Genomic DNA, 122438 nt, shown 5'->3' with positions numbered 1-122438 from the left:
GAAAGTGAAGAGGAAGTCAGATATTGGAGAGTAGAAACAAGACAGTGGAAAGGGTGAGGGACGGCCTCCAAGGAGAATGAGCTGAGGCGCTATGTCAGTGGCTTTGGGAGAACCTCATTCCACCAATGGCAGAATGGAGCCCAGAAGGGAGGTGGTTTGCCCAAGGGCGTCCAGCACTTTGCCAGGTGGGCCCTAGATCCTGAGCTCAAGTATCTCGATCCCAGTCCAGGATCTTCCCTCTGTTCATCACAGGGAAGACAGGCCAGTGGGTCTGAGACAGGTAGCAGAGTCGCCATCTGGTTGGCGATAGCGCCATTCACAGTCAAAGACCCAGGTAGCCAAATCCAAACAATCCTAGCAAGCGAATTTGAAGCCACGATTTTCACGTGGCTGAGGCTTTCCCCAACTTCCAGCTCAAGTCGGCTTCAGAAAATACCCAACCACTATTCCAGAGACTTTCGGAATCTCCCGAGAGATGTTCAGGAGCTTTTGGAAATGTAAAGGAAGCAATCAGACATCAAACAGCCGATATTTCCGAACGGCACAATCTCCTAAAAAATATTTAGGAATATTGGAGACTGTGGGAAGATGGTTAAGAAGCAGGCGAAATCGGCCAATTGGCGTTCGGGAATTTCCGCAGCTTCTCGAGGAGCACTCGGTACCTCTCGGCTCTTTGCGATCTATTCAGAAGTCTTTGGGTCTCCGTTTGGCCGGTCTGTTCGCCGCCTAAATCGTAAGGGCGACTGGTACCGACAGTCCCTCGGCAATTTCCGGAAGCGTTCGGTATTGGCCCGAGAGTGGCGCCCTCTGACGGCAGGAACTGTCACCACGGGTACCCTCACGCTGCGCCAGTAGGCGCAGGCGCAGTTGCGCGCCGGCGGCCCGTTCAGAGCGGACGTGGTTGCTACTGAGGTCACTTCCGGCGGGTGACGGTGCGGACGGGTCAGAAGCGTAGAGGCGGCGGCAAAATGGCGGCGCCTGAGGAGCGGGATCTAACCCAGGAGCAGACAGAGAAGCTGCTGCAGTTTCAGGTAGCAGCGAGTACTCGGTGCAGCACATGCCGCCACGGGCTGGGGAATGGGCCCCTAGAGGAGCCCAGAAACCTCCTCAGATTGGGCCCGAGATTCTTCTCAGACCAGCGGCGGCCCCCTCCCCCCAGACGCCAACTGCCCTGCTGCTCCCGGCCCCGAACCTCTGTCGGTCCCCGGCCTTCCAGCCAGGGCTGCGGCCCTCTCTTCTCCCTTCAGCGGGTCAGCTTCCCTGGTTTCCCTTAGCGGCACCTGTCCTCAACTATCTTTCCCAGTCCGGCTACCCGTCGGACCTTCTCCGCCCATCGACTCTAGACCTACCGAGATGCTTAATCCCCACCAAGGAGTTGGCCTCGTTTCGGGTCTCTGGAAAACCTACCAGCATCCCATGCTATTTCTGCAAATATTTATTGATGGCCTCTCGGGTGCCTGGTCCTGTACTGGGCGCTCTGGTGGGGGAGGGGGCAGACCTGGCCCCCGTGCCCTAAAGGTGTGGGAGGACACCACGTAAGGAAACAATGCAACATTGTAAGTGTCATCAGTGGCTTCTGACTTGGTTTATTACCCTGGGCTTATTCCTGGACTCCGGTTATTGACTGTGCTTGAGGTGGGTGGTAATTTGCAGAAATCTGCCTCCTTTTAGTGGTTGTCGTGTTAAGAACTTTTGGCACTAAGCACTTGTCTCTGACCTGGAGAATCTGGGTGGGTACCCACCAGGGTGGGTAACCTTGTCTCTTTATTACCATTATAATGGATATCAGTTTCCTTGTTTCTAAAATACTTCTCTTAATAAGTCTACCCCCTACGGATGTTGTGGAGATCAAATGAGTTTATGGATATATGAAGGGCTTTGTAAACTGAAATGTTGCTAAATGGTATTGCTCCTATTAATCATTATTTAACTTAGGATAGAATTAAAGTTAGTGGTACACTTATTCCCGAATAGAAAATGGGTTAAACATTCATTAATTCAGCAATATTTACCAAGAACCTTAGTGCTTATGCACAGCTGGTTCAAATACCATTTATTGAGTACTCATGATGTTGTAAGTACTGTGCTAAACACATGCATAGCATGCATGATCTCATTTAAGACAACAACCCTGTGAGATTCATGCTGTTAACAATCCCTGTATCGCAGATGAGCCATGGGGTTTAAGAAGTAACATACTTTGGTTACACAGCCAGTAAGTGGTGGTGTCAGATTTAAAGCCAGATCCCTCTTTCCAAAACCGTTTCTGATCTCTTGTGTGCTGTACCACCTGTGTACAGCCGAGAGTGGAATGCAAATGCTGTGATATTAAGTCTTAAAAAAAAAAAAAAAAGTTACTACTGTTTTGTAATTTCTTTGATTAGATTTCACTATAATTAATTTTGAGGTGGGTTTTCTTTAAATTGAGCAGTGGGTTGGAAGTGTATAATAGAAAACTATTGTAGAAATAGTTGACATTTGGGGCACCTGGGTGGCTTGGTCGGTTAAGCGTCCGACTTTGGCTCAGGTCATGATCTCACGGTCCGTGAGTTCGAGCCCCGCGTCGGGCTCTGTGCTGACAGCTCAGAGCCTGGAGCCTGTTTCAGATTCTGTGTCTCCCTCTCTCTCTGCTCTTCCCCTGTTCATGCTCTGTCTCTCTCTGTCTCAAAAATAAATAAACGTTAAAAAAAAAAAAAGAAATAGTTGACATTTGATTGGAGATTTGAGTAAAGAAATTGAGGACAATATAAATTAGAATGAATAAACATCAGACAACCAGCTTCCTCTTCCTAGTAGAGGGTAGGAAGGTAACCATGTAACTTATCCCTTACAACGCTTTAGGGGTAAGCTCCCAGATTAAGTGTTATGAGGTGATTTGAGTTATATGTCATGATGTACTTAGTCTCATAGTGGCAAGACATGAATATGTGGTAGTATTTCTGAGGTAAAGTACATAGGTACCTCCATTTGTCTTCATTGGACATTTAAATCAGTAAGAGGTGAGTAGTAGATTAAAGCTACATTAAAATTGCTTTATGAGGGGACCCTGACTGGCCCAGTCAGTAGAGCCTGCAACTCCTGATCTCAGGGTCATGAGTTCAAGCCCCATGTTGGGTGTAGAACTTACTTAAAAAAAAAAAAAAAAAAAAGATTGCTTTATGAAATTGGATTTACTAAGGCAAATGCATTTTGTTTTTTGTTTTTTTTTTTTTTTTTAAATTTTTTTTAACGTTTATTTATTTTTGAGACAGAGAGACAGAGCATGAACGGGGGAGGGTCAGAGAGAGAGGGAGACACAGAATCGGAAGCAGGCTCCAGGCTCTGAGCCATCAGCCCAGAGCCCGACGCGGGGCTCGAACTCACGGACCCGTGAGATCATGACCTGAGCTGAAGTCGGAGGCTTAACCGACTGAGCCACCCAGGCGCCCCAAATGCATTTTGCATTTATGTGTTTCTTAAACAGTTCCTGGATCAGGTTCATCATTCAATTGCCATTAAACATTCTTTGAAACTTAACTAGGTGCCAAGCATTATATTAGGTATTTAACATACCTTAGCTTTTTAAAATCTCGTAATAACTCTGTAAGGAATTAACCCCCATTCGTTTTGTAAGTGGAAATTTAGAAATCCATACCCATTACCACCTTTTGTATAACCTATTGGAGGAGCTGTGTGTGTGTGTGTGTATATACACACTCACATATACATATATATACACATACATGAACAATGAGTATCCTGCAGTATATTAGTGCTCATAGTGCAATATGGTATAAACAAAGTGCTGTGGGAGTTAGGGGAAAGTTAGGAACATTGATGGAGGTGGGAGGGAGAGAAGAGAGGAGGATGACTTAGTAGGTAAGCATTTTTTGTATTTATTATGCCTTAGGCATGGTGCGAGATAGTTTATAACTATTGTGCTTAATTCTTGTAAAGTGCCATAGATGATATGGCTGCTCCTCGGTGAGGAAACACATCTATTGAAGTATTTGCTTGAGTTCATTAAGCTATTAAATAGTGGAGATGGAATTAGAAATCTAATTGGTCTGGGTCTGGACTTCAAGGCTGGGCTCTTTCCACTGTACTTTGCTAATTTTGAAGGAGGAATAGAATTTCAACAAGTGGTAGGCAGAAAGATGCTCAAAGCTGAGGAAATGGCTTGAGCAATGCATGAAGATGGAATAGTGTGGAGTGTTGCTGTGATGGATTTAGAAATCTGGAAGTGAAAAATAAGATTGGGAAGGTGAATTAGAGCCAGATTTTGGAGGCCTTTCAAAGCTGTGCAGAATTAAATTTTAATCTGTATACATAGGGAGCCATCACAGGTTTTTTCAACTAGAGAATGGGATAATACTAGGTTTCAGGTTTGCTTCACTAACAGTATGGAGCGTGTGCTTGGAGTATCCATAGGAGTTAGGACAGAAAAGGGTGGTACTGCTGGGAACTAGTTCTCAGTATGTTGTTTCATTTGATATATTGAAATTAGCAAAAGTAAAATATTTTAGAAATCTTAGGTTTCCTCTATTTCACTTTTTTTGTGACATGTGTTTTGACTGAACTCCCTAGGGTGTATTTATCATGCTTCTCAGTCTGATGTTTTCTTAGATTTTTCTAGTTATCCTTTTCTCCTGTTTATTTTGGAGCCAATTGACTATGAATAAAGCACACATTTGTTTCAAGCTGTTCCAAATGGAAGAGAGTAGGTTTTAAGAAGAGTTAATGCAGGGGCACCTGCGTGGCTTGTTCAGTTAAGCGCTTCGGCTCAGGTCATGATCTCATGGTTCGTGAGTTCGAGCCCAGCGTCGGGCTCTGTGCTGACAGCTTGGAGCCTGGAGACTGCTTCAGATTCTGCTCATGCTCTGTGTGTGTGTGTGTCTCTCTCTCTCTCAAAAATAAAATAAACATTAAATTTTTTTTTTTTTTTTTAGTAAGAGTTAATGCAGGTATGGGTAAGTTTACTGGTATTGAAATCCACTTCCCTAAATTTCCAAATATAACAGACTCCTCTAGTGCCTTGGTTTACTGCTTCTAGGTTGCTGTTTGAACACCTGGAGAAAGATGACCTGGACAGAGAGAAGGGATTAAAGGAGCTATATGCATGGCCAGTGGAAGAAGAAATTATCCTTTTCTGCTTTTGTACAGGAATAAGAAATTTCTGTCCTTTTAAATGAATATTAGGGTTGGTCTTTGTTCTTTTAAATTATAGAAAGTTAAGCCTGAACTCTGGGCTGTAGAATCAAGCTTATAATTCATTTTGAAAATCTCTCATTGGCTTCATCTGACTCTTTATTATTACCTAAAGGAAAAAGAGTAATATGATGCTCTTTGTTCATGTATTTTTAAAAAATCATAGAGTGAGCTGTTTGAACTTTTTGCCAGGGAATTTGGTATTGTAGGAAAGCCATGAGCTTGGAAACTTGGGCAAACCTGAACTAGCTGTTCAGTTTAGCTTCTAATGAGTTCTGTGACCTAGGGCATGTTCCTACTTTTTTAAATCTTTCCTCATCTATAAAATAGGGATACTGTTCCCCAATTCACATTGATTTTTGTTTTTTATTTTAAAAAAATCTCCCAAATAGTGCATACTTTTTGCAAGTCAGCAATGTAAAATTGTTTAAAAGGGTAATTAAATCTCATCTCATTCCCCCTCCTCATTCCCAGTTTGTTGTGTGTCTTTGTATACTTTTTTCTTCTCCATATACAGATATACATGCTTAATGTATGTGCTAACTTACCCTTGACTGTTTAGTTGGAACAGATGGCTTCCATTTCCTAATATGTTCTCTGTAATATGTCCCAAGTATTTCTGCTTTCATCAGTTGAGTTGTACTCTTAACAGTTGTGTTTGCTACCATACCATTGTGTGCTGGTTATATTTGTCATAAAAATATGATACAGAAACCAATAAAATATCAGTGCAGGAGTTTTTATCTGAAACCTTTATCTGACAATTAAATGCTTTGGGGAAGGTCTGTAGGGTTAAGTTGCTGAAAAACAGCTGTTCAGTTAGGTGAGGACAAAACAGGTATAAAGATAACTCTGGGAAAAATCACTGAGATTCAGTATTGTGCCCTTTCTGCTTGGCAAGTGTTTGGAGTTCTTGCACTCCAAGAAATTAAATCCGTGTCTATGGCTATGATTTATGCTAGAAAGACTCCAAAGAATGCCAGTGGACCCATTTCCCTTTTTTGTTTTTAAACGTTTACTTTTGAGAGATAGAGACAGAACACGAGCAGGGGAGGGGCAGAGAGAGAGGGAGACACAGAATCTGAAGCAGGTTCCAGGCTCTGAGCTGTCAGCACAGAGCCGGATGTGGGGCTCAAACCCACGAACCATGAGATCATGACCTGAGCCGAAGCTGGATGCATAACTGACTGAGCCATCCTGGCACCCCAGTGGACCCATTTCCTAAAGAAAAGGGTAGGCTTTCGTCAAAAGATTGCTGCATGAATGTGTGTGCTTTATGTTTTAAATGAAATAAAATAATGTGTGGAATATTTTTATTCCCCACTTTAAATGACTTAAAAATTTTTTTAATGTTTATTTTTTGAGAGAGAGAGAAACAGAGCATGAGTAGGGGAGGGACAGAGAGAGAGGGAGACACAGAATCTGAAGCAGGTTCCAGGCTCCAAGCTGTCAGCACAGGGCTGGGTGTGGGGCTTGAATCCACAAACTGTGAGATCATGACCCGAGCCGAATTGGACGCTTAACCAACTGAGCCACCCTTAACTGACCTATTCTCGTTGGTTAAGAGAGTCTGCTGTCTTTGTCTTAATAGAGGTAGGATCGTATTATAATTTTGAAAGTCAGCACAGCATAGTAGGTTGTCATGAAGACTGGCTGTGAAGTAAGACAATCTGAATTTGAATCCTGCTTCTCCAGGTATTAGCTTTGTGATCTTGGGCAAATTACTTAACCTTTCTGCCTTAGTTTCCTTGTCTATGCCCTTACTGTATTACCTCATAGGGGTTATTTCAGTAATTAAATGTTAATATATCTAAAGTATTAAGCACTTGAATGTTAAACATTATTAAGGTTAATACTTTGTGGGTTTAAAAAAAATTTTTTTTAATGTATTTTTGAGACAGAGCATGAGCAGGGGAGGGGCAGAGAGAGGGGGAGACACAGAATCTGAAGCAGACTCCAGCTCTGAGCTGTCAGCACAGAGCCCGATGCGGGACTCGAACTCACAGAGTGTGAGATCATGACTTGAGCTGAATTCGGACGCCCAACCGACTGAGCCACCCAGGCGCTCCTATACTTTGTGGGTTTTAAAACATTGGGGGACAATCAGGTTGGTTTCGTACAACTAATGCTACAGTGAATATCCTTGTATATAAAATTCTCAATCAACTTTTATTTATTATAGTTCTAGGCACGTATACAACAGTTAAATATAATTAGATTAAATATAATCTAGGCACAGGATACAACAATTAAATATAATTCCTACCCTTGTGGAGCTCACATTCTAGTTGAGGAGACAGAAGAATTAAAGTAAATAAAATATATAGTATGTTAGGTGGCTATAAATGCTGTGGAGGGAAATTAATAGGGAATTTTGAGGAGGGCATTTAATTTTTTTTAAGTTTATTTATTTTGAGAGGGGGAGGGCAGAGGAAGAGGGAGAGAATAGGCAGGCTCCACATTCAGCACAGCACGATCTCAACCTTTAGATCACTCCTGAGCCTGTATCAAGAGTCTGATGCTTAACCAAATGAACCACCCAGGTGCCCCGGGTTTTAATTTTAAATAGGATTATCGGGGCACCTGGGTGGTTCAGTTGGTTAGGCGACCGACTTCGGCTCAGGTCATGATCTCACAGTTTGTGAGTTCGAGCCCCGCATCAGGTTCTGTGCTTATAGCTCAGAGCCTGGAGCCTGCTTTGGATTCTGTGTCTCTCCCTCTCTTTGTCCCCCCCCCCGCTCACACTCTGTGCCTCTCTGTCTCTCAATAATAAATAAACATTAAAAAAAAATAAAAAAGGATTATCAAGGGATGACCTCACTGGGAGTGTGTTAATTGTGTGAAAATCTGGAGGAAGTACTAAACAAATGTGGATTTGGATTCCAGATAGAGGGAATAAGGCATACAAGAGTCCTAAGGCATGGCCTCAAGAGACCTTGTCCAGGAATGGCCAGGAGGCTAGTGTGGCTGAGAGAAGGAAGAAGAAAGTAGTAGGAGAGGGGTGCCTAGGTGGCTCAGTTGAACGTCTGGCTGTCAATTTCAGCTCAGGTCGTGATCCCAGGCTCGTGGCATCAGACACTGTGCTGAGCATGGGGTCTGTTTAGGGTATTCTCTCTCTCTCTTCCCCTCTTTCCTTCCCTCCCTTCCCCTCTAGCCCTCTCCCCACTTGTGTGCTATCTCTCTAAAAAAATAAAAAAGAAGAAGAAAGAAAATCGTAGGAGTTAGGGTCAGAGAGTTGAAGGCAGGGCCAGTTCACAGATGGCCTTGAGGCTACTGTAAGGATTTTGGCTTTAACTCTGAAGCAAGTGGGGTAGACATGAGAGGATTTGTGAGGCATGAGAGGTAGTGACGACAGGATTTATGATTTATTAGGGTTACCCTAGCTGTTTTCTTGAGGTTAGCCTGAAGGAAGAGAAGGGAGGAGTAATGGGGTGCCTGGGTGGCTCAGTCGGTTAGGCGTCCGACTTCGGCTCAGGTCATGATCTCACAGTTCATGGGTTTGAGCCCCGCATCAGGCTCTGTGCTGACAGTTCAGAGCCAGGAGCCTGCTTCGGATTCCGTGTCTCCCTCTCTCTCTGTTTCTCCCCCACTTATGGCTCTGTCTCTCTCTCTCTCCTTCAAAAATAAATAAAAACATTAAAAATTTTTTTTTAAAAAGAAGGGAGGAGTAAGGAGACCAATTAGGAGATTTTTGCAGTGATGCATAACTGCTTGGACCAGGATGAAGTAGGAAGTCATGAGGAGTAATTGGATTCGGAATATATTTTGAAGGTAAAATGGATGATTTTCTAAGGGATTGTATATTAAGTGAGAGAGGGAGAAATTAAGGATATCTCAGATTTTTGACCTAAGTAACTAGAAATGGAAGAGTCATTAACTGGGATAAGGAAGGCTATGGGAGGAGCACATTTGGGTGTGGGGCGAGTTCAGTACCTCAGTTTTGGTTATGTAAAGTTTGAGGTTTGTATTAGACATCTAAGTGAAGATGTCTAACTGGATATATTAGTACTTAGTGCAAGAGAATGATCTAGGCTAGCAATACAAATTTGGAAATCATCTACATGTAGATAATATTTAAAGCCCTGAAACTGTTTAGATTATCTGTAGAGCAAGAATACATAAGAAAATTTGAGATTTGAAGGTGTTTTTGTTAGTAATGTCACTTAAACATCTATTGAGCATTTACAGTTGACTCTTGAACAACATGGATTTGAACTTATAAGTGGATTATTTTTAATAAATACAGTACAGTATTGTAAATGTATTTTCTATCATTTTCTTAATAACATTTGCTTTCCCCTAGCTTACTTTATTGTAAGAATATGGTATATAATGCATATAAACCTACAAAATATGTGTTAATCAGCTGTGCTATCAATAAGGTTTCTTTTCAACAGTAGGCTATTAGTAGTTAAATTTAGGGGAGTCCAAAGGTCTCGATTTTCAACTGCATAGAGCTTGGTCCCCCACCGTCCATGTTGTTCTGGGGTCTACCATACTCTATCCAGAGTGCTCTAGATTCATTGTGTCATTGATTCCTTTCAAAAAATAAATGGTGTAGGTTCTGGTATTGGTGAGTAAACTAAGATCTGTAGGTAATTTACCTAAGGTTAGTCGTGACAAGCTTAGATTTGAATCTAGAATTCTGGATTCTTTCTCTTCTTTCCTACCACCTGGCACTGCCTCTCCAGCCCTAAGTGTTGATTTGTTTTCAACTATAGGTAAATGAATAGGGCCAATAACAATTGCTATGTGGTAGTTTTAGGAAAGCAAACACAGCAAAGGAAGTCAAAACTATGATTCTAAATTCAGGACATCATCACTCATGATAATTCTCTTAACCTCTTCTACATAAAAGTGGACTTTTTAAAAGTTATTTATTGAGAGAGAGAGAGAGAGAGTGAGTGAGGGAGGGGCTGAGAGAGAGGGAGACTGAATCCCAGGCAGGTTCCACGCTGTCAGCACAGAGCCTGACATGAGGCTCGAACTCCCAAACCATGAGATCATGACCTGAGCTGAAATAAAGAGTTGGTCACTTAACCAACTGAGCCACCCAGGCACCCCAAAAGTGGACTTTTTAAGGAGAAAGAGAAGAATCTCCAAAAGTGGGAATGAGTAAATGTAGGCATCTCACTTCCATACCTACAGATATGAGAGAGAAAATGGGAGAGAGAAGGCTTCAGAGGAAGAAGTATCTTCAGAGAAAAGCCAAGTTTCAGTGAGAACATGAAGGTGAAGGAAGTGGTCAGAGATGTAGTTATGGATGTAGGGGATGTTGCTGATATAGTAGGGCTTTTATTTCTGTAGAACAGAATCCTAAAAATGTGTTACTTGGTCTAAACGTACTTTGTACATTTTAAATTTTTTTTTTTTCAACGTTTTTTATTTATTTTTGGGACAGAGAGAGACAGAGCATGAAGGGGGGAGGGGCAGAGAGAGAGGGAGACACAGAATCGGAAACAGGCTCCAGGCTCTGAGCCATCAGCCCAGAGCCTGACGCGGGGCTTGAACTCACGGACCGCGAGATCGTGACCTGGCTGAAGTCGGACGCTTAACCGACTGCGCCACCCAGGCGCCCCTTTTTTTTTTAAATTTTTTTTTTTTTTTCAAACTTTGTACATTTTAATAGCTATCGGTAGATTATTTTCTAGGGAGTTTTGGCAGTTCACACTCTGACCAAGAGGATGTGAGAGGACCTGTTTCCCCACACCACTGCCAGCACTGGATAGTATCTTTTTGAAGTTTTGTGGCTTCAGTTAAAATTTTTAAGCTTCTCGTTTTAATTTGCATTTGTAGTGGTAGTGGTGTTTGTAATTTTTGGTTTTGTTTTTCAGTCAAGTTTGAATAGCTAATGCAAACACTTGTTTTAACCTATTTCTAATAAGAAAGAATAAGGAACATTGGAGACAAGAACTGACTTATGAGCCTCTATTTTTTTAAGAGCTAGCAGGTGTCTCCAGGTATGGGGAGTTTGCTTTCTGGCCAAGTTGGTTGCAGAATAAAAGTGCTTATTTTACTATTGAATTCCATTGTTCCATAAACTCCTGATTAAGCTTCTAATGGCTATTTACAGTTATTGTGTAAATTGCCTGTCTATCCTTTGTTCATTTGCTGTTGGATTATTTGACATTTTATTATTGATTTGTAGTTCTTTATATAAAAAGGGATATTGGTCATGTATATGTATAGCAAATATTTTTCATGATATCTATCCTTTATCTCTGATTATGTTATCTTTTCACTTTCATTTGTTAAATTGCTCACTTTCTTCTAGAAGAGATTATAGGTTAGCTGAATAATCCATCCCTTCCCCCAGTCCTTTTTATCATACTGTATTCTGTTTCACCAACCTGTCTGCTGGTACCACTACTGAATTAATAACAATAGGCTTTATATTAAGTTTTAATATCTGAAAGATAGGACTCCTTCCCTATTTTTTAAAAAATTATTGGTGGTGTTTGCAAGCTTTTTTGTATACAAAAATGATTTTACATACAAAAATTTATATGATTATAGATGGTATATACAAAAATAATTAAAAATCGTTTTGTGCAGTTGTGGGATTATTGGAAGTGCATAATATATGTATATTAATTTGGGACTGGTTGACATTCAGGAACATGTACATCTCTTTATTCAGATGTATCACACATCCTTTAAAATATTTTTTGTGGGGTGCCTGGGTGGCTCAGTTGGTTAAGTGTCTGGCTCTTGATCTCGGCTCAGGTCATGATCTCACAGTTTGTGAGATCAAGCCACGCATTGGGCTCTGTGCTGATAGTGCAGAACCTGCTTGGGATTCTCCACCCCCTTCCCCCCAAATAAATAAGTAAACTTAAAAATAAAATATTTTTTGTAACTTTCTTTATCTAAATTTTATATGTTCCTTATGAACAAATCAGGAGACTATAGATGCTGGAGAGGATATGGAGAAACAGGAACCCTCTTGCACTGTTGGTGAGAATGCAAACTGGTGCAGCCACTCTGGAAAACAGTATGGAGGTTCCTCAAAAAATTAAAAATAGATCTACTCTGTGACCCAGCAATAGCACTGCTAGGAATTTACCCAAGGGATACAGGAGTGCTGATGCCTAGGGGCACTTGTACCCCAATGTTTATAGCAGCACTTTCAACAATAGCCAAATTATGGAAAGAGCCTAAATGTCCATCAACTGATGAATGGATAAAGAAATTGTGCTTTATATACACAATGGAATACTACGTGGCAATGAGAAAGAATGAAATATGGCCTTTTGTAGCAACGTGGATGGAACTGGAGAGTGTTATGCTAAGTGAAGTCATACAAAGAAAGACAGATACCATATGTTTTCACTCTTATGTGGATCCTGAGAAACTTAACAGAAGACCATGGGGGACGGGAAGGAAAAAAAAAAAAAAAACAAACAAGGTTAGAGAGGGAGGGAGCCGAAACATAAGAGACTCTTAAAAACTGAGAGCAGGGGCGCCTGGGTGGCTCAGTCGGTTGAGCGTCCGACTTCAGCTCAGGTCACATTCTCACGGACCGTGAGTTCGAGCCCCCGCGTCGGGCTCTGGGCTGATGGCTCAGAGCCTGGAGCCTGCTTCCAGTTCTGTGTCTCCCTCTCTCTCTGCCCCTCCCCCGTTCATGCTCTGTCTCTCTCTGTCTCAAAAATAAATAAACGTTAAAAAAAAAAAAATTAAAAAAAAACTGAGAACAAACTGAGGGTTGATGGGGGGTGGGAGGGAGGGGAGGGTGGGTGATGGGTATTGAGGAGGGCACCTGTTGGGATGAGCACTGGGTGTTGTATGGAAACCAATTTGACAATAAATTTCATATTTAAAAAAATAAAATAAATTTTATATGTTCCTTATTAAATTTATTCCTAGGTATTTTATAGTTTTGGTCCCTTATGAATAGAACATTTCTTTATTTCTAAATGGTTACTAATAGAAATGCTATTGAATTCTGTACATTTATCTTAAGATTTTGGATCTTTTATCTAATTTCTTAATGTTTTATGATCATTACTAATAGTTTTCTAGTTTGGTCTTTTGGGATCTTTTTGTTTTATAGCAGTTTTATTGAGCTATAATTCACATACCATAAATTAACCCTTTTAAAATACACAATTAGTATATTTACAGAGTTGTGCAACCATTACCACTATTTACAACATTTTTATCATCCCCAAAAGAAACCTGTGCCCATTAGCAGTCACAAGGTTCATCAATGTTGTGGCCTGTATTGGTACTTCATTCCTTTTTATGGCTGAATAATAGTCCATTGTGTGAATAAACTACATTTGTTTATGCATTCAATGGGCATTTGGCTTGCTTCTACATTTTAGCTATTACTGCTAATGCTGCTATGAATATATACAAATATTTGTGTGGACATGTTTTCATTTCTCCTAATAGTAGAATATCTGGGTCACATGGTAACTCTGTTTAACTTTTTGAGAAATTGCCAGTTTTTCCTAAGCAGCTACGCCATTTTCCTCACCAGTATTGTGTGAGGGTTCCAGTTTGTCCACATGCTCACTAGCATTTGTTTTTTCTTTTTTATTTTTTTATTAAAAAATTTTTTTTAATGTTTATTCATTTTTGAGAGAGAGACAGAACGCGAGTGGGTTAGGGGCAGAGAGAGAGGGAGACACAGAATCTGAAGCAGGCTCCAGGCTCCGAGCTGTCAGCACAGAGCTGAGCTGTCAGCACACAGCCCAATGTGGGGCTCGAACTCATGAGCTGTGAGATCATGGCCTGAGCCGAAGTCGGACGCTCAACAGAAAGAGCCACCCAGGCGCCCCCTCACTAACATTTGTTAATCATCCATCTTTGTAGCCATCTTGGTAAGTGTGAAGTAGTATCTCGTTATTTTGATTTGCATTTCCCTAATGACTAACATGATGAGCATTTTTCATGTGCTTATTGGTCATATGTCAGTCGTCTTGGAGAAATATCTATTCAGATTCTTTGCCCGTTTTTTAAATTGGGTTACATGGCTTTTGGGTTGTAAGAGTTCTTTATATATTCTGATACAAGTCTTTTATCAGATATATCATTGGCAAAAATACTCTCCATTTTGTGGGTTGTCTTCACTTTCTTGATGGTGTTTATTGAGTTTTAAATTTTGATGGAACCTGATTTATTTGTTTTACCTTTTGTTGCTTGTCCATTTGGTGTCCTATCTGTATCTTTTGGTGTTTTACATATATAAGGTCTGATCTGTTTTTAGTTAACAGATGTGAGGTAAGGGTTCTATTTCATTCTGTTGCATGTGGGTGTTCAGTTTTTCTGGCACCATTTATTTAAAAGACTATTCTTTTCCTGTTGAATGACCTTGGAACCCCTGTTGAAAAATCAGTCAGCCATAATTACAGATTTATTTCTGGACTTTCATTTCTATTCCTTTGATCTGTATTCTTATGCTAGTACCACACTGTCTTGACTGTTGTAGTTGTAAGTACGAAATTAGGAAATGTGAGTCCTCCAACTTTGTTCTTTTTCAGATTTATTTTGGCTATTCTGGGTCTCTTTAATTTCCAAATTGTTAGAATCACCTTGTCAATTTCTGCAAAAAAAAAAAAAAAAAGGGCAGCTGAATTTTGATAGGGATTGCTGTTTAGTCTGTAGATAAATATGGAGATTATTGCCATCTTAAAAAAAATTAAGGCTTTAAAAAAATGTTTTTATTTGTATTTGAGAGAAAGACAGCGTGAATGGGGGAGGGGCAGAGAGAGATGGAGGCAGAATCTGAAACATGCTCCAGACTCTTGAGTTGTCAACATGGGGCTCAGACACACCAGCCATGAGATCATGACCTGACTTGAAGTCGGACGCTTAACTGACTGAGCCACCCAGGTGCCCCTTAAGTCTTCTAATCCACGACCATGGGGAGTCTTTTTTTTTTTCTTTAGTCTTTCTCAGTGATGTTTTATAGTTTTTTGTGTACAAGTCTTACACTTTTTTTGTTAAATTTATTCCTAAATATTTTACTGTTTTTGATGGTTCTGTGAAAGGAACTGTTTTATTTTTACATTGTTCATTGCTAGTGTATAGAAGTAGAATTGATTTTTATATGTTGATCTTGTATCCTGCAACCTTATTGAACTCATTATTCTATTATTTTTTTTGTAGATTGCTTGGGATTTCTTATATACAAGATCATATTATCTGTGAAAACAGGTTTACTTCTTTCTTTACAGTCTGGATGCCCCCCCCCCTTTTTTTTTCTTGCTTAATTTCCCTGTAAAATGTTGAATATAAGTGACAAGAGCAGACATTCTTTATTATTATTATTTTTTTTTTTTTAGTTTATTTTAAGAGAGAGAGTGTGTGGGAGGGGCAGAGAGAGCCAGAGAGAAAGAATCCCAAGCAGGCTCTGCACCATCAGCACAGAGCCTGATGTGGGGCTTGAACCCACCAACTGTGAGATCATGACCTGAGCCGAAACTGAGTCAGACACCCAACCGACTGAGCCACCCAAACACCCCTAGAGCAGACATTCTTCTTGTTCTTTATCTTAAGGGGAAAGCATTGTCTTTCACATTATCATTTTAGCTGTGAGTTTTTTTCACATGTACTTTATTAGTGTGAGGAAGCTCCCTTCTGTTCCTAGTTTAAGTTCTTATCATGAAAGGGTATTTTGAGTTCTTAAAAGGATTAAATGAGACAATGCATGTAAAATGCCTGATGCATAGGTACTGTGTGGACCCAAGCCCCTCAGTGCCACACATCACCTCCAGAAGCTGGAAAAGTAGTCCCAAGGCTCAGGGTCAATGCCAGCCAGTGACTTCAGTCTTACAGTGGCCAGCACACCCTCAGCACTCAGAGGAGGGAGAGCTTCTTTCTAACTGCCCAAACCTCTCCCAGCCCAAATGGGCTCTGATCACATTCTGTCCTATCTCAGGACATAAAAGGGGCAGGCTTCCACCCAATCCTGGAGAATGTTCAATTTTTCACATGTTCTCTTCTATATCTGTTTATTTTTCTGGGGAGTATTTAATAAAGGGTGGACTTGAGAATTTGCAAAACTGTTGTCCCTTTTAAAACTTGGAAGTTAGTAGATAAGAAACACTTGCCTAGTAACCCAAAATATACTTGAAGGAGTAGAAGTCCTTTCAAAGAGGATATAGAAAAGATTTTACATACAGAAGACTTGTCTTATATTATTCAAATGTACAGAATTAAACCTGCGATTTGAGAATTAAAAGTGTTGACAATAAAATTTTGTAGAATTTCTTCACTTAAAAATTCAAATTTAGGGGCACCTGGGTGGCTCAGTTGGTTGAGCGTCCAGCTCTCGGTTTTGGCTCAGGTCATGATCTTGCTGTTCTTGGATTCGAGCCTTGAGTCCTTAATGTTAGCGAGGAGCCTGCTTGGGATTCTTTCTCTCCCTCTCTCTGTCCCGCCCTCACATGTACCTGCTCTCTCTCTCTTCTCTCGGAATAAATGAATAAACTTAAAAAAATTCAAATTTAGCTTACAGTGTTAGTATCCTTTTTCTTTTCTTGAAACTTATTATTTTATTGTTAATGAATCCCCTTCTATGACTATCATAAAGCCCAGGCTGGGTAAATGGTAATGAGTCCTGGAGGTGCTACATCCATCCAGCTCTGGACTTTCTGGTTATGAGCACTGTCTTCTCTCTCTACCTTGGCTGAAAACCCAGACTTATGAGGCCTTAGTTTGCCTCCCTATTCCCAGAAGATGCCAAAGCCAACTGTGTAGGAGGCTTTTTCAAAGGAGAAGATGACTTTGTATTCCCAGAAGACAGACCCTCTACTTTGCTTTATAAGACAGATAACAGCCCCAAACCACAGACAGGTTGGGACCAGTGTTAGTATCCTTAAACACATTTTCCACAAGCTTAATATTAATATATTTCATTAGTTTTTACTTAGCCTTTTGACATACAAAATGAAGACATTCTAATTCTCTCATCTTTATTTATTAATAGGGATTCCTGTATAAAGATATATTCCCTCATCTGTTTAGTTACACTGAGTTATATAGTATATGTATAGTAAAGTCAGGATAAGCATTTGATGCTTTCAGTTATTTAGTAGTTTTTAAATAATGAGTTGAGGGGCGCCTGGGTGGCGCAGTCGGTTAAGCGTCCGACTTCAGCCAGGTCACGATCTCGCGGTCCGTGAGTTCGAGCCCCGCGTCAGGCTCTGGGCTGATGGCTCGGAGCCTGGAGCCTGTTTCCGATTCTGTGTCTCCCTCTCTCTCTGCCCCTCCCCCGTTCATGCTCTGTCTCTCTCTCTCTGTCCCAAAAATAAAAAAAAAAAAAAAGTTGAAAAAATAAATAATGAGTTGATTTCCTAGCATCCTCCAAAAGTAACCAGTGAGGTTTTTAAAAAATTGAGTATTGGTATGAACTCTTGAATTTAAATATATTTAATGTATTGTAACTTATTGCTATTGTGCTTATTGAGGCTCAGATTGTGCCATCTTTGACAATTGTGAGTTTCTTTAGTTTGATTCCTGATGACTTTTTTTTTTTTTTTAAGAGAGAATTCAATCAGGGGAGAGGGGCAGAAAGAGAGAGAAAGAATATAACCCAAGCAGGCTCCCCACTTGAGCCCCCCCATCCTGGGATCGTGGCCTGGGCTCTATCCCACCTGCCCTGGGATCTTGACCCGAGCCCAAATCAAGAGTTGGACACTCAACCAACTGAGCCACTCAGACGACCCCTGATGACTTTTTCTAAATCCTAATATTTACACAATTTATTTTTTCAGAGACACAGAAGAGATTTTCCTTTTGAGTTTGTAAGAGCCTCGTATTTTTGTTCCTAAGTAATTTTGTCTTATTGCCATGGTCCCAGTAATTTTTGATAGTTGTTTGGCTTTCTGACATAAGATGTTTCAAACTCATTTTGAGTAGGTTTTAGAATTTATACCTAGATCTAGAATTAGCCAGTTCTCTAAAAAAGCTCATTTTTGGTGGGGAAGAAATAATATTTAGATGCTATAGGTCTTAGAGTTATGACTGCTTATTGCTATTGGGTTGGTCTAGAACTTTTTAGTTGACAGAACTCAGAATACATATATACACAGACACACAAATATATTTGTATTTATTTATTTCATAATAAAACAATTTGATATTTCCAGATCAGATTGAGGGCTACCAATTCAAATTCAGCCCTACACCTTACCTCTCTGTCTTCTTTCTTCATGCCAGAAACATCTTAATGAGACAACATGATTATTCCTTTGCTTTATGACATAATCAGCACTTAACTTTCTCAAAATAGCAATACTCATACTAGCAGCAACAATATGATTATGTAAAATAATTTAAGTCCCTGTTTTTACAGGATGTATTGTCAGTTTAGTGTTTTAAAGTCATTTGGGATAGTTTATTGTTATGCCACCAACTAGGTACATTTATTTCATTTTAGCTTCTAATGTTTAGGGATTGCTGCTGCTTTTCTTTTTTTTTTTTTTTTTTTTAATTAAAAAAAGTTTTTTTTTTTAAGTTTATTTATATTGAGAGAGTGTGAGTGTGACCAGGGGAGGGGCAGAGAGAGAGGGAGGGAGAGAGAATCCCAGGCAGTCTCCACACCGTGTGGAGCCCGATGTGGGGCTCGCACTTAAACTGAGATCGTGACCTGAGCTGAAATCAAGTTGGATGTTTTTTTTGTTTTGAAGAGTCAGACACTTAACTGACTGAGCCACCCAGGCACCCTTGCTGCTGCTTAAAAAAAAAAAAAATTGTCTTGGAAATAGTTATGAATATATATTATACATATATAATGTAAACATAAATATATTTATGAATATGTTTTATAAAGAAATTGAACTTCTATTCCTTTCTTATACTTTGTTCCTTTCTGCTACAGATAAACTTAAAATTTTTTTTTAATTTTTTTTTTTTTTTTTTTTTTAGGAGAGAGACAGAACATGAGCAGGAGAGGAGCAGAGAGAGAGGAAGGATAAACTTAAAATTTTTTAAAAACTTTATCTTTCCATTGTTTACTGTGTGTGTGTGTGTGTGTATATATACATGTGTGTATATATATATATATGTATATATATATTGCTCCCTCTTTTAAAAAAGATAAACAGTAATATACATTACATACTTTTTTCTATCTTATTTTTATATCTAATACCTCCTGATAGTCTTGCATAGCATTATAGGGAATTTTTTCTCTTTCATTCATAGCTGTGTGCTAGCTCTATTGTATGGATAGCTCCTTCGTGATGGACATCTGGGTTATTTCTCATCTTTTACTGTTACAAATAGTAGGGCAGTAAGTAGCCTTATTCATGACTTTATTTTTTGCTAGTGTGTCTCTGGGATAGATTCCTAGAAAGATTTCTGGGTCAGAGGGTTAAATGCTTATGTATATGCATATGTAACTGTTAGATATTGCCAAATTTTCCTCCATGAAGATTGGACCATTTTGTGCTCCTACTAACAGTGTATGAGGCAAACTCAGTATAGTTTTAATTTAATTTTCTGTTAGTTTGTTGTTCTTTTTATTCTCTTTATTTCTATTGATGTATTTATGATGTGTTTACTTTTGAGAGAGAGAGACAGAACGTGATTGGGGGAGGGGCAGAGAGAGAGACACAGAATCTGAAGCAGGCTCCAGGCTCTGAACTGTCAGTACAGAGTCCAGTGTAGGGCTCAAACTCACAAACTGTGAGATCATAATCTGAGCCAAAGTCAGCCGCTTAACCGACTAAGCCACCCAGGTGCCCATCTCTATTTTTTTTATAAAAAATTTTTTTTTTTACATTTATTTTTTTTTGAGAGACAGAGTGAGACAGAGTGCAAGTGGGGGAGAGGCAGAGAGAGAAGGAAACACAGAATTTGAAGCAGGCTCCAGGCTCTGAGTAAGTGGTCAGCACAGAACCCGTCACGGGGCTCGAACCCACGAGCCAGAGCATGACCTGAGCCGGAGTCGGACACTTAACTGACTGAGCCACCTAGGTGTCCCTGCCCCTTCTCTATTTTTAAAAACTATATATTAGGAATGTTAACCTTTGTCCATGAAATAACTTGTAAATATTATTCCTAGGTCTTTCCTTTGCATATGGTGTTTTATTGCCATATAGAAGGTTTTTTGAGGGGAAGGGCTGTACTTTCAATATTTCTGTAAACCTGGAACTGTTCTAAGAAATAATGTCTTTTTTTTTTAATTTATTCATTTATTTTGAGGAGAGGGTGTGCACATGGAGCAAGAAAGAGGCAGAGAGAGGAGAGAAAAGAATCCCAAGCAGGCCCCACGCTGTCAGTGTGGAGCCTGCTGCAGGTTTCAGTCCCATGAACTGTGAGTTCATGACCTGAGCCAAAATCGAGAGTGGGATGCTGAACCAACTGAGCCACCCAGGCACCCCTGAAACATGTTTATTTTTGTTCATTTGTTGGTTTAATTTTAGTGGGGGGGGGGGGGTAAGGGCAGAGGGTAAGAGATTTGTAGGCAGACTCCACACTTAGCGTGGAGCCCAGTGCAGGGCTCATTCCCATGAACCGTGAGATCATGACCTAAACTGAAATCAAGCATCAGACGCTCAACCAACTGAGCCACCTAGATGCCCCAATAATGTCTATTTTTTTAAAAAAACTATTTTTCCCGCATCGCCTGGGTGGCTCAGTCGGTTAAGCGTCCGACTTCGGCTCAGGTCATGATCTCATGGTTTGTGAGTTCAAGCCCCACATCAGGCTCTGTGCTTACAGCTTGGAGCCTGGAGCCTGCTTCGGATTCTGTGTCTCCCTCTCTCTCTGCCTCTCCCCTGCTTGTGTTCTTTCTCTCTCTGTCTCTCAAAAATAAATAATGTTAAAAAAAAATTTTTTTAACTATTTTTCCTTACTGTTTGAGATGCTGCCTTTATCGGTACTAAATTTTTATATGTAGTTGGGTGTGTTGTTTCTGGATTTTCTTTTTTCCATTGGTCTTACGTGTGCCAGTACTACTCATAATACAGAGGCTTATAATATATTTTAATCTGGAGGGCTAGTGTCCCTCATTGTTCTTTTTCAGGGTTTTCCCAGATTTTCTTATTTGCTTTTCCTAAAGAACCTTATAATCAACTTTTCAAAACTCAAATTTTACTAAGTTCATAAATGAATATGGGGGGGTGTGATTGACATCTTTATGTTGAATCTTCCTGTACAAGAACACAGTTAAATCTTCTTGGAAGCTTTTTGACAAACTGCTTTAGTGCTTACTGGCTCTTTTTTTTTTTAAGTACATCTTTATATGACAAGTGCAGGTATTTGTGAACAGGTTGGTTCAAGTGTTCAAGTTTGGGGTTATTTCTTCAGAATGGGCTGGGCATCAGTGTTTGTGTACTCCTCTAAGTGATTTGAGGAATATTAGTGTTATTGGCAGAGTAGTATAAAATCATATTACTCTGAATGGAGGATTACCTATACTGCAGATATTCTTTTGGAAGCAAATCTTTGAGGTGGATATTGATAAAGATTAATGTTGTCAATATTCTTTTGGCCATTTGAGAGTCATTTCGCATATTCAGGAGCTCTTGTCATTTCTCCAATATTTTTGCTTAAAATGAACAGCAAAATATAGTAAAGTAATAAAATTGAAGGTGTGTTGTTAACTGCTTCCAGTTGTGTATGTGTGTTTTTAAACCACAGTGTGTGTGAGAAGTGATAAATAGCAGAAATTATTGTAATCACTGAGGTGCTTGTTGGCTTTGGTTTTTCCCACCAAAGAAATTTCAAAAATTTTCTGTCTTGGGATATATTTTGAAGAGAAAAATCTCTTTATTGCTAAATATCTGGAGAATTTTTTTTAAGTATTTTAGTGTTTGTAAGTTCCTTTTGGAGTTAAAGAAATATGAGGATAAAAGGTACAGCATAGGGAATATAGTCAGAATTGTAACAGTGTTGTATAGTAGTATGGTGATGGATGGTAGCTACACTTGTGGTGAGCATGGGATAATGTATAGACTTACTGAATCACTATGTTACACACAAACTAACGTAACATTGTGTGTCAGCTATGCTTCAGAAAAAATAAATAAATAAAAGGAATGAAGTACTAAAAAAAAAGTCCAACAAAATATCCACTCCTCTTAACCCTCTACTCTATCTGCCTTGCCTCTCCCCTAGTTTAACACTTTATTTTTCTTTTGGACTATTTCAGTAACGTTATACCGGTGGCCTTAATTTCAAGTCTCTCTCCTCTTCAATTTCAGCTTCCCTAGTTTTTCCAGAATAATCTTTCTTTTCTTTTTTTTTTTTAATTTTTTTTTAACGTTTATTCATTTATTTGATAGAGACAGAGAGTGAGTGGGGGAGGGGCAGAGAGAGAGGGAGACACAGAATCCGAAGCAGGCTCCAGGCTTCGAACTGATAGCACAGAGCCCGACGCTTAGCTCGAACTCACGGACCGAGAGATCATGACCTGAGCCGAAGTTGGACGCCCAACCGACTGAGCCACCCAGCCACTCCCCAGAATAATCTTTCTAACAAACATTTCATGTCACTCTCTTAAGATTTATTTGCTTTGCATTGATTAGAACTTCATGAAATCTTTGCATCTCATGATCTGAACCATACTTCAGTGTCCAATCCCATAATTCTACCTCACTCCCTCTTTTTTTAAAGATTTTATTTTTAAGTAATCTCTACACCCAAAGTGGGGCTTGAACCCACAACCCCGAGATCAAGAGTTGTATGCTCTAGTTGCATGTGTATGAACTGAGCCAGCCAGGTGCCCCATATCCCTTCCCTTTCTATTCCATTAATACTTTCTGGACTTTCTAGTTCCCTTAATGTAACATTCTTTCTCATGCTTCTGTGCCTGTATATATAATCCCCCCTTGTCCTCAAATACTTTCTTCTGCTAATTTTCAGTTCAGAACTTTGTATCTTCCCTTAGGCCCCTGAAAGACTTCAGGATTTGTTTACCACTGGTGTATGGTCATTGTCATAATTATACAGTAACGTATGTGTCTTTTTACTCCACAGAGTTATTGGGGATTGGGACTGTGATTTCTTTGATGTACTTGATGCATGATAGATGCTGAATTAATATTTGTTGAATGAATTGAGTGATTCACCAGAAATCTCTCTTAACCAGAGGGTTTTTGTTGTAGCTCTTTTTTTTTTTTTTTTTTTAAAGTTTATTTTGAGGAGGGGGTGCAGAGAGACAGGGAGAGAGAATCGCAAGCAGGCCCCACACTATCAGCGCAGAGCCCATTTCAGGGCTTGAACCTATGAACCATGAGCTGAATCATGATGTGAGCTGAAACCGAGTTGGATGCTCAACTGACTGAGTCACGCAAGTGCCCCTGTTGTAGTTCTTGATGTTTGTTTTTTTTCTCTTTGTTAAAGTATTTCCCAACAGCATTAAGCATCCCAGTTTTTAGGAGAAATGGGAAAACAAAAAATCCAGTTATCCACATTCTCATCTATGCAGCATGGTATAGGGGAAAGAGCTCCATATTAGGAGGTTGGCCATTTGAGATCTGTATGACAGTTAATCCTGGGCCTTAGTTTCCATTATCTGCAGTGTGACTCTAGTATTTCTAACTGTACAAGGTTGTAAGAATCAGTACAAAGCACATATTATAGTGCTTGGCTCATAAGTGCTTAAGAGTTGTATCTAAATCTTACAACATTCTATGTTTTGAAATTGAAGTGATAAATTAACATTTTGTGACTTGACATTGGATTATGTGTACATACACACACATTTTATGCATGGCAAGTTCTAGAAATGTGATTTCAAGCTATTTTGAAACATTTGCATAGTGGCAGATTTTGTCGGCCAGAGCATGGGGAGGAAACAGGGAAGGCCAGACTCTCAGATGACTTTTGGAGGATTGGTCAAGTTTGATGTCTTGTAATGTTTCTTGTGAAGAGAAAAATAATACCCTCACATCTCCCTAACCAACTTTTCTGCTTGGTTCTGAGTAATGCAGTCACTTTAGGAAAGGTTGAATAAGGCCAAATTGTTTTTTGTTTGTTTTTAAGTGGAATTGTGTTAAAGAATACATCATAGAATAAGAATTTATTGAAAAGTAATTTATTTTTTTCCAGAAAATAATCTGATGACAGTACTTCAGAACCTTTTAAACAAGTACAAGCTCATCTCACAACACTTTACAAAATGTCTTTTTATCCCCCATTTTTATTGTGGCAAAATACACATAAAATTTACCATCTTAAGTAAATTTATAATATATAACAAATTTATAATATATAATATAGTATTGCATATCCATCACCAGTATCCTTTTCCATAAATCTTTTTATCTTGTAAACTGAAACTATACAGTAATTATATAAACTACTGTATATCCTCTTATTCATGAGGAATACATTCCAAGACCCCAGTGGATACCTGAAACTGCAGATAGCACCAAACTATATATACTATTTTTTTCCTGTATATCCATACCTGTAGTAAAATTTAATTTATAAATTAGGAACATAAGAGATTAATAAAGTAGAACAGTTATAACTATGTTATAATAAAAGTTTTGTGAATGTGATCTCTTTCAAAATATCTTACTATACTGTACTCTTACAATGATGTGAGATGATAAAGTGTGTATGTGATGAGATGAAGTGAGATGAATGATGTAGGCATTGTGATGTTTCGTTAGACTACTATTAACCTTCTGATGACACATCAAAAGGAAGATCATTTGCTTCCAGATGGCAGTTGACTACTGGTAACTGAAAACCACAAATAAGAGGGGACTGCTGAATCCATTAAACAGTAACTCCCCTTTTTTTCCCCTTCCTGTAGCTTCGGGCAACCATGGTAATGTCTGTATGAGTTTGACTACTCCAGATACTTCATATAGGTAGAACCATACAGTATTTGTCTTTTTGTGACTGTCTGTTTCCCTTAGTGTAGTGTATTCAGAGTTCATCCATGATGTAGGATATTGCAGGATTTCCTTCCTTTGGAAGGCTTAATAATATTCCATTGAATGTATATGCCACATTTTGCTTATCCACTCATCTGTCAATGGACGCTTGGATTATTTCCACCTTTTAGTTACTCTGAATAATGTTGCTGTGAACATGAGTGTACAAGTATCTCTTCGAGACTATGCTTTCTGTTATTTTGGTGTATACCCAGAAATGGAATTGCCGTATCATATGATAATTTAAATTTTTTGAGGAACACATGCTGTTTTCCACAGTGGGTTTTACCATTTTACATTACCACTAACAGTGCACAAGGGTTCTAATTTCTATCCTCACCAGCACTTGTTATTTTCTGTTTTTGTTTTTTTTTAATATTTATTTATTTTTGAGAGAGAGGGAGGGGCAGACAGGATCCAAAGCAGGCTCTGGCCTATGAGAACAGCACCTGATGCGGGGCTTAAACTCAACTGTGACATCATGACCTGAGCTGAAGTTGGATGCTTTACCTGCTGAGCCACCCAGGTGCCCCTCTGGTTTTTTAAATAGCACCCATCCTGTTAGGTGTGAAGTGGTAGCTCATAGTTTTGATTTGTATTTTGATGTTGATGTTTTTTTGTGTGTTTATTGGTCACTTGCATATCTTTTTTGAGAAATGTCTGTTCAAGTTTTTTGCCCATTTTTGAATCAGGTTTTTTTTTGTTGAGTTTTAAGAATTATCTGTTTATTCTGGATATCATCCCTTATTAAATACATGATTTGCAAATATTTCTACCCATTGTGTGTGTTGCCTCTATCAGTAATATCTTTTGATGCACAAATTTTTAACTTTTTTATGAAGTCCAGTTTGTCTATCTTTTGTAGCCTGTGTCTTTGGTATCATATCCAAGAAATCATTTTCAAATCCAGTGTTGGGAAGCTTTCATCCTGTTTTCTATAAGAATTTCATTTTAGGTCTTGGATCCATTTTGAGTTAATTTTTGTATTTGGTGTTGGGTAAATGAGAGGGGAAAACACACTCCTGTGTTTCTTCTTAATTCTCACACTGTTACCACACTTACCACACTTCTAACATCAGATGTATGGAGTTTCCAGATATCAAGCAATTCTAGATTCAGTTCAATTCAATTCTGACACTATCTACCTGGAGTTAGCATCAGATCCTACAAGTTAATGACTCAGTCCCACAAGACTGCCCCTTTTAAGATGCCAATCACAAGTCTCCCAGACTGTCACCTATACTGACCAGCTATAATTGGGGCTCCCATGATCTCCTCTTTGGGTTTAATAATTTGTTAGAATGGTACTCAGAACTCCGGAAAACACTTTCGTTTACTGGTTTCTTACAAAGGATATAATAAAGGATACAGAAGGTTAGCCAGATGAAGAGATACATAGGGCAAGGTCTGGAAGGGTCCTAAGTTGAGGAGCTCTGTCCCTGTAGAGTTGGGATATATTGCTCTCCCAATGTGTTAATGTGTTCACCAACTCAGAAGCTCTCTGAACCTCATTCTGTTGAGGTTTTTATGGAGGCTCATCATGTAGGCATGATGAATTGTTCATTCCATTTCCAGCTTCACTCTCTTATCTTGGAGAATGGGGAGTGGGGTTGAAAATTTCAAGCTTCTAATCATGGCTTGGTCTGTGTGGTGAGCAGCACCAATCCAGGAGCCCACTGAGATCACCTCGTTAGAACAAAAGGTGCTGCTGTCATCCAGGAAATTCCATGGGATTTAGGATCTCTGCCAGGAACCAGGGTCAAAGTCCGAACATTAGAACAGAAGATGTTCCGGGGCACCTGGGTGGCTCAGTCCGTTAAGCGGCCGACTTCAGCTCAGGTCATGGTCTCACGGTCCGTGAGTTCGAGCCCCGTGTCGGGCTCTGTGCTGACAGCTCAGAGCCTGGAGCCTGTTTCAGATTCTGTGTCTCCCTCTCTCTGACCCTCCCCCGTTCATGGTCTGTCTCTCTCTGTCTCAAAAATAAATAAACGTTAAAAAAAAATTAAAAAAAAAAAAGAACAGAAGATGTTCCTAGTATTCTTATCATTTCGGAACTTACAAGAGTTTTAGGAGCTCTGTGTCAGGAACTGGAGACAGGTAAAAATACATCTTCATCTTTGGAGTTAAGGGTACAGCTTCATTCTTTTGCATGCAGATATCCAGTATTCCAGTACCATTTGTTGAAAAGACTGTTCTTTCCTCACTGAATGGTCTTGGCACCCATGTCAAAAATCATCTGACCAAGAGTACCTGGCTGGCTCAATGGGTAGAGGATGCAACTCTTGATCCTCTTGATCTTGGGATTGTGAATTTGAGCCCCACATTGGGTATAGAGATTACTTAAAAATAAAATCTTTATTGGGATGCATGGGTGGCTCCGTTGGTTGAGCATCCCAACTTTGGCTTGGATCATGATTTCACAGCTCATGAGATTGAGCCCTGCATCGGGCTCCCTGCTGTCAGAGCTGAGCCTGCTTTGGATCCTCCTTCCACCTCCTCTTTCTACCCCTCCCCACTTAAGCTCTCCCTCTCTCTTTCTCCCCTTCTCAAAAATAAACATTTACAATGAATAAATAAATAAATAAAATCACTATTAAAAAATTATTTGGCCACACATGTAAGGTTTTAATTCTGGGCTCTCTATATGTCTGTCTCTGTGCCAGTACCACACTGTTTTGATTATTGTAGCTTTTGAAATCAGGAGATGAGAATCCTCTAATTTTTTTCCTTTTTTTTTTTTTTTCCCAAGACTTTTGGCTCTTTGGGGTCCCTTGAGATTCCATATGAATTTTAGGATTGGTTTTTCTATTTCTGCCGCCAAAAAAGAAAGTCATTGGAATTTTAGTAGGTATTTCTTTAAATCTGTAGATCATTTTAGTAGTGTTGACTTGGGGCGCCTGGGTGGCGCAGTCGGTTAAGCGTCCGACTTCAGCCAGGTCATGATCTCGCGGTCCGTGAGTTCGAGCCCCGCGTCAGGCTCTGGGCTGATGGCTCGGAGCCTGGAGCCTGTTTCCGATTCTGTGTCTCCCTCTCTCTCTCTGCCCCTCCCCCGTTAATGCTCTGTCTCTCTCTGTCCCAAAAATAAATAAAAAACGTTGAAAAAAAAATTTAAAATAAAAAAATAGTAGTGTTGACTTTTTTTTTTTTTTTTTAGAGAGAGGGAAAGTGCACAGGGGAGGGGCAGGAGAGCGGGAGAGAATCTCAGGCAGGCTTCACAGTCATTGTGGAGCCCAACTTGGGGCTTGATCTCAACGACTGTGAGATCATGACTTGAGCCAAAATCAAGAGTTGGATGCTTAACCAACTGAGCCATCCAGGCACCCCTGTGTTGACATTTGAACACTATTGTCTTCCAATCCATGAACTTAATATCTGTTCATTTATGTAAATCTTTTTAAATTTCTTTCACCAGCATTGTATAGTTTTCATTGTACAAGTCTCTCACCTCCTTGGTTAAGTAAATTTCTAATATTTTATTCTTTTTAATATTACTGTAAATATAATTATTTCTTAATTTCCTTTTTAGATTGCTCATTGTAGTGTAAAGAAACCCAACTGAAATCTGTGTATTGATTTTATGTCCTGCTACTTTGTTGAATTCATTTGATAGTTCTAACAGGTTTTTTTGTGTGGGTGGGAGGGGAATCTTTAGGGTTTTCTGTACATAAGTTATGTCCCAGTAGACTTAAAATGATATATATCGTACAGAGTATCTTCTCCAGCCACAACTGGGTGAAGTTAGAAAAATAACCAGTAAAATGAAAGTTCACAAATTTGTATAAACAACATACTCTTAACCAGTAGATCAAAGAAGTGATCACAAGGGGAATTAGAAAATACATAGAGACAAATGAAAATAAACACACAACATACCAAAACTTAGGGGATACAGCAAGAGGTGCTGATGGGGAGAGTTTTTAGCTATACACTAAAAAAACAAGAAAGCTCTCAAATCAACAACCTAACTTTATAACTTAGAGAATTAGAAAAGGAACAAACTAAACCCAGAGCTAGCAGAAGAAAGGAAATGATAAGGACTAGAGCCTGGATAAATGAAACAGAGAATAGAAAAACAATAGAGAAAATCAGTGAAATCAAAAGTTGGTTCTTTTTTTTTTTTTTAAATAAAAAAAAATTTTTTTTAATGTTTATTTTTGAGAGAGACAGAGACAGAGCTTGAGTGGGGGAGTGGCAGAGAAAGAGGGAGACACAGAATCTGAAGCATGCTCCAGTCTCTGAGCTGTCAGCACAGAGCCTGATGTGGGGCTCAAAACCATGGTCGGTGAGATCATGACCTGAGCCGAAGTCAGACACCCAACCAACTGAGCCACCCAGGCACCCCCTTTTTTAAAAAATGTTTCATGTTTGTTTATTTTTGAGAGAGAGACCCAGAGCATGAGTGAGGGAGGGGAGGAGAGAGAGAGAGAGAGAGAGAGACAGACAGACAGACAGACAGACAGACAGACAGAATGCAAAGCAGGCTCCAGGCTCTGAACTGTCAGCACAGAGCCTGATGCCAGGCTTGAACTCACAGACCGTGAGATCATGACCTGAATCAAAGTCAGATGCTTAACCAACTGAGCCACCCAAGCGCCCTGAAAAGTTGGTTCTTTTGAAAAGATCAACAATATTTACAAACTTTTAGCTCAGTGGACTAAGAAAAAAAAGAAGATCCAAGTTACTAAAATCAGAAATGAAAATGGAGACATTATTACCAATCCTACAGAAATAAAATTGATAAAAGTATTATGAACAGTTGTGTGCCAACAAATTGGGTAACCTAGATGAGGTGGACAAATTCCTAGAAACATAAGATCTCCTGGGGACTAAATCACAAAGAAATAGAAAATCTGAATATATCTATAACTAGTAAGGAGATTGAATCTATAATAAAAAAACTCCTGACAAAGAAAAGCCTTGGACCTGATGGCTTCAATGGTGAATTCTATCAACTGTATAAAGAACCAATTCCAATTTTTCTCAAATTTTTCCAAAAAATTGAAAAAGAGGGAACATTTTACTGATTCTGAGGCCAGAATTAACTTGTTACCAAAGCCAGCAAAGAAAGACACAAGACTAGAGTCCATTATTCTTTATGAACATTAATGCAAAAATCTTCAACAAAATACCAGCAAACTGAAATTAGCATTTTTTTTTAAGTTTATTTATTTATTTTGGGAGTGAGAGAGCGCAAGCAGAGGAGAGGCAGAGAGAGAATCCCAAGCAGTCTGCACTGTCAGCACAGAGCTTGCTGTGGGGCTTGATTCCAGGAATCATGAAATCATGACCTGAGCTGAAATCAAGAGTCAGATGCTCAACTGACTGAGCCACCCAGGTGCCCCTGAATTTAGCAGCATGTTAAAAGGATTATATGCCATGACCGAGTGGGAATTGTTCCTGGAATGCAACAATGGTTCAAGTGTAATATACCACCTTAACAGAATGAAAGGAAAAAAAATCCACACAATAATCTCATTTGATGTACAAATGTCTTTTACTTGTCCACATGAAACTAAGTTTTACGACATTTGCATTTTTAATGTTTTCTTCATGTTTCCTTATAATAGCTGAATTGAGCATTGTATACTTAATCTTTCCAACCCAATGAGTTAATCATTTTTTATTTACATTTTACAAATAAGGAAACTGAATCTCAGAAAGATGCCTAAAGTCACCAAGCTAGTTAGTGGTAGAATTAGAGTGAAGGGTTATTGAAGATGTTGGTATCCTCTAACTTTCCAACAAAGGTCAACTGCTTGTTCTACCTACTCTTAATTGCTTGGATTAAGACTATTGATTGTTTTTTGGAAATGTTCATCTAAATGGTACTTTAATATAGATTCAAATATTTGCACATAAAGCATCCTGTGTACTGTCATTGTGTCCAGTCAGTTCTCAAATATTTAAGAATCTGTTTAGGGGGTAGGATTATCTCTTGATTTACATGGACCATTTAGTTTGACATCCAGTGGTGGCCTCTAATCTGTGATTCCCAAGCCAGTTCTACAGGAAAGCTCTTCATTGGATATTAATAGTGTTCTTCTAAAATAGATCTTTCCCTTTGTGGAGTTGTGAAGTTGTGAAGTTAAATTTTCTCTTTACCTAAAAGCAAGAAATTTAAAAGATATATTGGGAATACCCAAAAAGGGGATTTTGGTATGTAACGTTTCCAGGCTTATTTGACATCAAACCCTTTGTTTGTAGAGCAAAACTATACCAATAAATTGTTGACACTACGCATAAATGAGAACACTTTTATATACATCTATGGGCTGATATTTAGCTACCAATAAGTATAATTAAGAAAGAAGTGACCAGGGACACTTAGCTTGCTCAGTTGGTGTGACTCTGCCTCTCTCTCTCTCTCTCAAATCAAAAACAAAACAGGTTTTAGGGGTGCCTGGTTGGCTCTGTTGGTTGAGCATCCAGTTCTTGATTTTGGCTCAGGTCTTGCAGTTCGGGAGATCGAGCCCCACCTTGGGCTCCATGCTGACAGTGTAGAGCCTGCTTGGGTGTTCTCTCTCTCTCTCTCTCTCTCTCTCTCTCTCTCTCCCTCTCTCCCCCTCCCTCTCCCTCCCTCCCCCCCCCCCCCCCGCTTGCGTTCTCTCTCCCAATCAATAAACTTAAAGCATTCCAGACATTCTCAAAACTTTTGCTGAAATTTTCTGAATTGAGGATTTATTGAAAACTTGTGTTTTTTTGTTCTTTTTTTAAGTTTATCTTGAGAGAAACAGAGCACCAGCAGGGTAGGGGCAGAGAGAGGAAGAGAGAATCGCAAGTAGGCTCTGTGCTGTCTGCCCAGAACCTAACATGGGGCTTGATCTCATGAAGTGTGAGATCATGACCTGACCCAGAATCAAGAGTTGGACACTTACCCGACTGAGCCACCCAGGTGCCCCTGAAAATTTGTTTTATAGTATGAATTAATCAAATAAAAATGGGAGGCATTGTGGCATAGGAAGCAGCCTGGACTTTGGATATAGTTATTCTAGGTTTCAGTCTCAGCTCCACCATTTGTTGTTATTCCTAGACAAGGATATTCTTAGGTTACCTATCCTTTTGAATCCTTGGCTTTCTCAGTGGGGAAAATGAAGGCTTTATTACTTACAGTGCCTATTACATAGTAGTAGGTGCTTAGTAAATGGAAGCTGCTGTTACTTAATTTGGGAGCTTAGTAATTAAATGTGAATAATAAAGATTTGAGTATAAGAGTTTCAGGTATAGATCAGAGGCTGGGTGAGTGTGATTGCTGGGTGTGAAGGGACTTCAAATTCCATTTCTCCTGCCGCTACCAGAGAAGGCGTATTGTTACTGCATAAAGCAAAGGTATCTGTGTAGTAGGAAGGAGGGAACAAAGATCCCTGGTTTTTGCCAAGTTTCTCTCTGGGAATAACTGAAAACAAGTTAAAATATTCAGGGGTGCCTGGGTGGCTTAGTCGGTTAAGCATCTGACTCTTAATTTTGGCTCAGGTCATGATCTTGATCTCATGGTTTCTGAGTTCGAGCCCCACATCGGGCTCTGAGCAGACAGTGCAGAGCCTGCTTGGGATTCTCTCTCTCTCTGTCTCTCTCTCTCTCTCTCTCTCTCTCTCTCTCTCTCTCTCTCTCGTGCTCCCCTGTCTCTCTCTTGTTCCTCCCCCACTTGTGCTCTCTGTCTCAAAATAAACAAATAAACTTAAAATTAAAAAAAAAAAAAAGGAACACCTCGGGGCTCAGTTAGTTGAGCATCTGACTTCTGCTCAGGTTACAATCTCGCATTTTGTGGGTGTGAGCCCTGCTTCAGATTCTGTGTCTCCCTCTCTCTCTGCCCCTCCCCCACTCATGCTCGCTCTCTCTCTCAAAAATAAAATAAAACATTAAAAATTTTTTAAACAAATAAATAATCTATCCCAAACAAGCTAGAGCTAACAATCCAATTGGAATTTAGAGAGCACTTAAATTTCTTTTTTTCTTTTTAGTTTTCTTTTTTCTTTTTTAAAATTTACATCCAAATTAGTTAGCATATAGTGCAACAATGATTTCAGCAGTAGATTCCTTAGTGCCCCTTACCCATTTAGCCCATCCTCCCTCCCACAACCCCTCCAGTAACCCTCAGTTCTCCATTTTTAGGAGTCTCATCTGGTTTGCCCCCTTCCCTGTTTTTATATTATTTTTGTTTCCCTTCCCTTATGTTCATCTGTTTTGTCTCTTAAAATCCTCATGTGAGTGAAGTCATATGATTTTTGTCTTTCTCTGCCTAATTTCACTTAGCATAATACCCTCCAGTTCCATCCACGTAGTTGCAAATGGCAAGATTTCATTCTTTTTGATTGCTGAGTAATACTCCATTGTGTGTGTGTGTGTGTGTGTATATGTGTATATATATATATATACACATATACACACCACATCTTCTTTATGCATTCATCCATCGATGGACATTTGGGCTCTTTCCATACTTTGGCTATTGTTGATAGTGCTGCTATAAACATGGGGGTGCATGTGTCCCTTCAAAACACTCCCTTTATCCCATGGATAAATGCCTAGTAGTACAACTGCTGGGTTGTACGGTAGTTCTATTTTTAGTTTTTTGAGGAACCCCCATACTGTTTTCCAGAGTGGCTGCACCAGCTTGCATTGCCACCAACAATGCAAAAGAGATTGGGGCACCTGGATGGCTCAGTCGGTTGAGTGTCCGACTTCGGCCCAGGTCATGATCTCGAGGTCCGTGAGTTCGAGCCCCGCGTCGGGCTCTGTGCTGACAGCTCAGAGACTGGAGTCTGCTTCGGATTCTGTATCTCCCTCTCTCTCTCTGCCCCTCCCCCACTCCTGCTCTGCCTCTCTCTGTCTCTCAAAAATAAATAAATGTTAAAAAAAAAAAAAGAGAGAGATCCTCTTTCTCCGCATCCTCGCCAACATCTGTTGTTGCCTGAGTTGTTAATGTTAGCCATTCTGACGGGTGTAAGGTGGTATCTCATTGTGGTTTTGATTTGTACTTCCCTGATGATGAGTGATGTTGAGCATTTTTTCATGTGTCACTTGGCCATCTGGATGTCTTCTTTGGAGAAGTGTCTATTCATGTCTTTTGCCCATTTCTTCACTGGATTGTTTGTTTTTTGGGTGTTGAGTTTGAGAAATTCTTTATAGATTTTGGATATTAACCCTTTATCTGATATGTCATTTGCAAATATCTTCTCCCATACTGTCGGTTGCCTTTTAGTTTTGCTGATTGTTTCCTTCGCTGTGCAGAAACTTTTTATTTTGATGAGGTCCCAGTAGTCCATTTTTGCTTTTGTTTCCCTTGCCCCTGGAGACGTGTTGAGTGAGAAGTTGCTGCGGGCAAGATCAGAGAGGTTTTTGCCTGCTTTCTCCTCAAGGATTTGAAGGGTTTCTGTCTTACATTGAGGTCTTTCATCCATTTTGAGTTTATTTTTGTATATGGTGTCATAAAGTGGTCCAGGTTCATTCTTCTGCCTGTCACTGTCCAGTTTTCCCAGCACCACTTGCTGCAGAGACTGTCTTTATTCCATTGGATATTCTTTCCTGCTTTGTCAAAGATTAGTTGGCCATACATTTGTGGGTCCATTTCTGTGTCCTGTATTGTGTTCTGTTGATCTGAGTGTCTGTTCTTGTGCCAGTCCCATTACTGTCTTGATTACAGCTTTGTAGAATAGCTTGAAGTCTGGGATTGTGATGCCTCCTGCTTTGGTTTTCTCTTTCAAGATCGCTTTGGCTATTCGGGGTCTTTTCTGGTTCCATACAAATCTTAGGATTCTTTGTGCTAGCTCTGTGAAGAATGATGGTGTTATTTTGATAGGGATTGCATTGAATATGTAGATTGCTTTGGGTAGTATGGACATTGTAACAATATTTGTTCTTCCCATCCAGGAGCATGGAATCTTTTTCCATTTTTTTGTGTCTTCTTTAATTTCTTTCATAAGCTTTCTGTAATTTTCAGTGTATCGATTTTTTTACCTCTTTGGTTAGATTTATTCCTAGGTATTTTATGGTTTTTTGTGCAACTGTAAATGGGATCGATTCCTTGATTTCTCTTTCTGTTGCTTCATTGTTGGTGTATAGGAATGCAACCGATTTCTGTGCCTTGATTTTATATCCTGCAACTTTGCTGAATTCATGAATCAATTCTAGCAGTTTTTAGGTGGAATCTTTTGGTTTTTCCATATAGAGTATCATGTCATCTGCAAAGAGTGAAAGTTTGACCTCCTCCTGGCCGATTTGGATGCCTTTTATTTCTTTGTGTTGCCTGATTGCAGAGGCTAAGACTTCCAATACTATGTTGAATAACAGTGGTGAGAGTGGACATCCCTGTCTTGTTCCTGACCTTAGGGAGAAAGCTCTCAGTTTTCACCATTGAGGATGATATTAGTGTTGGGTCATTCATATATGGTTTTTATGATCTTGAGGTATGCTCCTTGTATCCCTACTTTCTTGAGGGTTTTTATCAAGAAAGGATGCTGTATTTTGTCAAATGCTTTCTCTGCATCTATTGAGAAGATCATATGGTTCTTGTCCTTTCTTTTGTTGATGTGATGAATCACGCTAATTGTTTTGTGGATATTGAACCAGCCCTGCATCCCAGGTATAAATCCCGCTTGGTCGTGGTGAATAATTTTTTTAATGTACTGTTGGAGCTGGTTGGCTAATATCTTGTTGAGGAAAGAGAGCACTTAAATTTCAACTGAGATTTCACATCAACCTCCTACAGTTTTAGTATAAACAGATGAGGTGTGGGAAGAGAAACACTTCTTAGGAAAGCACTCCAGTGATTACACTTGGGTAATCTTGAGTGTTACTTAATCCCTATCCAAATAGTTGAATGAGACATCTAGTTAAAACACTACATCATCTATTGTTTGTGATACCTTCCTTGAATCATACTTAAAAGTTAAGTCAAGGATCACAGTATTTCAGAAGTGAGTTGCCAGGTGGTGTTGACATCCTGTTTGTTGTCTTCTGACTTGGGAGAGGAGGAAGTTAGACCAAAGATGGAATAGGAGAAGGATATAGAAATAGTTTGCACACTTCCCTCCAATTTCCTCTATGCATCTTACTAGTTAGAGATTGATTGGGGTTCAGGATATTTTTTGCCCTAGAGATACATACTGCCTTTCTCTTACTAATGCTACAAGTCAATTATACTGTTGTGTAAATAGCTGTAACTAAATGTAGCATTATCCTAAATCCTTAGGAGAGCAATTAATGGAAGGGGAGTTAGCTTTGAGGGGAGGAGGAAGGAGGGAAAGATCATCTTGGAGCAAGGGATATCTCAGTAAGACAGACCTGGATGGACCTACCCAGGAGGGGATTTGTAATAGCTTTGACATTAGACAGTGGCCCTGGGAGATTAGAGGGAGAAGGTCCCAATGTTAATATCCAGGTACTAAAATTAATCTTTATAGCCACAGCAGCTATTTTGTCCAATGCCATCTCAGGTCACCTCAGATGTTAGTAGATCTTAATGTAAACTGGAGTACTGGAAAGCAAGCCAACTAGGAAATAAAGGTTAGCGGATTTAGCTAACCTTTGAGTACTTACGGTGTACCTGCCTTAGTGTGGGAATGCTTCCACATAATTTTTTTTTTAAACATTAAGAAAAAAATTTTTTAATGTTTATTTTTCAGAGGCAGAGAGAGAGAGAGCACAAGCAGGGGAGGGGCAGAGAGAGGGAGACACAATCTGCAGCAGGCTCCAGACTCTGAGTTGTCAGCACAGAGCCCGATGCAGGGCTCGAACTCACGAACTGCGAGATCAAGACCTGAGCCTAAGTCAGACGCCCAACCAAGTGAGCCACCCAGGCGCCCCCACATAATTCTTTTCAAAGAGTCTTCGTATTCTCAACTCATGATGGGTATGGTGGCAATATCTATCTCAGGATTGTTGAGGAAGATGAAATAAAGATGGCTAGCATTCTGACACAAAGTAGGAGTAAGTGATAATGAGAGGAACAATATTTAAAAGCTAGAGAGAGATGGGGTGCCTGGCTGGCTCAGTTGGGGGAGCATGTGACTCTTGATCTCGGCATTGTGAGTTCAAGCCCTGCATTGGGTGTAGAGGTTGCTTGAAAATAAAATCTTCTAAAAAAAACAAAACAAAGAACTAGAGAGATAAAAGTTGATTATTGGTGTAAGAACAGGATTCATTCATTTATTCGTTCAGACAGTTTCCACAGTTTATTAACTGTTTGCTAAGGCACTGCACTGTGTCTTTGGGATGCATTTCTCTTCTCAAAAGAAAGTTCCTTTTGGGGCACCTGGGTGGCTCAGTCGGTTGAGCGTTTGACTTCAGCTCAGATCATGATCTCACGGCTTGTGAGTTCGAGGCCCGCATGGGGCTCTGTGCTGACAGCTTAGAGCTTGGGGCCTGCTTCAGATTCTGTGACTCCCTCTCTCTTTCTGCCCCTCCTCTGCTCATGCTCTGTCTCTCTCTGTCTCTCAAAAAATAAATAAACGTTAAAAAAATTTTTTAAAAAAGTTCCTTTTTAAAAATTTTAAATTCAGAGCACCAGGGTGGTTCAGTCCGTTCAGCAGCCAACTTTGGCTCAGGTCATGATCTCATAGTTCATGAATTCGAGCCCTGTGTCAAGCTCTGTGCTGACAGCTCAGAGCCTGGAGCCTGCTTTGGATTCTGTGTCTCCCTTTCTCTGCCCCTCCCCAGCTTGCACTCTGTGCAAATGTTTAAAAAAAATTTTTTTTAATAAAAATCTTAAATTCCGTTAGAGTTAACATATAGTGTTTAAAAAGAAGTTCCTGAGGCACCTGCGTAAAGCATCTGACTTCAGCTCAGGTCATGATGTCGAGGTTCATGAATTTGAGCCCCACAACGGGCTATCTGTTGTTAGCACCGAGCCCTCTTCAGTCCTCTCTCCCCCTCTCTGCCCTTCCCACATTTACACACACGTGCTTCCTCGTAAAAATAAAAAATAAACATTAGAAAAAAGTTCCTTGGAGTGCAGGGTTAAAAAAGAGGGGCCCTTGGCTGGCTTAGTCAGTGGAGACTGACTCTTGATCCCAGGGTCATGAGTTTGAGCCCCACAGTGGGCATAGAGAGTGCCTTAAAAAAAAAAATTAAGAAAAAGTTCCTTTTGAAAGAGAATTATAGGGGCGCCTGGGTAGCTCAGTTGGTTGGACATCTGACTCTTGATCTCAGCTCAAGTCTTGATCTCAGGGTTGTGAGTTCAAGCCCCACACTGGGTGTGAAGCCTACTAAATAAATAAATAAGTAAGTAAGTTTAAAAATGAAAAGAATTACAACCTGTTGCATTCTAAAGAAATTAATTTGGGAGGAACTGGAAACCAGTGACTAAGGTTATTAAATCCATCATTTCTTTAACTTCTCTGTTTCACCTATCTTCCATAAGTGCCGGTAGCCAAACATGTTATTGCTGCGAAATAATTGGTAACAAAGCTAATGCAGTGTCTCCAGCCAAAACTTCCATATTTGTTCGAACAAAGCTGGCTTTGCACAACTCACTTTGGCACTGAAATGAGAATGAATACTGGCTCGAGACATACTTAGCTTTTGACTCACATTGAAACCAGCCCTAAATTGAAATAGTCCTTCCGAAGTAGATTTTGGCAATATGTATCAGGAACTTGAAAAATTATGCATACTCCTTGGCTCATAATTTTGATTGGATCCTAAAGGGGGAAATTCTGAATACAGAGAAACGTTGTAACAGAAATATTCATCAAAGTGCTATTTTAATGGTGGGAAATCAGAAGCAATTGTAACATCTGTATGTAAATTGTTTTGGCCAATTACAATATTATATAACCGTTAAAATGGTTATGAAGAGTAATATATAAGAGAGTACTTGATAAAATAAGTAGGAGTGCTCAAAATTTTGTGTATCTAGGAGAGAGGTGTCTCACAGAGAAGAGAAAATATAGAAAACTCCTCAACCGGTGATTGTTAGCAGTGATGTGGGAGGCAGGGCTGATTAGTGGAAAGGGAGCAGTGGAGGGATTGGTTCCTAAGTCAGGAAAGACAACACCAGAAGAGTCGTACGAAGATCAGAAAGCAAAAGTAAATGGATTCTTCTCAAGATGCTTACAGTTTAGAAAAGAGAAGCAACGCCCATTAACCAGTTCCATCTATAATTAAAATGTTTGAATGGAGGTTGAATCAAAATCCCAGATCCTTTTCTTGCAGTGCAGTGAATTACAAGGAAATACTAAAATGTAAACCAGTTGTATTGGTAGTGATTGGGACCACAGGGAAACCTCCCTTTTTCCCATCTTTCTCTAGTATTTAAACTTTCTTTGCCTAATTTATCCTAGGTTTAGAAAAAAATATGAAACTGAGAAAAGGTAGCCAACCCTATCCAGGCTATGAGTGCAACTGTTTTCAGACAGTGGGTGGCAAGTGAGTTCCTCATGTTTTGCGTTTGACCCTTTGGATAGATCACTGTCCATCTTGCTGGCTGGCATTGCGATCAGGCGGTCCATTCCCATATGATACATCTAAGAATAGAGTGCATTCATCTTTGGCAGTGTGTTTCTACTTTTTCCCCTAATCTTTTTTTAAACACTTTGCTTTACCAGAAGTAAATGATTCTCAAAAAGATGTACAAAATTATATCAACAGTTTTCCTCATTCTTAGTAAATAACACTATCATCCCTCCACTGAAGCTTGGGTTCATCTTAGTATTTCTCTTCCACCCCCACATATTTATCATTCAGTCCTTTTGGCTCTAGCTTTAACAATATACCCTAAATCTGTCCTCTTCTTTCCCTCTTCACTGCTACCATCGTAAACTACCATTCTGTTTCTCACAGACATCTGTATAGTCTCCTAGCTGGTGTCTTGTTCTCTTTCATGCCCTCTGCAATTAATGCTTCTCACAGACAGAATGGCACTCCCATTGAATTTAGAATTAAAGCTCTTCATTGGTGATTCTCAACCCTGTACAGTAGAATCACCTGAAAGTTCTCACTCCCCTAGGAAAAAAATTATGCCTAAGTTACATTTTCAGAGAGTCTGATTAAATTGCTTGGGGTAGAGGTCTAGGCATCTGTAGATTCCTCTCAGGTACTTCTGATACGCAAGTTAGGCTGAGAAGCACCGCCCTAGATGAATGTTCTCTTCCTTGCCTACTTCTCAGACATTATCTGCTAACTTGCTAAGTTCATTCTGTCTCAGAAGTGTCCCCTACTTTTGTTTTTTAAACATTTTCAAGTAAACTTTCTACTTAGATTTACAGAAAAGTTTTAAAAATAGTACACAACTTCCCATATTTTCTGCACTGGGTGTTCCTTATCAACATTCTTACATTATTATTTCATGCCTTTGTTACACGTATTGAACCAACACTGATACGTTATTATCAAATAAAGTTCATACTTCAGTCTGATTTCCTTAGTTTTTGATGTTTTCTTAAAGTTTTTTTTTTCTTTAAGTTCATTTATTAAATTTGGGAGAGACAGATACAGCACAAGTAAAGGAGGGAGGGAGGGAGGGAGGGAGGGAAGGAGGGAGGGAGAGAGAGAGAGAGAGAGAGAGAGAGAGAGAGAGAATCCCAAGCAGACTTCTGTGCTGCCAGTGCATGGCCCGATGTAGGGCTCGAACCCCTGAAACCAGAGCCGCAAGATCATGACCTGAGCCAAAACCAAGAGTGTGATGCTTAACTGAGCCACCCAGGTGCCCCCTAATGTGTTTCTGTTCCAGGATCCCATCTAGGATACCACATTACACTTAGTAGCCAAATTGCTTGGGCTCCTCTTGGCTGCCACAGCTTCTTAGACTTTCCTTGTTTTTGATGACCTTGAGAGTTTTCGGGAGTACTGGTCAGGTATTTTGTAGAATGTCCCTCGATTGGGATTTGCCTGATGTTTTTTTCATGATTAGGCTAGGGTTATGGATTTTTGGAAGGAAGAACACAAAGGTAAAATGCTTTTTTATTACATCTTATCAAGGATGCATACTGTCAACAGGATTTATCACCATTGACATTGACCTTGATCACCTGGTTGAGGTAGTGTCTGTTGGGTTTCCCCACTATAAAGTTAATGTTTTCCCGTTCTTTTCCATACCATACTCTTTGGAAAGACGTTACTGCACACAGCCCACACTTGAGTAGAGAATTATGTTCCACCTCCTTGAAGGGATAGTATCCACACAATTATTTGGAGTTGTTCTGCATAGGCTGTTTGTCTACTCTCCCCCATTTAGTTATTCAGTTATGTATTTATATGGACTCGTGGATATTTAATTTGTATTCAGGATTATAGTCCGTTACTACTTTATTTTGTTACTCAAATTGTATCGTCTTTGGCCACTGGGAGCCATTTGGGTTGATTCCTGTATCTCTTTATATACCCCCATCATTGTGGGGTTCTTTTGAGCACTTCCTTACTTTCTGGCACTATGAAATTCTCTGAGGTCATCCTATATATTTCCTGCCCCAGTCCTAAGATCATCTCTTTCTCTAAGGAGCCTGGTTCCTTTTTTTGGAGAATAGTATTAGCAACCAAACTCTGAGCATTATGTGTGCTTGCTACTTACTGGAATGTGTGTTGTTGCCTCTAGGCCCTCTCAGCTGATGGAACAGGGACATACATGTATATATACTCAGTTACCTGCTTCTCTCTGTAACCATTCTATATTAAGCTAAACATGAGTTGATTCAGATGTCTCCCAACTCTAATCCATTACCACATGGATCATTCTAGCCTTCTCCCCTTGGTTATCTGTAACTTCCCACCTCAACACAGAGAAAACTGTTTCCCCCCACCCCACATCTGTTTACTTAATTTTTCAGTTCCAGTATATGTATATAGATTTAGTGGCTTCAGAACTCATACCCCATGGCAAACAACTTTATCAGCTAGAGATTGCACTTACGTGCGGTTTCTTTTGCCTTTAGCCTTTCAGACCCCACTCATTTCCACAGTTAGGTCAGCAACTCTCCCCTTCACCCTCTTCAAAGAGGTTGTTTTATATATTTATAATACAATTAAATTCTTTTGTCACAGACTGTATTCCATCCTAGGATCTTCTGACCTTTTAAACGATTTTATTAAGTTTACATGCATTAAGATTCACTCTGCCATAAAGTTCTCTGGGTTTTGACAAATGCATAATGTCATATATCCATTTGTCTCAGAGTTTTTGCATTTGTTGTCCTGCCTAGGATACTTTCCCCGCATATTTTTCCATGGCTGGGCCCTAATCTTTCATCAGCTTTCTGCCGAAATGTTTGCTCCTTGTAGAGGCCTTCCTTGAACACCTATTCCAAAGGAATCCCCTACCCTAAAATTTTGTTCATTTATTTGCTCTGTGTGTGTGGTTTGCTTTGGTAAGTCTGCCTCCAGTAGGATGTAAACTGAATGAGACCAAGTATTATATTTGTATCTGGATTTCTAGAATACTGGATTGGTGAACATCTGTTGCTAGATGAATAAATTACACCTGTCCTAGGTGTGTCTAGCATTGCTTAGTCCTAGTGCATGTTTCCAATACTCGACAGTAGTGATTGAAAGCAGGCTTGTTCACTTGGGCGTCCAGTTTACCCTGATTCACCACTTACAAAAGAGTTTTGCTTGTAAATTAGGTTAAGTGTTTCAGTATTGAAGATGTGCAGTTACTCTGTTCTCTCCTGCAATGTTTCTAACTCCTTTTTTAAAAAGTTAATAAGTGGTGCACCTTGGTGGCTCAGTCTGTTAAGGGGCCAACTTTGGCTCATGTCATGATCTCATAGTTTCTGGGTTCAAGACCCATGTCAGGCTCTGTGCTGACAGTGCGAAGCCTAGAGTGTGCTTCAGATTCTGTTTCTCTTTCTCTCTCTGCCCCTCCCCTCATTTGCTCTCTGTCTCTCTGTCTCTCAAAAATAAACATTAAAAAATTTTTTTTAAGTTAATAAATGACATAATATAGTCTCTGGTTCTACGTAGAATTGTGCAATACTGTGAATTTCCCAGTCTGGCTGTGCATTAGAATCAGCTCAGGAGCTTTACAAAAAAAAAAAAAAAAAAAAAAAAAAAATCTCCATCTCTGACTTCTTAATTTTCAGGAAGATTCTGCAAATTTGTGTTTTTAACAGCCAGCTTAACATGTAGTCAGAACGTTTGGGATTTTAAAGCCCCAGGGTTTTAATAGTTGAGATCTGGTGAAAATGTCTAAAGGTTTCAGTTTATAGCAACAGTTATTAAAGCTTATACAAAAAGGGTCTGTTTAATTTATACTAACTTTTTCTGTAATTTGTAAAGTCCTTACTGTGTTGTGTGCTAAGTACAGGGGAGCATTATATATAGATGAATCACAGACAGTGCTCTCAAGGAGCCTGTATCCTCTGATAAGGTAATAGAATGAGTATAAATAATCATGGTAGAAAGTAGAAAATAATAGGTACATAAGAGAGAAAACAATTTTAGTTTTTAAAGATTGAGTGGCCATTACACCCTAAGAAGAAGGCAGACGTAGACTCTAATTCTTAAAGAGAATATGTACAGAAGAGGAGGGAACCCTGGACATCGCAGTCTTCTGCAGAAGGCTGTGAGGAAATTGGAAGTTAAGAAGGAGCCTATTATAAGCCAGAAGGCAGTAGCCAAATTGGTCAGAGGCCTAGAATGGTCAGGAACTAAAGTCCTTACTGTCAGAGCTGTCAAAGCCAGTGGTACTCAATAGAGCTTTTCAATTTCAGTTTTGAAATTTGCACAGTATTTTATTATTTTCTTAGTCTTAAATTATTTTTTAATTTTTTTTTGAAAGAGAGAGCACGTGAGTGGGGGAAAGGGACAGAGAGGAAGAGAGAATCCCAAGTAGGCTCCATGCTCAACCTCACATGAACTCAAATTGTGAGTTCCTGACCTGAGCCAAAATCAAGACTTGGACCAAGCTTAACCAACTGAGCCACCCAGGTGCCCCATGGTACTTTAAACATTAAAAAAAATCAAAATTTGTTGTGGGACTTTTAAAAAGTAAACAATTTTGGGGTGCCTGGGTGGCTCAGTCGGTTGAGCATGCAACTTTGGCTCAAGTCATGACCTTGCAATTTGTGGATTCAAGCCCTGCATTAGGCTCTGTGCTGACAGCTCAGAGCCTGGAGCCTACTTCGGATTCTGTCTCCCTCTCTCTCTGCCCCTCCCTAGCTTGCATTCTGTCTCTCTCTCTCTCTCTCTCTCAAAAATAAATAAACTTTGAAAATTTTCAGGGGTGCCTCAGTCGGTTAAGCATGCCTCTTTTTTTTTTTTTTTTTAAACCTTTATTTTTGAGAGAGAGAGAGAGAGAGAGAGCACAAGTAGGGGAGGAGCAGAGAGAGATGGAAACAGAAACTGAAGCAGGCTCCAGGCTCTGAGTTGTCAGCACAGAGCCCAGGGCGGGGCTCAAACCCCGGAACCAGGAGATCATGACCTAAGCCAAAGTCTGACGCTTAACCGAGTGAGCCACCCAGGAGCCCATGCTTCTGACTCTTGATTTCGGCTCAGGTCATGAACTCACAGTTTGAGTTCAAGCTCCCTCATCAGGCTCTGTGCTAACAGTGCAGAATCTACTTGGGATTCTCTTTACCTCTCTCTCTGCCCCTCCCCTGCTTGATCTGTTTCTCTCTCAAATAAAGAAACTTTAAAAAAATTTTTTTAATAAAAATAAATAATTGCATACCTAACTAATCCAGACTTCTAGGTGTTTGTTTGTTTGTTTGTTTGTTTGTTTGTTTTTAAGCTCTGGAAAGGGCAACCAGCCCAAACTAAGTCCTTCATGGTGCACATAAAGGGAGCTAAAATCTTTTAGAATTAAATCCTAAAGAGTTAAAATGTGTCTGGTCCATGGTTACAGGGTCAGAATCAATGTAAGAACCTTAGGCTCCTGATTCAGAAGTGCATGTTACCACATTTTTGTGAGATTGAGATCAATGTCTTTCTTCTGTTGCTTGCTGGTTGTTAGGAGAAATTTCTTGAGGATAGAGACTGTATCATCTCCATTATCATCTCCGTATCTCTTGGACGTAGTAAATAACACACAGAATAGACAGTAACAATAGACATTTGTTACATGAGAGGATGGATGGGTGGATTTGGCTTTTGTATTAGTCCTCAAAAAAAAGTCTAGGATTTAGCTTTGTGGAAATTCTGGTCATTAGATGTACATATGAACTGTTAGATTTATTAAGTATTGGACACCAAAAGGGAAACAGTTAGAAAATAATCTAGAAAGAGAGGCTGGGGCCACATTATAGGAGTACTTGAATGTTAAGCTAAAGATTTTGGAATGCATTATCCAATCAACTGAAAAGTTTTGAGCCAAGGAATGATACACATACATGCATGCACACACATATACATGATAGGAAGAATAGTTAGAAGGAGAGAGAAAAGTTATTTTGACAGTTCACTTGAAGTGTTGATTAAAGATGCTGGCTGTGGGAAGGGAAATGTAGTTACAGATGTATATAGAAAATGGCCAGAACTTTATTGCTGATGAAGCGTGGAATTCAAGGGAATAGAATACTCAAAAATGAAGCTGAGGTTCCAGATGTCACCTTTGCCTGTATATTTTGGAGGGTGATAGTGTCATTAAAATATGTAGTGGTTTTAAATGATGCATTTGAGGTACTGATGCCACATGTGGGTGAAAATGTTGAATAGGCTATTGGAAATGTGCTGCTAAACTTCAGAAGAGATGGCGGGCGCAGAAATTGTTTAGGAGTCATCTGAATAGAAAGGGTGGTTGAAGTCTAAGGATTAAATGACATTGCCAGGGCATCTGGGTGGCTCAGTCAGTTAAGTGTCTGACTTGATTTCAGCTCGGGTCCTGAGAGTTAGCCCCATGTTGGACTCCCCACTGAGCATGGATCCTAAAATATTCTCTCTCTCTCTCTCTCTCTCTCGCTCGCTCGCTCGCTCGCTCCCCCCCAACCTCCCTCCTTCCCTCCCTCCCTCCCTCCCTCCCTCCTTCCCTCCTTCCTTCCTTCCTTCCTTCCTTCCTTCCTTCCTTCCTTCCTTCCTTCCTTCTGCCCCTCTCTCCCACTCACTCTCTCTTAAATATACACACACACACACATATAAATATAAATATATATAAATATATATTTATATATTTATATATAAATATATATAAATATATATTTATAAATATATATAAATAAATATATATATATATTTATAAATATATATATATATGAGATTGCCAGGGAGGGAGGTATAGAGAGACAAAAACCAGGGACACATCCATAGGGAGATTCCATTTAAGAGGGGGTAGAAGAGGAGCCAGAGAAGAAACAAAGTAAAACCTGAGAATAGTCCAAGGAGAAGAGGGTGGGGGAAATACTTTTCATAGGGAAACATGAGTAACAAACTTTTTTTATTAAAAAAAAATTTTTTTTAATGTTTTTTATTTTTGATGGAGAGAGAGAGCATGAGTGGGGGAGGAACAGAGAGAAAGGGAGACACAGAATTTGAAGCAGGCTCCAGGCTCTAAGCTGTCAGCACAGAGTCCAGTGCGGGGCTTGAACTCACGGACTGTGAGATCATGACCTGAGCCAAAGTCAGACGCCCAACTGACTGAGCCACCCAGGCACCCCAACAGACTTTTTTTAATAAAATGTTTTGGGGCACCTGGGTGGCTCAGTTAAGCATCTGACTCTTGACCTCGGCTCAGGTCATGATCTCTCAGTTCACGGGATCGAGCCCTGCCTCGGACTCTGTGCTGACAATGTGGAGCCTGCTTGGGATTCTCTCTCTCTCCCTTTGTGCCCCTCCCCACTCATGTGTGCTCTCTCTCAATTTTTTTTTAATTAAAAGAAAATAGTTTACACACAGTTCATATTATAAGGTAGGTTATATGACGGTAGGTAAAATGACATTTGGGGTGCCTGGGTGACTCAGTTAAGCATCCGACTTCCGCTCAGGTCATGATCTCATGGCTCATAAGTTCAAGCCCCACATGGGGCTCTGTGCTGACAGCTCAGAGCCTGGAGCCTACTTTGGTTTCTGTGTCTCCCTCTCTCTCTGTCCCTCCCCTGCTTGCACTCTGTCTCTGTCTCTCTCAAAAATAGTAAAAAATCTAAAAAAAGGGGATGATATTTTGCAGGAAACTTGCATTATTTTATTATTATGTATTATTAACAGAATTTTTGTTGAACATTAACAATATTCAACATATTTTTCTAGACCTAGTGGTTGAAGAAATCTTTATAATTTTTTTTTAACGTGTATTTTTGAGAGAGTGAGAATGAGCAGGGGAAAGGCAGAGAGAGGAGACACAGAATCTGAAGCAGACTCCAGGCTCTGAGCTGTCAGCACAGAGCCCCACATGAGACTCAAACCCATGAACCGTGAAATCATGACATGAGCTGAAGTTGGGCGCCTAACCTACTGAACTACCCAGGTGCCCCAAAATCTTTAAGTTTTTAAACTTCAGTTTGAGAGGAGAAATTGATTTTAATCAATAATCATCTTAATTGAAAGCCTTGAAGTTTTAAAGGGTAAGAAACTCCACGTTTTTGTTCTATGGCAGTAATACCTGCTGTAACAGACTGGATAAATTCTGAACAGTGAAGTTTTTACCATACTGGAGCATTTACCTTCAGTACTTTTCAGTGTAGTTTTCCCACAACATTCATAAGTATTTAGGGGTAAAAATATCTACATATTTACTGATGATTTTTCCCTAAGTAACTTTTTGGTTTTTCCTTCTTTTCAGGATCTGACTGGCATAGAATCTATGGATCAATGTCGCCATACCTTGGAACAGCATAACTGGAACATAGAGGTATAGTATGATTCATTCTGAGCCTATTTTTTTCCCCTAGTTTGATAGTGAACCAAAGACATGTATTTTTCCACAACAGAAATCCTTTCTTTTCATAGAAAAATTTTTTAAATTTACAACTCTTTAATCTTAAAAAGATTTGTGGGGAAGATAAAAATTATGATCAAAGCTTTATTATAAAATTTTATAAAAGATGGTGACCAGATCCTTCTGCGTAGTGTCCCTCCCTCTTATTTTTTTCTCAGTGGCTTTTTGGAAAAAGTTGGTTTTTATATATTTGGTTTGTAACCAGATACCTTAATGTGAACTTTCTTATTACATATTTTGTAGTGTTTTTTTTGGATTTTCTAGGTAGTTGTATCATCTGCAATTCAATGATTTTTTTCAGTATATAGATCTTTTGTTATTTTTACTTGATCATTGAATTGCTAGAACGTCCTAACAATGTCAATTAATAATGGTAATAGCAAACATCTTGTCCACCCTATAATGCCTCTGATGTTTTATTATTGAGTGTGATGTTAGTTGTTGTTTGGAGACAAATCACTAGAATTTAAGCTCCATGCAAGTAGAAATATATATATTTGGTTTTGTTAACTGCTGTCTTCCTAAGAGCATCTAAAACTGATCCCAGCACATCGTAGACTCTCAATAAATATCTGCTGATTGTCTTCCAACCTTAGTATATTCATATGATCTCTGGTGAGATTACTGTGTTTTAATTATAGTATGTTATTTGAATTGGGTGCTAGATTTCTGAAAATGTATTCCTAAGTTATATTTAGTTACTCAACAAACTTTTAAGCTCTGGAATTATACCAGAGAACAAGACTAATAGCCTACTCCCATGAAATTCTAGATATCATGAAATTCTAGATAATTTCAATTTGTAATAAATGCTGTGAATAAGATGAGTGTACGAAATGTAACAGGATCTGGGAAGTTATTTTAAATAAGGTGGTGAAGGGGCACCTGGGTAGCTCGGTTGGTTGAGTCCCCGACTTTGGCTCAGGTCATGATCTTACGGTTCGTTAATTCAGGCTCCACATTAGGCTTTCTGCTGTCAGTGCAGAGTCTGCTTTAGATCCTCTGTCCTTTCTCTGCCCTTACCCTGCTTGCTCTCTCTCTCTCAAAAATAAATAAACATTTAAAAAATAAATAGGATGGTAAAGAAAGGCATTTCTGAGGAGGTTGTATTTGAGCTGACACCCAAATAATGAAAAGGGATGATGAATGTGAAAATCTTGGGGGGATTTTCTGCATTTCAGGCAGAGGAAATGATGATCTGTATGATAATTTTGTGCTGTCTCCTTGTTAGATTTTTATTTCAAGCATAAGTGGCTTTATTAGATCACGGGCTTGATAAAATGAATTGAGAAGGGTATATATATAGCGCAGATTTGAAAGAAAGCACTTGAAACTTTGTTTCTGCCAGTTCTCTGTTAACTTTTTCATGTTTTCCCCATCATTCACAATTTCTTTGTTACATCTTTTTATTTATTTTTTTTAAGTTTCCTTATTTATTTTTGAGAGAGTGAGCGGGGAAGGGGCAGAGTGAGAGGGAGAGAATCTTGATGCTGTCAGTGTGAAGCCTGACTTGGGACTTGATCCCATGAACTGTGAGATCATTACCTGAGCCAAAATCAAGAGTTGAATATTTAACCAACTGAGCCATCCAGGCACCTCTTAGCTACATTACATGCTTGTTGATGAGCTTTCCTAGGAGATGCTTTTTTCTTAGATATTTCCAAGGTTTTTAGCATAGGCTATACAAAGTAGCATGTTTTCTACTCTCTTTTGTATCTGTTCTATTATCCTCTCATTGTTTTTATTATATTTTCTTTTTTAAAAATGAGACTTGCTGGAGACTGGTTTATTTTAATGTGTTTGGTTTATAAAAAGCTCTTGTATTTATCAGTTCTTATTTTCTTCTTTCTTATTTTTTAAGAAAAATCTGTTCACCCTTTTGTAGATTCATATTCTTTTTCTTAGCATTTGATTTTTATAGCTTGGTTAATTTATTTGTATTCTTCCTTGCATTGAAGGCTGTGAATTTTCAGAAGAAAATACATTTTTAAAGTTTTGATTTTCTTCTTTGACCCAAGGGTTATTTAGGAACATATTTGGAGTTTGTAGTAGCTTGTTCTTTTGTTTTTTGTTTACCTTTTCATATCAGTGTTTCATTTTATTTCATATAGGTATTTATTGAGGTCCTTACAGCTTTTTTTTAATTTAAAAAAAGTGTTTTTTTTAACGTTTATTTTTTGAGAGACACAGAGAGACAGAGCATGAGCAGGAAAGGGGCAGAGAGAGAGGGCGACACAGAATCCAAAGCAGGCTCCAGGCTCCAGGCTCCGAGCTGTCAGCACAGAGTCCAACACGGAGCTCAAACTCCAGAACCGCAAGATCATGACCTGAGCCAAAGTCGGACGCTCAACCGACTGAGCCACCCAGGCGCCCCGAGGTCCTTACAGCTTAATAATGTTCCATTAACATTATGAAACATATTTTTTAATTAAATGTTTTAAACTTAGAGAAAATACAGAGATAAGGGAAACAACCATGTACCTTCCATCCAGCTCCTGAAAGCCAGACATTTTGCATTACTTGTTTAAAATTTCTTTGAAACAAATATGGATAAACTTAAACCCCGTGTAAGTTGCTTACATGTCATCCCTGTCCAACCCCCTACCTTTCTATTCCTTGTTTCTGAGAAGTAACCACTGTTGACAACTAGATGTTTATCAAGGAATGTGGGGTTTTTATTGGATAAAGGTTCGTGTCTGTATTCAGTCAAGCTTATTACATGTATAATTAAAATTGGCTATTTCTTTTCTGTTTACTTAATAAGACTACTGGACATGATGAACTTGAATGTGGTTTCATAGATTTCTTTATTTCTTACTGATGATGTTTTTTTTTTTCAAATTATAAAAATAATACATGTCTTCACAGAATTTGAAACACAAGAGTTGATAAAATTGAAAATGAAAATTCTTGGTAATCACACTTAAGATAACCACGTCTGATGTTTTAATGTATGTCCTTCCGGACCTTCTTATATGTGCTGGAAATATATGTGTATGCTTTTCCAGTGTTAAAAACAAATATATCAAAGAAATGCTTATTTTTTGTACATGCTGTGAAAGGGCAGTCCATGGTGCAGATAAAAAGCATGAATACATTTTATGTCTATTTTCGGGGAAATACTTCCTTACTCTTGTATAGTTTGACTACTTTATTTGACACAGAAAGACAAGTGGCTGTTAGAGCTTTTTTATAATATCTTTTAATATCAGATGATGCTTTTTGTTTTAAATTCTACTTTGATATATTAATACTGTTGCCCCTGCTTTTCTTTATTTTTTTTAATGTTTATTTATTTATTTGGGGGAATAGGGGAAGCAGAGAGAGAGGGAGACAGAGGATCTTAAGCAGCCTGCACTGACAGCAAAGAGCCTGACCTGGGGCTTGAACCCACGGACCATGAGATTATGACCTGAGCCAAAACCAAGAGTTGGATGCTCAACCAACTGAGCCACCCAGGCACCCCACTGCTTTTCTTTATCGATTTTCAGTTACCTGGTATAATGTCAACCATCCTTTAATAGGAAACAACTTATCAAAATATTAGAAGCTTTTTGCAAAAATAACTGCATGTGTGCATACCCACACAAAGAATTCCAAAAAACGTAAAGAATTAAAGCTGTAAATAAATAAATAAATAAATAAATAAATAAATAAATAAAAAAGGAAGTAAGTGTTCTCCCTTAATTCCACCACTTCTTAGATAGCTGGTTAAGTTTTAGTGTATAGCCTTTCAGACTTTCTAAGTTTTTTTTAATGTTTTTATATACTGGAGAGAGAGCGCACACGTGTACACGCAAGTTGGCGAAGGGCAGAAAAAGATAGGGAGAGACAGGATCTGAAGCAGCTCCAGGCTCTGAGCTGTCAGCACAGATTCTGATGTGGGGCTCGAACCGACAAACCGTGAGATCATGACCTAAGCCAAAGTCATACACTTAACTGACTGAACCACCCAATGCCCCACCTTTCAGACTTTTTATATGCATTTAGATGACTACATAAATTGAAGTATAATTTTCTTGTTACACAGGTGGGATTATGCCACCTTTACAGCTTTTTTCACTTAAATCTGTTTCGGTAACTCATAAAAATAATACATGAACTATATTAAAATAATTCTAGTTTTAAAAAGTTTAAAGCCTAAGATGAAATATGAAAAAAAAATACCATTCGGATCACTTTCCTACTGCAATCTTTTAGTCCTAAATCTCCAACATAGTGATATTAACAATTTTTTGTTTCCACATACTTTTATGCCTGTCTAAAACTCTATATATATTTTCCCCGAAATAAACCAGAGGTTCTCAGACTTTGTGGTGTCACTCTTTATACTTAAGAATTATTGGGAACCTGGGGGTGCCTGGGTGGCTCAGTTGGTTAGACATCCAACTTCGGCTCAGGTCAGGATCTCGCGGTTAATGGGTTCGAGCCCTGCATTGGGCTCTGTGCTGACAGCTCAGAGGCTGGAGCCTTCTTTAGACTCTGTGTCTTCCTCTCTCTCTGCCCCTCCCCCGCTCATGGTCTCTCTGACTTTCAAAAATAAATAAACATGAAAAAAAAAAAAGAATTATTGGGAATCAGGACACCTAGATGGCTCAGTCAGTCAAGTGTCTGACTTGGGCTCAGGTCATGATCTCATAGTGAGTTTGAGCCCCACATCAGGCTCTCTGCTGTCAGCACAGAGCCCATCTCCATCCTCTGTTCTCCCTCTGTGCCCCACCCCCACTTGTGCACGTGCTCTCTCTGTGACTCTCTCTTTCAAAATAAGTAAACTTAAAAAAAAAAAAGAATTATTGGGAACCTCCATAGAGCTTCTTTTTATATATGGGTTATATCAGTTGATATATTAACATATTACAAATTAAAACAAATTTTTTAGTTCAACTTAAAAATAATAAACTCATTACATGTTAACATAAATTTTTCAAATCTCTTTAATGTTTGGCTTAATAGAGAAAAAAACTGTGACGCCTGGGTGGCTCAGTCAGTTGAGCGTCCAACTTTGGCTCAGGTCATGATCTCATGGTCTGTGGGTTTGAGCTCTGTGCTGACAGCTCAGATCCTGGAGCCTGCTTCAGATTCTGTGTGTCCCTCTCTCTCTGCCCCTCCCCCACTTGCACTCTGTCTCAAAAATAAACAAACATTAAAAATAAGTAAAAAATAAAGAGAAAAAAAACTAGGTTTTCTTATCTGCTTCTGCCTCTGATCTCTTGTGATATATAATTTTATTTTTAAATTAAAAAAATTTTTTTTAAGTTTATTTATTTTGAGAGAGAGGGAGAGAAAATTCTAAGCAGGCTCCATGCTGTCAAGGGGAGCCTGTTATGGGCTCAAACTCATGAACCATCATGATCTGAACTAAAATCAAGAGTGGACCGCTTAACCAGTTGAGCCACCCAAGGCACTCCGTGATGCGTAGTTTTGAAGTATATGAGGAACATCCAGTTTCATGCAAGATATAGTTAGAAATGGGAAGAGTATTTCAATAGCCTTTTCAGATAACCATGGATGTTCTTTGATAGTGTGATAAGTTTCTTAAAGGTTAGTTGTAATATGGAATTTGAAACCATACCAAGGAACTTTTCATTCTCTTACATTGAAATCTATTGATCTGTCTTGCACTTTTTTTTTTTTAAGTTTCTTACTGTCTTTTTTTTTTTTTTTTTTTTTTTATTTTTAGAACACACATGCACGCACATCTGTGCAAGCAGGGAAGGGGCAGAGAGAGAGAGAGGGAGTAAGAGTATCCCAAGCAGGCTCCACACCGTCAGTGCAGAGCCCAATGTGTGGGGCTCCTTGTTGCTTACATTTCATCCCTATCCAACCCCCCACCTCCTTTCTATTCCTTCTTTCTGAGAAGTAACCACTGTTGACAGCTAGGTGTTTATCAAGAAATGTGGCTCACCAAATGTGAGATTATGACCTGAGCTGAAGTCAAGAGTCAGACGCTTAACTGGCTGAGCCATCCAGGCCACGCTATGAATGGTCTTTCTAATGTAGTTAGTAGACCCTTTCACACACAATTTTCTGAGAGGCATCACTTTTCTTCAGTTCTTTTTTTGAGGTCTAGTCTTAATTTTTATTTGTTTTAATTAAAAATGTTTTTTCTTGGTGCACCTGGATGGCTGCTTGGGATTCTCTGTCTCCCTCTCTCTCTCTCTGCTTCTCTCATCCTCTCTCTCTCTCAATAAACTTAAAAAAATGTTTTTTATTGAGGTATAATTGACATGTAACGTTATTAGTTTCAGTTGCACAACATAATGATTATTTTTATATATTGCAAAATAATCACCACAGTAAGTCTGGTTACTATCTGTCAACATACATAGTTACAGACTTTATTCTTGTGATGAAAACTTTTAAGATCTAGTCAGTTCATTACCTCCCCTGGCATCCTTGAAGCCCCCTGGCTACTCTAGCCCCTCTTTGGCTTTGTGCCTTGAGCCTGACTTGGAGAGAATATTTGGGGATGGGTGGGCTTCAGGATGCTGGATCCAGTCATCTTTTTCTTTCTTTCTTTTTTTTTTTTTTTTTTAATGTTATTTATTTTTGAGACAGAGACAGAGCATGAGCAGGGGAGGGGCAGAGAGTGAGGGAGACACATAATCTGAAGCAGGCTCCAGGCTCTGAGCTGTCAGCACATAGCCCGATGCGGGGCTTGAACTCACAGACTCTGAGATCATGACCTGAGCTGAAGTCGGACGCTTAACCGACTGAGCCACCCAGGCACCCCAGTCATCTTTTTCTTAAGTTATACGTTTAGTCCTTTCACATGTTGAACTTCCCCCATATCTGTTTCCCAAAAATAAAATGTTCCTTAAAGACCATCATGAGTCAGAAATGGAACTGGCGGCAGCAGCTATCAGATGAGCTATCTCGTGTCGGCCACCTGCTTTCTTCTCCCATTACTTCTCTATTGTGGTCTTCTCTAGAAAGCCAAACCACGAGCACCAGTTTATGCATCTAGCAAGGTAGTGCTGGTGGTTGACACGAGGCTCTCAGTTCCTTGGCATGTGAAATGCTCCATAGGACTGCTTGAGTATCCTCCCACCATGGCAGTTGACTTCGCGGTTAACTTGACTCATATCAGTGTTAAGACTACATCTGGTCTCTCCTTTGCTGTCCTGGGCCTCGTGCTTTCTTTGTCACTCCCCTCCCACAAGGTCCTGCTGAAAAGTGGTTGATGTGTCTTGCACTTTGTGAGGATTTTTGACTGTAGCTTGATTTCATTACTTCAAGCATTCATTATTTGGAAAATATTGTTCACTGAATTAATACAGATCTTCCAAATGTTGTTGCATTTTACCATATACATAATTTCATGTGTTAAAAGCACCACCAAACTCATCAGAAAAGCTTTTAAGAGGTATTAGGAAATTGGCAGGTTTACAGTGGCAGATATAAGTTTGCAAATTCTAATTTATAATTGACAATAATTGCTGTTAGTTGTGGGTTTTAAATTAACAGCTTTATTATTGATATGTAATTCACATACCAAACAGTTCACCCATTTCAAATGTGAAATTCAGTAGTTTTTAGTATATTCACATTGTTGAGCATCCATTACCCCCATCAGTTTTAAAATATTTTCCCAAAAATGTTTTAAAATATTGAGAACCCCCCCCACCCCCGCAAAATAACCCATGCCCTTTAGCTATTACCCTGCTGCTTCTATCCCTCCCTGCCCCTAAGCAACTACTAATCTACTTTCCATTTATAGATTTCCCATACTGCCATATGAATGGAATCATAGTATGTGGTCTTTTGTGACTGGCTTCTTTTACTTAAGATAATATTGTCAAGATTCATCCATGTTGTAGCATGTATCCGTACTGCATGCCTTTTTTTGTGTTGTGGTAAAATGTACATAACATAAAAGTTTGCCATTTTTTTTAAGTTTATTGTTTAATTTATATCCAAGTTGGTTAGCATATAGTGCAACAGTGATTTCAGGAGTAGATTCCTTAATGCCCCTTACCCATCCCCTCCTCCCACAATCCCTCCAGCAACCCTCTGCTTGTTTTCTATATTTAAGAGTCTCTTATGTTTTGTCCTCCTCCCTGTTTTTATATTCTTTTTGCTTCCCTTATGTTCATCTGTTTTGTATCTAAAAGTCCTCATATGAGTGAAGTCCTATGATGTTTGTCTTTTCTGACTAATTTCCCTTAGCATAATACCCTCCATTTCCATCCACGTAGTTGCAAATGGCAAGATTTCATTCTTTTTGATTGCCGTGTAATACTCTATTGATTGCCGTGTATACTCCATACACACACACACCACATCTTTATCTATTCATCTATTGATGGACATTTGGGCGCTTTCCATACTTCGGCTATTGTTGATAGCACTGCTATAAACATTGGGGTGTATGTGCCTCTTCAAAACAGTGCACCTATATCTCTTGGGTAAATACCCAGTAGTGCAGTCGCTGGGTCATAGGGTAGTTCTATTTTTAATTTTTTGAGGAACCCCCATACTGTTTTCCAGAGTGGCTGCACCAGTTTGCATTCCTACCAGCAGTTGCAAAGAGATCCTCTTTCTCCGCACCCTCGCCAACATCTGTTTGTTGCCTGAGTTGTTAATGTGAGCCATTCTGACAGGTGTGAGGTGGTATCTCATTGTGGTTTTGATTTGTATTTCCCTGATGATGAGTGATGTTGAGCATCATTTCATGTGTCAGTTGGCCATCTGGATGTCTTCTTTGGAGAAGTGTCTCTTCATTTCTTTGGCCAGTTTCTTCACTGGATTATTTGGTTTTTTGGGTGTTGAGTTTGAGAAGTTCTTTATAGATTTTGGATACTAACCCTTTATCTGACAGGTCATTTGCAAATATATTTTCCCATTCTGTCAATTGCCTTTTAGTTTTGCTGATTGTTTTCTTTGCTGTGCAGACGCTTTTTATTTTGTTAAGGTCCCAATAGTTCATTTTTGCGTTTGTTTCCCTTGCCTCTGGAGAGGTGTTGAGTAAGAAGTTCTTGCAGCCCAGGTCAAAGAAGTTTTTGCCTGCTTTCTCCTCTAGGGTTTTCATGGCTTCCTATCTTACATTTAGAGCTTTTATCCATTTTGAGTTTATTTTTGTGTATGGTGTAAGAAAGTAGTCTAGGTTCATTTTTCTGCATGTTGCTGTCCAGTTTTCCCAGCACCACTTGCTGAAGAGACTGTCTTTCTTCCATTGGATATTCCTTCCTGGTTTGTCAAAGATTAGTTGGCCATACGTTTGTGGATCTATTTCTGTGTTCTGTATTGTGTTCCGTTGATCTGAGTGTCTGTTTTTGTGCCAGTACCATACTGTCTTGATGATTACAGCTTTGTAATACATCTTGAAGTGAGACATTGTGATGCATCCAGCTTCGGTTTTCATTTTCAAGCTTGCTTTGCCTATTCAGGGTTTTTCTGGATCCATACAAATTTTAGAATTGTTTCAGTTCTTTGAAGAATGCTGGTGTTATTTTGATAGGGATTGCAAAAGTTTACCATTTTAATCATTTTAAGATTATGATTTTGTTGCATTAAGTACATTGTTGTGCAGCCATTACCACTATCTGTTTTCAGAATTTTTTCATCTTCCCAAATTGAAACTCTGTACCCATTAAACGATTATTTCCCATTATCCCCTTTCCCTGCCTCTGGTAACCACAATTCCACATTTTATCTTTATAAAATATGACTATTTTAGATACCTGATGTAAGAGGCATCAGACAGTATTTGTCCTTTTGTGTCTGGCTTATTTTACTTAGCATTATGTTTTCAAGATTTATCCACGTCATGGTGTGTATCAGTACTTCCATTCCTTTTTATTGTCAAATCATATTCCTTTGTATGAATATACCACAGTATCTTCATTCATTAGTTGATAAACGCTTGGACTGTTCCCACTTTAATCTATTATCAGTAATGTTGCAGGGAACGTTAGTGTACAAGTTTTTGTGGAGATGTATGTTTTCATTTCTCTTGGGTGTATAGCTAGGAGTAGAATTGCTGGCTCCTATGACAACTCTATGTTTAACCTTTTGAAGAACTGCCAGACTCTTTCCAAAGAGGCTACACTATTTTACATTCCAGTAGTAGTGGCTAAGGGGTCCAATTTCTCCACATGTCACCAACATTTGTTAATATCTGTCTTTTAAAATTTTATTTTTTTAATGTTTTTATTTATTTTTGAAGGAGGGAGAGAGAGAGACAGAGCATGAGTGGGGGAGGAACAGAGAGAGGGAGACACAGAATTCGAAGCAGGCTCCAGGCTCCGAGCTGTCAGCACAGAGCCCATTGCGGGGCTTGAACTCACGAACTGTGAGATCACGACCTAGGCCAAAGTCGGACGCTTATTGACTGAGCCATCCAGGCACCCCAGTATCTGTCTTTCATATGATAGCCTTTTAGTGGGTGTGAAGTAGTATCTTGTGGTTTTGGTTTGCATTTTTCTAATGGCTAATGATGATAGAGCATCTTTTCACGCGTTTGTTGGTTGTTTGTAAATCATCTTTGGAGAGCATCTATTCAAGTCCTTTGCCCATTTTTAAATTGGGTTATTGTCTTTTTGATGATGAGTTGTAAGGGTTCTTAATATATTCTAGATGCTACACTCTTATCAGATATATGATTTGTAAATCTTTTCTCCTATTCTGTGGGTTGCCTTTTGACTCTTTTGATAGTGTCCTTTGATGCACAAAAGTTTTCAGTTTTTTTGTTGTTTTGTTTTTAAAGTAAGCTCCATGCCCAATGTGGAGCTTGAACTCCCAGCCCTGAGTTCAAGAGTCAACATGCTTTTCCAACTGAGCCAGCCAGGTGCCCCAAACGTTTTCAGTTTTGATGGAAGTCCCAGTTTATCTAATGTTTTTCTTTTGTTGTTTGTGCTTTTACCATCGTATCTAAGGAACAATTGCCTAATCCAGGGTCATGAAGATTTTCACCTATGTCTTCTTTTAAGAATTTTATAATTTCAGCTCTTACATTTACGTCTTTGATGTGTTTTGAGTTAATTTGTGTATATAATATGATTTAAGGGTTCAAGTTCATTCTTTTGCATGTTAGCATCCAGTTGTCCCAGCATCATTTGTTGATAGACTGTTCTTTCCACATCGAATTGTGCCTTTATACTTGAAAATATGAAAACTTAGAGAACTGCCTGGCGTTAGCCACACTGCAAAATTTAAAGCCAACTATCACGGTGAGAGAACACTCAAGTCCTCACTTCTTACAGCAACTGTAGTTTCCCAAAACCACTCTCAGGTTTGATAATTCACTAGAAGAGTTAACTAAAAGCTGTTATACTCATGGTTACGATTTATTGTAGGGAAAGGGTATAGATTAAAATCAGCTAAAGGAAGAGATCTATAAGGCAGAATGTTGAGTTCTAAGCACAAAGCTTCAGTATTCCTCTTTCATGCAGTCAGAATGCATTATCCTTCTGGCAAAGATTTGTGACATTATGCATGAAGTATTGCCAGTCAGGGAAGCTTACCTCAGCTTCAGTGTCGAGTTTTCATTGGGTCTTATTTACACAGTATAATTGTTTTTGATTGATTACCTATGATTGAACTCAGTCTCCAGGTCAACTGATACTGCATTACCCACAGTCCCCACCCTAAACCCCATGGTTGATCTTTCTGGGGTGGCAGTCTACCCTATCAGGTATAGATTATCTCCCAGAATCCAGAGCCAAATACCAGATCTTTTTTTGGACACAGTGAAATTTTTTTTTTTTTTTTTTTTTTATTTTTTATTTTTTATTTTTTAATATATGAAATTTACTGTCAAATTGGTTTCCATACAACACCCAGTGCTCATCCCAAAAGGTGCCCTCCTCAATACCCATCACCCACCCTGTCCTCCCTCCCACCCTGCCCTCCCTCCCACCCCCCATCAACCCTCAGTTTGTTCTCAGTTTTTTAACAGTCTCTAATGCTTTGGCTCTCTCCCACTCTAACCTCTTTTTTTTTTTTTTTTTTTTTTTTTTCCTTCCCCTCCCCCATGGGTTTCTGTTATGTTTCTCAGGATCCACATAAGAGTGAAACCATATGGTATCTGTCTTTCTCTGTATGGCTTATTTCACTTAGCATCACACTCTCCAGTTCCATCCATGTTGCTACAAAAGGCCATATTTCATTTTTTCTCATTGCCACGTAGTATTCCATTGTGTATATAAACCACAGTTTCTTTATCCATTCATCAGTTGATGGACATTTAGGCTCTTTCCATAATTTGGCTATTGTTGAGAGTGCCGCTATAAACATTGGGGTACAGGTGCCCCTATGCATCAGTACTCCTGTATCCCTTGGATAAATTCCTAGCAGTGCTATTGCTGGGTCATAGGGTAGGTCTATTTTTAATTTTCTGAGGAACCTCCACACTGCTTTCCAGAGCGGCTGCACCAATTTGCATTCCCACCAACAGTGCAAGAGGGTTCCTGTTTCTCCACATCCTCTCCAGCATCTATAGTCTCCTGATTTCTTCCACAGTGAAATTTTTTACTACACTGGGACAAGTATCCATTTTCTGGGGCAGAGTTAATAAGAGAATAAGGCGTTTTACTGAATATCTTCTGTCAGGATTATATTAGGATCTTTATGTATGTACATCTTACTAAATTTTCAAATTAACCCTGAGAAATACTGTTTCTCCTTTTTGCATATGAGGAAACTGAGGCTCATAAGCCAGGCGACTATTGTGAGTGGTGGAGCTAAGATTCACACCTAAGTTTCTGTTCCAAAGCCAAGCCCTCCACCAAACACTGCTCATCAGAGTTGCTCCATCAGACCGCTCTAGGGGCACTTCCTACATTGTATTCTCTGTGGATGGCTTTCCTTCACACAGTGAAGCACCTTGGATCCCAGCCACTCTAAATAATACATACCATCTGAATAAAAGCAGTTGTGTTTACTGCACAAATGGAGCTTTCAGATAAATTTCTTGGACTCCTCTACTGTGAATTCTGGAGCCATCACCACACATTGCCTCCCAGCAAAGCAAGTTAAAGGTCTATGAAGATATACTCATCATATAACCTGTTTTGAAGTACCAAGCAATGGTGTTACTTTTAGGTTGATTTGAACAACACTGAAACTCTTGCTGCTCTTTTTTTCTTCTCAGGCTGCTGTACAGGACCGATTGAATGAACAAGAGGGTGTACCAAGTGTTTTCAACCCACCTCCATCCCGACCCTTGCAAGTTAATACAGCTGACCACAGGATCTACAGCTATGTTGTCTCAAGACCACAACCAAGGGCAAGTTATTTTATAGCTGGAATTTCCCCCTTGTTTGTTTCATAAGTCCATTCACTAGGTTATGTTGATCTCTGTATGATAGGAGCAAAGGAAATATTCAGAATGTAAACCTATTAGGTTGATCTGGCTTCTTGGTAGATATGTTGGGTTTATCATCTTCACTTGATTCTTCAATGAATTGATACAGTAACTATCTTTTTTTTTTTTTTTTTAATTTTATTTTTGGCTCTTTGTTAGTTATTTGAAGTTTGTGCACCTTATTTGAGTACACAATTTTATTTACATGTCTGAAAATGTTGGCTGCATGTTCAATAGATTTATCACTTTTTTAAAAAAATATTTTATTTTTTAAGTAATCTCTACACCTTGCGTGGGGCTCGAACTCACAACCATGAGATCAAGAGTTGTATGCTCTACCACCTGAGCCAGGCACCCTTAAATCTTTCCATTTTAAGTTAAAATGTTTACTGGATTCTTTGTTGCTTCATTTTACTTAATTGTAAGCTACTTCTAGGGAAGTTACTTGGAATCTTTGTGGGAGCCTTAGCCGTATCTTTAAAATTCATCTTGAAGGGCTAGTAGCAGGGAGGTGATAAGTGGTTCATTTAAGAATGCTCCGGTGTACCAGGTATTTTGCTGTTGGGGATCCAGATATGAATAAGAGCCAGTCCTCCCCCTTCAAATTGTTCTCATAGTCTAATTAGGAAAGTCAGATATGTATAGTGATGATGAACTCTAGAGAACTTTTTAGAGTTTCTCTTTCTTACTCTTGGAATTACACTCAAACTCTTACACTTGGATTTAGAATTCCAAGAAAGCACTCACTTTAACTTTGCAGCAGTTAGAATTTACTCCGTTATCACACTTTAAGACTTTGTTTTTAAGCAGTCTCCACACTGACCATTGGGCTCAAACCCAGAACCCTGAGATCAAGAGTCACACACTCTACCGACTGAGCCAACCAGGCGCCCCATCATACTTTTTTTGTGGAATACTTGACAACATTTTAAAAATGGAGTTTCTAAGTAGTTGCTTTGGGGTATTCTGAAGTGGAAGAAAACAAGTTCCTAGAGCAGTTACATGACTCAAGAAATTCTGTATATGTCTAATGTTTCCGCCATTATTTTGGGACTCTTATGTCAGCCATGGGGCTCCAGAGCTCCCTGGCCATAGACACAGGGAAAGTCTCAGGTTAACACAATGTGACATATAAGAAATGTTTTGTAAATGATAGAGCCCCTACATAGTTAATAATAACAGCAATAATCAACATTGCTAAAATTATAATTAGTATTATTACTAAGATTAATGGCCATATGGAGGCTTATAATTGTGGTTTATGTAATTATTTCTCATTTATATACAAATGTCCAAAGTAGTAATTGTGGTTATTGTTATTTCTGTATACCATATTTTAATGTATAAATTTGAAAAGGAAAGAATTGGGGCGCCTGGGTGGCTCAGTCGGTTAAGCATCTGACTTTGGCTCAGGTCATGATCTCGCGGTCCGTGAGTTCGAGCCCTGCGTTGGGCTCTGGGCTGATGGCTCAGAGCCTGGCCTGCTTCCGATTCTGTGTCTCCCCTCTCTCTGCCCCTCCCCCGTTCATGCTCTGTCTCTCTCTGTCTCAAAAATAAATAAAAACGTTAAAAAAAAAAATTTAAAAAGGAAAGAATGAATACTTATGATTTAGGGAGGCAAACTTGTAATTAAATTTGACAATATAGATAGTTGCAGAATTGAAGCACTGAAGCAGATTTAATACAAAAATTATGTGATAAAATAAAAATCTGATAGTATTAGATGAAATGAGATGAAAGGCAATAAGTCTTTAAGAAGGATGATGTGACCAGGAAGAGGGAACTGTATTGCAGTGGAGGAATCATGCAAAAGAACAAAAAAAGAGTGAAAATTTGAACTAGCCATCTGCAGAGTATTGGAGATTGAGAGAATGGTGTCTAACTTTGTTTTTGGAATTTCAGGGGCTGCTTGGATGGGGTTATTACTTGATAATGCTTCCATTCCGGTTTACCTATTACACAATACTTGATATATTTAGGTATGTACATTTGTATTTATATGTTAGTAGAAATAGGGTAGACTTTGGAGCTGAAACATAGACCAGAATAGTAAGGTTTATGCTTTGTCAGTTTTGACTTGCCAATTGATCATCAGATTGAATACTCTTTCAGAACACTCTAATACTGTAGTATGACAATATTTTAAATTGTTCAAACATAACAGATGTTGTGAAATGGAACTGTTTTAAAGTAACCCTGTAAAGTAGTCTTGCCTATCTTTCTCAAGATCAGTCTACCTATGTTTATCGTTATCCTCCCTCTTCCCACCATGTCTGTCACCTTTACATTCCCTAGTGAATCTTCACACCCTTTTCTTTCTAACCACCATTATCTACCAGCTTCACACCCCTTGTAACTTTTACCCTAAACCATCTAACTATATCCGACTACTCATAATCCCAAAAAATGTTCTTGCTCTTAGATTACCCATTTTTCTCTACACCTCCCACAACACTTTTACCTCTCTGGACACTCCTGTACATTCCCCTCTGTCCTGACAGCCCATTGGATGCTGGCACTGGCACCCTTGCATATATATATATCCCCTTGCTTTACACTTTCACTTTTCTTCTCACTTCCTTCATGTGCCATTCAGAGAGCTCAGTACTGGAAGACAGAGAGGGGCCAGGCCTACAAAATGTCAAAGGAGCCCAAGTTTCTGGCATTAGTCGTGGGGCATCTGGTCTATAACTAAGTAGTAAATGAACCCACACCTAGGCTTTATGGGGAACTACTAAAATGTTTTATGGGCATTTAGGCCAACCAATGAAGCTGGAATATGTGGTCTGGGCCTTGCATACAGGGCAACCTGTGCTTCCCCTGATGCATGGAATAGCTTTGCCTTGCTCTAGGGAGCAGAGGCTGGAGATGAGGACCCAGCAGGTGTAGAAGTGCAAGGATCAGATAAGACTACTTGGTGCTTTAGGAGTCTGCCTGCTTAATGGCTTCCTTTTGCTTTAGCAAAGTTCTTATTGGTTATCAGTTAATCAATTGGTACTCTTTGCATCCTGTTTTATTTGAGAATGGACACATATAAACCGTTAAAATCATAACAGACTGAATTGAGATCTTTTTTAAAAAAAGCTGATTGTCCTGAATTATGTAGGCCATGAGAATATATTACAGTTAAAAAAGTTACAGCCTTTATCCATTCATTCATCAAAATTTGAAAACTTAAAAACTTAATAAGATAGTCCTAAATACTTAATTTCAGAGAAAGTTATCAAAACATCAATCTTTTAAAAGATTTTTAACCACTCCCTTACATATATACAACTTCTTACATTTGTTTTTAATTTGCTCTAAAATGTTTGTGTAAGTGAATTTGATTTGATTACTCAGGAGAAATTCCAAGTGAAATTGTATACACATGGGGAATTTGAGGGGCTAAGGAATTGGCTCAAGATTGGGTAAGGAAAGTGTCATAGTTTAGTCGCCTTTTCTGTGCTGAAAATCTGTGAATATTGTTTGCTTTTCTTGGAAAAAAATATGCATGGCATGTGTGACTAATTTTAATGCAACTGTATCATCCAAGCAACTTGTTTAATGTTATGTAGCACATTGACTTATCAGAACTGTGTCCATTGCCTTCTGTGGAAACCCAAAGGCTAAATAAATGGTGCTATACAATTATGATAAGATAGGCTCTTTAGAAACAGATGTGTGGTATCAATCACCCTTAACTTGACAATAGCTGCCAGGTGCCAAATCTATCAGTGTACTCTAGATCAGTTTTATAAACTTCCTTCATGGATGCCATCAACCATAAATCATTAAGCAGGATTTTACTTGACCCCTTGAAAAGCAAGTAAATCATGAGCACAAGTTCAGGTTTGAAGCCTGACCATAATTTGAATGGCTTGGGAGTATGCACTAAAAATTCAAAATCCCAGGATGACAGAAAGGAAAGGAAGAGGCAAGTAGGACAAAAAGAAAGAGACAGAGCTCTTTTCTAGAGCAGTAGAACTGCTGCTTTCTGTGATAATGGAACTTTCTGTGATAATGGAACGTTCTGTATCTGTACTGTCCAGTGTGGAAGCCACCTAACCACGTATGACTACTGAGTACTTAATGTGGCGAGACCGAAGAGCTGAATTTTAAATTGTATTTCATTTAGTTAACTTTAAATTTAGATAGCTACATGTGGCTACCTTACTAGACAGTGCCATTCTAGAAAATCTGGGGGCACAGCCTGACCTGTGATCTTTTTGGACTGTGTCTTCCTTTCCCAATTTTTCTAGTCCTGAATTTTTCTGCAAAAAGCATGCAGGATTTATTTAGACCAGTGTTGGAATTTATAATCCTAGCAGTTTGCATTCGTCTTAAACAGGCAATGGAACAACACTTGCTGCTTTGCACCTTTTGAGCCAGACTATACTCTCGGGTTTGATGGTCCACTCACAAACCCTTCACCTCCTTTTGCTGCCATGCCTCTGGCTCTGTTGTAGGAATCTTTACAAACTGGCCCACTCCATATGCACTACAGTAAGCCGATTCATGTGATATTTATTCCTTCCTCCCCAGGTTTGCTCTTCGTTTTATACGGCCTGACCCTCGCAGCCGGGTCACTGACCCCGTTGGGGACATTGTTTCATTTATGCACTCTTTTGAAGAGAAATATGGGAGGGCACACCCTGTCTTCTACCAGGGAACGTACAGCCAGGTCAGTGCCACGAACCATATAGATGCCAATTTATTGATATGGTTATATCCACAAAGGAAAGCATAGCCCAGCACTGATCATGTCATTCTTTTACTCAAGAACCTTAAATACCTCTTCACTGCTTATAGAAAAAAAAAAAGCCAACCCTACTTGATCTAATTCAAACCTCCTTTGGAGGACTTTCCTATATAACTTGTTTCTGCATACCCTAGGTTCCAGCTAAACCATTTCCTGTACATACTCTGTACTTTTTACCTCTGTGCCTTTGCTTTTGCTTTTCCCTCCACCTGGAATGCCTTCCTCACATTTTTGGTAAATGGAAGCTTGCGCATCCTTCAGCTAGGTCATATCACTCCTTTCTTATATCCTTTCTGATTAATGTGCCCTACCCTGGCCTACCTTGCAGTCTAAAATAGTAATCTTTCTTATGGTGCTATCATAGTTTTCTTGAAACTTAAAGCATTTTCACGTTTTTCCTTATATTATGGTTGCTTATATTTGTGTTTTATCTCCTATAGCAGACAATGATCCCCTTGAAGGCAAAGCTCAAGTTATCTTTGATCCCTCACAGAATTGAACAAGGGCATAGAGCATAGCCTCAAGGCAGCACATCTCTTTCAACCCAAGCCACACAGACCTTTGACTGTTGTCTCTCAGGGGGTGAAAATTAAGACTTCTATGGGTGTTAGGCATATCTCTAGTTTGCCAGAGAAAAATGTAGAAATAACACTGTGAACATAGCCCAAACAGTGGTTCTATTCTGCAGCCTCCAGAATTCCTGAATCTATCTGGTGAAAGAGAAAAATACTTTTCTCGTACTTCCTGCTTTGAGTCTCCCATATCGGCTTTTTCTCTATAGTCTCCTCAGGGGCTCTACTACTACCCTACTCAACAAGCATTAAGCACCTACTATATGCCCGGGCAGTGTGCTCAGTGCTGGAAATGCAGATGTGAATGAGATGGGTACCTCTCCTGCACCCCCTTTGCTATGATCCTGAGGATAGATCACCATTGGTCATTCAGGAAATCTTTACTGAATTGTAATGTGCTCAGGATTAAGCAAATGAAAAAGCATACACAGGAATCTTGGACATTAGCCTTGTCTTTGAAGATCTTTTAAATCCTGTGCTCTTTAGAATGCATTTGGGTCCCCCAGTCTCTCGTGCCTGCTTGGTATGTGGCCTGGGATCAGTCTCACCTTTGCAGTATTTTTTATGTACGAAGATGTTGTAGCTGTAAAGTGGCAAAATTCTCACCTCCCTTTTCACGTGGTCACATTCTTCTGTTTTTATCTTCCTTTAGACTGTGGGAACAGCTGACTTCTGTGATTTGTTGGGACTTTCCTTTGTCAGCCTGTCTACTGTCATGTGCCTAATACAGTTTAAATCCTAACAACACTAAAACCTTTTCATTAAAGCTTGTTAGCGTGGACTTTCTGTAGGGGGAAAAATGCCAGGGGTGTGAAGGTAGGAGCCCAGGAATCTGATTTCTTGTTCACCATTTTTCCTCATTCTCCTTTTGTTCCCTTAGCCTAATTAAAAGCTCAAGGCACAGTCATCATAATAATTGGTGGTCTTCTGTCTCCTACAGGCACTTAATGATGCCAAGCGAGAACTTCGCTTTCTTTTGGTTTATCTTCATGGAGATGATCACCAGGACTCTGATGAGTTCTGTCGGTAAGTGGATTGATCGGTTTTTTTGTTTTGTTTTTTTGTGGGTTTTTTTGTGGTTTTTTGCTGATATTTTGTAGTAAGCAGGTTCTTCTCATGTCCTTTTCATCCCTCTCCTCAGCAACACACTCTGTGCACCTGAAGTTATTTCCCTAATAAACACTAGGATGCTCTTCTGGGCATGCTCCACAAATAAACCTGAGGGATACAGGGGTAAGTTGTCTTTCTTTTTCCTCATTGAGATTGTTGAGCTATCTTTAGAATAATCTGGAAAAACATGCCATTTATTGCATGATTATTCTGTGGTAGACATAATGCTAGTATACATTATCTTATTTAATCCTCTCAGTAATCCTGAGATATGGGGGTTGTATTATCTATGGTTTAGGAAACAGACTCAGAGAGTTTAAGCCACTGACCAAAGATCATACAGTTAGCAAGCTCTGTCTCTCAGACTCTCAGCCTTTTATTTACAAGTAACCATTGCCAGGGCCTGTTTTGTTTTATTTTATTTTATTTTATTTTATTTTATTTTATTTATTTATTTATTTATTTATTTATTTATTTATTTATTTATTTATTTATTTATTTAAAATGTCTTCTTGTTTAGTTTTGAGAGAGAGAGAGCACGTGTGTGAGCAGGGGTGGGCCAGAGAGAGAAGGAGACAGAGGATCCTAAGCAGACTGCACTGACAGCAGAGATCCTGACGCGGGAGTTGAACTCACAAACCTTGAGATCATGACCTGCTGAAGTTGAACACTTAACTGCTTAATTGAGCCACCCAGGTGCTCCAGGGCCTGTTTTAGTTTTAAAAACACCCAGTCCTGTGCAGAAACTTGCTTTTAATCTAAATGGCTTTTTAGTGAGGAGTTTACTCTCAGCAGCAGCAGTTTTAACAGACCTTCTTATACAATGAATTAGTTGTTTGAGTACCTTGAGTACTGATAGGGATTCAGAAAGTTCAGATCTTTGTTGACAGTAACTCTTACCTGGAGATGGAGATAAGTATTTTTAGAAGTCAGTATGGCATATAAAGGTATCCAGTGAAGAAACATACAGTTACTTTACTGTTGCTTCTGTTCAACAGCTTTTGAGTACATGCTAGTGGACCAGGCACTGTGCTAGTAGGTCCTAGCACAGTGAATCAAAGATGTTTTGCCTACATTTTAGAATCTGATTTTTTACCCCTAACTGATATTTATACCTCTGATAAATTCCTACAGGGTGCGTTTTGCCGTTCTAATATGGCTCTGGGGTGGGGGTAGTGAATAGAAAGAGTCTAAGGATATTTTTTTACAGATGCTTATAAAATCTCTTTCAAATCATAAGAAAAACATAAGTAAAACTCTGTTATGGTAAAATATTGGTTATTTGGAAGACCAACTTTCTAAACTCCTTTGGAACAGAAAAACTAGCCCTTTTAATGGAGGGCAAGGTAGGGAGACATGAAAAGAGGAGTAAGGAAGGGATTGAATAAGAGGAAGAAAAGGCAGAGACGATGATAGGAGTTGATCACCAGTAGTATAAAAGTGAGATTTGCAGTCTTATTTGCTTTAGGCTTGATACCCAACATAGAGAAAAATTATGCTCAGCAGTAGCCAGATTCTTTATAGATCCTTTCCTACCTATCAAAAAGACACTGTCCTTGACCTCTGCAGTCTTCCCTAGCATCATCATGACAACCACCCCACCACAAAAGTCTGTCCTATTCTAATCAAATTACCTGGAAATAGGGACACAAAAATATACCAACAACAAAGGTTAAGAAACTAGGAGGAAAAAAAGGTATGCAGAGAATAAATGACACCTCCTTTCTTTCCCAGGTGGAATTAAAACAGTTCTCTCTTGCTCATGGTGGAAAGTCTAAGAGCTGATCTGGTTCTTCCCGAGGGCTGCCCTTAATCTGTTGGCTTTTCTTTGTGTCAGTGTCACAGGCTTTACGAGAGAACACCTATCCATTCCTGGCCATGATCATGCTGAAGGATCGGAGGATGACTGTGGTGGGACGGCTAGAAGGCCTCATTCAGCCCGATGACCTTATTAACCAGTTGACGTTTATCATGGATGCAAACCAGACTTACCTGGTGTCAGAACGCCTTGAAAGGTACAGAGGAGTTTCTCTCTGAAACAAGCAGAAACCAGCTGTAAATTTGGGTGGCTGACCCAGGGCTCCATAGATCCTGACTTCTCTGTCTTAAGCAACTTTGAAAACCTTATCTATTTAGTGTTAAAATATTTATGTACTTTGACCTAAATAATTCTCCCATCAGATCATCTGTTCCTGGAGATGTGAATTGAAATAAAGACAAGAGTCTGGGCTCAAGAATATATAATGTCATGTCATTTAAAATAGCTGAACCATGATATAAGGAGCTTAAATATAAAATACGTGGAATTGTTAAAACCCTTCCCTCCATTACAGAAGTATTATACGTTAATTGTAGAAAATTTTGAAAATACAGAAAAGCACAAAAAAGAAATTTAAAATCACCCATAATCCTACCACAACTTTTAATATTCTGGTATATTTTCTTATAATTTTATGGTCTTTCTCTCTCTCTCTCTCTCTCTCTCTCTCTCTCTCTTTCTCTCTCTCTCTCTCTTTCTCTCTCTCTCTCTCTTTCTCTCTCTCTCTCTCTTTCTCTCTCTCTCTCTCTCTCACTCCTATGTATATGTACATATACAATTTTTGGGAGAGAAAATAGAAAATACACCAGAACGTTACAATATTTTCTCTTAGTAGAATTCTGAACAAAGATATTTCTCCATTTTCTGAGTCTTATGAGATCCACGGATGTGGTTTTGGTTTTATGAAAGCAGTATATACAAAAATGCAGTAACTCAAAAGGGTATTACTTGTAAAACATGATCTTGATGATTGCTTTTCAACAATAATACTGTTTGATTCGTTAGAATTGAGGAACAGAATAGTTTTAATTGTGAAGTTGAAAAGCTTGCCAGTTCTTTTTTTGCCAAATTAAACTGGGGAAAAGATGGCTTGTTCAGATTCTGCCATGCTCTGCTTTGGAATCCTTTATGGTAGTATGAAATACTCATCTACCAAGATTGTCACCTTTTTACCCCCCAAAAATTTCAATATAAGAAAAAACAGATTGCTCTTTTCCTTCTGTGCTTATGATTTGGCCACAGGGAAGAACGAAACCAGACCCAGGTGCTGAGACAACAGCAGGATGAGGCCTACCTGGCCTCTCTCAGGGCTGACCAAGAGAAAGAAAGAAAGAAACGGGAGGAGCGGGAACGGAAACGGCGGAAGGAAGAGGAAGTACAACAACAAAAGTTGGCAGAGGAGAGACGTCGGCGGGTAATGAACCTGTCTTTACTCCTTGTGATTCCCAAAGTGGTCTTAAGTGTGAAAGGAAAAAAACTAGAAGATGATGGGATTTGTGGGTGTTTTAATTCTCCTTGCCATTTTATTAAAGTAAGTTAAGTTCTGCATGCATTGTGGGGCTTGAACTCATGATCAAGAGTTGCATGCTCTACTGATTGAGCTAGCCAGCTACCCACTCCTTGTCATTTCTATATTTACTGCATTTTCACAAAAAGTAGTTTTAAAAAATTTTTTTGTTTATTAAAACAGAAACAACAGTGAGTAAAAGGCAAAACAACTCTCTTCCATGAAAAGTAAGCATAAATGGATAACAAGCAGTCAAAATGCTGTTAATTCACAGCAGTTTTTATTTTTTTAGCACCAGTGTTAGCTAATTTGGCATTTCATTCGTGATCTTCTTTCATCATGTATTGCCACTTGATTATAGCCAGTGTCTTTTAGCCACTTCTTTCTTTTTTTTTTTCTTTTTTTTTTTTTAATGTTTATTTATTTTTGAGACAGAGAGAGACAGAGCATGAACAGGGAAGGGGCAGAGAGAGAGAGGGAGACACAGAATGTGAAGCAGGCTCCAAGCTCTGAGCTGTCAGCACAGAGCCTGACGCGGGGCTTGAACTCACGAACCGTGAGATCATGACCTGAGCCGAAGTCGGATGCTTAACTGACTCAGCCACCCAGCCACCCCTTTTAGCCATTTTTTAAGCCTTTTTTTGGATAGATAGATAAATGCCCTCACATAGTTAATAAATAATACATGTGATGCAATCCTACTTTGAATTTGGGTGTTTCTGACTTTTCCCAAGAAGTTTGTCTTAGATATTAGTCATTAATTTTTCTTCTGGCCTCACAGTAAACCTACGTGGTGATGGTATTGCTGTTTTCTGTTTTCCCTATTGGAGCCATAGCCTCAATTTCGCTTTGTGTCTATACAGAATTTACAAGAGGAAAAGGAAAGGAAGTTGGAGTGCCTGCCCCCGGAGCCTTCCCCTGATGACCCCGAGAGTGTCAAGATCATTTTCAAATTACCCAATGATTCTCGAGTAGAGAGACGATTCCACTTCTCACAGTCTCTAACAGTAAGGACAGCCTAAGTTGTGTAAAGTGTATGTAGGGTCTGGGCTATAGATTTGGAAGCTTTTGAAGAGTCTTGAGAGTGTTGTTGGCATATCTGCTGGGCTGATGAACAGGAAAGGAAGGGGTGTACAGAGAGAAGAGTGCAATGAACCATTGGGTTCCTTCAGTTCTAGCTGCCAACTCAAAGCAGCTATTATGGTTTTCTTTCATCATGTTTGAGCTCTGCTGAGAAAAAAGTGTACCTTACCAAGAAGCTCCACAAAAGACTTGTATATTTGAGGTGGGAGGCTCTTCCACGCTGCTTGGCTCACATTGGCTTCAGGATCCCACTAGAACCCCTCACTCTATCTCCACTGACCTTACACATCTGAATATAAATGCATGTACAGTTTGCATGCAGTTGTCACTTTCCATTCCTGTCCATTTAGTCCACAGGAACCTCACTTTATGGGGCTGCCTTGTATATTTGGTATCTAAAGGTAAATAGTGTTTGTCATTCTGTAGGGAAATAGTTAAGAGCAGAGACTCTTAGAGTCTCACAGAATGAGGATCAAATTTTCATGCTTCTAAGATTAGAGATGTGTTTTCTTGGTCATTGTACTTCATTGATTCAATTTCTTCATCTATAAAATGGGTATAATACTAGGTATTCTCTAATAGGATTGTTGTTAGGATTAAGTTCATATGTAAAGGGCTCAACATTGTGCTTGGCTCTTAGTAAGGACTCAAATGCTAACTGTTGGTTTTGGTATTTATAACCAAAAGGAAGTTTCTGTTTATATTGAGAGTTGGTATGTTGCCTTTCCAGATTTACCAACTACAGTAGATTCTGCCATTTCCTTGATCACTCGAAGTAGTCAAGAATAAACTATGTAATAGTAATGAGGATGCATTGTAGTCAAGTGAACCTGGGTAGCATATTTATTATTTCTCCTGTTTAAGTAAAGAACGTTGGACAAGTTGCAGAGTATTTTACAGGGCCTCAGATACCTCATCGGTTAAATGGAAATATAGTCTGCCCTCCGATAACTTTAAACTAAAGATACCTCAGTCACTGTTCTAGACACTCGAAGGATTATACAGATGAGTGAGACATGGTTCTGGAATTCACGGAGCTTATGACTAGTAGGGAATGTAAGACTCCGCTAATGCAGGATAAAAAGTTGGGAGGAATCCTGGCGAAAGAAAAGTGAGCAGCTCTCTCATTTTCCTGTTTATCTCTCATTCATGCATTTATTTATATTGAGGGAAGGTGCTCACATCGCTAACTTTTGATTTTTAAATTGGGATAATATGAATGAGCCTCACATACTACATACCATGTAGTAGGTGGTCACTAAATGTTCATTCCCTTCCCCTGATGTGTTTCCTAACAATGGTTTGCATATGGATTTTGGCTTGTCACCATGTTCACTTTCACATCATAGTACACCTGAACCCTGTGGAGCTTCTACTCCTCAAACTCACATTATGTATGTGAAAAACCTAACAAAAATTAACTCTCTTGAGAGTTTTGGAGGAAAATCTGTTAGAATTGTGGAACAGAATAGGCTTCTGGTAGAAGGGGAACCAACCCATTTGTTAACTATTGAATCCTTAAAGACTCTTAAATAGGTGCTCAGTAAAAGTTATTTTAAAAAAAACAACGAAAACCTCAGACTGAGAGAAATACTTGGTCATAGGTGGGGACAAGACTCAGAGATGGGAAAGAAGTGTAAAGGAGAAGTGTGGTGGTGGTATGGGCCTTCAACATTCATGGAGTTTTTAACATATAACCGAGTAATGATTTATAGTGTTTTTGTGCTCTTGCAGACTTTGGTCTTCCTGCGAGCTTTGCCCTTTGTAAATAATCTCAAAGAGTGAATGCTCAGTGAAACACTTCATTTGCACAAAGCTCAGCTATTGATAATAGTAAAATGCTAAGATAAAAAAGGATAGACTATAGAAAAATCTCCAGGTCTCATGAGTGGCAGAAAAGTGGCAGCTGACTTTCTGTTAAATACTTATTAGAATCCAAATTATACTCAGGATTCATTTTTCTATCTGTTAGAACTAAAAGTGACCTCTGGAGGTGATGTCCATTGTTAGTGGTAAACAGAAAATGCCCATTTTGTACCAGATTAAGTATTTTAAAACCAGATTGAAAAGGAAACAAAATATTGTTTCACCCTTCTCAAGCCCATGTTGGGTTCATAACAGTAATATTTGGTACATGTCTGATGCACTCAAGATAAAAAGAGAGTGAGGGTTAATGGAAATTGCAAAGAGAGACAAGAACTGTAAATGATCGAGATTGATAGATTAAAATATGAGGAGTTTATAAAATCATGAGTGGATTTAGAGAAGAGCATGGATTTACTCCTTAAATTCTAGAGTATGTATGTTATGTATGAAGTATGCAGCCTCTTAAAAGCTCTAAAGAGGTCAGTTTAAAACACATGAAGAAAGGACTGCTTCACACAGAAGAGAACAAACTTATGAGATGTAACTTCCCTCAAAATAGTAAGGGTAACTTGAATGTTGTGTTCCTGATCTTTGGGATTGACCTGAAAGAAAGAGGTTAGCAGTGCCCTCCACAACACATCCTTTAGACTTTTTTGGTAGAAGTAGCATGCTAGATAAAGTGGGCCACAGAGTGGATCCAGTGTGCCTGTTCTTAATGTGTGGCATCCAGAGACTGGGGATGATAAAGGTGGCTTATTCCATAGGTACCTCACATTTTAGGTTTTAGTAATGTGAGTTTTCTTGATGTCACCTTACTTCTCATTAAGAATTTACTTTTATTTTATCAGAGTCACAGCAGGGTGAGGAGGGCATTCTCACAGAGGACAGGTCCACATGGAGTGTGTCAGATCTTGACCAAATTAAGAGAGTGTCCACATGTGGGGACAGGAGTGCGCAGAAGTCAGAGCCTGAGTAGCCTGTGGTGGGGTGGGGTGTTAAAGACGGAACTGGATGAGGAGGGGGAAGCAAACTCCTGGTTTTCTGTGTACATATATAGAGAGAAATATAGATTTCAATGTATGTATGTATATTCACATATTCTCTAGTTTTTTACACAGAGAGTGCTTGGGAGCAGAAACACCCCAATAGCAATGAACATACCTAACACCTGGATCGTGGCTTTTAAGTACCATTGTCCATTAAGAAGAACCAGGGCTCCTTGGAGAAATGTCTGATTCCAGAGCTGGGGCAGGAAAATACAAGATCAGCCTGGAATACCCTGTGCCAGAAGGCAAGGAATTATTCAAAAAATGATGAGACTTGCCATAAAGACACAGAAGCCATCTTGATTGGACTCCTTCTGACTCCATCTAGAACAATTTGAACATTAAAAGGAATATTATAACATTATAACCTATTAAAGTAGGAAATCATGACTCTGTGTTAGTATAAATAAGTTGAAAGTTTGAGGAACACTATGTCTACAGTTTCAAAGTACCTCCCCACAGAATCTCTTTAATTACAAAGAGAAGAAGAATTTGGACGGTGGAGAGGCAATCACCACCTTAATGAAGTGATCAAAGTGCACATTATAGGCACTGGGGCAGATTGGAATTGTGCTCCAACTGCGTAGGATGCATTTAGTAGAATGCAGCAGCATTTCTGTATCACGCCCTCCAAAGAACACATCTAGAATCTAATCATGAGTAAACATCAGGCAAACAAATTGAGAAAACATTCTGCAAAATAAGTTACCAGTTATCTTTAAAAAGTGAAAGGTCACGAAAGTCAAGGAAAGATTGAGGATTTGTTCCAGACTAGAGGAGGAGGCTTAGAAGATGTGACGATGAAATGGAGCACATAATCCTAAACTTCATGCGTTTTGCTATTAAAGGCAACTAGCAAAACTTGAAAACTTTAATAATAAATATATATTATGTTACAACAATAATGTGCCAGTTAATATCCTGGCTTTTTTTTTTTTTTTTTTTTTGAGGGCTTTATTATGGTTATGTAGGAGATTGTCCTATTTATAAGACATGCACAAGTATTTTGGGGGTGATGGGACGTCAGGTTGGCAGTTCGCTCTCAACTGGTTCAAAGAAAATTCTGTACTTCTGTTTCTGTAACTCTCTGATTTTTTTCTTAATGTTTATTTTTGAGAGAGCGCACATGAGAATGCGCGCGCACAGCAGCGGGGGGCAGAGAGGGAGACAGAGGATCTGAAGCAGGCTCTACGCTGTTAGCGCAGAGCCGGATGCAGGGCTCGAACCCACGAACTGTGAGATTGTGACCTGAGCCAATGTTGGACTTTTAACCGACTGAGCCACCCAGGCGCCTATGTTTTTTTAAGCTTATTTATTTATTCTGAGAGCAAGAAGCGTGCTCAGGGGAGGGACAGAGAGAGAGAGGGAGAGAGAGAACCCCAAGCAGGCTCCACACTGTCAGCACAAAGCCCAATGCAGGGCTTGATCTAGTGACCTGAGCTGAAATCAAGAGTCATACACTTAACTGACTGAATCACCCAGGCACCCCTCTAATTATTTCTAAGTAAAAAATTTTTAGCTTTATAGCAAACAAGTTGTCAAAAAACAAAAAAAAAAAACCATGAATCAGTTCAGAAGTAGGACTGGCATTGGCTGTGTAATCTCTTCAAAGAACTGCCCTACGTATTTGCTGTGTGAAATGGAAGGACCTCACAATAGAATTCCACTGTAATGTGATTACTTCATATCTCAGAGTCATCCTGGAGAGAGCTAGGGATATTTGATTTCATAGTTGTGTTGTCTGTCTTTGTCTTTCTCACCACCCTTTTCCTGTATGATCTGCAGGTAATCCATGACTTCTTATTCTCCTTGAAAGAAAGCCCAGAAAAGTTTCAGATTGAAGCCAACTTTCCCCGGCGGGTGCTGCCCTGCATCCCTTCAGAGGAGTGGCCCAACCCCCCCACGCTGCAGGAGGCCGGACTCAGCCACACAGAGGTTCTCTTTGTTCAGGACCTTACAGATGAATGACATTTTTTTTCCTCTCCCCTCCTACCCTAATCCCTAAAAGAAATGGAAAAACAAAAACAAAAAAACAAGAGAGAGAAATTCATATTATTATTATTATAATACAATATTTTTTTTAAAAGACTGCTGCATCCTAAGGAAGGATCAGAAACCATGCTGCCTAAAAGAGTCACCACCTGTGTGTACGCGCGAGGTCAGCAATGAATGTTCCCGCCGGCAAGCCCACCCTTCCCTACTGCCTCTGCACCACGCACCTTCCAACGAAAGGAGACTCATCACCTCCAACCCAGTCATTGTCCCAGCTGGGGAAGGGGACATTCTCACTAGTTCTCATTCATTCTTGCTTTTATGGAAAATAAAAGTGAAAAAAACCTCCCCATCAACCAGCTACTGCAGCATCTCTTGAGGACTTGCTTCTCCCACCACCGGAAAAGAGAGGGAAGAGAAGGCACAGAACAGAGATGTTCCTTGAACTTCCCACCATTTATGAATAACTTTTAAATGTTTTCTGTTGCTTTGTAATGACCAAAGGAATGAGGCTGACATAGGTGTTTGTTGTTTTTTTTTTTTTTCCTTAACTTTATTTGATAAAGAGCCAATTCTTAAGCCTATGAGTTCATGCCCTGGGCTCCTTAGCCCACAAGAGTATAATAAAGGTGCCCTGGGCTGGTTTGTGCTTATTTCTGCCATTGTCCCTCTCACATTCCCAGAGAGGTTGTTCTTTTTGGTCCAACTCTTGCTGTCCTTTCTTGCCACCTGTGCGCCCCACTTGGAGTATTGGGGAGGAAATCTGGATTCATTGCCCTGCAAAGGCTATGTATAGACAGATATACCCATACGTGTGGTGTGAACTCCCGTGTATACTCACCTATATACATGACTGCAGCTTTCCCTTGGAATCTGTACCAGGTGGTTATTATGGGATCTGAACCAAAGGATAGCAGCTCTTCATTCCTCTTCTGACACATGCATGCTCTTCGTGCCCATCCCTGAGCTTTCCTGAATTGCCAAGCTTGGTGCCTTCCCAAAGGACTAGCAGGGCCTATGGTAGAACCAGCAGAACCCCATGAGAGTGCCCTGCCTGTCTCAGTGGGAGTGTGGTGGTCGTGGTGGTGGTGGTGGTGGTTGTGGTGATGATGGTGCTGGTTTAAGGTTAGAACTAGAGACTTTGAGGGGAGCCAAGACCAAACTCCTGAACTTCCAAGTTGTTGGAAGGCACATTTTAGTTTCTAATGTAGCCACTTGCTGGAGGCAGTTTTTAATCCTCTCCCTCTATTGCTCTGTTTAAGTAATAGGGTTTTTTAACCTCTGGATGTCTCTTCTGTGGTTGAGTTTCTAGTAATGGGTACATGGGTTAGGCCATGTATTAATAGATGCCAGCATGAGCTGGCAAATATTCCAAAGTGTTCTACAGCTAGACTGGTGCAGACTTGTAACACAGCAAGCTACCAAAGTAACTGTAGTTCCTAGCATGCTGTGAGGCTGGGGGTTCATATCAAAATAAAGCATAACTTGGTAGATTTGCAGTCTCCAAAGGCGTTCTCTCTTGCTTACCTAAAATCTAAGGGCCACTCTTATAGGTAGCAGTGATGTGGCTTCTATTTTCTGCAACCCTCAGTGGTTGGGATAAACACCATGGGACAGGGTGGGGAGCCTGGGAATTTCCCAGTGGCCTTGGCACAGGTGTCTAGAACACCATCTGTAGGAAAACTTAATTCTGCTCCTAGCTGCCTCAGGGCCAGATGAGTAGAAGATCACTGTCTGTTGGTATAAAATGTATCTGGAGTGAATACCAGGATAAACCATATTCTCCACTTAGCTTTATGTGACGTCTGCTTCCTGCTGACAACCATGCAAAGAGGAATTCTTCCACTTAACTCAGAGCCTCACTCCCTGTCAAATTCATAGCTGTTTCCCTAGCCTTACACAGAAGAGGAGGGTATTATGGGCCTTCTCTAGTTTGGGTGTACTGTCTTGCTTATGCTTCCTTGGAAAGTTGTAAATCTTTTTCCTTAATTCAGTCTGCATCTTATTCTACAGTGTGCACTTTATGCCTCTTGCCCTTTCAAAACTTGTTCAGTGAAGGAGGTCAGATGCCAGAATATTAAGAAAAAGTCTATGTCGGTACAGCTCTTGGGATTGCCTACTCATTTACTTTAGGTTTCAAGAAGTTTTATCTGAAGCACATGTTCCTTCCTAGTCCATGTTAAAACAGGCCTGCTTTGCTCAGACCCCATTCCTGTCTCCTTGCTGACCCTAGGGCTGCTGCCTGGTGCCATCTCCCTTCCTCCCCCATGAAGGATGCACATTTTATCACTTCAAGTCAGTACAATCTGTGTGTTACTCCCAAGGACCTCGGAGAACTCAATGGGACCTGCAAGGGAGAAAATACTGAGAAGCTGATGATCTGCAAGCAGTTGCTCATTTCCAAATCACCTTTGGTTATTTCAGCTGTTCAAACAGCAAGTCGTCAACCTAACGAAGACACCTGTTTCAAGTTTTGTTCTGCACGCCCCAAACTGAAGTAGATTCAGCTGAATAACCATGGGAAATCACCAAGCAAAGACCTCCAATTGGAGTCAGTTGAATTTTTGCAGCCTCAGTGGGGCCTCTCTGGTCTTTTCTTCCACTTCTACAGAATTTCCTGCGGCAAATACTTTGTCCTTGCTTGCTTCCACTATGATGGTTGGATAAAAAATGGCCAGAGGAGAATATTTATCTCTTAAAAAAAAAAAAAAAAGAAGAAGAACCTATAATCTTCAACTGAGCAGTCTTTATGAAAATTGCTAATGGTGCCAAGGCCAAGGAAAAAGTTTCAGAAAATGACTGTGGGAAGGAGTGATAACCCCAGAATGCAAAATCAGGGGAGTATTATCTGGTGCTTGAACAAGGAGCTCCACTTTACAAATGGCTTTTTTAGGACTTGTGAGGAATGCAGCAACAGGAAATCCATCCATAAAGGATGCAGTGCCCCAACTTGTACTGCGCCTGAATAGTTACGTGATAATTTACTGAAGAAATCTAGTGTACTTTAAATTTTTTTCATAAAAGTTTACATTGTATTGTAGGTTAACATTAAATGTTTTATAACAAAATCTCATAATGAGTTGTGGGTCTTTCTGTTTAAGAGAGATGTGGTAGATATTTTCTGTGTTCATGAAGGAAAGTTTGGGAAACCATGGGGGTGGGAACAGGATATTGCATTGCTGAGAGGCAAGGGAGAATCAAAGAGAAGCAAGGAGTTAAAATAAATCAGTAGTGCATTCCAGTGAAAAGAGGCAACTTAGTGTGGATAGGTAGGAGGGGCAGATAGATATGGGTTCAAATTTGGCCTTTTGTGGCTTCAAACAAGTTCGTTAGTTTCCCCCAACTGTAAATGAAGTTAACACTGTCTATCTTGGAATGGGTTTGTAGATTAAATCAAATATATATGAAGGGCCCAACACAGGTGTCATTGTTCCCTTTCTCCATGGCAGTGTGTTTTGAAGGAATGTTTTTTTGCAGTTGTAACTGTCAGTTTCATAAGGGATGTCACGTCTCCTGCTAGAACAGATCTACGTCCTTGCGAATGAGTCCCTAAAGAAGAGTCACCTTTGATCTGACAAAGTCTGGACTATTATTGGAGCTCCCCTCCTAAGGTATTGTTGCTTGTATTCTCATTTTTTTCTTTCTTTTTTTTTTTTTTTTTTTAATTTTCTTTTTAAGTAAACTTCACACCCAACTTGGGGCTTGAACCTACAACCGAGATCGAGAGCTGCACACTCTACCAACTTAGCCAGCCAGACACCCTTGTATTTTAATTTCCGAGAGGAAATTTTAGGTTCAATTATTTGCCTTTTTCTCCCCCACTGTCTGACTTCATGCAAAGAACTTATTCCTGTGAGCTACGAATTCTTGTTACCTTCAGAATCTGCCCTGTTGCTTATCCAAAGATGTGTGGCTTCCATTTTATTTTTAATGTACCTCTGAACTAGAACGTCTTCTGCTCAGTCTAGTAAGTCTGCAAGAAGAGTTTGTTCACCTTAGGTCAATCCACTTTTAAAAATGAACACTTCACGATTGTGAAGCTTATGTATAAAATTTTTGCCATCAATGAACAGAGTAAAGGAAGATTAGAACTTTGATGCCAGATACACCTGGTTCGAAATCCTGGCCGTGGCCATGATTTTGGCCAAGTAACCTCAACTCTCTAGGCTTCAGTTTGATCATCTGTAAAAAGGGGTAGGTTGTAGCCCTGCAGTCATGATTAAGTGAATTGCTACTGCAGAGTTAACCTGGTATACAATTGGTGTTTGGTAAGTAATAGCTCCTATTACTGTTTTCAAAACAGTCTGTAGCTTGCCCACTGCTAACCATTCACCCTAGATAAAGGGAGGAGAGGTTAAAGCGGAGGGGTTAAGTTGAAGCTTTGCCTATGGTCAATCAGGTAATGCCTGACACTTTTCCTTGCCATGCTTCTGGTGTTGCAGTTGTAACTCCATGTGCTTTTACCCCAGTGGAGCCTCCAGCCCTCAAAGTCTTTTCCTCATGACTTCGGGTCCTGCCAACACAGTGCTGAGCCTATCCTTCCTCTCCCAACCCTACTCCTCCCCTCTTCTGTCTGCCCTTCTTGGTAACTCTTGGAATCATGCCCCAAACTCCCGGGTTTCTTTAAGCTGAAACCTGATTTTCCCTTGAAGACACCACTTCAAAAAACCCTTAAGCAAATACTGCTCATTTTCTCTCGAATCTTTGAACCAGGATATGGATCTCTATTTCTCTTCTGCCACTCTGATGCACTGTCTTCCAGGACAATGCTCCCAAAGCATGGGCCATCTGCTTGGGCTACTTTTTCCTGTTCTGGTTGCTACTGGACATTCCCCCAGATGTTGACAACTGATACTTTTCCTCTCCACCAGCAACCTGGGTGACTCTTATATCTACGTATGTGGATTCTCTAAAGTTCTGGTCCTATTGCTCATGATTTGACTTGTGTAGCCGCTGAATGTAGTAGAGGCTTTGAGTCCAATCTGGATTTGAAACTGCTGCTTGCTGACTGACTGATTCAGGGCATTTCCTCATCTATAAACATCATGGTGGTGCATCCTTGCAAAGTTCAGGTGCTGCTTAAATGGCCTGATAACCTGTGAAGTGCCTGGTGGTGGAAGATGAATGCTTGGTAAATGTTTGCTTTCTTTGCTCCTGTCCGTCCCAGCTGTGCTGTGCTTTGAGCATGGCTTCCACTTTGAACTATTTCACCCTCAGGACCTCAAAACTAAACCCTTTCTGACCACAGCCTTTAGTGCTCCCACTCCGCTATCTCTACTCTGCCATCAAGGCCTTTCTGTCCCTCTCCACTCCTCCCAGTTCTCCCTGCTAGAATTCTGTTGGCTTTTTACCCCCTCTCTATGACAGTCCAGCGCTGTCACAATTAACGAAGTGAAACTGAACCATTTGGTTTCTCTCCTCTTGTTCCTTAAGCTGCAGAGTCCTGGCATATACCACAGTAAACTGAGGAGCCCTGGGGATTGATGCCCACTCCTATGATCCAGCCCTAGGAAACTCCCCACGCATTTCTACTGCATAGGCACTGCTCCACTGTGTCCCCTTTCTCAATCCAAGCCCACCTGCATCTTCCTCACAGCCCATTACAAAACAGCCTACTTCCTGAGAAAATTGAGATCTTGTCACAGAACTTCATCATCTTCCTTTTTCACCCCAAAATTGCTCTGTGATGTTAACTGCTTCCTCTTTCCCTTCTGTCTTGTGGGTGTATTTTCTTTTGAAGGAGATATAATTTACATACAGTAAAATGCCCAGATCTTAAATCCGCAGCTTGATAAAATTTTGCCTATGTGTACACCAAAAACGAGATGCAGGATGTTTAATTACCTCAGAAAGTTCTCTTGTGTGTCTTCCCAGTCTGTAGCGTCTCTGAGATAACCACTGCTCTGACTTCTTTCACCATAGAAGTTTTGTTTGTTCTTAAACTCATATAAATGGGCTCACTGTGTGTATGTGATTTTATAAATTGTTTTCTTTATTCAGGTATTCCTATTCATGATAAACTTTAGGAAGTGCAAATAAACAATAAAACTTCACAATACCACATTGTCCGGAGATATCTACTGTTAATATTCCAATGTATGTCTTCCCAGACTTTGTATATAAAAACAATTTTTTTCCTACAAAAATGGGATGGCATTGTAAATATTGTATTCTCTCCATTTCATATCTTATCTGTATATTTTTAATGACTATGCATCATTTCACTGAATGGATGTACCATAAACTGATCAAAATCCTCTTACGACATTTTAGGTTGTTTTTTGTTTTGTTTTGTTTTAGTTTTTTTGTTTTGCTTTTCTTTAAAAAAATTTTTTTTTAAAACGTTTATTTATTTTTGAGAAAGAGACAGAGCATAAACGGGGGGGGGGGGGAGGGGGGAGCGGGGCAGAGAGAGAGGGAGATGCAGAATCCAAAACAGGCTCCAGGCTCTCAGCGGTCAGCACAGAGCCCGACGCAGGGCTCGAACTCACGGACCGCGAGATCATGACCTGAGCCGAAGTCGGACGCTTAACCGACCGAGCCACCCAGGCACCCCTGTTTTGCTTTTCTAAGTACAGACTGATAAACATCATCCCTGTAGCTAAGTGTACACACCCATGCTTGTTTTCTCAGGGAAGAAGAATCCCAGAAGTGAAGTTACTGAATCAAAGGTTGGAAATTTTACTTTTTTAAATGATTGTGTGATTTCCAAATTATAGTCCAGAAAAGTTATTTATACTCCTGCCAGCAGTGTGGGCTCAGTCTCTGATTTGTGTCATCATTGCCAGAACCTTTACAACTATCTTTTCATTTGCCTGAATCTCTCTTCATGTTCCATCTAAAAATGTTTGGCATCTCCTCCCTTGCAAAACCTTAATCTTACCTTACCCACAGGTCCCAGTCCTATCTCCTTTCCTGCCAAGATAGCTTGCACAACCAGCCTCCACTTCCTTAACCTCCTGTTGATTGAACTTCCATCCCCACTGACCATCTCTTATAGTCAACTGCAACCTCCTAATTGCCATGTTCATTGGTGTCTTACAAGATCTTTGTAAATAGAAAAGTTCCCCACCTGGTACCTGGGGGTCAGATTATGTGAATTAGGTTAGGGAATCATACTTTATCTTGAGGGCCATTGAGGGGCTTTAAGCAAGGGAGACACATCAGATTTGGGTTTCAGAAAGCTGATTCTGTCACTGTGGGGAGATTGGATGGGATGGGGCAAGACTAAGAGGTGATATGATTGAGTCTTGGATTAGGAATGGTGTGGGGATAGAGAAGCGTTAATGATGGAAATGAGATGTAGAAGGCACAATAACCAAGGAGGTCCTGAAGGCTGATTAGATACGGAGGGTGATGGAGTGTCCAGATTTCTGACAACAGCATTTTAGGAACAAAACAGTCCCTGGTGACCTTCACAGGTGCTATTTCAGTAGAGTACAGTATCAGAAGGCAGAAGTAATGAATGGGAAATGAAGTGGAAAGATGGAATGTAGGCAGCTCTCATGAAATTTGTCAGTGGAAGGTATTGGAGGAAATAGGACAAGCTGGAGAAGCATTATGAATGAGGAAAGGTTATTTAACATAGGAGAGACTTCATTATGTGTAAGTGTTAAAAGCAGTGAGATTTTAGAGAAAAATGTTGAAGGTGCATAGAGAAAGGATAACAGAGAAAGATGTCCCTGGGATGGTGGAAAGGTTGGCCTTAAGAGGAAGGATGGGAGCAGAAAGTGCATTTGTAGATTTGAAGGCAGAAGTTGAAAATGTCCATATGTGACGGTAACTCTGTCAGATTGTGGGGAGATGGTGGGGTCAGAGGTCTAAGAAGACTTTTGATTTGAAATAGCTGTTTTAAAGAGTGCAGACTAGGGCGCCTGGGTGGCGCAGTCGGTTAAGCGTCCGACTTCAGCCAGGTCACGATCTCGCGGTCCGTGAGTTCGAGCCCCGCGTCAGGCTCTGGGCTGATGGCTCGGAGCCTGGAGCCTGTTTCCGATTCTGTGTCTCCCTCTCTCTGACCCTCCCCCGTTCATGCTCTGTCTCTCTCTGTCCCAAAAATAAATAAAAAACGTTGAAAAAAAAAAAAAAAAAAAAAAAAAAAAAATAAAGAGTGCAGACTAGAATATAGGAAGACTTAGGTGGTTTTCTGGGAAAACAGAGTCCATATGAGATTGAGACCAGAATATACAGTGGGAGTAGATATGAAAAGCCAGGACCTGTCGCCAGTCTATTTTCTTCACTGCTGCCAGTTTTCTTTCTGAAAACAGAGGGCACATGCAGGCATTCAGAATCTCTCTGCACCCCCTTTGTCCCAGATGAAAGTCCAGCTCTTCAGCCTAGAAGTTGGGGACTTCAACTCTGGGGCCTCTTTACAGCTTTGTTTTTCTGTTACCCTGCATGGTCATACTAATTAACCACACAGATCTCTTGATTGTTCCCTAAACACACCAATGCACTTCCTGCCTAAAGCTGTACTAACACAACTAACACTCAAGATAAATGGTTTAGAAGATAAGCTGTCAATTTCTCAAACTCCTCTGATTGCCAGCCTACCAAGTGCCTATGTCACGTGATTCTGGTCTTCCAGAATCGTATTTATAACACTCTGGCTTATTATAACACAGGTGCTGGCATGGCAAGGAGTGTAGATATAAATCAATTTAGACACATAGAAACTGCACACCCCTGGATCTTCTCACATAGCTCTTATCTTTTGGTGCCTATATTAGAGATCTTTACTTGCAGGTAACAAACAGGAAACCCACTGTAGCTAATTTAAGGGGGGGAAAAAAACCAAAAAAACTGATGTGTTGAAAGACTATGTGGTAGGTCCCAGAATTGAAAGCCAAATCTTAGAAAGGGTGAGGTCTAGGTTTCAGAAAGGGTGGGTTGGTGGAAAGGTGTTGTTAGAGGTAGAGGACATCCATGGGATGTTGGGACTTCCACCTTTGGGATGGAGAAACATAATTGGCAAGTAGATTGGGGAAAGCCTTTTCTTTTGAAAAATTGCAGAAAAGCATAAAGAAGAAAATAACCCTTATTTGTAGTCCCATCACCCAAAATTATTAACATTAATATTTTGGCATAGTTGCTTCCAGCTTCCCCCCCCCCCCCCCCCCGGATATACTTGGGTTAAAATCACATAAAATGTTTATACATTTGCTAAAATAAATCCATTCACCCTCAGCAGATGTGGTTAATTTCTGGCTGAGCAACCTGCCATTGTGTTGAGCACTGAACAGCAGTGAGCCCTCTGTTGTTAGGAGGGCTTTCCCAGCATGCACTTCTCTGTCAGAGACTTTATCTGAGGTTGAAATAACAGCGGAGGCCGACAGGTTTGCCCCAGCTTGTCAGAACTGTGGAGGCCGGGGTGGTGGTGGTTCAAAGTATCATCGTGCAGAAAAACAATTGGAAATGGGAGAGATAACAGTTAATTCACTATGCTGGACACTGGAAAGAGAGGGCAAAGCCTGTGTAATCATCTGGGCCCTGGGACTGGGGTCAACTTCCCATATGCTTTCCCTCCAAGCAGCTCATTTGTTCACTTATTCAATTACCTGTTCAGATAACCCTCACTGATGCCTACTGTGTCCTTGCCCTTTTGCTAGGATCTGGGCATTTGGCGCATGTGATGACTTTTGGTCTAGTGAAGCAGAGACATGGGCAGCCAACCAGATTGATTGTAACAGGTGAGGCATATGGGGAAAGCTGTCTGCATGGTGTGCTGAGGAAGCAGAGTAGAAGTGTGTTCTTCTCTGACTTGAGGGAGGGATCTGGGGAAGCTCACTTGAGGATGGGACATTCAAACTGGGCTTTGGAAAAGGAGCGTGCTTACCAGGAGGAGAGGAGTTCAAGCATTTGAGACAACATAGTGTGGCTCAAGGGCAAGGGCTGCAGGGGGAGATGGACCTGGGCTTGATCCCAACTCTCTGGAATCTCTGGAAAGTCCTCTCCCCTATCTGAGTCTCAGGTTCTTCAGCAGGAACTATGAGGGAAGTAATAACAGTTTTACAGTAAAGAAATCAGAAGAAGGATCCCATGAGGGATAACTCGGCAGCATGGTGGGCACTTAATGAAATGTGAATAGTCTTCTAAGCAGAGGAAACAGCATGCACACAGGGGTGAAAATGGCATGTTGGGTAAACCATGAGAACCTGGGGGTGGCTAGAAGGAAGGAGGGACACGCAGAGGCTGATGAGAGTGAGATTAGATTGGGATAATGGTTCTACTGCTTCCAACCCGTGTCATAGGGAAGCTGGAGAAGACAGGTGAGAGGAGGGAAAGACAAACATGGAACCTCAACGTCTGTCATCACCCATCTTCCAGTGAAATGACAAAGGAGGTTTATCTTCAGGGCTGAAATCAGTCTGACTTCAGTCTCCCCGTTCATAAAACAAAAACCCAAGACTCTTCTGCGGCTGTCATTCCCAAGAACCCGTGTGAGGGACAGAGGGCTTCCATCTCCTGTTGCATCCAGGAAGTTGTAAGGTGGCAGGGGAAAACAGGCTGAAGGAGGCCTCTGTTAGGATTTTTCAGAAGTGGGTTCTCTGACTTGGAGAATGCAGAGTGGAAAGACTACCAGGCTATCCTGATTCTCCCACTTTCTACTTGGGCCTGGGACTTAGACTGGGGCCTCTCTGAGCCACAGCTTCTTCATATAGAAACCAAAGATAATATATACCTCAACTCGGAGCTGAGGAACAAATGAAACACTGGTTTATAAGGCCCTCTGGGACCTGACCCCTGCCCTTCTCTTCAACTTCATCTCCTCAGCTTCATCCTGTGTTCTTGCCCAAACTCCTTCCTGCCTCTGAGCTTCTGCACATTCTGTTCCCTCCTTCTGGAATGCTTTTCTCCCGACTAGCTCCTGTTCATCATTCAGGTCTCATCTCAACATCGCCTCCCCTGGGAGACCTCCCCTATGTCAGGGTGCCCCTGCCCCTGAATTCTTCATGACCCTTGTGATAATTTGAATTTAAAATTTTAAAATAATTTTTGTGAGAGAATGAGAGAGAGACAGAGTGCAAGCAGGGGAGGGGCAGAGAGGGAGACACAGAAACTGCAGCAGGCTCCAGGCTCTGAGCTGTCAGCACAGAGCCCAGTGTGGGGTTTGAAGTCATGAACTGCAAGATCATGACCTAACCTGAAATCAGACACTTAATTGACTGAGCCACCCAGGCGCCCCTAATTTGAAGTTATTGTTTACTTGTATATTGTCTAGCTCTCCTTCTGGAATGCCAGCTTCCTGGAGGCAGGAACTTGGTCTCATTCACTGGAGTTCCCAGTCACTGCCTAGAACAGTTTGTGGCTTTGGGCAGAAACACTCAGCCAGTTTTGTTGAATGACTTTATTTAGCACAAACAAGATGGGAAGCACCATACAAGGTGCTGAGGACTCCGTGGCAGTTAAACTTCCCTTATACAGTATCTAGGCTGTTACCCACTCTGTGCCCAGAGAAGGACGTTTTTCCCATCAGTATACAGGCTGAGCTCAAAGGATTCTGAGGTACTGAGGCCAAGGCCAGAGTGGTGAGAAAGCATCTGGTCCTGGAGCTCCACCTTCTTCCCTCCAAGAACTTGTGGCATGTACCCCTTGGAGGGATGTTGCCAGTTTTACCAACTATTATTAAAGTAAAGATGCATTTTACTGCCAATTCATTCACTCTTCAAAGAATGGCTACCATGGGCCAGGCATAGCTGTAGTTGCTGGCAGGCAGAGCTTTTGATACAAGGGAGGAAACCAGAATGACCTCCTACCACCGTACTGCCCCGCCACCTGCTGCCACACCTTCAAATAACAAAACTATAACCCAAAGAGGATAGGATTTTAAAAAATATTTTATTTATTTGTTCTTTAAGCTCTACGCCCAACATGGGGCTTGAACTCACAACCCTCAAATCATGAGTCGAATGCTCTACCAACTGAACCAACCAGGTGCTCCAAGACGATAGGATTTTTAATTTTTTTAATTTCTTTTTTGTTTGAGTATAATGTTACATTAGTTTCAGGTGTACAACTTAGTGATTTGACAAGTTTATACATTATGCTATGTTCACTACAAATGTAGCTACCACTTGTTCCATTACATTGCTATTACAATATCATTCACTGTATTCTGTATGCTGTGCCTGTTATTCCCGTGACTTATTCATTGCATAACTGGAAGACTGTATCTCCCTCTCCCCTTTACCCATTTTGCTGGACCCCCACCCACCCACCTCCTCCTATGGCAACCATCAATTTGTTCTCTGTATTTATAGGTCTGCTTTTTAATAATTTTTAATACATTTTTTTAGATTCTATTTATGAGCGGAATCCTATGGTATTTGTCTTTCTCAGTCTGACTTATTTCACTCAGTCTGATACCCTCTAGGTCCATCCATATTGTTTCCCACGGTGGCTGTACCAATTCACATTCCCACCAACAGTTCCTTTTTCTCCAAATTCTTGCCAACACTTGTTTCTTGTCATTTTGATTTTAGCCTTTCTAACTGGTGTAAAGTGATACTTCATTGTAGTTTTGATTCGCATTTCCTTGATGATTAGTGATGTTAAGCATCTTTTCATGTGTTTGTTGGTCATCTGTAGGTCGTCTTTGGAAAAATGTCTATTCAGGTCCTCTGCCCATTTTTTACTCAGTTTTACTGTTGTTGCTGTTGTGATGAGTTGTATAAGTTGTTTATATATTTTAGATATTAACCCCTTATCAGATATATCATTTGTAAATATCTTCTCCCATTCAGTAGGTTGTCTTTTTATTTTGTTGATGGTTTCCTTTGCTGGACAAAAGCTTTTTATTTTGATGTGGTCTCAATAGTTTATTTTTGCTTTGGTTTCCCTTGCCTCAGGAGACATCTAAAAAACTGTTGCTATGGCTGATGTCAGAAAAATTACTGCCTGTTTCCTCTTCTAGCTTTTTATGGTTTTAGGTTTCTTTTGTTTTATGTATTTAAAAAAAACTTTTTTTAGTGTTTATTTTTGAGAGGGAGACTGAGACAGAGACAGAGAGAGCATGGCGGCGGGGGGGTGGGGGGTGGTGGTCAGAAAAAGACGGAGACACAGAATCTGGAACAGGCTCCAGGCTCTGAGCTGTCAGCACAGAGCCCAATGTGGGTCTTGAACCCACAAGCTGTGAGATCATGACCTGAGTCAAAGTCAGACACTCAACCAACTGAGCCACCCAGGTGTCCCTGTGGTTTTAGGTTTCATATTTAGTTCTTGAATCTATTTCAAGTTTATTTTTGTACATGGTGTTAGAAAGTGGTCTAACTTCATTCTTTTGCATGTAGCTGTCCAGTTTGTCCATTTATTAAAGAGACTGTCTTTTCCCTATTGTATGTTCTTGCCTCCTTTGTCATAGATTAATTGACTATATAATTGTGGGTTTATTTCTGGGGTCTTCTGTTCCACTGAGAAAAATATGTGTCTATTTTTGTGCCAGCACTATACTGTTTTCATTACTACAGCTTTGCACTATATCTTGAAATCTGGACTTGTGATATCTCCAGCTTTGTTCTTCCTTCTCAAGATTGCTTTGGCTATCCAGGGCCTTCTGTGGTTCCATACAAATTTTGGTAATATTTGTTCTAGTTTTTTGTTTTGTTTTGTTTTGTTTTGTTTTTTTTAAGTGCTGTTGGTGGGGCACCTGGGTGGCTCAGTTGGTTTAGTGTCTGACTATTGATTTCAGCTCAGGTCATGATCCCAAGGTTGAGGGATCCAGTCCCATGTTTAAGATTCTTTCTCTCTCCCTCTTCCCCTCTCCCTGCTCACTCTCTCACTCTCTTAAAATACAAAAAAAAAGAAAAAAAGAAGAAGAAGAAGAAGAAGAAGAGGAGGAGGAGGAGGAGGAGGAGGAGGAGGAGGAGGAGGAAGAGGAGGAAGAAGAGGAAGAAGAGGAAGAAGAGGAGGCACCTGGGTGGCTCAGTCAGTTGGGCGTCCGACTTTGGCTCAGGTCATGATCTCACAGTTTTGTGAGTTTGAGCCCCACGTCGGGCTCTGTTTTGACAGCTCAGAGCCTGGAGCCTGTTTTGGATTCTGTGTCTCCCTCTGTCTCTGCCTCTCTCTCTCAAAAATAAATAAACATTAAAATAAAATTAAAAAATTTAAAAAAGAATGTTAAAAAAAGAAAACTGTTGTTGGTATTTTGATAGGGATTGCATTGAATCTGTAAATTACTTTGGGTAATATGGGAATTTTAATATTCTTCCAATCCATTTGTTTTTGTCATCTTCAATTTCTTTCATTTGTGTTTTATATTTTTCAGAGATAGTTCTTTCATCTCTTTGGTTAAGTTTATTCCTAGGTATTTTGTTCTTTTTGGTGCAATTGTAAATAGCATTGTTTTCATAATTTCTCTTTCTTCTACTTCATTATTAGCATATAGGAACGCCACCAATTTCTGGGTGTTAATTTTGTATCCTGTCACTGATTCTTTTATTATTTTTAGTAGTTTTTGGTAGAGTCTTTAGGATTTTCTATGTGTAGTACAAAAATGATAGGATTTTAATCTGATTCATAATGTCATAATTTATCCATTTCCCACAGGCTTTTTTTTTTTTTTACTTTTTATTTTGAAATAAATATAGATTTATGAGAAGTTGTAAAACTATTACAAAAAGGTCTTATTTAACCCTTAGTTTCCCTCAATGATAACATCTTATATAAACCAGCAAACTGACATTGGTAATATCCACAGATTTCACCAGTTTTATATATACATATTTGTGTATGTGTGTGTGTGGGGGGGGGCAGTTGCCAGTTTTATCATTTGTATAAATTCATGTAACCACACCATAATCAAGAAGCAATCTTTGTTGCATTACCACAAAGATCTTACCCCTGCTACTCTTTTATAAGTGAGACACACACACCCTTATTCCACCATCCCTAACCCCGGCAACCACTAATCTATTCTCCATCTCTCTAATGTTGTCATTTTGATAATGTTATAAAAATGGATAGATATGTCACCTTAGTGATTGGCTTTTTTTCTCTCAGTATAATTCCCTTGAGACCCATCCAAGTTGTTGCATGTATCAATAGTTTGTTTCTTTTCTTAAGTGAGCTCTACGCCCAATGTGGGGCTTGAACTCATGACCTTGAGATCAAGAGTCACAAGCTCCACCAACTGAGCCAGCCAGGCTCCCTGAGTTTCTTTCTTTTATTGCTAAGTAGTATTCCATGATCTGGATGGGTCATAATTCAACCATTTGCTCATCGAAGGATATTTAAGTTGTTCCCCTATTACGAAGAAAGCAGCTGTGAACATTTGTGTACGTGCTTTTGTGTGGACATGTTTTCATTTTTCTGGGATAAATGCCCAGGAGTGCTGGGTCATTTAGTAAGTATATGTTTAGTTTTATAGGAAACTGCCAGGCTGTTGCCATGGTGAAGCTGAGCAAAGAGGCCAAGCAGGGGCTGCATAGCTCTTCAAGGGTAGCCAATTTGCCACCCACTGGAGTGTTATTCCTCTCATGATTTACCTGCAATTTAAGGGGGTGCAAATCCTGGAATGCCTGAACCAATCATGTTGAGCTTTCTTAAGGGATAAGGAACTATATTGGTCATCTGGATTTGGAAGCAATTAATGGACAGAAATAACATGGAAGGTATGTGCTGTGACTGAGATAAAAAGATGAGACACTATTTAGATGATCATCAGTTGAATGGCACAGGGCTCTTCACAGATGCATCTGTGGCAGAGTGGAACCTCTATTTACTTATGATAGATTGTATCAAAATAAATGTTAAAAAAAAAAACAAAACTTGCCAAACTATATTCGAGTGGCTGTATGAGAGCAATGTATGAGAAATCCAATTTCCCTGCATCCTTACCAGAATTCGATATTGTCACTATTTATTATTTTTGTTGTTTTTACAGGTGTGTAATGATCTTATTGTAGTTGAATTTGCATTTCCCTAATAGCTTATGATGTTGAACAAATGAAATATCCTCTGCTCAATGTGTCCTTTCATGTCTTTTGCCCATGTTCTAATTGGATTGTCTTGAGTTTTAAAAGTTCTTTATATATCTGACATGAGTCATTTTTCAGATATGTTACTTGTAAATTAAGCATTTAATTTCTGGTAAAGTCCAATTTATCATTTTTTCCTCCTTTCATGTATTGTGTTTGGTGTCATGTCTAAGATCTCTTCACCAAGCCCTAGGTCGTAGTGAAGATTTTCACTTGTCTTGTAAAAGTTTTCTAGCTTTATGTTTTACCTTTAAATCAATGATCCATTTTCAGTTCATTTTTGTGTTGTGACTTAAGGCAAGATTCTTTTTTATTTTTTATGGATGTTCAGCTATTCCAGTAGTATTTGTTGAAAAGACTATCCTTCATTGAATGCTCAAAAATTAGTTGGTCATACTTGTACAGGGTCTGTTCCAAGGATCTTTATTCTGTCCCATTGATCTACTTGTTTATCCCTCTACCATATTGCTTTAATGTGGCTCTTCAGTAACTCTTCAAATCAGGTAGAGTGATTCTTCTCACTTTATTCTTGTTTTTTCAAGGTTGTCTTTGCTACTTATTTCTTTGCCTTTTCATATGCATGTTGAAGTAAGAATGTCTATCTCAAAACAAACTGCCAGAATTTTGATAGGAATTGCATTAAACTCACAGGTTAATATGGGAAGAAATAGTATCCTTCCTACTGCCAAGTCTTCTAATCCAAGAACATGACATGTTTCTCTATTTATGTAGATCTTTGATTTCTTTCATCTAGTGTTTTGTAATTTTCAACATATAAATCTCATAACACGTTTTGTTAGATGTATGTTTCATATCTCTTGAGTGATTATATAGTACTATTGTGTTGCAAATTTTGATTCTCATGTGTTCATTGTTACTATGTAGAATATAATTCTTGTATATTCATCTTGTAATCTATGACTTGATGAATTCATTTCTAGTTTTTTTGTATATTCCTTGGGATTTTTAAAATCTCCATGAGATCTTGATAATTTATAGGTTATCAAATTTCCAAACAGGGACAATTTTCTTTTCAATCTGTAGGCTTAATATTATTTCCTTTTTCTTGCCATATCTCAGTGTGCTGGCTAGGACTTTCTGTATGATGTTGAGTACAAGTAGTGAAGAGTGGATAACCTTGCCTAGTCCTGACCTCAAGGGGGAAGCACCTAGTCTTTCACACCATTACATATGGTTAGCTGTTGGGTTTTTTGTATATGTTATTTATCCCATTGAAATTACCTTCTATTTCTAGCTTGCTGAGTTGTTTTTTTTTTTGTTTTTTTTTTTTTTTTTTTTTTTTTTTATCATGATAACTGTTGAATTTTGGTGTTTTTTTTTTTTTTTTGTTTTGATTTTTTTTGCATCAACTGGTAAGTTCATGTTTTTATTTTTTCCCCCACAGGTTTTTTGAAATATTGAAAAAAGTCTAGCAACTTCCCTAGACTTCAGACTAGGGCCCTGGGAACTCAGTTGCTACCACTGGTCTAGTCCAGCACTTCCCAGTGTACTCCAGCAAATGCAACTTGAACATTGCCCGTAGCCAAACAAGCTAAATGTAGGAAGTACTGCTCATAGGAAGTACTTCCTGGAAGCTTATAACACATCAGCATAGCCAAGGCTCAGAGAAGCCCTGCAATATAGGCTCCTGTTACCCTTTAGTGTGGAATTTCCCAAACTTATTTAACCACAGAGCCCTTCTTAACCAACCCCCCCCCCCCACTGCCACACACACACACACACACACACACTCCCATAGCACATTTTCTGAAATGGACATAGGGAACCACTCAACTGATTGTCCCTTATTTTGCAGATGATCCAGAAGCTGAAAGGAAAGTGACCTGACCAAGGCTACAGATAGTGGCATCACACAGATACCAGATCCTGGGTCTCCTGACCCCAGCCCACTGTTCCTGCTCCAGACCATGTTGCTTTGACATGCTAACAAGTCAGCTGATAACCCTGCAGCACCATACACCATCACGGGTAAGAGGAATGCAACTGCATTACCAACCTGGTCTCTTGGGTGGTTCTCAAGCCCCTTGTCCCCACTGAGCCTGAGGATGAGGGACTCAAGTCCACGTAGTCCGAGTAGGGCCTGTGGGTGGGAGAGTATGTAATGCAAGCCAGGCCAATCATGCTGTTGTAGCTCCCTGAGACGGTAGCGAATGGCTCAGGGATGCACTCATAATTCAAGTTGCGTCTAATGACTCCATCCCATTAGAATATTTTGGGGAAAATGGTTTTCCCCTGGAATTATGCTAAACTAGAAGAAATGGAGCTAGAGCTACCAAGAACTACCACACAGAAACAGCTCCTTCAAAACAAACTTGTAAAATGAGGGGAGGTCTTGGTTCCTTATACTATGCCTGAGCCCGATTCAGTCATGCTTGAGGCAGAACCTACCTCCAAAATTTAAATGACAGACCAACAAGTGCCTTAACCAGTTAGATGGAATTCTGCCACTTGTCAACAGAATCCTGCCTAATTTGAGTGTGAAGCAGATGGCCCACAATGTCATCACTAACCTGGCTTGGCAGACCTTCTTGATCAGGAGGTACCCCCAAGGTGCCACAGCACAGAACAGTCTTTTCTGCCCACCTTATCCCTATCCCCTACCCACTCTCAGACCGACATTATTACCCCCACTTCCCACCAAAAGAACACAGGTAGCCAAAGGCAGCTTGGGCAATACTTGATATACATCATACATTTATTAGTGAATATCCCTCTGAAATCAGCAACAATATTAAAAAAAATAATGATTGCACTACTTGGTCAAGCAGAACTAGCAACTTTCATTTTAAAAAAAGTACAAATCTGTTAAAAATTTCAATCAGTATACACATATATATAATACAACATACTAGTTATGTTAAATGCTACAAACCAATGTGAATCCAATGGAATGGAAAAAACCACACATTTAAGCTTTAAGAACCATTTTTTTCTCTATATATTAGCATTTTCTCAAATACATACATGGGAAAAATGAGGTAACTGTAAAATGTGCAAGGAACAGGGCCCCCCAATTACATATATTTTTATATATATGTATATATATATATATGTATATATATATATATATAAAACCTTTCTAACACAGAACACAGGTGCTGGGCCCAGCCAGGGCTGGGGGATGGTGCCCACTGTCATGCCTAGGCCAGAAGTTGGTAAATAAAAGAGTAAACAATGACAAGCCCCCACCACAGGAAATCATTGGTAACATGGCATCTATAGCAAGGTCGGCAAATCACAAACATCCTAAATAATTGTTTATAAATCTTTTTTTAATGATTTTTTTTTTTTTAATGTTGTGTTCCCCCCCCATAGCTGCTCGTTGGAATCATTGCTGCAGCCGACACACAATCCGAGAGCCTGTTTCCGCCTGCCCCAGGAACCTTAAGGATTCTGAAAACCTTTTGTTGGGGTGGGAAAGGGAGGGGGGGTTTGGAGAGGGTGGTTCTCTGTGTAAAACACGTGGGGTTTCAACACTGCTATAAATATAGAAACGTCACCTGGAGTTATATACAGTAAGACTTTGGGTTCTCCACGGGGGTGGGGCCAGGCTGATGGGGCCCCATGGCAGGCTGAGGGGACGCAGGGAGCCAGGGCCGCTGCGGGGAGAACGAGGGTGGTTGGAGCATCCCTGAGGCAGCAGGCGCCAGGGGCTGCCTGCTAGGATGTGCCGGCCCCACACGCGGTTCGTTCAGGGGCAGCAACCCCAGCTAGGGGTAGGACAGGAAAGGAACGGGACCAGGGAGGGAGAAGGTGGGAGCTCAGCCAGACCCTACAGGGGGCCTCCTCCAGACCTTGGAGGGCAGGGCTCAGGCTGGGAGGGGGCCCCTGGAGGTGGGATCCACGCCCTCCCTGGTCCCTGTCCTCCTGGGACTTCCTAGGAGGAGACTCGCCCAGTCAGATGGGAGATGGGCCCTGGCTGGAGGGAGAAATGCCCTGAAAAGCGTACGGTCCCGGTAGGCTCTGGGGATGTGTGCAGTACAGTGCATGGCAGTTATCAGCTGAGCACAGACCACCCCCCAACCCCACCCGTGACCGCCAGCCGCCCAGCCCAGCCCCAGCCGCACGCATGCATGCAGACCAGGCGGCACCACCAGACCATTCCCGGCCCCCTGGGCACTTGGTCCTGGTTGGTCCCTGTATCCCCCCATTAAACCAAAAGAAAATAAATTGTTTAAAAATCCACACCCCCAAATCCTACACGCGATTTTGGGCCAAATGAATAAATAAAAACTGCTCCTCACGTTCATGCAAAACAACAGAGAGGGGAGATTGGGCATGGGTCTGGCCCCCATCAATGCCAGGGAGGGGTGGCCACGAAGAACACAGGAGGTCACTCTCCCCTGCATGGCCCAGGCCCCCTCAAGATACATGCCACCTCAGCTCAGAGCCTGTCTCCCACCTGCTCAGGAGGCTGGCTCTGATGCCCTCCAGCCTGGGGGGTGGGGCTGGAATGTTGTGACTGGGGTGACAGTCCTTGAGGGAGCCAGACCCACCCCTCACAGCAGCCTGCATGGGGCTGGCTGCCTGAATCTGTCTGGGATCAAGGCAGGAGGACCCAGGCCTGGGGCGCTCAGGAAATGGCCTCATGCCACCATCTGTCCACACACCTGTCAGTGCCACCCAGTCAGACGGCACACCATTTCAGTGCAAGAGACCAGGCAACCCAGGATGGAGCTCCCTTTGCCCACCCTGGGGCTGAGGATCTCCCCCAGCTGCACTGGGGTGGGGGATGGACTCCTGGCTCCCAGGGCTGGCAGGTAAAGGAGACGGACTTGAGGGCAAACAGGAGGAAGACTGAGTTAGAGACACTCAGGCAGCTCCGTGGTGGGCAGACTGGCAGGCATATCGGGGCAGGAGTCTTTGGAGCTTGGCAAATGCAGGGGCTTATTGCAGGGGCTTCTCTCGGGGCTGACCCTGGCACCAGCTCTGGAGATGCAGGTGGGAATGACGGGGCAGGCCTGGGCCACTCCCTCCCCGTCCTCCCCAGGTCCCCCCAACCCGAGCTTCCAGAGCTTCGGGCAGGGTTATCCTGGGCAGCTGTGGGCCTCACTCAGCCTCCCTGGGCACCTCGGAGGCGTCGGCCCGGCAAATGGGACACGTCCGGTTGGCCTGGGGGAGCAGGCACACATCAGGCTCCACTCTTGCCTGTCCCCCACCTCAGCTGGGTCTATTCTACTTCTGGGACTTGACCCCTGAACAGAGCCTCAACTTCTGGGTGATGACAAGGATAAGGGGGGAAACCCTCCAAGGTCCACCCACCTCCCTCACCACATGAGGAATACCCAGGATCTGGCCCGGGCTGCGTTACCTTTAACCACTTATCGACACACTTGGTGTGGAACTCGTGGTTGCAGGGGAGGACTCGGAGCAGCTGCCGTGCCTCGAAGTCACTGAAGCAGACAACACATCTAGAAGGAGGGCACTGAGTGTTACTTCCACACTAACAGCAGAGGGAGGCTCACTACATAGCACAAAGTCCCCTGGAGGAAGGGGTCCCCCTGGAGGAGACAGGGGCACAGTACTCACAGTGTCTGCTCTGACTGATGGCTGTCTGGGTTAAAGCGGTACGATGGGAGCTGCTCGATGTCCGCTTTGGTGAGGCCTCGGGGCTTCGCATCTCCTAGCCGCTCTGCCAGATTCAGGAGGGCCTGGATACAGACAGGAGGGTAGGGTCATTAGTGCTCAAGGCCAGAGGTCCCCCAAGCTCCTACCTCCCAGGACAGTGCTCCACGGGACCTCATAGTTCTCCATCTCCACATCATCCACGTCGAGATCCAGGCTGATGGTGGGCCCCATTGCTGTTGGTGACATTGGCAGCATCGAGCTAGGGGAGACAGGTGTGGGGACCCAGGGTCAAGGTCAGTAGGTGTAGGGGGTGCAGAGCTGCTCCCGACTCCCTCCGTGAAACAAAGCCCAGAGCTCTGCACCATTCACACCAGGGCTCCAGTGTTTGTCCCAGGACATTATAGGAGAGCAAGGAACCCAGCTGGTGGGTGCTGAGAGTATGTGTGGTTTAGTGGGAATGCCAGATGGCTTCAGAGGTCCTGGGTACCTCCTGGGGCTATGTTTGGGTCCAACAACTGGAGGCCCCAGGAGACCAGAGCACCAGGGCTCTGGGGCAGATGTGCTGGTACTTACAGGAAGTAGGGCAGGAAGCTGGGGTAATACGGTGGCGGGGGTGGCGGTGGGGGTGGCGGGGGCAGCGGCTGTTGCAGGCGGTATCTCTGGGTGCTCAGTCTCCGAGGCATCATGTGGGAATATGGCTGTGAGAGGGGTGCCAGGTGCAGATCAGACCAGTGGGCCTGTCTCCTGATCGCCCTAGAGTCTGGGTGGGGGTGCTACTTACCACACCAAAGGACAGCTCCTGGTGCAGTGGATCATGGGGCAGGTAGTGCAGGGGCATAGATGGGGACAGGGCTGGGCCTGGGGCAGAGGTGGAGTAGGTGAAGCTCCCCAGGGGATGCTGGTCCCCCCGCAGGTCCACATCATTGTCAAGCCGCTGCAGGGGCTGGAAGAGGCAAGGGTGGGTCAGCCAGAGTCAGCAACAAGGGAAGCCCCGCCCCCCATACCATGCCCTATAGCATCAAACCCATCGCCCAGACTCACCATACGTGGATGCTGGGCCTGCAGCGATACAAACTGCCCAAGAGGTGCCATGTGGGCAGGCTGGGGGTGTGGGGCTGGCGGTGGGGGGTGCAGGATGTAGTGGTCACTGGAGATGAGGTGGGGGTAGGCCTGATAGGGCACAGGGAGCTGCTGCATGGTACACGCCTGGATCAGCTGCCAAGAGAGGGGGTGTGGGGGGTGTACTGTAGAATGTTCTTCTAGGCTCTGGGTTGGGGCTATGCTTGTGCTGAGAACCAGGAGCCATTCCATTCATTGAGAGGTCCCCACAGAAGCCCTGTGGACCATCCCATCCCTGCTAGAGGCCACTTAGGCAGGACACTACACTCTTAAGGCCCTTAGTTAACAATTCCAAACCAAAAGGCAGGTACTGGGGTGCAGGAAGGTCCCTAAACCCCAGGTGCTAACTGTACATGAGCGCACACATGCTTTACTGAACAGTGTTGGGGCCTGGAACTGGGCAGATGCTCTGATAGCCTTGATGGCTATCATAAACTTGGCTTGCTTCTACTGCTGGCCTGTGTCTGGGGCTTTCAGGTAGTAGTGGGGTAGGAGGTGAAAGCACTCACTCACCGGGGGTGGGAGGCAGCAGAGGGGGTAGTGCTGCCCGCTGAACATCACGGAGCATGCTGGGAGCTGCTGGGCACTGCAGCCAGGGATGTGTTGGCCTGTAGGCAAGGGGAAGCCTTGGGTCGTCACTGTGGTGACTGTGTAGGACAGAGGGACAGGTCCCTGGTGCACCTGTGGGTGGACAGAAAACCCAAGAACTGTAGGGAGGAAACCTGGCCATGCTGCTGCCCCTAAATGAGAAAACCCTGCTGGACCAGCTCCCTTCCCTTCTCTAGTGGGGTCCTACCTAGGTACAGACCTGGCTGTCCCCCTGCCCCAAGCCCTAAAGGGCAGAGAGAACCCTCTGGGAAACCTGGGAGGGGCTTCCAGCTCAACCACTCATCCACTGTGTAGTCCCAAAGGCGGCCCTTTCCTTCTCTGGGCCTCGATTTACCAGCCTGTAAAACAGGGCTAATAATGCCTCACTGAACATGCAATGAGTTAAGGAAAGTGCAATCAGGGCTCCACTATCTCTGGTCCTCAGACAGGTTTGCTAGAGACTGGTAGGGAGGGGCCCGCAGGGTGGGGAAACAGGTGAAGGGTGTTCTGCCTACCTGCTCGTGGAGATCAACCATGAACGGGCTCTGTTGAGAGGCTGGGTGCAGCATTCGGGGGCTCCTGCCGGCAGGAGCCGAGGCTCGGTGCTCCTCTACAGGGAGGTGTGGTCGGGACGGTGGCTGCTGGGAGGGTAAGTGCTCATCCTGGGCAGGCAGGCTGGCCAGGGGGCCCTCGCGGCTGGGGCTGCACCACAGAGAGGAGGCCCCAGTAGGACTGAGGGGAGCCACTCATTCAGAGAGCATGGAGAGAAGCCAAGGTCACTACCCACTGGGGAAGGAAGAAAGCTCAGGGCCCTATGCCCCACCCTCCCAGCCCCTATTCCCCAACCCAAGCTGACAGCCCCAGCACCAGGGGCTCTAGGCTCTGCAGGACTAGGAGGTTCCTTCCTACCTTCCCCGGAGCTGGCCCGGGGTACTGCTGGGTCCTACAGAGAATTGCCGCTGACCCACAGGGGCAGAGGGTGGCCACCTAGTCACTGCCAGAGCCCATGGTCGCATCAGGGGTGGCACAGGGCTAGAGGGGCTGGGCCAGGGCTCACAACCCTAGGAGGCAAACAGATAAACAAACTGAGGCACAAAGAAGTCCAGTCACTTGCCCCATTAGGGACTGCAGAGACAGAATCAAATATCAGGAGTCCAATTCCAGGGGCCACAGATGTCCATCACACCCTGTGCTCCACGTGTAGTGTGTACTCTGTCTGGGTCTGGCCTTCTTGGCACTGGGGTTTAGGGATGACAGATCAGGGACAGGGAGCCCAGGCCTCAGTTTCCTGCTCTATGAAATGGGGTCAAGTTCCCATTCAGGGTTATGGTGAGTTCAGAGGGCTGGCCAGCATGGTTCCCTCACAGTAGGGTTCCCAGGGCACCTTGTCCTGGTGTGGAGGTCTACAACTTCAATCTCCAGGAAGCTGGGGTTCCTGGGAGGGCACTCCAGCTTCCTCCCTTCTACTGGGGTGGCTCGGGGTCAATTCCAATCAGGCTTTCTCTTTCCAGTATTGCCAGGTAAGAGGTTCTGACCTGGTTCCTGCCCTCAGGGGCTCCAAATTCAAGTTAGTTTTCTATCTTTCCATAACCAGCTCCCGCAGTGTCTACCCACATGTGACTTTATTTACTCTTTAAGGAAGGCACTGTCAGCTCCATTTCAAGAAAGAGAAGACTGAGGCTCACAGAGAGGAAGAGACTTGTCCAAGTGTTCAAAGCTGGGAGGTGAGCTGGCCACAAGCCTCTCACTGTACCCTGCTGCCAGCAGGGAGGGGTCCAGCCCAAGGGCTTCACAGGAGGTGATGAAGGAAGTGGCCACTGGTGGATGGGTGGGTCTGGCATACAGCCAAGCCCTTGCTCTGGGGGCATAACACAGCCCTCAAGTGGAGGTGGGGCTTGCTGAGAAAAAAGGGGAACTGAGAACCTAAAGGAGGAAGTTGGGAGGAAAAGGGGTGGGGCAGGTCTCCTCTCGGGTAGGAGTTGGGGGTCCAAGTGGGATAAGCTGCAGGGCCACAATTTATTTACTCCAGACACTGGGATGAGGCCCTGGCAGAGAGAATGCTAGAACCTATCAGGCCCTGCAAAGCCAAAGGTTGCATCAAATAGGACCAGCCCTTTGCTGTTCCTGCCACAGGAAGGCCCCCTCTAGCCACCCCTTCTCCATCTGACAAAACTCCTATGCATCTCTGATACCCAGGGTTGTGGTGAGTTCTCTGATACCCAGCTTTCAGTGTTGCCTCCCTGACACAGCTTGGGAGCCAGTGTACCAACACAACACCCTCAACATTTTGTTTTTTCCTGCCAACAGTGGCAAGAACATTTCCTCTGTGCTAAGCTTTACAAGCCTGGGCCCTAAATCTCAAAAAACCAGCCTGCAGAGGAAACTCTTCACTTGCTAGGGCAGCACCTGGCCAAGGCCACAGCCAGGAAGTGTTAAGAGCTGTAATTCACACTTCTCCCATCTAACTTGAGTTCTGGCACTTGGCAGAAAGGCAGGCAGGGCCCAGTGACCAGCTTGTGTTCAGCACTGATCTGGGAAATGTACACTAGAAAGCCAATCACACAGGTCCAAGGCCACAGTCTACCAACAATGAAGTTGGTGTCCATGATTAAAAATTGGGAGATTACAGGGGTGCCTGGGTGACTCAGTCGGTTAAGTGTCCAACTTTGGCTCAAGTCATGATCTCACAGTTAGTGAGTTCGAGCCCCATGTTGGGCTTTGTGCTGACAGATCAGAGCCTGGAGCCTGCTTTGGATTCTGTGTCTCCCTCTTTCTCTGCCCCTCCCCACCCCTCAAAAATAAACATTAAAAATCTTTTTTCAATTGGGAGATTATATAAAAATCTGGCCTTCCCTGAAAGAAAAAAAAAAAAAGGAGACAATCTGGCCCCATTAGGCCCTCATTTCTGCTTGGCGCCCTCACTCAGAGCATGCATGAACTTTTCCCCCAGGCCACTCCATGCCCATTCCCTACCTGCCCACCATAGGTAACTAGGTTTGTAACCCCTGGTGTGGGCCAAGGGCACATCCTTACACACACAGCCTTCCAGATTCTTGCTGACAATCCAGCCTAGCAAACAAAGGCCAAGAGAGACTCAGAGTAAACCCCCCAAATATCTGAAACAATAAACTCCTAGGCCACTCCAGACCTTCTGGATCAGAATCTTTGGAGGCTGGGGAACAAGGACACCTATATTTTCTATCAAATTCACAAGCAGTTTCTACAACACAGCCAGGTTTGGGAACCTGTGCTCTAATGGACCTCAGAGATCCTGGGAGCCCACAGTCCTATTGATGAGGAATATTAACAATAATAACTATGACACCTCGCATGTGTCATCTTGAGTCCTCATAGCAACCCTCATAAGGACACTGAGGCTCAGAGAGGTGAGGTCCAAGGCCTGTCAGCCAGAGTTGTGAGTGCACTGGGACACGATCCAGGCAGTGGCTTCAATGGTTTCTCTTGTGCCAGGCTGCCCTGCTGAACTCTGGGGGGTGTGGATGCCACAGAGGCCCAGGTACATGGGAATCTTCTCTGTGGCCAGCCCCTTCAAAAACACCCATTCCTCAGGAAAGGTTAAGTGGCAAGGAGCTGAGAAACCAGATCAGCAGACAGAAGGGCCTCCAGCTGTAGATGATGGTGCCGAAGGTGAAAGCATCAACCCTTGCATTCTTACACATGATACCCCAACTTCTGGCCAGAGTCTTGGACACATCGCTTCCCCTCTCTGAGCCTCAGCTCCTTCACCTATAAAATAGGAACAGACCAATAACCACTTCCCAATGGACTGGCAAGGACTGCTCAAGGGCAGAGGTGATTTTCAAAGCTCAGGTGTGAATGATCACTATCAGAAATTAAGATAGGCTGACCTCCTAGCTGACTCTGGCTCACAAGCAAAAATGAGATGCCACTTCAAGCGCTCTAAGTGCTAGCTGGGAAATGTGCCTCCCTAGGGGAAAACTCCAGCTGGCAAGTGAGGGGCACCTGGTTCTTGGAAGTCCTACCAAGAACACAAGTTGTACAGAGGGGACACACCCACTTCACAGTTGAGGAAACTGAGACATGGAGAAAGGAAGTAACTTACTCTAGCTCACAAAGCCAGAGAAACAGAACTAGTCTTGCCTGGCTAGCCCTCTAGGCCCCCACCTCCTGACTCTCTCATTAGCATCAGTATCCCCAATAACCACCTTATCCCAAGTCTCTTTTTCCAGTCCCTAAAGGGGATCTCAAGAGTTTTCTGTTTCAGGCACCCATGACTAACACTATTGTGGTGACGCAAGTGAGGCCCAGAGATGGAGCTATCAACTTGCTCAAGGTCAAACAGCAAGGGTGGCCAGGTAACCACCCTCATCAATTCCTCTGCCCTTCCATAGTCCTGTGCTGTGCTCTCTTAAGGTCTGGGCAAATGGGTCTTGAGAGTCCCATCCCTAAATCCAATCTTGCCTGGAAACAGGAACCACACTTTGCATCCATCCCTCTCCCCCAGGAGGTAGCCAAATCCCTACTTCCAGGGCCCCAAACAGCCATCCCAATCCTAGTCTAGGGAGCCCCAGCCAAGTCATTTGCCCCTGGGTGATGTTTGCAGGAACAAGGGCTGTTTTGCTGTTAAGCAAAGCCAGCCTCTGAGCATGAGTAGACTCAGGCAGGATGAGAAGCCGCCTCCACCCCAAGGGGCAGGCTAGGCCACCACTGCCTGGTGGGCAAGCAGAGCTCCCCAACATGTGCTGCCTGGAGGTAGCTGAGGGCAGGACCATCAGGCTCCTGGCTAGGAATCCTTGGCCAGCCCAGGTTCCCTAGATGACCTTGATCAAGGAAATCTCTCTGCTTCCATGAGCCTCAGTTGTCACAGCTGTGAAATGGGGGTGGAAATCTCCCCTTCTTAGAATGCCCAAATAAAGCCAGAAGAAACAAGACGCAAGAAACCAGGTGGTCACATTAGCGGGCAGGGGAAACCAGTGTTCTGAGGGGCCGGCCCCTCCTCAACGCGAACTCGATGCGGGTTGCGGGGCTCTGGGGAGCTTACTCAGCCTCCCTTACCCGGGGATAGTGGGGCCCGAGATGTAGACACCCGCCCGAAGAGGGGTCTCCCACGTCCTCCTCTCACTCCTTTGTGCCGTGCTCGGAAGGGCATGGGGGGGGCGGGAGGCCAGACTGCGGCGTTGGGGCCAGCGCGCTGTGACTTTAAGAGCCGAGGATCCCGGACCATGTGCTCGGCGTGAGACAAAAGCAACAACAAAGGAAGTGGCGGTGGCAGGGGGAGGGGGCGGCTCCTTCCTCTCCAACCGCAACACTCAGTCTCCGGAGAAGGGAGACTCGACCTGGCCTTGGGAGGTTGCGGGAGGGGGAGGTGGTGGTGGTAATCCTCCTTGATTCTAGAGGTCTCGCCGTCCCCCTCCGGACCGCCCGTGATTAACCCCTGCAGAGCCAGCTACACCACAGCCCCCAGCCCCAGGGGAGAGAGGAAGGAGTTCCAGGGATGCGGAAATAGGGAGTTGGGGCTCTGGCCCCTACTCACCTTCGGCCGCCAGGCCACACGTTGGCTCCTTTGTTCCCGATCTAGGACGGCCAAGCTGGGCAGAGGGGAGGGGGGGCTGCCTGGACCCTTTAAGAGCCCCCGCCCTGCGGAACAATGTGCTCCCCTCCCCACCCCCCGGTCCGGGGGCAGTACAGCTCCTTCCGGGGCCCTTTCTTTGTTGTCGGTCCGCCGGCGTCTGCCTCGCGAGGCCCACGCGCGGTCTGCCTCCCTCAGCCCAGGCCCTCCGGGAGCGGGAGGCGGCGCAGGACGCAGCCCGGTTTGCGCAGCTGCGGGCCGCTGGCCCTTTAAGAACTGTCCGCGGCGGCAGCGGAATGTAACAAACCCCACATTTGATTCACAACATTCGAAGCGGCGGGGTCGCGCGCTGGGCGGGAGGGGGGCTCGCGGGGGCGCGCCGTGAGGTTCCGGCAAACAGTAGCCGGCTGCTGCCCGCGGCAGCCCCGCCAAGAGCTCCGCCCCGCGGGTGCCATGAGAGCCAATCACTTGCGGCGACTCGGCACGTGATTAACAGGACGCCATCTTGAGGCCAGATTTTTTTTAAAACCTCCTTCTTGCCCCCACCTTCGCACTTAAAGTGACCGCAGTCACCACAGGCAAGGGGCGGGGCCACATGGCCTGAGCTAAAGATGGGAGACCCCGGGTTGGGCAAGGCCAACCGGCTGCAACTCGAACTTGATATGCAAACGCGCGAACCATTCGCGCCTCTGAGGCTCAGTTTCCCTGCCGGAGAAATGAGTCCCGCTAGGAGAGCCGCAGCCCGGACTTACTGTGTCATGGTCTTCTCTTCCGGGACAGGGCGCCGCGTGAGACACTGAAGTGCAATGGGACTGACCTTCGACGGGGCAGGAGCGGCCTCTTAAGCCAGCCCGAGTGGGTTAGGAAGGCTCTAACAGCCTTGGGTCGGCAACCTCCCCGGAGATGACGTCAGCCCCAAGAGCTACCGCGCCGCGATGACATCATGGCCTGGCCGCCCTACATCTCCTTGTTTATACTACGCGGCAGCTTTAAAAAGCTGGGAGGGCCTGGATTGCCCAATGGACCAATAGCGGGCAACCCAGGCAAACGAACTAACGCCTGTGAGGCAGGGTGATTGGTCCTGCTTGCGCTGACGTCACAGAGACATTTAACCGCCCCACCCCCAGCGTGGCCCGGGAAAGGGGCGGGGAACAGTTTGAAGCTTGAGCCGCAGTTGTCGGGAGCTCTGGGTGCTTTCAGCGCGTGGCTATCAGAGCTTAGTCTCCCCAGCGGAGGGCTTTAACGGTATTGGGGAATTAAGCCCAGTGGTGTCTTCAGTTTCCCACTGTACTTCTCCCAGCAGCGATGAGACGGAGGGATGACCACGACATTTTACAGATGGGTAAAGAGAATCAAGGCGGGGGAGGGGGGGTGGGCGTCACTCACCCCAGGTCACACAGCTAGGAAGTGTGGCTGAACAGATATTTGAATTAAAACCAAAACCGAGCTTCGTTCTCCTTTGCCTAATAATACTGGGGCAGACATTATACAAAGTAGGGTATTGCCTCCACATCGATTATTTAAGAATAAAAGTCAGTAATACTCTATCCCAGAGCTGGGCACAGGCCGAAAAGAATGATGTGTGCAATAACCAATAACTGGACTCTTCTGCATGGGGCTGCACTGACATAGGGCCACCTGCAAGACAGCCCTAAACAAGATGCCAGTGCAAAACGTTAATATTTGTTAAACCTTTGTGTTGGCCTACTGGAGGTGTGGTGGTGTCATTTTCTATGCTTCTTTGGTGTACTTCATAATCTCAAATTTAAAAATAAAAATTGAAAGCAATTTCCTGAATAGAATGTAACAGTATGTATCAATTTTTCTGAAATTGGATATATATGATATCTCCATAGACTATTTTTGGAAGGATATTCAGGAACTAACAACTGTCCTCAGGGAAAACTGGAAGAGAGTATGGGGTCAGGAGGACAGACTTTGTATTGTATATGCTTGTGTACATTTGCTCTTTTTAAAAAACCCTGTACAATCTGGGGAGGGGGATGGGTGAAATAGGGTATGTGGGTTAAAGAGTACACTCTTCATGATGAAAAAATAACAATAAAGAAAGAGAAAAAAACATGTACAATATAGCCTATAGAAAATCGTGAAGAAAATTACTGTAAAGGTATGTTTTAAATCTTGTAAACATTAAAACAGGGGTGCCTGGGTGGCTCAGTCGGTTAAGCGTCTGACTTCAGCTCAGGTCACGATCTCACAGTCTGAGTTTGAGCCCCACGTCAGGCTCTGTGCTGACAGCTCAGAGCCTGGAACCTGCTTCAAATTCTGTCTTCCTCTCTGTCTGCCCCTCCCCTGCTCACATTCTCTCTCTCTGTGTCACTCTCTCTCAAAAATAAACATTAAAAACTTAAAAAACATACTTAAAAAAAAGGGATTAAAACATCAGTTCCCTTAAAGTCAGAAAATCTCCCTTCAGGAAAGGTATCCAATGGAAACAATCCAGAAGGAGGTTTGGGGAACAGAGATGCTTATCCAAGTGTTGTTTAGACCAGCAACAATCTGTTACAGCATTGTGGATGTGCAGCCAGCAACGCAAGGAAGATGGTACCCAGGGGTGGTTTGCAGATGCCTAAGCACAGGAGATCAAGTTCGTGATGCAGTACTATAGATGTTACCTGCCAAACTCTATCCATCAGTTAAAACTAGGCGTGCTTGAGAATGAATGGGAAAGTACACGGTGATACCTTTCTCTAACCCACTTCCTTATCATCAACTCTCCCTTCTCCTATATCCCTCCCAACCTTTTATTTTTCCCCACTATGTAAAAGCAACTAGAAAATCTTTCCCTCATTGGAAGATGCTACATTGTTAAAACCACCCTCCTGCTTGCCTCTGTAGGGACAGAACCTGCAATGGCTCCCTGCTGCCTGCCTTTTGGGCTATAATTAACAAACTTCCCCCACCCTTTCAGGCTCACCTCTCCCCAGTCCTTCTCCCACAACCATGATGGTGCACCCGCTGACCTTCCCTGCCTGAGATACCCTCCCTCTTCCTTTCTATCAGTCTATTCTTCTCTGTCCTCGGGGCTCTGTTCTCATCTCACCTCTTACAGGAAGCTCTGGGGTCTCCATTTTGTACTGAACTCCCTAATCTCTGAACTCAGGCCTAGACCTGACCTTAACCTTCACTTCATACCATTTAATTCACACACAGCACTGTCAGTCATTTTGCTGCATGTCTCCATAATCCCCTCTGGTCTAAGGGAATCCAGAATTTTTAAATACACTATCATCCAGTCTTCATTGGAAGGCCTCATTTTATGGGTGAGGATCCGAGGCCTAAGGAGTGAAATGATTTGCCCAAGGCCACGCTGAGAACAGTGAGGCCACTCCACCCTGAGAAAGCATTCACCCACAACCAAGTCATGGACTTTAAAGCTACTAAACCTCTGACTATACATTCTACTTAAAACATTATCACCCCTTACCTCTGGCAAAATCCTGCTCAACCTTTGAGGTTCAGCTCAAAGACTGCCTCCTCGGAACCCCCCTGACCTGTCTTCTGGCACTCAGCTGCTTTGGCTTCCTTATTACACAGCAAGACTGCTACCACATTGCATCATGACAACATTAACTATCTCCATGGGGCTGCTCCCCCACCCCAGCAGGGGCTGGCTCACACTGGGTGGTGGATGCCCAAGGAAGGGGCTCTGGGCTTGACTCTTACTTCTGATGCTACAGGGCCAGGAAAACCCTGCCCTGTCTTCTCTCATGTTGACCCTCTTACTCCCCTGAGAGGCCCTCAGCAAATCCCCACAGCCCCTCAGGGATCCCCCACGGCCAGAGGCCAGTAACACATCTCCTCCTGATCTGAAATACCTTCCTGGGCACATGCAGAATCACGCTGGAGGAAGTGGGAAGGAGGCTCAATTTTACCAGATTTTCCAGAGAAGCCACGAGTCCGTTTTCCTGTGAAATCTCCCCTCAGGTTAACCCCCAGGTCCTCTGCTCTGGAATCCCAATGTGGTGATGTGGCCTGCACACCTGTGTGCCTCATTCTCATCACTCCACCCAACTCCACCCCTGCCCGCTTGAAGACAGGTTGTGCTTTCATCTCACAGCTGAGGAAAGTGGCTCAGGAAGTGCCTCTCCCTGCCTCAGATCTGTGGAAGTGGGGCCCAGTGGGCTCCAGAAGCCACAGGTGGGAGCAGCTCACTCTTAACCCAAGCATCTGCAGTGAGGTTCTGTGGAGAAATTAGAGTTCTAGGGTCTCCTGCACAGTCTAAGCAAGTCCCATCCTAATCATCTTTTCACTGGTCCTCCCAATGACCTAAGAGCTAGGTGCCAGCGTTTTGCAGATGAGGAAATGGGTGAGGGGATACGCCTCAGCCATCAAGGGGCAAACCTGCGATCACATTCTAATCTCACACCAGAACCAATACAAATGCCAAAGCAGAGTCCGCAAAGGTTGCTCAACAGTCAAAAGCACAGATGTCCAAAGGCAAGAGTAGACCATGGAGGCTCAAAGGTGGATGAGCAGCAGAGGATTCAAATCCTAGTGCCTCCTAGTGCCTAGTGTAACACTGGATGTTACATTCCAGCTTCCACCCCCAAGCCTCCTCTTGAGATGCGAGGGATTCCACTTTGGCAGGAAGAAGTGGGGAGGGGGGGGACCCCCCCCCCCCCCGCCAGCCAAGAGCTTGGACAGCTGGCTGCTTCCATTCCTCCCTCAGGGTCAGAAAGCACCCCACTCCTTTCTTCTAGGACCCCTCAAATCCTCCTCCAGACACAGGGCCCAATAGCCTTCCCAGGTGGAGTTTGCAGAACACAGAGATTGAGGGATCACCCAAGGACACACAGCACAGCCTGGGAGAGCCGGCTCAGGATGCAGACCTCCTAGCTACCACAGAGCATCAGAGATCTGAGCCCAGAGCCTCACAACCCAGGGTGGGGACTGATGGGCTCCCTGCCAAGTCCTCTCTGCTCAGGTCATGCCCGAACACGTCGCCCTCACATCTGAGCTCCAAGCTTTGGCTCCCCTAAAAAGAAGTGTTTGTGGACATGGGGGGAGGATGGGGTGTCTGTAAAGGTATTCCTGGATCTGGGGCTCTGGCTTTGACTCGGATCAGTTATTTGGCTTCTCTCCACCTCAGTCTTACCTGTAAAATCAGAACAGTGACCCTAGTGACAGATGACATTTACTGAGCACTTAGTGTGCACCACTGTTATTCATCTACTATAGGCTACTGAGGAGGACAGGCATACACTGATGGTTAAATACGTGTGAAGCCAGCCTCTCTGGGCTTGGAACATGGCTCTGCCTCTTATTAGGTCTTCGAGCTTGAGGAAGTCACCACCTCTTTGAGGCTCCGTTTGGCCAGGTGTAAAACGGAGGTGAGAGCACCTCCATGAATCAATAGTGGCTCTATGTGTGCATCTTCGCGGTACCCGCCCAACTTTCTGAGTCTGAGTCTGCACTTCAATGTGTGAGCTTTGTGGGTATGGTGTTGGAAAGGGCTCACCTTTCTGACTCCTTTCCCTCTGCACTTCTGGTCACTGTGACTTCCAGGGTCTGCAGAGGTGGGAGCAGGTAGTATCACATCGTCCAGAGATGAAAACCGGAGGCTGCAGGAGTGCGGGCGCCTGGCAAACCCAGGGAGAGGAGTCCAACCGAATTCCCCATTTTCCCTCCATCTTATATTTCTCCCCTACTGAGAGGGCCAGCTTCCTACCCCCGTCCTGCCCACACTGCCGCCCCGAAGCCCCCACCCCACCAGCTCGATTCGAGCTTAGTGATCCTCAGGCAGCGGAAGTTGTGTGACCCTGGGCAAGACACAGACCCTCTCTGGACCCCTCGGCGTTCTGACATCCTGAAAGCTGTAACAACGGCGCTGGGTTTGCAGTGGGTCTGTTCCCCGGACAAGCAGCCGCTCTAGGGCTGGGCTAGGGAAGCTCTGGCTCCCCAGCGGCTGGCCCAAGGAGCGCTGGTAAAATGTTTGGGACCGACGTTACAAAACCAAAGGACTGCTGCACCTCCTCAACTCTCGTCCCCTACTGCCAGTGCCCCCGCTGAAGCCGGAACCCGCCGGTGATGGTGGTGGGATGGGTCGAGCGGCGATCGGGTCACGTGCGGGGCGCAGGGCACGCTGGGACTTGTAGTTCCCAGGGGGTCCCCAAACTAGGACACTAGGACCTAGCGGGCGGACTGATGAGCGGAGCAGCTCTGGCTCCGGGTCCCGGGGTAGCGAGCTCCGGCCCTGCAGGTGCAGGCAGAGGCCACGCTGGAAGTCCCTGCGCTACTCTGTCAGCCCGCGGCCGCCCCCTATCACTCCGTCCTCGCTGGCCTCGCGCCTGGGGCGCTTGGCGCAGGGTCCGGGCCAGGCGTTACCTGGGCCGCGGCTGGGCTCCACCCCAACCCGACGGCCGGCGAGTCGCTCCCCGTTGCAGCCCGGGGTCCCGGTCCCGCGGCGGCCCGACAGCCGCCTGCCGCGCCCCCCCCCCCCCAACCCGGCCCCGCGCAGTGGAACCGTCTGCGGATCTCACCCCCCGCCTACGGCGGCTCCGCAGCTTCACCCCCGCTCCCGCGCGTGTATGAAACTACCTGGACTGCACCAAGCGCACGGGAGCGGAGGGGGGAGGGGGCGGGGCGTCTCTAGGCCCCGCTCCTCGGCGTCCGGCGGCAAAGGGCGTGCAAGGGCGAAGCGCCCAAGGCCTGGCCTCCCCGCCTCCCGCTTACTGCCCGAGTGACCTTGGATGAGTGACGGACTCTGTCTCCTCGTCTGTGAAATGGGGAAGATAACACGACAACGTGGCCGTTCAAAGAACCCTCGCTTCCGCCTCGGATTGAGGGGGGCAGGGTCGGTATACAAAGAGTAAAGACTGGGGTCAGCCGATCTTGGTTTCCCGCTTTGGGCCATTCTCTGAGCCTGTTTTCTCGTCTTCGAACTGGGAGCGTTGATACCTCTTTCGGGACGTTAGGAGACTCCACTGACCACAGGATGCATATGCCCATCTCTGCAGCCAGCCTGGTGCAGAGCGTGGCCGCTACCTGCTCAGGCCCAGCATTCCCCGGTCCCAGGAGCCGATCCTTGTCGCCCCGCATCACATCCGTGGCTGTTTTAGACTGGCGAGAACTACAACTCTCAGCTTGCCCCTCCCCACGCTGGGTCGTGCCTGTGGTTGTAGTCCCTGCAGACCTCAGAGGCTGCCCCACGGGGGCCCTCTTACCTCGGCCCAGGTCTCTGCTCCTCTGCCTGCTTCCTGGAGGCCTACCTAATTTTTTAAAGCTTCCACTTGTTACCATGTGCGAAGCAGTATTCTAAGTGCTTAACGTGAACTAACTTGGTTATTCCTTAAAGTCTACCAATTCAGTGAGGGGAAAATATTATCCCCCCCCCCCTTTTTTTTTCCAGTTATCCATTTTTTATAGATTTGAAAACTGAGGCATTAGTGAGGGGAAGAGATTTTACTAGGCGGTCCAAGATCTCTACTAAGCCCTGACACCTAGAGCCTGCTTTCTGCCTTACTCTGGTTCATCCTTCAACAAACATGTTTCTCCCTTCTCCTTGCCCTTGCCTTCTTCAGAACTGCATCTAAATTAAGGCCTAATTTAGAGTATATTTTACAGATGTACAGCAAAATGCACAAATCTTATGTGTATAGCTTACAATAATTGAATTTTTCTTAAATATATACCTCTGTATAACTAAAACCCTGATCAAGATCTAGAACGTTTTCATCACTCCGGAAAGTTCCCTCTTGCCCCCTCCACATCATTTCCCTCCGTACATAACTATTCATCTGTCACTATAGATTAGTTATGTGTGTTTAGAACTTTAGGCTAATGGAATGACTGGCTCTGTAAATGCCGCCCCCTTTTAGAGGTTAAAGTATTTTTGAGGTCCTATGTATTAGTAGTCTGATTCTTCCCCACCCGCCAGCTTTATTGAAATATATGTGACATTGTGTAAGTTCAAGGTGTACAATATGATGATTTGATACATGTATAAATTGCAAAATGTTACCATAGTAACCTTAGTCGACACATCCTTCACCTCACATAATTACCGTTTTGTTGTTGTTAGGATGAGAACTTTAAAGCTCTACTCTCATAGCAGCTTTCAAGGATAAGATACAGTATTGTCAACTGTAGTCACCATGCTATACATTAGATCCCAGAACTTATCTTTTAAAAATTTTTTTTAATGTTTACTTATTTAAAAAAAATTTTTTTAAATATATTTATTTTTGAGAGACAGAGTGAGACAAAGTGAGAGTGGGGGAGGGGCAGAGAGAGAGGGAGACACAGGATTGGAAACCGGCTCCAGGCTCTGAGCTGTCAGCACAGAGCCCGACGCGGGGCTTGAACCCACAGACCGTGAGATCATGATCTGAGCCGAAGTCGGACGCCCAACCGACTGAGCCACCCGGGCGCCCCAATGTTTATTTGTTTTTAAGAGAGAGAGATAGCATGAGGTGGGGGGAGGGCAGAGAAGGGACGGAGGATGTGAGGCGAGCTCTGTGCTGACAGCAGAGATCCCGAGGTGGGGCTTCAACTCAGAACCGTGAGATCATGACCAGAGCTGAAGTTGGTCCCTCAACCGACTGAGCCACCCAGGTGCCCCTCCTTTTTTTTTTTTTTTTTAATGGCTGAATGATATTTTACTGTGGATATACCACATCTTCTTTATCCATTCATCCGTTGATGGACACTTAGGTTGTTTCCATGTCTCAGCTACTGTGAACAGTACTGCCATGAACACGGAGCTATCTTTAAACCACTGAATAGTATTCCACTGTATTAATGTACAATCATTTTTGAAACCCAGTCTTCTGAACAAATGGCCTCTGAGTTCTAGCCTTGTTCTTGCAGTTCCCCCAAGGGCCGGGCTCTTTCTGGAGTGGGGTTTTGTATACACTATTCCCTCTGCCTGGGCTTTCCTTCCTTCCTCTTGGCCTGGCCTATTCTGCTGTCATACAGATTATCCCTCTGTGGGGCAGGAGTGCCCAGATCCCCTCCAACTCTGCTGGTGCCCAGAACCAAGGACAGTGCCTGGCATAAAGGGAATGTTCAGTCCCTGTCTATTGAATGAACACTGAAGTGGCAGGGGGCCCAGAGGGGCCATGTGGCATCGAGTCACGTTCCTAGAGGGCCCAGAGACATTACGTTCCATCTTGGAGCTCCACTAACTTGACTGAAAGGAAACAGCCACCCTCATTTTCCTGATGTGGAAGCTGAGGCTCAGAGAGGGAGAGTGGCTTCCCTTAGGTCACACAGCCAGGAAAGGGAGAGCTGAAATGTGAACCCAGGTTGGCTTGGCGGCTATACCTATGTGTGGTGGTAGTGGGGCATGGTTGGAGGAGCCTGAGGGAAAGCTCTGGAGGAGCCGTCTTACAGTGGAGACAGGAAGCAGGATCTGGTGCTCTCAGAAGGCAGACCCAGTGGAAGTGGTCAGGGAAACTCTCAACTCAATGAAACATATACAACTAGGCTCATGGAGGGAGGCCATGTAAGAAGGTGAGCTTCCTATTACTGGAGGTGTGCAAGCCATGGCAGAACAGCCACTAGGAAAGGGTGCTTTAGAGCAAATGTGTGCCCCGGAAAGGGGCCCAGGTGTCTGGGTTGGGGAGGAGTTAGTTTCTTCTGTCCCAAATTCTTTCTAGCATTGGAGACTAGGAGTCTCTGACACCAAGGGGTTGTTCTTGGGCTGGCCCCTCTACTGTAGAACAGAACAATGAAGGAATTTTGTACTCTGCAAAGCCATGTGCGGCATGAAGGGAAGGCTAGGAAGTTGAGGAGGGATTGAACACATTCACAGCAAAGAGCTGCTCTTGGCTCAGGCTCTCCGGGTCAACCTGTGAGGCTGCACAGTGGAGTGGAGGGGTAGGTGAGGGTACATGGTGTCTCTGTGTTGCAGATGAAGAAGGGTCCGCTCAGAGAGGAGTGACTTGCCCAGTGTCACCCAGTTAGTCAGAGGCAAGTGAGGACTTGATTTCAACTTGATCAATTTCTGAGCACCTAGTGGGTGCACACAGTAGGTTGCCAGCAAAGACAGGCAACGAGAAGTTTTTCTGAACACAATATTTAAAAAGCACACACTTAGGGGCGCCTGGGTGGCTCAGTCGGTTGAGCCTCCAACTTCAGCTCAGGTCATGATCTCATGGCTAGTGGGTTCGAGCCCCGCGTCAGGTTCTGTGCTGACAGCTCAGAGCCTGGAGCCTGCTTCAGTTTCTGTGTATCCCTCTCTCTCTGCCCCTCCCCTGCTCATGCTCTGTCTCTCTCTGTCTCTCAAAAAATAAATAAATGTTAAAAAAAAATGTTTAAACACACACACACACACACACACTTAGAACGGTGGCTGGGAAGGAACCCTGATATGTATCTGAATTGCTATCTCATGTGCACATTTCTCTATCACTTGTTCTTGTGCTAAGTGCTTTACTGTATCACATGATTAATCTTTTTTTTTTTTTTAATGGGAATGAGTAACACGAGGGGGAAAGTTTATTAAAGCAAAAAGTACACTCTCCAGATAGGAGAGCGGGCGAGAGACAGGGAGAGAGAGCGAGAGAGAGCGAGCTGCACCTGCCTGATTAATCTTTATAATAAACCTTTGAGTTGAGTTCTGCTGTTACACGCATTTTGAGGCTCAGGGAGATGCCCGAGACACATTTTACAGATGAGGACATTGAGGCTCAGGGAGATGCCCGAGACCCCCAGCTGGTAAGCAGTGGGCAGGTGATTAGAACCCAAGTCATCGGAATCCACATCCTGGCCTCTTAGCTCCACTTTCTGACTGGCTGCCTGCCTTTTCCTGAAGCTGAGCCTGTGCCTAGGGCTATTACTTGGATCTGCATTTTCACAGCCCGGGCTCAGTGAACTTCTGAGGCTGCCTTGTGGCAGGCACACAGGTGCCACTTGAGAAGGGCAGGGCACCATTTGGCCACACCTGGATCATGCAGATGCTGTCCAAAGGTCTGGCAGGTTAGCACATGCCCTCATGGGACCATAGCAGTGACTCAGAGCTGTTGGTCCCAGGTGTCAGAGCAGGGACGGGGAGCAGGGACTTGGGTCTGTGGTCTGCCCTACCTGGAGCTGGCCAGGGAGACCAGGCTGACTCCCTCGGTCTGGGGCAGGCCGGAGCCCAGAGTGCTGGGGGGAGCGGCCTGCCTTTCTTCTTAGTGGTTAGGTCAGCAGCAATCCCACCACACTACAACAAACACTAGCATTCATTGAGACTTTACTCTGTGTTGGACACTGTGCTCGGGACTTTAAATGCATGACTCCATTTCATCCCCAGCACCACCTTCTGAGAGAGGCTTCATACATTGTCCGTGATTCACAGACAGGGTTGCTGGGGCTTAGAGACATGGTATCATTTGCCCTATCACAACTGAACCCAGATGTCCGGCCCCTGAGCCCCATCTCTTAACAACTACCTTATAATAGTCATGTCAGGTGCTGTCCACCTCCTGCAGCATCCGCTCCTCGGAGACAGACAAGAGTTCTCAGGTATCAGATCTCACATCACCATGGTTCCCAGATGCTGACCATTGCATGCTCTCTTCTCTAGCCCCCAACATACTCACCCAAGGGGTGTGTGTGTTTGTGTGTGTGTGTGTGTGTGTGTTTAGTGGTTGGATGCTGGACTTAATGGATCCTGTTTCCATTTTTGCTTTGCCTGCGGAGAAGCTCAGAAGCCAATTCATGATCCACCTCTGGCAAGTAACCAGAACTGCAAGGCAAATATTTACATATTCTATGGATTCGATTCAGGCCTATATTCTCCTTGTTTTTCCTACACCTTTTCCCTTCATCCTGGTTTCTTCACCTTTTTAAGCTTGTTGTAGCATATATTTTCCTTCCTTTTTTTTTTTTTTTTTTTATTGTGCTGAAATACACCTAACATAAAATTCACTATCCGGGCGCCTTGGTGGCTCTGTTAAGTGTCTGACTCTTGATCTCAGCTCAGGTCTTGATCTCGGAGTCGTGAGTTCAAGCCCAGTGTTGGGCTCCATGCTGGGTGGGAAGCTTACTTAAAAAAAAAAAAAAAAATTCAGGGCGCCTGAGTGGCTCAGTCGGTTGAGTGTCCGACTTCAGCTCAGGTCACGATCTCGCAGTTTGTGAGTTCGAGCCCCGCGTGCTCTGTGCTGATGGCTCAGAGCCTGGAGCCTGCTTTGGATTCTGTGTCTCCCTGTCTCTCTGCCCCTCCCACGCTCATTCTCTGTCTCTCTCCGTCTCTCAACAATAAACATTAAAAAAAAATGAAAAATAAAATAAAATAAAAATTCACTATCTTAACAATTTTTAAGTGTACAGTTCAGAAGTATTAAGTACATTTATAAAGCTGTGCACCCATCACAACCATCTATCTCCAGAACTCATTTAATATTGTTTTAATTATTTTTTTTTGAGAGAGAGAGAGAGAGAGAGAGAGCACAAGCAGGGGAGGGGCAGAGAAAGAGAGAGAATCCCAAGCATGCTCCCCACTGTCAGTATGGAGCCCAAATCGGGGCTCGAACTCACTAACTGTGAGATCATGACCTGAGCCGAAATCAAGAGTCACACACTTAACTGACTGAGCCACCCAGGTGCCCCCAGAATTCATTTAACCTTGCAAAAACTGCAGCTCTGTACTCACTAAACAACTTCTCATTCCTCTTCCGCCAGCCCCTAGTGACCACCATTCTACTTTTTTCTGTATGAATTTGACTACTTTATTTCTTTATTTATTTAAAAAATTTTTTTAACGTTTATTTATTTTTGAGACAGAGAGAGACAAAGCATGAATGGGGGAGGGTCAGAGAGAGGGAGACACAGAATCTGAAACAGGCTCCAGGCTCTGAGCTGTCAGCACAGAGCCCGACGCGGGGCTCGAACTCACGGACCGAGAGATCATGACCTGAGCTGAAGTCAGCCACTTAACCGACTGAGCCACCCAGGCGCCCCTGAATTTGACTACTTTAGATACCTCATGTAAGTGGAATCGTGTGGTACTTGTCCTTCTGTGACTGGCTTATTTCCCTCAGCACAATGTTCTCAAGGTTCATCCATGTTGTAGCATGTATAATAATTTCCTTCCTTTTGTTTATCCATTCATCTGTCGATGGACATCGGGTTGTTTCCATGCTTTACCTAATGCGAATAAGTATGCTATGAACATGGGTATACACAAAGCATGTGTACTTTGATAATCTATTTTAAATTTGGGGAGTGATGGGTGAGGGGGTAGGGAACAAACATCCCTGTAAAGTGCCTGATCTGTATCTATTGAGTCAGGTAGGGTTCCTGTCCATAAGGAGAGGGTCACCATAGAAGAGGCTGGTGATCTTGTATTGGAGGTCCCCTTTCTCCTCTGTCAACACAGGGATGGATGGTGGGGCCTGCATGGCTGGAGGGGGAATTGGGGGCTCAGACCCTGCTGGGAGGCCACAGCACCTAGATGGTATTTAACACCAGCCTGGGGTGGATGAGCCCCTGGGGAAGGGTAGATACCCTTTGAGGTCCTCAGTGGAGGGGAATACTAGCAACAGTAGGCAGGAGAGTACGTTACCCAAGCTCAAGGTTGCCCTCACTCTCTTCTGAAAACCTCACAGATGTCCACTGGAGTCTCCATATTTGATTGCTTATTAGTTCCTTCTCCTGGCCTAACTACTCTCTCATTTTCTCCACAGGCCGCCTGTCACGGAGGCCTCTTAACAGCCAGGAGGAGATGGGAGGCTTAGGTATCACCTTCTGATGACCAACTGTCACCCTCCCCACCTCCTGCCTGCCCCAGGGTTGGGCCTGGTTCCCAGGTCTCTGGGCTGGGGTTCTGCCAGGCTCTTTCTCCTGTGGCCTGAGCCTTCTGTCCTGGGAGTACGGGGGCGGGTTGCCTCAGTCTTGCCCTCCTGCCCCCTTGCTAGAGCCACAGTCAGTGCCTGTTGAGGAGTCTGTCCCATCCTTCTCATCCTGGGAGGTGTGGTCTCTGGTGGGGTTAATGATTGCTCAAGGGAGGAGGAGATGGTGCTAAAGTCTGCCGGCCACGCTGTGGCAGGCCCCAGACGGTGCCCGCTGGTGCCCATCTGCCGCCTCCACGGCCCCTTCCGGGGCACAGGTAGGGACCGCACAGCTTGGCTGCAACGGGGCCGCAGGGGGCTGCTGGCCAGGGGTAGGGGCTGAGTAAGGTTGTTGAGGCCAAGGTGAGCAGAGGGAGTGAGGGCTCGTTCTGGGTTGGGCGGACCTGGAGCTGAGGGAGTCCTGGTCTGACTGCCAGGCCTCAGTTTCTTCTCAGTGTGGGGCTAATAAGACCTGTTCCCAGGTGCTGATGGCTCCCCTCCCTTCCAAGTCCTTGGATAATCTGGACCCACTGAGGTTTCTCACAGGACAGAAGGGAGGCGGTTCCCTCAGGCAAGTACGTTAACCTGCCTGGGCCTCTTTCACAAGAAGCTCGAGGGGTAAAGACAGAGTGGCTGAGCCGGAGGGCTCCAGAGCTCCAAGAGAAAGAACTGGGCTCCGACCCCAACTGCGTGGGTTCAGATCCCAGCTCCGTCCTGACTTTGGGTGGGCTCTGTAACTCTTCTGGACCTCAGTTTCCACATCGGTGGAGTCAGGATGGTAAGGGTGCAGGAAGGAAGCTGGAGAGCCTCTGAAGCCCAGTTGGGTCTGTGGTCAGTGATGGATTGGAGTGCCACCTCACCAGTACTAGGAAGGGTCTGGCTGGGACGAACTGCAGGCCGGGCCCCAGCCCTGGCCTGGTGTGAGAGCCAGGGCCCGGCTGGGCCTCTTCCCTGAGGCCGGCACTGCACGGCTGGGGCACCAGACACCGGCGTGGGCTCAGGGAACTTTGGGATCTGACTGATGGCCACCAGTGTATGGACTCCATGGTTCTTAACCTCACCCCGTTTCTCAGGAGGGAAACTGAGGCTCAGAGGAGGCAAGGGCTTGCCTGGGGGTGGGCGACAGTGAGTAAGTGAAATTCTGGAATCCAACCCAGGGCCATTGGCCTCCGTATCTATCTGCTGCTGAAACAGCCGGGGTGATGGGCACTGGAGGGGCCCTGTGGCAGGGAGCCCAGTGCTCTTGGGGTCCACATCTTGGCACCGGGGCTCCCTGGCTGGGCTGGTGTCTGCCTTGTGGGTGTAGGTAGGGCCCCATGAAGTCAAATGGAGCCCAGACCAAGGCTCACCCAAGGACTCCTGGATTTGGAGCTAGTCTGGGTCTAATGCCCTGTCCCACGCTCTCGGACATCCCTCTTTGAACTTCTCGGAGCCTCAGTTTTCTCACTGCACCCCAAACGATAATTCCTACAGCTGGGGCACAGCTGTGAGAAGGAAACAGAGCGGAAGAGAAAGTATGCGATGAGCTAGAGGTGGCAGTGGCCATGCTGGCTGAGTCAGCTCTTTGGGGGCCTGTGGGTGACAAGGGCCACCACCCTCTCTGGCCCTCTTGGAGGTCCTGGGCAGATCTGGGGTCCCCACCCCCTGTGTGGGAGACGGTGTGGGTGCCCTGGGCTGTTGGGAACTGTGGCTGCTGCCTCTTCCCACTGGGGTCAAGGAGCCAGTGCTTCCCAGGCCAGGGTGAGTGTGCCTCATCCAAGCAGGGGAGGGGTGAGAGGGGCACTCCTGGTGGGGGGCCTGCACATCTCATGTGGCCAGTAGGGGTTCAGAAGCACCCTAATTCACTTCTTTTTTGACATCACTCCTTCTTCAAGGAGTACTTTTTGAGAGGAAGGAAAGTGTGGGGAGAGGGAAGCTGGGATTTCTAGAATGTAGATAGTCCCACTTTTTAGAAGGCAAACTGAGAGGTAGAAGGGAAAGAAGAGCCTCTGGGTGTGGCTGCGTGGTACTGGGGCTGGGGTGAGACTGCCTTCTTCGCGCCCAGGCTGCCCAGCGGCACAGGCCTGGGGTGGGCCGGCCAGGGCACTATCAAGGCCTCTCCCCAGTCCCAGCCCACAGGCAACGCCATTCACTTCTTGTTCATTTGCAATTGCTCTGTCCCCTGCCCTTGCTGGGAGACCAGAAACTCAGGGGCCGGAGGAAGGCCCACCAAAGCATACACATGGCTCTGCACCTGACCTGGCCTTAGAGGATGGAGAGAATTTGCACATATGCAGAAGGCGAGGGAAGGCATTCTGGGCGAGGGGACAGCATATGCAAATGCCTGGATAGAGGAAAATAGAGGGTGTGGATGGAGAACAGGAGCATCCAGTGCCACTGGACCACAGGAGGGGGAAGGGGACCGGCTTGTGTGGGAAGAGAAACCCAGGACCTGTGAGGACTCAGCCTGCCAGGCCGAGGGGGAGGAAGTGTTTCCTGCCGCCAGAGCCATGGTGGAGGCTTGTGCTTGGGAGTAGCTGTGCCCAGCGGGCGAGAAGGCTCACTGGTGGGGCACGTTCGTTCTTGTTCCTTGTCCAGCTCACACAGGCTTTGTACATTTTTCTCAAATGACCAAATCCAGAGGTGACACTCTGGACCGTAGAACTTTGGCCTCATTATGATCAAATGAGCGTGTGTGTGTAAAAAGTCTCTGTAACAAGGAGACAAGATTGTGTGAAACCCAGGGTGGAGGTAGTTAAGTGGGGAGGAGAGGCAGGACCGCAGCAAGAAAGAGCACTGGACTGGGTGGAAGGGAGGTGTCCAGTTTTGCCCCCAACTGGCTTGCGGGCGTTGGGCAGGAGCCTTATCTTCCCTGGGACTCAAGAATAAAAGGGGTTGACAGCCACCTCTCTGGGATGGTCTGGACCAGATGCAGGGGCAAGACTTTGGATATATCACTGTTGCCCCGAGTAAGGATCAGCAGGCTTCT

The 122438-nt window shown here is 42.8% G+C and overlaps 2 protein-coding genes and 1 pseudogene across 15 annotated transcripts; 2 read left to right on the top strand and 1 right to left on the bottom strand.

The window, feature by feature from the left end:
* Positions 1-932: 932 nt before the first annotated feature.
* FAF2 (Fas associated factor family member 2) lies at positions 933-79947 on the top strand. Of its 3 annotated transcripts, none has more exons than XM_042945975.1 (11): positions 933-1031; positions 47677-47745; positions 60926-61060; positions 63041-63117; positions 65663-65801; positions 67392-67477; positions 67593-67684; positions 69399-69576; positions 70623-70794; positions 71751-71894; positions 76668-79947. In XM_042945975.1, the coding sequence occupies exons 1-11, from the start codon at positions 969-971 to the stop codon at positions 76848-76850; spliced, it is 1338 nt and encodes a 445-aa protein (XP_042801909.1). In that variant the 5' UTR covers positions 933-968; the 3' UTR covers positions 76851-79947. The 3 variants fall into 3 exon arrangements, with proteins under 3 accessions (XP_042801909.1, XP_042801918.1, XP_042801924.1); XM_042945984.1 differs by lacking the exon at positions 76668-79947 and adding an exon at positions 74943-75705; XM_042945990.1 differs by lacking the exon at positions 933-1031 and adding an exon at positions 47340-47361.
* A 12073-nt stretch (positions 79948-92020) lies between these two features.
* Positions 92021-92637, top strand: LOC122224341 (annotated as a pseudogene).
* A 2895-nt stretch (positions 92638-95532) lies between these two features.
* On the bottom strand, positions 95533-111295 carry RNF44 (ring finger protein 44). 12 transcript variants are annotated; one of them, XM_042945892.1, is made up of 11 exons: positions 111175-111295; positions 101051-101202; positions 100657-100873; positions 100067-100234; positions 99476-99649; positions 99216-99377; positions 99008-99132; positions 98606-98693; positions 98396-98517; positions 98178-98277; positions 95533-96465 (listed from the first exon to the last, which is right to left on the bottom strand). In XM_042945892.1, the coding sequence occupies exons 2-11, from the start codon at positions 101155-101157 to the stop codon at positions 96373-96375; spliced, it is 1356 nt and encodes a 451-aa protein (XP_042801826.1). In that variant the 5' UTR covers positions 101158-101202; positions 111175-111295; the 3' UTR covers positions 95533-96372. The 12 variants fall into 12 exon arrangements, with proteins under 12 accessions (XP_042801826.1, XP_042801799.1, XP_042801842.1 ...); XM_042945865.1 differs by lacking the exon at positions 111175-111295 and adding an exon at positions 106445-106737; XM_042945908.1 differs by lacking the exon at positions 111175-111295 and adding an exon at positions 106445-106737 and having other exon boundaries at positions 100657-100843.
* Positions 111296-122438: the final 11143 nt, after the last annotated feature.

This window comes from Panthera leo, chromosome A1 (assembly GCF_018350215.1).
Source record: "Panthera leo isolate Ple1 chromosome A1, P.leo_Ple1_pat1.1, whole genome shotgun sequence".
NCBI lineage: Eukaryota > Metazoa > Chordata > Mammalia > Carnivora > Felidae > Panthera > Panthera leo.
Note: the sequence above shows the minus strand (reverse complement) of the source record. Positions and strands in the feature narration are given on the sequence as shown.

Excerpts from the sequence above, each read along its gene's own strand:
- FAF2 (XM_042945975.1), top strand. The coding sequence starts at position 969 with ATGGCGGCGCCTGAGGAGCGGGATCTAACCCAGGAGCAGACAGAGAAG. Across the intron at positions 61,061-63,040 it reads TCTCAAGACCACAACCAAGG|GGGCTGCTTGGATGGGGTTA; the intron begins GCAAGTTATTTT and ends TTGGAATTTCAG. Across the intron at positions 63,118-65,662 it reads ACAATACTTGATATATTTAG|GTTTGCTCTTCGTTTTATAC; the intron begins GTATGTACATTT and ends CTTCCTCCCCAG.
- RNF44 (XM_042945892.1), bottom strand. The coding sequence starts at position 101,157 with ATGCGACCATGGGCTCTGGCAGTGACTAGGTGGCCACCCTCTGCCCCT. Across the intron at positions 99,650-100,066 it reads TCTGCTGCCTCCCACCCCCG|CTGATCCAGGCGTGTACCAT; the intron begins GTGAGTGAGTGC and ends CTCTCTTGGCAG. Across the intron at positions 98,694-99,007 it reads AGCTTCCTGCCCTACTTCCT|CTCGATGCTGCCAATGTCAC; the intron begins GTAAGTACCAGC and ends TGTCTCCCCTAG.